Source organism: Malaclemys terrapin, chromosome 6 (genome assembly GCF_027887155.1).
Source record: "Malaclemys terrapin pileata isolate rMalTer1 chromosome 6, rMalTer1.hap1, whole genome shotgun sequence".
Lineage (NCBI taxonomy): Eukaryota > Metazoa > Chordata > Testudines > Emydidae > Malaclemys > Malaclemys terrapin.
The window spans coordinates 121,631,197-121,749,543 of NC_071510.1; the positions used below are offsets into that span (position 1 = coordinate 121,631,197).

At 45.1% G+C, this 118,347-nt stretch overlaps 1 protein-coding gene across 2 annotated transcripts; it reads right to left on the reverse strand.

The window, feature by feature from the left end:
* Positions 1-392: 392 nt before the first annotated feature.
* Positions 393-72,518, reverse strand: ARK2N (arkadia (RNF111) N-terminal like PKA signaling regulator 2N). Of its 2 annotated transcripts, XM_054031764.1 has the most exons (5): positions 72,358-72,518; positions 53,287-54,096; positions 31,395-31,577; positions 13,286-13,412; positions 393-3,338 (listed from the first exon to the last, which is right to left on the reverse strand). In XM_054031764.1, exons 2-5 carry the CDS (start codon positions 54,008-54,010, stop codon positions 3,149-3,151), a joined length of 1,224 nt encoding a protein of 407 aa, XP_053887739.1. In that variant the 5' UTR covers positions 54,011-54,096; positions 72,358-72,518; the 3' UTR covers positions 393-3,148. The 2 variants fall into 2 exon arrangements, with proteins under 2 accessions (XP_053887739.1, XP_053887740.1); XM_054031765.1 differs by lacking the exons at positions 393-3,338; positions 13,286-13,412; positions 31,395-31,577 and adding an exon at positions 44,386-45,608.
* Between the last annotated feature and the right edge of the window lie 45,829 nt (positions 72,519-118,347).

Below are 118,347 nucleotides of genomic sequence, written 5' to 3' on the forward strand. Positions count from 1 at the left end.
ATGGTTCCAATAGAACTTGGCTGACATGGGTGGTCACAGAGGAGGAGGTGTGACCCCCCCCAGGTAGCTGGGGTGAATCCTATGGAAGGCTTTGAGTATCAGGACTGAGACTGAATTGGACATGGTATTCTCATCCCTACGGGTGGTCCCTGCCAGTAAGGTTTAAGGCACATGGTAGGAATAGTTTGTAGAAACCTGTCTTGCTGGTATCCCTGGTGTACCTAGGTCCTATCAGTACTATAATCCAAAATTGTTGTGCTGGACCAAGTCTTTGAAATGCTGGATAAAGGAAAGCTTTTGTGGTGAAGAAATAAAATATTTAACATACTAGACATCAAACTGAATGTCAGAAAAGGAAATAGTGCTGAATTCTAAAAGTATATAACCCACTCTCAGAGCTTAAAGGCTTTATTTTGGAGGCACTTCAAATTTCACAGTATTAAATGAAAGTGGAAAAAAACTCCCACACAAGGCAATATTGTTTAAATAATACACTCTATTTTATTTTGTCTTAAAATAGTTTAACCTTTATGCTACAGACTTGTTTCAAAAAACAGAAGGTCTCATCTTGCACCAAAAATATATATATATTTATTTATATATATATATAGATATATAACACTCTTTTATTATTATTTTTTTCCTCCAAAGACCATTAAATACTAGATGGAAAATTAGAACTAAATAATGAGTGTCGAGAAGAACCAAATTTTTACTAGAGTTGCACATTTTAAACATTAAATTCTAAGCAATGATTTGTCTCCACTGCAGAAGATTCCAAGTTCAAACACTAGAACTGCTGAACCATAAAGGGCTTAAGACGGTGCCCACTGAAGTCAATGGAAAGCCTCCGATTGCCTTCAGTGGGCTTTGGGATCAGGCCCCAAGTGCATTGGTTTTTAGCCATACAATGGCTAACATTTCACTTTCCTGTCGAGAAGAGCAAAATTGTCCAGGCGCCTTTTGCTCTCTTAAAAAAAATCCCCCAAAACAAAAGAAGAAATACTTCCTAGCTATCCAGTGATTGTGGTTTTTAGATCACTACCCTTTAAAATTTGTTACAAGAATAAAAGAAATATGTAGTGTTTTAAATAAAAGAAAAGAAAACCAGCATCAGACTAAAATACATGATTTGTTTAAAACAAACACAGTGCACAATTGAAGGAAGTTTGGTTAGGATGCAGTCATTTTTATATATACATGGAAGTCACATCATATACAAACTGAGAAACAGAAAGTCTGTTTGCAATTTTTTAAATGGAAGGACTACAAACGGGTCCCTGTAGCTTTCTTAGAAACTGATCTTTTAAAGACAACTTCATGAAACAGTAAAAAGCAGCCACACTAAATCATCTTTCCCAGTTAACCTACAGCATGGTGCTAATCTGCTAAAATGGTAGATGAGTTATGAAATTAACCAATTAGGGAAAAAAAAGATCAATAGTCACTATTAATATAGTGTACCAATATTACAGGACAGTTCTCTATTGCAATGAGTATGGATTCCATTCACTACACTCCCTCCCACCCCCAAACAAAGACCAATTACTAGAAGCACCAAATACATCTTAGAAGTTATGGTCATGCAACACGCTGATCACCGTTTAATGTTTTAGAATCTTTTAAAACAGAACATAAATCCTTTACCTATTTGATCTTTAAAGTGCAGTCACAACCTTTCCACTTTTTGAAGCAAAGCAAACTGTTTACTATTAACAATACTAGAATCAATTTTTTTTAAACAAATCTGTGCTACCAAAGGCAAAATTCTTGTCCATACAGCAAATTTTTGGAAGCCACCCTGCACTCTTGAAAATTGACAGCAAATCAACCAGATCAGGACTCATGGTGTCCTTTCTATTTGCTGTGTAACCCTAGCTGGTAAAAATTCTGTGTTGGAACTGTAGAAAAATTCCATTAAAAGCATTTTGAATACAAAAGGACACATTTCAATTGCACAGTAGATATTTAAAGTGAACATCCTCTTGTTTTGAAGTTTAGTCTTTGGTTTTTACCTTGAACAGGAGCCAGTGTGAGTGATTAAGGGCTACTTCAATACTTACTATAGGGACTAATGCTTACTAAAGTGTCTTGTCCAATTGCTCTCACTTTAGTAAACACCCAGTTTGGTAGGTAAGTGTTTGCAGGATCAGACCCTAAGAGAGGTTCAAACACAAGGATAGAAAACATGACCTAAGAACAGGCAAATGGGGCAGAACTACTTAAAACCAAAGGATAAGCGTAGGCCCTGATCCTGCAAAGTACTTAAGCACATTCACAGTTTTAAGCATGTGAGTAGCCCCATTGAAGATTGAGAGGCATGGTTAAAAAAAAGCAGGAACCTATAATGCAAGGGATTCAGATCCCTTTAAAATGGGCAGGGAGGTTGGGTCTTTTTATTACTATTTTCTTATGCTTTTGTGCTGATCAGCTGCTATTAAGTCATTGTTATTTGGAAAAAAAATTAACATGCTGTGGCAAATGACAAGTAAAACACCATAGCCAAGAAGACAGAAGACACAGCACTGAACCGAATGTAAACTATAAATTACATAGAAAACAACAAACCTTTAATTAAAAAGTTGTCCAGTGCACATGGTATGGGCCTTTCTATAAAACGACAGTCCTGCTGGTGAAGAAACCAAATCAAATTGGGTTAATACTGTTGGTCCAATTTTCAGAAGGGCTGAGCACTTGTAGTTCCACTGAAATCAATGGAGGGGGGCTCAGCACCTCTCAAGATCAGATCACTGTCTCCAATGCTCACACAGCAAAAACACTAGCTTCTACAAACAAAATCAATTGACTGGTAAATTAAAATCATTTTGATATCAGTGGTGGGAGAGGATGGGAGCGTGTATCCATCTGCACAATTATTCCTTTAGATTAACACACACAATGCATAACTGTAGGTGTCATTTAAATTCAGTGCTATCACGTTTTCATACTAGGAAAAATCCTCCTTTGAGAAGGTAAAATATTTGAAGCGATATTAAAAGGACACTGCATTCTGATGGAAAAGGAAATTCTCCAGGAGTCTGAAGTCCATAATGCTAAGAACAGGGCTTCTGAAGCTGAAGCTAAAACAATGAACTTCCGTGCCATAAAGAGGGGAAGGGATTGGGGGCAAAACCACAGTGACATTGCATTACAGTAGATATTTGCGCCTGGTATCCTCGTCCAAAGTGAGATCAACTACTTCTGGGGGTGAAGACCAATTCTGCTGGGGGGCCACTGCTGTCCATGACTGTGTTTGCCGAGTGCTAATGTACTGCGAGCCTGAGCCATGCTTCCAGGAAGAGACACTCTGAATCACACCTCCCCTAGGATGGGCACACCTGCAACAAAGCAAAGAGCAAAAGCATTAACACTACTGTCAACTCTCCATACAAGATCCTTAGTTGCAATATTTCAAGGTGTTAATTTGCATCTAATTAACACGTCTCTTCAAAATTTGCTCGTGCCTTTTCCATTTGTTGAGTCCATGAAGGCCTGCCAACGTGACGTACTACAGATTTTATACACACACACACACACACACACACACACTGAACAGTAAACCCTTGAACTTGAGCTCACAAAATCACAAACCATGTAGAGCCTAGAATGAAATTTCCCTGCACTCAGTTACTGAAATACAAAGGATCAAATTCTGCCAGTAGAAGTGAGTGAAGCTCCCAGGAAGTCATGCATGCATGGCTCCCAATATTACAGGGAGAATATGCTCCATAACGTGTAACATGTACTGTTCAGATAACTGCATTGTATTGGGGGGGAAATTGGGTATTTTTTCTGCTGGGAATTACAACCGTTAGTCTTTTTAAAGAGGAAATTTTTCAATAGGAGAAACCTTCATGAAGAAAACAGGAAAAAAAAATTATATGAGACCAGATTCCCTTTAACAGAGAAGATGATACGTGCCTTACAGCAATTATAGTAGAAATCTACCTATGTTTTGTACAATTTTTTTTAATTAAGCCATTATACTTTATTTCCTTTGTAGCCCAGTGGGCCAGCATACCTGTATTATATTCACTGCTTTGTATTATATTCTGCTTTATTATATTCAACAGTAATGCAAGGAACCTACAGGCTTGTATCTTGTAAGACATTGGCTTCAGCAGTTAGCATGAGGATTGAGTCCTACAAACTTTGGCACAGATAAACTTAGGTAACTCATAAGTTTTGGGGAACTGGCAGTAGAAAGTAGGGGGGGATTGGGTCTATAATGACATCAGCCAACAATAGAAACATGAACTAACACCAGCTTCTGGAAGGTTTTGGACAGAACATCCGACTGCAAGAGTGCCATGGCAACAAATTGTCCTACCTGATGAGTTAAAATCATAAATATACTAAGCTATAGAACCTAAAGGGAGGAAATACAAATAAGGAAGAGGGGAAAAACTCCTACTGAATATGCATTAGATATGGTAACGTCAGCATAACACCATAAAATTGGCATCCCAGCATGTGGTCAGATGGATGGGGAGAGAGAGATGTAGCCCTTGGGAGCGGTCAGAATGATGGTCACTGGTGAAGATGAGGAAGGTGATGGTGATAAGGAAGATAATGGCTAGCATTTCAGGCTGTTCTGCAAGGGATGGTGTGAGTATGGATGTTCAGATGTACTATCTGTATTATCTTTAATTTACCTTACTGGAGTTAGAGTGTGTGTGACTTTGCTAAGTGTATTAATAGATTATTTATTTGTAAATATAAGAGAGTTCCTATAGTGTGAGTGTTGCACCTGTGCACATCGGGGTTCCCGATTATATAATAATTTTAATAATATGGGGCTTGATCTTGGGACAAGAACCTGTCTAACCTTAAGGTGATAACTGGGTATTCTTATTCATAATCAATAGCATCAGGCTACAGATTGGTGCCCGAACAGGGGCCCCAAGGGCATACAGCTATAATCTCCCTACCTGGCATAGGTAAACTCACCTCTGGTAAAATCTAAATTAAAATCTAGGTAAAACTCTCAGTCACAATTTGGTTCCTGTCAAAAACACTCATTGTACCTCACCAAGGACTTCCTCTTTTCCCCCTCAGCTATTGTTCCTCTTTTCTAGTTCTACTATTTCTGCTTTTCTTAGCAAGAGGGGGGAGGGTATGCCCTCCTAGAGGACAGCAGTAACACACCCCCACATCAAACAGAGGAGCACACGATTTCTTGACCATCACATTCACTTGGCATGCCAGAGGCAGAGGCAATGTAGGACACTCGTGGGTAAGCACTTGTCTCCCACCATTAGATGCCCATGGAAATTGTAGCTGCAAGTGGGTGATGCGGGACATCAGCCTGATTGCACTCCTCACTGGGTAATATTGACTAGTCACTGGGGTTTAGAATCATGCAAGGAGGGGATTCCTTTATACATGTTAAGGGGGCTTGTAAACTGGTTGTAATTTTGAGGTACCTATAAGAGTTACAATGGCAGTTGCATTTAGCCCAATGACCCACACTTTGAGGTGGTGCCAAGAGGACGCAGGGGCTCAGAACTTGTACGGTCCGGGATACCTTATTTTAGTCCCCTCAGCTCTCCCGGGCTGAGCCCAGATCCACCTATCAGCAGCCTCCCCCTTGCTGCTCTGTAGGTCCCGACTGGGTAATTACCTTTCGATCAGCTAAGAGCACATTAGCCATCGAGGGAAGAGAGAGGGAGCAGAACCCCCATCCCCTCCGCTTTTCTTGAGACTTGTTCAAGTAATTGTTGAAACCGGTTAAGGGGTTAATTATTTAAGGAGGGTCGCTTCTACATATGTACAGTGCTAAGTGCTTATTGTGCAGAGTTAGAATGAAGCTAGCTAGTCAGATTTAATTGAGCTTGTTTGAAGTAGGAGTTGGAGGTAAGTGTAGTAGAGTCAGCTCAGAAGTCCGGTTGTGGTTGACCAAAACATAGCATATAAACATATTAAAGATTATGGAGGAGGTTTCATACGAATGCAACATAGGCTAATTTTTCATCACACTAACTTGTGGGTTTGTTCATATGATCATATGTCTAATGTAACATAACTAATGCTTGTCAGTGGGTAATGACTCAAATGGAGAAATGAGAAGCAACAAGACTGTAAGCACAGCTATAAGTATAAATCCAACTTCCACCAAAGCAGAGTGTTAAAATCCCAGGAGACTAAATTAAACAGCAATATAAAGGAATGGTTGAATAAGAAGTATCAAAGGAACAAGGGAAAAACCCTGACTTACCAGAAAGTACCGAAAGCTTAGTCTTAGAGACCTTGTAACTATGCATTTAGCCCATACCCTGTAATCAACCAAGACAACAGGCTCTGTGCCTTTAACTTGTAATTTCTAAGTAACTCTCAGCAGCTAAATCACTTAGGCTTTGACCAGCAACTAACATGTTGCTGAAAGGGGAAGTACTTCTGCACTCTGTGCTTGGGAGGAAAAGGGGAAGCAGGAAAAGAAAATTGCTTCTAACTTGAATTTGGCAGAATATTAAAAAGTAGGGATCCATAAAACATCTTATATATAAATTTTTTTTAAAATATATATCCCATAAATTAAGAGATAAGGTTCAGCATCCTTTAGACATATTAAACATAACCTTGTCTAAATGTGCATGTACAAGGTAAAGCAAACTCTGTTTACTACTCCTCTAACCTGTAAGTGGTGGGGGAAGCAGTGCATAAGAAAGGCCGTACTGGTTCAGATCAAAGGTCCATCTAGCCCAGTTCCCTGTCTTCCAACAGTGGCCAATGCCAGGTGCACCAAAGGGAATGAACAGAACAGGTAATCATCAAGTGATCCATCCTGTCGCCCATTCCCAACTTCTGGCAAACAGAGGCTAGGGACACCATCCCTGTCCATCCTGGCTAATATCCATTGATGGACCTATCCTCTATGAGAAAAAGTATAAAAAGGAGTGAGGTAACACCTTTAGGGAATAGTCATAGTCAAAAGCATTAAGTATTTATACCGTTTTGTTACTTGCGTGTTTGTATTGGGTATATTCCTAAGTTAACTGATCGGATGTGCATTATTATTCCAAAAATAGGTATCAAGTTAGTTGCAATTTCAGACTTATCCAACATGGTAAAGGAAGTCAGCAACATATCTTTCTGCTTCACACATGAACTATTCTTTTAAGGAACTATCAAAGTCTCTCACAAGCGACAGGTAGAAAACTTTGCTACTACAATATAAATCATGCTTATTATTATAGGTCCTAATTCACAAAAATAAAATGTTGAATTTATCCAATTGCAATTTTCCCTTTATATTTCCTAAATAAAGCATGTGTTAATATTTTTCTTTTTCTCCCATTTCTGTTTTAATCTAGGATCTAAAGACTAAAGAAAAGCAATCTCCTGACTAAATCATTAAACTTATTTTATAGACAAACCAAGGTTGTAAACCCAGGACAATTAATACATTTCAACCTTTAGGTTTCCTGGACCTGCTCTGAACAGCAATATTTAATCCATTGGTGGTATGGTTTGTGGTATGTTGGGATTACTTGTTTGGATTAATTTTTATGTTTTGTGTCAAGTGACTGGGTTATGATTTTTCATACTTTTGTTTTTATTGCAACGACAATCTTTTTGCATGCAAAGGTGTAAATAATAAAATTATCATCAGTAAAACATTTTTCTTTGTGGTACCACACTATTTCAGTATTAGAATTAAAATTTAATTACGATGAGTGTGTCCCTATATGACAGTTGGGATGGTTCAATCTTTGCAGAAATCAGTCAAAGATAGGTATGTTTGTCTCAATGAATAATTTAATTTTAACTAATTGATATATACACACACACACACATATATACACACAATTTTGATTTGGAGTTTGTCAGGCAACGTGGCCAGGCTGGCAGAACCCAGATTAAAATTCAGTTCATTGAGCAAACCACCATCCTATTACTGTAGGATTAATAGCTATCTTACAGCTACAATGCAGCAGTCTTGATGTCCCAACAGTTTGTTCAGGGAAGCATCTGGCCAATTACATGCAGACTCGCAAGCTCCAGTGTTTGTACCATGTGAAGGAAGCAAAGAGTGTTTTAATTTTAATAATATGGGGCTTGATCTTGGGACAAGAACCTGTCTAACCTTAAGGTGATAACTGGGAATTCTTATTCATAATCTATAGATCAGGCTACATTATTAACTCAAGACAACCTGCATATATGTGAAAATATGGATACTGTAACTGTCCAAATGTAAGGCACTAATTTAGCAAAACAATTAAGCTTGTAATGATTAAAGTCAATGGGATTTCAGCATGGGCTTGAAGTTAAGCGCATGCTTGAGTGCTTTGTTAAACTGAGGCATAAATATGTTACCTTACAACATACTTCTAATTGTTATACTGCATTACTGACAGACAGCAATAGAAGTACCTGGTAATATTTAGGAAGAAACAAAACAAAGCAAAGCAAAAATATACAGATGTATTTTGCTACAAAATGGAGTGGTAAAAAAGTTTTTACTGGCACTGATTTAGGATTGTCGCATCTCTTGCCACTGATAACCTTCTTAAAATAAGCGCTAGTAAATCTTTCAAACCACTTCCTGTGTTCCAAATTTATATTTTTAAATTCTGTATGATGAAAGATAGATGAATTTTCCCAGATCTATTCAGGTTACATTCCCTGCATTTCTCTGTGATGGGAGACTGAGATTTTTCTAATTCTATTTGATGAAAATCTTCCTTGTCCAAGCTGATTTTTTTAATGTTTCTTTTACTGCTCTTTAAAAGTACTGCATTCATGTTTCCTATTCTGCCTGCGACCTGCTATTTAACCTTAAATTTAAAGTTCAAGGTGGCTTTTCCATCAGTTTTCTCAAATCTTTTGGAGTTCTATATATCTACTAAAGGTTCGTTATAAGAAGTTCAGAGCTCTAGCTAAATCTAGAATATATATATTTTTTAATAAATGCCTTTAATAATAATAATTAACAAGACAAGACAGTGGCCAAAGCAGAAGTATCTCATGATGCTCGAGTCTGCAAGAACGTAATAGTTACGGTGCATCGTTCCAGTGTAAAATGACAATCTCTTTGGGCTTGTCTATACTGCGTGCTAAATCGGTGCTGCTGCAATTGATGCCAGCGGTGTCAATTTAGTGGGTCTGGTGAAGACGCAATGAGTCAATGGGAGAGGGCTCTCCTGTCAACTTCAGTACTTCACCTCCCTGAGAGGCGGAAGGTAAGTCAACAGGAGAGCATCTCACATTGACACAGCATGGTGTAGACCAGGGGTAGGCAACCAATGGCACTCGTGCCGAAGGTGGCACGCGAGCTGATTTTCACTGGCACTCACACTGCCCGGGTCCTGGCCACCGGTCCGGGGGGCTCTGCATTTTAATTTAATTTTAAATGAAGCTTCTTAAATATTTTAAAAACCTTATTTACTTTACATACAATAGTTTAGTTATATATTATAGACTTGTAGAAAGAGGCCTTCTAAAAACGTTAAAATGTATTACTGGCACGCAAAACCTTACATTAGAGTGAATAAATGAAGATTTGGCACACCACTTCTGAAAGGTTGCTGACCCCTGGTGTAGACACTGTGTTAGGTCGATGCAAGCTACACTGCTCAGGGTGTGTGTGATTTTTTCACACTCCAGAGCAACGTACCTTACATTGACTTAAGCGCCAATGTGGACTGGCCTTTGGGACCTATGCAAAACTAAAGGTAACTTTTCACCCTGAAGATGACAAAAATCTAGCTATAGATTACTACATGGAAATGATTCCTAACAAAAATTCATATCCTTGAACAAATCACACAGCCAACTGCAGAAGGTTCAATCAAACATTAGCTCAGGAAACATGCTTCACAACCTGAGCACAAGGTGAATACATCATGAAATAAAACAAAACCAAAACAGAAAAGGAGAAACAGAGGATTTATTTTTTAAATACATGCATGGTAGGAAATCCATTCAACAAAACTAAACAAAAAACACCACATAGCTACCAAAAGGAATCAGTGCTCTAAGTAAATGCCAAATAGTTTCTAAAGATGAAAAATGTAATCAAATCACTAGAATCTAAACCACCACAAATGAAAGACAAATTCAAGTTTCACAGCCCACATCAATCCAGCAACACTACAGCGTATGGAGCAAAGAAATATAGTGCGAACAACAGAACTGAATCCAATCATACAAACTAAGCATGCAAAAAAAAATACTGATCAAAAACCTAAAACCTTTTCAACATGACAACCCTGCCAGAAGCCCATCAATACTTCATAACTGCAAGCCTAGACCTGCAAGAGAAATAAAATTCTAAATAGGAAACAAATAACCAAAAGGTGCAAGTTTCAACCAGAACTGATGAGAGATGGTCTCCCCAAAGATGGCAAAATAGTTATAAGCACAAAGGAAAACACAGCTGAGGATGACTTAAGAAAAACGTGCTGGAAAAACAACATCCTCTCTCCTTCCTTTCTGAAGTGCAGGAAATACTTCCACATTAGCAAGCCTATGTCCACTAAAACTAACTTTCACTAGCAATTGTGTATTGAATTTAGAAAGGTTTGCATTTTAACTATTACTGAGGCAAACAACTTAGAAAGTTAAAAAAAGAGAAAGGGATGAAACATGAATGTAATTCGTGTTAGCATTTACACAAACTAGTAGTGGAGGACAAATAAATTTAATTTACAATTGAGGAGAAAGGTCTTCTAAATAGTAGATCTGCAGTATATAGAAACCGTGTATTCCAATGGCTCTCAAGTTTTTTTTTTACTGGTGACCCCTTTCACATAGCAAACCTCTGAGTGTGACCTCCCTTATAAATTAAAAACACTTACATATATTTAACACCATTATAAATGCTGGAGGCAAAGCGGGGTTTGGGGCCGAGGTTGACCGCTCACGACCCCCCAGGTAACCACCTCATGACCCCCTGAGCGGTCCCGACCCCCAGTTTAAAAACGCCTGATGTATTCCAAGTGAGATCGTCTTTAAAAGAATTATCAATATTCCATAAGATAAGGCTTAACCTGAACACAAAATGTCATCCGTCTATCTGTTGTCGTCCCCCGAATCCCACAGGGCTAGGTTATGCCTCGGTCCGATGGCGTCAGACCGAGTAAGGCCTCCTGCATGACTACAAAGGCCTGAGATTTTGGGTACTGCATACTTCATACGTCCCTCCTCTCACCAGCACATAAGTGGTGAAGGAGCAAAGAGGGTGAAGAGTAGGTGGAGCCAGGACTCTACCTCCCCACCCCCAACATCAGAGCTATGCATGTTCCAAACGTAGCTTTGTGTGGACAATAACGACTGATTTGTTTTCCCAATTTAGCTTCCCAGAATATAGGAAAGTCTCTATGTGGGCCTCAATCTGTTAATTACTTCCAAAGATTACTGGGTCCAAAGATAGATATGGGAAGGCATTCAAGGAAAGAAATATGTAACGCTTAAAGATTATAAATTAAAACAAGGTGGGACTGCCACCTATTAGGATTTTGGTCCCCAATTCTCATCTCAGGTTGAGCACATGAAATGTGCTGAAATAAAATTACGACTCGTAAAAACATATTGGCTAATTCTTAAGCTATAGTGGGTGTGATAGGCCCCCTGGGGAGCAACCTGGAACTGGGATATCACTGAGCCCTCTGTCTCACCAGCCTGGGCTCCCTGTCACACTGATGCTGTGACAAGCTACAGTCCTCTGCAGGACTTGCACTTACACAGACACTTACACAGGCAGGGACAACCCAGCTGCAGTTACACAAATGCTTCTCCTTGGCCATTCATGAATTAACAATAGAGAGGCTACAACAGTCAGTAACCTCCCCAGCCCAGCTCCACAGCCTAGGACCCCAGAGCTGTACTGTCTTGCCCTGGTCAAAAGCCTGACCAATAAAGAATACCACCCTCCCTCGATGTGGAGAAGACAATGCACCAGTCCCCATTCCTGAGATTCCCCAAGCACTTCAAGCAACACACACTGTTTTAGGTAAAAATATAAAACAAATTTATTAACTACCAAAAGATAGATTTAAGTGATTATAAGTAATAACGTACAGTAGAGTACCATAAGAAATAAAACAAAAATGCAGTCTAAGTTGTCTATACTGGATAGGATTTGAATCTCACCCTGTTAAATTGTACAAACAGTCCACCAAGCTTCCATACACAGGCAGGCTTCCTTCTTTCCCGCCTGGGACCCCCCCTTCCCCAGTTCAGTCTTTGTTCCTCAGGTGTTTCCAGATGTTGTCTTGTAGGGCGAGGGAGGCCTAGTGGTCATGTCACCTTCCCCTTTTATAGCTTCTTCCATGTGGAGGGAACTTTTGTTTCAAGCCAAGCCCCAAAGCACAATTTGTGAAAAAGTACAAGCAATGAGATGAAGTTCAGTATCAGATGATTTAGTCACATGCCCTTGCATGCTTGGATGAGTAATGGCAGCCTATATTACCTATATTTTGGCTGAAGCATTCACAGGAAAGCTTATCAGGTGAGGCCAAACTTTTCCCATGGCCCACTGTCTTCGCTGATGAGCCATTACCTTGGATAGCCCCTTCACAAAGTGCTAGCTAGACTGGATGTAACCAAACTTTCGGGGTGTTACCCAGGAGCAAACACATTTGAAATACAGATGCACAGTCAACTCCAGATACAAAAATGGTACATGCATACAAATAGGATAATCATATTCAGCAACCAAAACTTTTCCATTAACCCCTCACCTGACATTTTGTACAAGATGCATCATAATTATATTATAACCATATCATAATATCACCACTATGGTGACTATGAAGTGCAGTGTCATAGTGAGCATCCTGACATTTATCACATTGACCATGCAAGTATTTAATGGTCAATGTTCTTAAAATGGGAAATTAAATCAAATATCCAAGAAACCATTTCAATACTGAAATGCAGTAAGCGCACATTTTTAAGGGCACTGTGTACATACACGGTGGAAGCCCTTAAAACACCTATTTTTTGTAAGCCTATTAGTGTGTTCAGTTGTACATGGATTAAACATGTGACATCAGTATCATCAATATATTTGATATAGAAAGCACATGCTTAATCTGTGTACATCTGAAAACATGAATAGGCTAAAAAAGATAGGCCACTCTGATATCACAATGATAGGTAGAATATAAGAACCTAAATAAAACAATATATATTTCGCATGTTTGGCACGGGCCATGTCTGAAGAACTGTAACATCAGAAGTCAGTCAGCATTTTCCTTTTTCATTTATTTTGGCTATTTAAGAGTTTGGATAAAATGAAGAATTCAAAATTAAAATATAAAGCAAAAAATATAAGTACCTTGCATGTTCTTGAACTCCCACGATCTCTACTTCACTGTCAGAAGAGGCAATATTAATTTCTTCATTGATCTGTGCATTGCCAGAAGAGGTTCTCTCACTTGCTAGGAAACCTGGATCCAGATGACCTGCATAGAAGAAAAAATGCAAACACAACCTGAGCTTAAATATCTCAGGAAACCAATGCTGAAAGATATTTCCCAAACTAACTACAAATAATCAATGAGTGAGATCACCTATTAGATTATCTCGTGCAACCCCCTCCTACTGCAGGACTGGTTGATCCTGTATGTTGAAGTGATTTGTCCAATCTTGTTTTGAATGACTCAAGTGATAGGGCTGTCGCACAAAAGGTCTTACCCAATTACTGTTATGAGAGCTTTCCAACTCTAGAAATAATTAGATTCTTCACCTGTAGTACTTCAGAAGTGCCTTAAGAGGCAGACTGCTCCTGACCAACCCTGAGGTAAAGCCAAATGAAGGCCAAATTATGCCTTACCCTAGAGAAAAGAAAGTTCCTTCAAGTCAGTTACTAAAGTAGCAAGAGGGAAATTTATAACAATTGTTTTCATTGTACCTTTTCTTAAGATTAAGCCATTTACTCTAAGAACTATTTTTGAATGCAACTTCCAGCACAAGCAATGAATGCATAAAAATCACTAGACAAGGAATTAGCAGTGCCATAGTCATAAGCCCACGCTCACCCATCACTCAGAAAAGGAAACATTACGGTGAATAAATCAAGAGTCACAGGTTAAGCAGAATAAAATCTTCTGTGGTGTTTCAGGTTTATTTTGTAAAAGTCAGGGAAGGGGAAGGAGAAATCGTGCAATCAAAAAACAACACAAACCATCAGTCCCTTCTTCATGCAGCTTAAACCCTTCAACTCCAACATGTACAAAAAGCAACCAATATAAGTAGTGTAGCTCTTCTGTCGGCAGAGTGCTCTCTCCCTAATTCTAGAAAACAAATTTCTCTCTCACATGCAACTAGCCTAGCCCTTCTACAAGCTGACTGCCAGTACCTCATATCAGTGAGGCCCTCTTAGATGGGACTTTGAAACCCCTGCTAGGATTCCATCCCAGGGCCCTATGCCATTGTCTTGCTGGATAGGACTTCCCCTAGGAGGCTGTGGGAGAGGGGTGTGTTATGGCAAAAGGCCCTCTTCCAGAACATGCCAAATGGTCTGTTCACTGTCACAGACTAACAGGCAGTTACAGTATAAATAGTTTTTCTGGTGACTGATGCGTGAAAGGGTTGGAGAACAGAATACATTCTGCCACCTCTTGGCTGTCAGTGAAATCCAGCCAAGGTCAGCAGAGGTTTTTTCCACATGAGGCTGTCTGGTGGTTTAGGAAGTGAGTTGGTGATCTTTGTCTCTAACTCCCACTGGCCGCATCATAAAAACCATCATCACAGTTGGCCCTTATTAGTCTAAGCAGAGAGAATGGACATGAAAACTGAACTACTCTCTTGCCCACAGAGATGGTCTCTTTCAAACAGAGTCAAAGCAGAGGGGTTGGAAATGTGGACAAACTTTCACTGCTATTACCTCTGTGTATCTGCTATGCGGATGATGAGAATGTTGGTTGAAAGGGTACCTTGTCCTAAGCACTGAATTCATTGGGAAAGGATCTGAGAGGAAACATGATGCTAAATACAAGAGGTAGTAGTAGTAGTTGTTGATAACTAGTATGGTAGTTATCAATTTCAAATTACAAAATTCAGATATTTAAAATACAGGTGGCCCGAGAACATAAAATACAGTCTGAAAAATACAGAATTGGCAATGGACTCTCCTGAAATGCATCTTCTGCCTACAAACATTCTATCAGAGAATCTTTTAGAAAAACATTCATGAAAAAATCTGCAGGTGTGTACAGAAAAATTGTCCTTTAAACAGTATCATTCACTGGACATTCACTTGAGTGGTTTACCAAACAAACAATAAGGATGTTTTAAAAGCTGTTTTACATACTGTGCCAGACACCACATTACCATGACGCAGTAGGTAAAGTCCTAGCTTTGAACTGGAAAACACTAAATCTTTAGCATAATTTAGTGAAGATGTGTTAGTCTTAAAAAAACACCTAAAATAGATACCCCACCAAAAAAGCACTCAGGTGCTCTGGTGATAAGTTCTCTAGAAAAGTCAACTACTACCAGGGAGTGCTCCAAGGAAAGTTAAAACCCGTATCTCTTTTTAGTGCATACTGGTGAGTTGGGAGAGGCTGGGCAGCCTAGAAGGAGACTGCTTGCTTTTCCAACGGCCTGAGGAAACAGCTGGTTGTTGCACTAGCTGCACTACACAGTGGGAGTGCTGTTCACCCAGAGGAAAAGCACTCAGATAAGAAGGGAGGGGTGTGTATACATCTAGCTTGGCTGAACATCTGCTAAACGGACAGAGGAGGAGGAAGGGACATGATAACTTCTAGTATTTGAAAAGATCTTGAGAAATGGTTACACGTTAGGGTGATACAAGGAAAAGGTGATTAGGAAGAGCAGGTTTAGGCTGGACACTAGAAAAACTTTCTAATGGGATTCTATTAATTGTAAAGATCTCTATTAGATGGTGGAATGACCCCTTGGGGAAGCACTGGAAGCAATATCACTTGAGATATTTAAAACTGTTCTAGACAAAGCACAACAGCAGAGAATACACTGTAGAAAACAACCCTGCACTGGGAACAGAACTGATAGATGACCTAATCAGTCTTCCATCCTCAACTTCTATGATGTTATTTGAATGTCCACCTTACCATACCTACTCAGTCCGATCCAACCTTCTTGATCACTGCTTTTGGGAAGTGAGGGCCGCCGCCTTGGCACAGCCTCTGATCAGAGTCGGAAGGGGTATGAAAGTGCTGGGCTCAGACATGGGGTGGGGCCTGCCGCCTCACAAATAAAATATGAAGATAAAAGAAAGATAACTTGTCAGCTGAACTTTAACTGAATAGCAGCTAAGGCCAACTACTTTGACCATTCAAGTTCAACTGAATAACCCTTGACATTGTTATCAGGCTGTCAGAACTTCGAGTATTTTGTTATATATATTTTGTATGTAATAAAGTGCCAGAGCACACTGTGAAGCATGAAATGGAAGTGCTAAAGAATAGGGCTATATATTACCATGGCTCAGCAATTCACCCAAGAAAGCATGATTAGGACAGCAAATAAATACTACAATGAGAAGCTCGGGTACAGGTAAGGATTGAGGTGCAGAGGCAGACTTGAATATGCAAACTCTTATAGACACAAATGTCATGCCTGGGCTGTTCGTTTCTCACTTTCACAAGCATCAAACTAACACACACAGAAGGTATTTTGTTTACCCTCCAAGATCAGCACTTGCAGAACCACCCAAAGTATTTGCATCCCCATCAAAGAGTTGTTACCACTTCCTAGAAGACATTTTTCACTTTCTTTGTGTTAAAGTTTCTCATATAAGCCCACAATGTATGATCTGCTGGACTCTGACTCTCTTCAATGGAGGAGCTAGGTTTTTTGGCAAGCACGGTGCAAGCATTTATCCAAAGAAACCCAAAGCCTTTAGGGTATGTCTACACTTACCAGGGATTGACGCTGAGGCGATCGATGCACCGGGGGTTGATTTAGCGGGTCTAGTGAAGACCCGCTAAATCGGCCGCAGATCACTCTCCCATCGACTCCAGTACTCCACCAGAATGAGAAGCGTAAGGTAAGACGACGGGAGAGTTTCTCCTGTCAACCCAGTGCAGACACTGCAGTAAGTCAACCTAAACTACGTTATTCACGTAGTTGGAGTTGCATAACTTAGGTCAACTTATCCCCAGAGTATAGACAAGGCCTCAGATAAAGAGGGGGTTGGATGAAGATGAAAGCCAATTAGGGGAAAAAACACTGTGTTCCAAATTCCCAATCCTGGAGCACAGTAAAGAGAGACCAGTAAGTATGGAACACAACCAGCTTACAAAATGTTTGGGGCTTGGAACCCCAAATAAATCCATGAAATGAGTCCTTTATATGCCCTATATGACTAGGGCTTTCCTCTGAAGTGAACCACCTTCTGCTACCGAAAAGGCTACTGCATCATTCCTGATGGATGTGGTCAAAGAAGAGAGTCCAGAAAATAAGACTGATTTCCTGAACATTGGGACATTAACTGGAAAAAAGTACAGAGCTGGTGCAGACATTGATGAAAAAGAGAATACAGATTTCCTGCTTTCAAGAGACCAAGTGGAATGTCTCTTGAAGACAAAAGATATTGAGGAAGGCTATAAACTACTATACTATGGACGTTGAATAAGAGAAACTGAGTTGGTATGGTTTTAGACAAAGCGATGCAGGAATGTGTAGTGGTTGTGGATAGGAATGGTAATATGAGTGTACAGATAAATTACTTTCTGATAAACCAAGCCAAGCAGAAGAACATGAAAAACTGATCTTACATTACAAAAGTGAAACTGTTTGAGCAGCATATTCCAGAAGTCTAAGTGTAGCCTTCATTGATTTGAGATCTACCATACTATTTTCTCACTAGAAGGGAAAACCTATAATGGCAGCAGGCCACAAAAGAGACCCAGTTTGGGAATATTTTAATGAAGTTCCTCTAGCTGTGGGTAAGACAGGCATGTGTGCAAAATGCAAACAGTGCAACAAAGAAATGCAAGACCTGGTTGCCCAAATGAAACAACATCATGAGAAGCGTTCCTTCTCAGGAGGAAGCTGCGTTGAAGATGATGAAAGGAACATGTCTGAACATGCAGGATCTTCAGGTTCGTAAACTTTTTTATTTCATACTTCTTTCTTAAGGACTGCCTGTCTTCCTTCTGGGCTATTTTTGAATTCTCATGTTTGAGCAAAAAATATAGTTGCTACTCTATGGTACTATCATTTTAGATGCAGTTGTGATAAAAAATAAATAGCTGAAATAGGCAGATCTTCCTTTTACAATTTCACCTTTAAAGGAGTGCTGAGTGTCAGTGAATGAAATGAGTACTACTAAATGAGCAGTATGGTAATAATAATTAAATAACTGCATTGACTTATTTTGTTTAGGACAATCCATCCTCAACATACAGGATTCTGAAGACTATCCACCTTCAATATCACCATTTTCTATAGTTTGAGTTATCTGCCAATGATAGTGTTTCAGTCACATCATATATGTCACATAACCATAGTATATCACTTGTAGCAAAACGGAAAAAAAATCTCCATCATCCAGAAACACAGAGAAATTTGTGTAAGAACCAGCAGACTAAAAAAAGAGGTAATTGATGAAAAAATTGCCTGGTTTGTTTATGCAACAAACTCTCCTTTCCGAATGATTGAGAACCCACACTTCATTAACATGGTTCAGTCATTAAGACCAGGATACAGTCCACCCAACAGAGCAGATGTCATAGAATGACAGAATATCACAGGGTTGGAAAGGAACTCAGGAGGTCATGTAGTCCAACCCCCTGCTCAAATCAGAACCAATCCCCAGATAGATTTTTGCCCCAGATCCCTAAATGGTCCACCTCAAGGATTAAACTCATAACCCCGGGTTTAGCAAGCCAATGCTCAAACCAATGAGCTATCCCAGATAAATTGTTGGATAAAGTGTATGAAAGAGAAACTGAGCAGTGTGCAAAAGGTCTAGAGGGTGAAATTGTTAACCTGAGTCTTGATGAGTGGAGCCATGTCCACAATGATCCTGTTGTATGTGCTTGTGTGACAACAGAAGAAGGGAATGTCTTCCCTACAGAAACAATTGATACATCAGGAAATGCACACACAGCAGAATACTTACAAGAAGTAGCAGTAAAAATGATAAACTGTGAAAAAAATTCAAATGTCTAGTGTGCAGCTTGGTTACAGACAATGCTGCAAATGTATCCAAGATGAGAAGAAATTTAGAAGAGTCCCAAGTGTGAAAGTGAAATGAATTATATTAAAGAAATAGAATGAATTAAAGAATGCTGTATGTACCTTTAAGTAGAAATGAGAAATGCTGTAAGCCAGGGGGCAGGAAAGCAGACATTAACTGCTTAATGAATTGCCCCACTTAAGGGCAATTGGTGAAGCATTAGCCTTAGATCGATAAGAGTTAATAAGGAAGCAGGATATGCATATTGTGCCCTATGCAAATTTTACAATTTTGCTCTCTCTGTCCCTTTGTTTAGTTCGCACCCTTTTATCTGTATAATTAAGACTGTTTGAATCTTGCATGGGGGCTCACATTATCTGAATGTATTAGCAGAGTGCTGTGCTAATAAAACAGAGTGGCCTGACAAACTATGAGTCCTGAGTCTATCTTTGACAATTTGGAGGTCCCACTGAGATGGCAACCGTCTTCACTGGGGCCATGTGATTCCTGACCAATTTTTGTAGGATGACCGTGGCAGCAGTCACCTGGGCATTTGGCCCGAGCGGTCCTCCTCCTGAACGGAAGGGCGCACGACCACAGTGAGGTCTACGCCATCGAACCTGTTGATTCCAACTCTGTTCTGGTAGAGATCCTGGGATCTGACATCAGGAATCTGGTCAGGTAATTATTTCTGTGTTTTGTCTGGACTGAGGACTGTCCTGTCTCTGTGTCTATCCGTCCTCCTGTGGAGTGTTTGAGTCTGGGAGCCATCTCCATCCGGGGATCGGCCAACCAAGGGGTTCCTGTCCCCGCGGTCTGAGTGAGTGAAATCTGCACAATCGCAGCTGCACCTCACCTTGGGTAAAACCCTTGGTGTGAAAGCAAGGGCGATTGAGGCAGTAGCCTGTGGGCTCCTTGTGTGTGTTGCACCGGGCATCGCTCTGACAAACCCGAATTTCCTTCTGTGTGATTGGTGTGTGTAAAGTCCTCCTGTATTGGTAACCAGACGTCTAAGTTGGGACAGTTCCCTAAAGGAACGCCGGCTCAGTTTTAGGAAGGGTCCGGACTCCTGTAAATTTCTGGAAAAATGGTCTAGGCTAACTCAGGGAGATCCCAAAACTCAGTGGCCACTGTTAAAATCTTGGAACAAGGAATGAGTGAGTGGACATCTTAAAAGACAAACTCGGCCAATCTCTCTCAAATATTCAAATAATAAGTTAAAAGCTTTATTAAAAGCCTCCTCTCCCACCACCAGACCGAGCGCTTCCCTTTACCCAGTTCTCCGAAAAAAAACCCCAACAACCCCAGATCGATCCCAACCCCCTCCATATTCCCATCTCATTGTAAAAAGGACAAAAAGCCCCCTGTTCTGTTCCCCTTCATTGTCTGCCTCAGAAACTGATTCTTTAGTGTTCCACTACCAATTCAGCAAGGAGGGTGGGTTCCTCAACTCCCTTCCTGGTCCCTTTCCTTAAACATTTCTTTCAAAATTGTGAAATGACCACAATATCACTCACAAAAACAGTTCATTGGAAAAAGCAGGATCGGGCCCAGACAAGCAACAGATAAAGAAACTGACAAACAGGTTGAAAGCCCTAAGGGCATAGTGTCAGGAGTAAGTGCAAGCACGAACCCCTGGAACAATACTTAAAATGGTGAAATCTGAGTTGATAAAGGTGTCATTTTGGGAAATAAACGTGATTTAAGGAAAGAGTGAAAAGTTAACTCTACAGAGGCTGAAAAGAATTAAGCAGTTAAACCTTGTAAAACTGTTAAAAAGGACCTTGTTAAAAGAATTCTTGGTTTCTTTGCAGCCATTCTGAAGGAAAAATGGGCCCTTTTCCAAAAGAATGTCTGTAAATAATCCAGGTAAAGAGACTATCTAATTAAAATCATTTGACTATGGACAATTGAGTCAAATTTGCTAAAAGAACATGGGGGGGGGGGGGGGGGGGTTTCTATTGGAACTTACCTGCCCCAAATGTATAAAGGTAATGTAATCTATGTACAGCTATGTAAAAACAAAGCAGTGTAAAAGGGATGTTAAGTAAAAGAAAATGTGTATGTATCCATCTGTCTGTGGGAATATGTGAGGTTTGTAAAACTCCTGTTTTGTAGGTTTAAGATAAATTGGTTTTGTTTTGTTTATAATGCCACTAAAAATCCATTTGACTCTTTAATTCAAAGTTGCAAAACTGACAGACCTTTTTGCCAGACACAGGTAATCAAGTGTTGGTTGGCTTTGAGATTTGGTATTTAACCCTTAAGGGGTAACTTGATTCTTTACAAAACTTAAATGTTTTCAAATAAAGACCAAGTCATGACTGCAGCAGGGCAGTCAAAATCAGAAGAATAGGGAGAGATTCTGGATTATTTTTTGTTTGTTTCTGTAACAAAATAGCAGATGAAAGCTGTGGTAAAAGAATAAAGAGACAGTGCCCCTCTGAAGCAACAGCCGGGGTGAGGTGCACAAAACAAAAAGAACTAATGTTAGAAACACTGAGTCTTAAAATGGCTCTGTGTAATCAAACTGTCACTTTGATAAGGGTACATAAAACTCTAAGAACAAAAGAAACAGTTACACCTTATGTAAAAATTAATATGGCTACTGTTTTAAAAGTTAAAGTATAGAAGGAATGTGCAGACGTGTGCAGTGTATATTATAGAGGGGGTAAAAGAAATGCAAACGAAACATGCTACTTAATTAAAATCCTATTAGGGCTCCAAAGCAGCCACAATAGACTGTGTTTTCTTTTTCAGCTCTGTGTGTGTTTTGGAAGCAAGAGTTAAAAGTAATCAAAACTCTGGTAAAAGGTAATTGTGTTCCTTTTAAGACAGAGTCTCTGAGCTCTGCTGATGGCTTTGAATCCAAAAGCCAAGCCTGTGTTGATGCAAATTACCTAACTGATAAAGTATCAGAGGGGTAGCCGTGTTAGTCTGAATCTGTAAAAAGCAACAGAGGGTCCTGTGGCACCTTTAAGACTAACAGAAGTATTGGGAGCATAAACTTTCATGGGTAAGAACCTCACTTCTTCAGATGCAAGTAATGGAAATCTCCAGAGGCAGGTATAAATCAGTATGGAGATAACGAGGTTAGTTCAATCAGGGAGGGTGAGGTGCTCTGCTAGCAGTTGAGGTGTGAACACCAAGGGAGGAGAAACGGCTTCTGTAGTTGGATAGCCATTCACAGTCTTTGTTTAATCCTGATCTGATGGTGTCAAATTTGCAAATGAACTGGAGTTCAGCAGTTTCTCTTTGGAGTCTGGTCCTGAAGTTTTTTTGCTGTAAGATGGCTATCTTTAAATCTGCTATTGTGTGGCCAGGGAGGTTGAAGTGTTCTCCTACAGGTTTTTGTATATTGCCATTCCTGATATCTGACTTGTGTCCATTTATCCTCCTGCGTAGTGACTGTCCAGTTTGGCCAATGTACATAGCAGAGGGGCATTGCTGGCATATGATGGCATATATAACATTGGTGGACGTGCAGGTGAATGGGCCGGTGATGTTGTAGCTGATCTGGTTAGGTCCTGTGATGGTGTTGCTGGTGTAGATATGTGGGCAGAGTTGGCAGATGTAAAGGTAGCCATCTTACAGCAAAAAAACTGTATAATTCTTGGGGGAAAAGTGTTTTAAAAGAATGGAAGTGTTAGCAACCTTCCAATAGACAAATGTAAATGTAATGTAAATACTGTGTTTACAAAAGGTAAAAAGGTAACATAGTTCCTAAAACAAACAAAAAGGCAATGTGGGAAACCGACCCATTCATATTATACATGCAAATGGGAACATGTTAAGAATTGCCACTGCAGAAAGACATAATAGCTTACCATTGGTATAATATATTTTCTGAATGGTCTCCCACAACTACTGGCATACTAATGTTACTAACCTTAATTGTTTTTAGTTTTAAATTGTATGTGTTTAATTGTAATGTTTGAAATGGGCTGTTGGATAAAAAAAATGTAAGCAAAGCTAGAGCCATAGGCCCAAATCACCTCCCATATTTTCTATTACGCAAACTAAATAAGAAGTGACACTGGAGATTAATAATCTTAGTGTCAAAAGGGGGATATGTAGGAGCAGGATTTTATAATGTCGCATAAAAATTAATGACAGGTTTCAGAGTAGCAGCCGTGTTAGTCTGTATCCGCAAAAAGAAGAACAGGAGTACTTGTGGCACCTTAGAGACTAACAAATTTATTAGAGCATAAGCTTTCGTGGACTACAGCCCACTTCTTCGGATGCTTATAGAATGGAATATATTCTATAAGCATCCGAAGAAGTGGGCTGTAGTCCACGAAAGCTTATGCTCTAATAAATTTGTTAGTCTCTAAGGTGCCACAAGTACTCCTGTTCTTCTTTTTATAAAAATTAATGTATGATTTGATTTCATCCTGTCAGCCACCCTTTTTGAATAGCAGAAAGGAATAACAGACCAGAACAATCCTTATGACTGATTATGGTCACCCTTTTGTTTCAGATTAAGTTATAATGTCTGCTGTGGTTTCCTATATGTCTTACAAAGTTGGCCTCTAGTTAAATATACGTTTCTTTGTTTTAAGGTTTAGTAAGTAAGAAATAGGATTCTCTATTGTGTCTATGTTAAGTAGATTAGAGGAACATTGAAGGCCAGAGTCTCAATGTAAATTGTCTTGGTTATTGATTGTAAAACTTAGCAAGGTTTAATTTCCAATGCCTTTTTGCTCGATATAAAATACTACTGTTTGTATTCTCAATCTGTGTGAATAAGGAATGTATGCATCAGGAAAAGATAAGGTGTGAAGGCCATTGTTATAGCCAGAGTCAAGGAAGAAGAAGTAAAGAGACTTAAAGGACATCAAAGAATCATCAGGTACTGCTTACTATCCAGATGTCTGTTAAACTGTCTGGCATCACAGTGTGGATACATGCTTTGCAGTGTAAGAAGGCACCACCCCCAGCAAACCAATCACCACCTCAGGATGACGCAGAGTCAATTTTGACTCCAGAAGACGACGTAGAGCAACAGCCTGCAACACCTTACCATCTATGCTCTCGTAAGGGTTGCCAGAAGCAGACGAGGACCTAAAGCAAGGCCCACAAAGAAGCAGTAGTGAGCCTAGCACCTGCTGCCTGGTGGATGTAAAACCATGACTGCAGTTCCCTCAGTTGAAGTTGTCAGAATCAGAAGGGCCTTGCCTCCAACATGCGCCTCTGGTGGCGCCTGTTCCTCCGCTGCTGGTGTCTTAAGGTCTGGGGAGTCCACAATGACAATTATTTTATCCAGAAGCAAGTGTGGATAGCTCAGACCCTTAATATTTCTAATTGCTGGGTCTGCAGCCACATCCCAGCCCACCCTCAAGCTGGTGTTCCTGTCCTGGCAATCCCACTTAATTCCCCAGACCTCACTGGAGGATCTCGTCCGTTTAACAAAACATGGAATAATAATGACACTTGGGAAACAGTGGAAATAAATGTATCTAAATGGATAAGTGTGGTGGAGAGAAAAGGTCATTGGTGTTGGGTGTGTAATGGACAGGGCTGGATCTGGGAAAAAGCCGTTGCCTTCAGCATATTGTGGCCAATGGTGTTTGGGATTATTCGAATAAAACTAAAAAGTGGTGGGCTGGGTATAGGGATATGATTTTTTTCTTGACGTGACGATCAAACAGAAAAAAACAAATTTCATGTTCCCCCTACAGTAACCTTAGTGAAAACAATACAATCTTTCAACACCACGCAAAAAGGCTCCTGAGGTTACAAGCAGTAGTTAAAATAACGGCAAATGAAATCGGAGAGAATTTAAAAAACCCTGGCCAAAGAAACGGGCGATCTGACAGATGGCCCTCCAAAACCGTCAGGCATTGGACATTGTGCTGGCGGCCAGAGGGACCTGTGCTCTCATTGGAAAAGAATGTTTGGTGTAGTCAGGTATGAACACACATGAGGTAATAGATCGTGCTAGTCACTTAGAACAAATCGCATATCTTCCCCATGAAGAGCCGAGTTCTTTATGGAAGTGGCTAAGTAACCTGTTCAATTTCTCTGGCATAGGAAACTGGTTGTTTCAGGGGGCCCTGACTATCTCGTTTGAAATCTTAATGATTTTTGTATTTTTCAGCTAATCTCCTGTTGTATCCAGAATTGTGTAAGGTATGCCATCCAAGTGACTGCCTCAAAACAGAGTGCTAATATGATGATTTTGAAATATCACTGATGAACGAAGAGATAAAGAACGATTAATATGTGGAACCCAGTAATTGTTGGTCTTTGCGTAAGCTTGACCAAAAGGAGGGATTATGGAAGTGAAATGAATTATATTAAAGAAATAGAATGAATTAAAGAATGCTGTATGTACCTTTAAGTAGAAATGCTGCAAGCCAGGGGGCAGGAAAGCAGACATTAACTGCTTAATGAATTGCCCCACTTAAGGGCAATTGGTGAAGCATTAGCCTTAGATCGATAAGAGTTAAGGAAGCAGGATATGCATATTGTGCCCTATGCAAATTTTACAAACTATGAGTCCTGAGTCTAACTTTGACACAAGCTAACAACATATGATTGCAGTGCTCATTTGATGCACCTCCTAGCCAAAGGACTCAGTGTTCCAGAAATAAAGGCTAATATTCTTGAAATTGCAAAATACTTCCGTAATAACCACTTTGCAGCGGCTGCAGAAGTAAGGGTGGCCTGGTATATGGTGTATTGCCACCTTTCTGCACTGCTGCTGTGGCTTGTGGTACCTGATGCTCAGCATGTGGCTCAAGGCGGGCTTTGTGCTGTCACATGGGGGCTGTATCTTGCCAGAGCCCATGGGGGAATTAGCTGAAAAATACAATGCAGCCGAAGAAGTGGGCTGTAGTCCACGAAAGCTTATGCTCTAATAAATTTGTTAGTCTCTAAGGTGCCACAAGTACTCCTGTTCTTTTTGCGGATACAGACTAACACCGCTGCTACTCTGAAACCTGTATCTAATTGTTATATAAAGAAAAAATATATACAAACTCCAGTGAAAGCCATGTTTAAAGTTTATGTGCAAAATTAGAACAATAAGGAGATACTACAGCAAAATATTCCCAATCCCAAATCTTGAGGTATCAGTGCTAGAGCTTTAACACAGATATCAGAAACACACATTTGATACTTTGTACACTATCTTTATTAGAAATACATAAAAATAAATAAAATCTGCTTAAAATCTGTGTTACTGCCATGATCTACTCTATTTTAGTCAACTGTTTTTCACTAAAAACAATTTTAACATATGTGATTAAGGGTTTTTCCTCTTTTATTAAGAAAGGGAATTTTTCTAATTATTTTGGCATTTATGTTTACCGATCACAGTCATGTATGTGACTCACTAACATTTGATTCCATCATTGCCATTGGTATCATAGTTGGAACTGCATTTATTTTCATGCAAAATTTTAAGTTATTTTACAGATAACTAAAAATACAATTTGAAAATAAGCAACCTTCATCTATCCAGTGTCTAAAGTTGTGTTTTAGCTAATGATTTTTAACATTAAAACTGCTAAGGTTAGTAAAAGCTAAAGTTACATTCTAGAAGGATACTATTATTTGATTGCACCACTTTAAATAATGAATGACAAAGCAAAATATGATAATAAAAGTAATAATGATAATTACTCCAGCCAGGACAGCTTAGGCATTTTAGAACTCACTACTCAAAGAATTAAATGTAAGCATAAGAGAGAAATAAAATTATAAAATGCACAGACCAGTCAAAAAACTAAAACAAACAGCACTTTGAACAAATAAAATTACAGAGAACATATATGCGTTACAGGAAGTACCAACAAGTAACAACAATATAAGTATGTGTTGGGGAGTGAGTGTGAAAGAGAGCGCGTGTGTGAGCTGGGGGAGTGAGAGACCATGCACTGCTCCTTTAAGAGAGCGACACTCACCAGCCTGAAGGAAAGCTCCTTCAGACACAGCAGCAGCCGCTCGCAGCACCATCCCTCTCTTGGTGATCCCTGTCCTCACACACCCCACTCTGCAGAGATGGAGTACATGGGCTGGGGGGAGGAAGGGGAGGGACACGCTGACAACAGCACACACACCCCGTACAGCAAACGAGAAGCTCCCAGGAGTAGTTGGCCAGGGACAGCTCCAAAGCAGGGGGCAGTGCCGGGGGGCTGCAGATGCCAGCAGAGCAGCAGGAGTACCACCCCTCCTCCGGAGGTGCCCCGTTTATAAAAGCTCCCTGGGCTCTTGCCCAGTTTGCCCCTACGTAAGGCCTGCCGTGCTGTGGAGTTTCCAAGGAACTGCTTCAACATGGACTGGAATGGAGAAGACAGACTTGAAGAGCCAACCCCATAACATTTAGACTAATGCTAGAAGATGAAGGGCTTGATACCCAGCCACTGAGTTCAGTGAAAAGAACGTCAAATTGATTCACAGACCGGTCTTCTCATCTTCCAGGGCTTTAGTGGACATCACTAACTTAAGTTAATCAAGAGTCTATGTTAACCAACTTATATTTTATGCACTTGTGTTAGTCCTGCTTCTTTGGAGAAGCCTTTCAAGCAGCTGTCTTTCCTGGAGCCTGACTGACACTGCAGAGTAGCTCAGGACTCACAAGAAGAAAGTGGAAATGCTTCAGGTGGCTGGTTTTACAAACATTATTAGGACAAAGAAAAGAAAGCCCTTGACAGTCAGCTCAGATTAGTCCAAAAGTATCTTCGACTTTTTAAATACAGAAAATAAATTGCATTTATAAGATGTTTCCACCAAAATGCAGATAACATCACTTCAACATTTTCTAGTTTTCCACTGGCTTCATCTTCATGGGTGGATCTGTGAACAATATTTGCACTAGTGTGCACTAACTGCACTAGTGTGCACTAGACTGACCATTTGTATTCATCTGCCTTGAAGATACATTTTAAAATCACTGCATAAGGAAGGCCAAACCTTCAGACTCTCATGCCATCAGTACAGCCAAGTCTCCATGTCCTATGCAGCTAAAGACCTAAATATGCAGTAAGGATGCTGGATTTATGCCATACTACCTACCCTAAACCCGCTTACTTCTCTCTGTTTCTCCCCTCTACACCCCTACTCCAATCCACTACACCATGTATTATTTATTTTTATATTCAATTCAGTCCATGTTATGCTGCCCCCAAATGTTCAATGTGCTGCAGATTTTTTGTTGACAAAGATAACTGCATCACTGAATTTGCCTGGGAAAAGCTGGAGGATTCAATAATTCAATAGAGGACACTTGGCTATGGGAACAGACATTTTGGAGCTGTCCCCAAGAAGCAGTTAAGGTTTCTGGGATTGAGGAAGGAATACTTCTCTTCTTTCCATCCCCATTTTAGGCAAGAGCGGTGGTGACTTTCAACTTAGAGAAAGGGATGTTTGAATTACTTATTACCTTCTCCAGCAAACATTGACAGTGACTACCTGCCTCACTGCATTGTGTCACAAACACAAATGGCCAGGGGGCCAAGGGTCTGAAGTGGCACCAAGCTGGCTGGTTCTTGCTCACATGTTCAGGATCTAACAATGCTATATGTGGCAGTTACGTTGGAGGTTTTCCACCTTCCTCTAAAGCATGTGGGTGCAGGTCACTTGCCCGGGTTATCTGGGTATATCTCACTTAACCATGTCCTTACCACTGCAAGGGCCTCTGCCTTTCAGGCACCTCTGTCCTATTCTCTCCCTGTGGCACATCTCATTAGTCTCCTGTGAGCTGTAATACTTTGGTCTAATTTCAGTTGCTGGGTTTAATGTGTGGCTGCTGGGGGGTGGTGATATACAGACTAGATGATCCAGTGGTCCCTTCTGGCCTTAAGCTCGCTGACTAAATATCTACCACTATATCCAACAACAATGGATAAGCATTAGCTTAGTTCTGCTAAAATGATCTGTAGTGAAACAGTAAATGGTGACATTTAAATTGTCATCATTAGGTTCCTGTGTCAACTGCCCATTGAGGTAAATGGAAGCCATTCACCTCTATCATCCCATCCCACCATTCACCAACACTTCCCACTCTGACTTGAAGTGGATTTGGCCCATTCTCCGTGACGTGTTTGGAAATGTGAGCAATAAGTAATTTTGATATTAAGGGGACAATAAGAGGAGTAGGTACAAAATCTGACTCCCTCATGACCTTCCACCTGTTTGCAAGATCCATGTAATTTCTTGAGATGAGATTATTTTTCTCAAACCAGATGATTCAATGGTGCATTGGCTGGTTGGTTTTTTAGGAGAAAAAAAGTTATAGCTCAACACAGCCAACCATTCAACAACAAGGCTAGTCTGCATGCAGGATGTCAGAAAAAGCAGACTTCAGTTTTAAGGTTCCAAGCATTGTTTTGGGGATGGGGGGAAGAGAACAGATTCCCAGCAGTTTTGCGATGAGATAAATCAGAGTCAGGCATTTTTCTAAGTACTAATAAATTTTTCCTTGTGATTGAAGGAAAAAAAAAAAAGGTATACATGTTGCATTTCTATAGCATCTTCTATCCAAGCTCCCCATAGTGCTTTAAAAACTATATAAATACTGGAATTCCTTCATAGAGCATTGAAATGGAACCAGGTCTTTGGTGAATTTTAAGGCGAAGGGGGAATTTTGGCTTAAAAACACAGGGGCAAACTTTTAGGATCTTCAGTGTCCATGTGCACACACAGGATCTAAGGCCCAGATCCTCAAAGATATTTAGGTGCCTAACTGCCACTGCTTTCAAAGGGAGGATCTGGTTAGGTCCCAAACCCGCAAACGCTTACGACTAATTATAGTGCATAGTACCATGAGTAGACCGATTCTTCAATCAAAGTAGGAGTAAAAGTGTTTTCAGGATTGATCACTTAGGGCTTGAACCTTGCAAGATGCTGGGATTCTGGCTCTGATCCAGCCAAGCACTTAAGCACATACTTAATTTTAATCACGATTAGTCTATTGGTTTTAAAGGGACTACTTAAGTACTTAAAGCTAAGTACATGTTTAAGTGCTTGGCTAGATTGGGGCAAAGGTGCTCAGCATCTTGCAGACTCGAGTTCTTAGCTTTCAACGGTGTCATCCAAAAGACCTATATATATATAGTACATTTCATGGGAGTTATTTTATTTGGAAGATTGAAGGGTTGAGTTTGACCCTGCTGGAATCTGAACTTTATGGTTACAGATGGTGTGGAGTATATCTAACATAGTACACACAGGCCTGATTCAGTTTCCCCTGGAAACTGATTCCAGCTGTCTTCATTTGTAGCTGATCACATCCTATGTCAGTAGGCAATTTCCAAGCTACTAACTGTGGTCAGAGCATGATGATGTCAGCATACATCCGCCTAAGTTTGTACATTGCTCGTGTGTGTGCACACTTGGCAGCTTGCGTCATACTCATTAGGAGTGTTTGTGTGGATGTAAAGTGCAGAGCACCACAGGTTAGTATCCCAGTGTGCCACGTGCCACCATCCAGTGCATTGCCTTTTGGGAAATTTTTGCATGGGTTGGTGGGATAGAAATGACATAATCCCTAGCTCCTAGATCCCTGGGTAAGTTCCCAGCATTCAACTTTCGCCATCCCATAATGCCATCCCAATCCCATAATTTTCACACTTTTTAAAATCCCACAAACCCATGCAGCGTTTTTCCATCTCCACTACTTCTGACAGAAGCATGGAACCTGCAGAACTCTGCACTATTCTCATGAACGTTGAAAATACAGGATGCATAATTCTCCTGTACTTGCAGACCCGCAGGAAGTACCACAACAACTGGGGACATGAGGATGTCTTCAAGGACAGTTTGCTGAGGGACATAGCAAAAAATTCAAGGTTGTTGGTAGCATTCACAGAGCTGCCTTCTGGGCCCTAGAAATGAGCCCTGACAAGTGGGATCGCATTGTAACGCAGGTATGGGATGACAAGCAGTAGCTACGCAACCTTTGGATTCCTGAAGGTAGTTTTATTGTGTCGCTGTAACAGGGTGCTTATGTCTGCCAGAGGCAGATTTGAGCACAGACACATGCACAAATAGGTCGGTGCAAGGTGATTTACATCAATGTAACTTGGTAGTACAGACCAGGCATGGGCAGTCCCTCCATTGATTTCAATGGAACGAGTCACAGAGTAACAGATTACTCATCATGAGACAGGATGGCAGAATCTGTCCCTAAATAAGAACCAGGTACATTCAGAACACACGTTTCTTCAACATAACCTTTTACACCTGATCTGTACTATTCTATACTTTTTATAACCGGTGTCAGGCCACATACATGCTACAGCATCAGAGAAGGAGGTTAATTTAGACGAACCTGTATCAGCATTCAGTTCCTCTAGCAGACCTCTGGTCCTCCAGGTAGCTCCTGTGTCCTGGTTTCCTACAGAATTATTGTGCTCTTGAACTACTGCAGCCGCCAATAGATTGTCCACATTTACCACTTCAGAGTCAGAGTTTGTGTCCGATATATCATAATGAGCTACAACTGGAGGTCCATCTGAGGAGGAAAGGAAAAGCAATGGACATAAGATGAATGCATGTTGTGAAAGACACTTTTAAAACAAACCTCTAGCTCTAGAATCATCACATCTTCCTAAATACGTCCTCAAGGAACAGAGTCACGTCTGATAACGATTAAATTTCAACTGGAGGAAGGAAGTCTGACACCAGAGGCATTTTAAGTTTTGCATAAATAGAAAAGATACAGAATAACCATTAATTTAAGCTTGCCCTCTCATATCTGCTAATTACATATTATACTTTACATTAACCCAGCAAAATTCTCCATATTTAACAATGTTACATTTATAACACTAAAACGGATAAGTTTAAGGAAAGAAATAATATTCTGAATGACGGGACATTAAGTATGGCAAGAGAAAATGTTTATGGAATTGTACCCAATTCAAATGACAACTTATATTTTTTAGGGGTTAATTTGGATAAAACTAACTACTTTTTTTTGTAACTGATCAAACTACAATACATCTAACACCAGGCAAGTTTCCTTACATAAAATCCACCTGCCAAGGACACTGGCATTTGTCAAAACTGCAGTGGCTTTTTTCATATACAAGTGCAAAAAAAGGTAAAAATATACACGTGAATAATACCCTTTCAGGCAGAGTTTTCTCTTAAAAGCAAAGCATAGCGACAAGTATGCTTTTAGCACAGTGTTTTCACAGTATGAATCTACTACCACCAAGGGGTGGGGGTGAGGGGAAAGATATAAACTTTCAGGATTTTGCAGCAAGAAGAAGGTTTTTTTTTTTTGGGGGGGGGGGGGGGGCGTGTTTTTGCTTTGCTTTGTTTTCTTGCATAGCGGTGGGCACCATATGCCAAATGCCCATTTTCTTTCCTTGAGGGATGAAAATAACATGTAGCTTGAGGGGGTATCAGAAGCAGCCCATCCTCAAAATAAAATCAAATTCAATTTAAAGGGTCATATGGAAGCAGAAGAATAAATAAATATCATTAAGAAAGTCCCCGTTTTCATTCAAAAAAGCCTGCGTCCCTTAATAGCTCTAATTAACTGATCTAGACAGTTTTGAAGGCATTGTAAAGGATGAAATCTTCGCTCCATTGAAATCAACTGTAAAACTCCCATTGACTTCAACAGGGCCAATATTTCCTCCAAAGGAATCATGCCTTTGAGTGGCACATGTACAAATATCTGGACCAAGACTCGGCCGATGTCAGCATAGCATAGCTTTTATTTGCAGTAGGAGTAGGATACATTGACAAGGCTACTACTACTTTTGTCATATAGAACCTTCTAAATTATAAAACAACTAAAATACAAATAAAAAAAGCAGTTCTCTAAAAGAAATATTTGTTTCAGGAAACTCCGGCTTATTTAGGGGCATAACATGAAAAGTGTTTGGCACTGAAGAAAAAAAGATCATGTATGCTTAAAACTTGGGTCACTGCACGACTTATTCCACCAGAGCATGTTTTGTTTTTAACTTATTCCTTCAGAAAATCATCCAACACAACAATTTTAAAGAATTCTTATTCTGCAGTTAGCAACCCACTTCACTAAAGCACAATATTATGAAGGAATCTTGCTTAAACTGTGCTGAAGATCAGTTCTGCAACCTGACATGAAAAAAATCACAAACCATTTCAAGTCAGAATGGCCCCCAACATCAGTTTCATAAAACAAAGTTATTACATTACAAATTCAAAACAGACCCAACATAAAAATAAATGGATAGTTAAATGCCAATGTATAAAAGAGCAAATATGTCACAACATGAAATACTGATGATTATTACTGGGAAAAAAATCCTGATGACTAGTAGAAAGACAACTGTTTTCTTTTAAAAAGGCAAATCCAAAGTACAAGATTACCAACTTTATGATTAAATTGGTTGTTTTTGAAGTTTTTTTTGCACATTTTAGACTAAATTACATGCAGAATTTACAATATAATTGAATGATGCAAAGGCATATTTTCACAGTTTTATCATCAGAGTTCAGTGTGATATGGTATCAATATATTGTGTGATCTATAAAAATAAATACTTGAGTGCAGAAGATACGAGGGTCAAGTACAATATTGACTATTTGACCATGTTTTCAGTAAGAATGTTATCTAAAATTTAAGGAGCTGTGTATAAATCCTTCAATGTTTGGTTTCTCTTTTGGTTATTACTAATCTTTCTAAGAGCAGAAGCCCAATTTAAATTAAGTAGGCATGTCTACACGAGTCAAATTATAGTTGGAAAATGGCATCAAAAGTCTCAAGTCAAAATTGTACCACTCCTACATGTATAATCATGCAAAAATGTATAATAAATGTATATACATGCAGAGTGATATTCTCTTCACCTACCCATAGAAATAACGTGTGTGAAAGTCTTCATCAGTAGGAAATACAAGCATAAACTTGTTATCTGTAGCTCCACTCTTGTATCTTCCACACTTCCAAACAGCACACCTTATAACTTAGCTTAAATTTAGTATACATCAAACAGACAAATATCTTCAATATAATTTACATTACTGTACAGTAATTTTGTCAATTTGACAGCTACAATTAAAGGATCTTTAAAATCCACATAATCACAAGCGGACTATTTACAAATCATCCACAAAAAGAGAGAGATTTTTGCTTTTCTCAGTCTTGCCTTTCAAAATCAGATTTGGAAACAAAAGCTGCCGTGAATATCAGGGCTATCTAAACCTATCATCAGTGAATGACTGATTACGCCAACTTAATGACTGCAAGACTGGAGCAAAACCCTGAGACTGTCAGCATGCGTGAAGCTAGAATATACACCTTATTGAAAAACTGTGATGCCCTTTTAAAAAACAAAACAAAAACAACCAACCCAAGACTTTCTCCTTAAAAAGAACTCTAGGACTAGAGCACTTAGAAGATTTGTACAGCGATATGTAGCATTTCCCCCCTCGGTAGCAGTTTTAAATCCAGTTCATATTGGCACAGACTGAAAGTTGCTGCAATCGAATAGCTGTCAGTGGCCTATGTTAAAAGAGCTGATGTTTTCAGTCTGATTTCCTAGGAGACAGACATACACATGACCAAAGCCACCATTACAAATGGAATCCTTGATGGCAACCTTGACGAACTCCATGCCCTCATCCATGACAAGGAACAGGGCAACATGGGGAAACTAACAGCGCTACTGTCAGTGCTGTACTTCTTTCAAACGGATAAAAAGAATTCTCTAGGTTAGGGCGGTCAATTTGGCATTTGCCATCACAATCTGGATAAAGAAAAAGTTATGGGCTAGAGCCTGCGGTGCAGCTGATAAGCACAAAGGGTGACATTAGTGCACCCTCTGCAAAGGGACAAAAGATCTATGCACTATTTAAATCTCCCTTACACATTATATTGAGGGCTGAGGCCCAGAACCTCAAAGGTATTTAAGCTCCTAACTCCCATTGATTTCAATGACCAAAGAACAGCTCTGTGAAACTTGAAAGCTTCTCTCTTCCACCAACAGAAGTTGGTCCAATAAAAGATATTACCTCACCGACTTTCTCTCTCCAATACCCTGGGACCAACATAGATGCACCACTACTGCAAATACCCATTTCAATTGAAGTCGGAGCACAAGTACTTTGAGAATCTGGGTCTTACTGCATTGGCCTTGTGTTGGTTCTCTGCACAAGGGCAAAGTTCACCCAGACTGGAGATCGAGGGTGCTTATGAAGCTCTTGCACTAGGTTAGGGCAGCCTGGCGGATATGACTCAGCTGCAGCCAAAACTGCACCCAAAAACTGGCACAGTATGAGGTGTCCTGGCCACAGCCCCTTTCCTTCAAGCTGGCTCTCTTTCCCAGCAGAAGTGGGAGTTGCGTAAGGGCTCCCATGCTAGCTCCACACCACTGGTGGATTCCCCCCACCTCCTCCTTACAAGCCAGTTACACCAGCTTTAAGGCCAGTTTACACTAGTGGTGCAATGCAAAACTACAATATAGCACCAGAAAAATCAGGACATCAGAACATAAGAACGGCCCTACTGGGTCAGACCAAAGGTCCATCCAGCCCAGTATCCTGTCTACCGATAGTGGCCAATGCCAGGTGTCCCAGAAGGAGTGAACCTAACAGGTAATGATCAAGTGATCTCTCTCCTGCCATCCATCTCCACCTTCTGACAGAGGCTAGGGACACAATTCCTTACCCATCCTGGCTAATAGCCATTAATGGACTTAACCTCCATGAATTTATCTAGTTCTCTTTGAAACCCTGTTATAGTCCTAGCCTTCACAACCTCTTCAGGCAAGGAGTTCCACAGGTTGACTATGTGCTGTGTGAAGAAGAACTTCCTTTTATTTGTTTTAAACCTGCTGCCTATTAATTTTATTTGGTGGGCCCTAGTTCTTATATTGTGGGAACAAGTAAATAACTTTTCCTTATTCACTTTCTCCACACCACTCATGATTTTATATACCTCTATCATATCCCCCCTTCGTCTCCTCTTTTCCAAGCTGAAAAGTCCTAGCCTCATTAATCTCTCATATGGGACCCGTTCCAAACCCCTAATCATTTTAGTTGCCCTTTTCTGAACTTTTTCTAATGCCAATATATCTTTTTTGATATGAGACCACCACATCTGTAAGCCATATTCAAGATGTGGGTGTACCATGGATTTATATAAGGGCAATAAGATGTCCTGGCCACACCCCCTTCCTATTGACTCTAGGTAGGGAATAACAATTAACTTTACTGAAGAAAAATTCTGTTTTTATTACAAATATCCTTATGAAAAGGATGAAAGAAACAAATTCAACACTTTTTCCAGTTTTCTCACAAGAATTAGGCTACTCTTTCAAAGGAGTGGATTGAGTAAAGGGAATTCAAAAAGGCACAGAGTTATTAAAGCAGACTCTGGCACAATCAGAAATGATATTCCACATGAGAGAAACAGGAAGATTTTTAGTCAGCTGACAAAAGCTAAACAATTTTTTTCTCTTTAAAAATCAGACTTATTGAGACTCAATTTAGGAGAAATGCTTAAAAAGCTAAGTTGGTGGAAAGCTTAAATCCATGATTAATGCAATAAACACACGGGAAAAGACAAGTCTGAAAGTTAACATACATCAGCAGCAAAATACAGCTGTTGACATTTAATATTAATGCTGCAAAAAACAGAGACCTTTTTTTCCTTTCAAAGGCAGAGGCCATCCCTGGCATAAAAACATCAAGGGTCTGAGTCTGTTCTCACCTACACTGATGTAAATCGAATTGTCTACACCAGCGTCAATGGAATTTCAACCAGTGTAAAATCAGGCTCAGGCCTCAATTGTCAAATTTTTATATTTTTAAGTTTGCAATATAGTTAGTTCACTATCTCACTCATGTTTACTAATCACTTATAGTGCTGCTCTCCCTGCTGGATCCCAAAATACTTTGGGCCAAATTCAGCCACCCTTGCTCTCTATGTCCCGCTGAAATGGTACTGAGCCTGAGCAAGGGTGGCAGAATTAAAATTTCAGTGGTGGGTGATGATTATTGTATATAAAATTCAGCCTCTTTGTGATGAAACCCGAAAGCTGTTTATCGACACATATAATACTGTAGGAATTTAGGACAGGAAGCAAACACTAACTAACTAATGCTGTAGGGAGAATTTAGCCACTACGTTTTTATATATAAAACAGGTAAAACAATCTCTCAAAGTGCTTTTCATCAGAAGATCCCAAATCACTTTACAAAGGATGTAAGCATCATTATCTCCATCTTATAGACTAGAGAACTGAGGCACACAGCCGTGACTTGCCCAAGGTCAACCAGCAGCCAAGCTGGGAATAGGGTTTCCTGAGTCCTAGTCGATCGCTCCAATCAGGATGCTGGAATAGTTCTAAACAGTAAATTACTAATGGTTAAAAAAATTAGCTTCAGAGATTTTCTTGAAACAAAAATTTAAAAAAGTGACAAAGAAGTAAGAGAGGCACTCTGTTAATGGCAAACCAATAAAGATAAGACTTTTTATTCTAGCAATACTTTTGGATCTTATTTATGGGTATTCATAATGTTTGTAGTATTTGAACTGCATTACCCCACAACAGAGGTTTAATTTTTTTGTATCTATCATGTGAGGAGAATATTAAAAAATTTAAAAGAAAAAACCCGCAAGAATAAAAAGGTCAGATTCTGCTCTCATTTATATCTGGAATAAATCCAAGGTAACTTCGTTTACATCCATGGAGTTACACCAAAATTTTTAAAAAGTGGCATTTCATAGATTTATAGTTTTTAAGACCAAAAGGTCATTAGAATCATCTAGTCTGACCTCCTGCATAACATAACATATAACATAGGTTATGCTTAAGAATATTGCCCCACATGACCTGCAAAATTAATTTTAGGCAATATATACTAATGCCTCTTGACTCCATAGAAGGATTTTTTTTTTTTTTATGTAAAGAGTTTGGACTGGATAGATACTTTTTTTGTTTTAAAAAACACAATACAAGTTTGATATTACTCAAGACGTGAGTCAGAACAACAGTTTCATAACACATGCATGGTTCAAGTGGCATTGAACCAGACTAGCTGAACAATAAAATTATTCCCAAACGAGAGAAAAAAAAATCTTGCCCATTGTCTATAATTTAGTAACAAGAAACATTTTATTACTATTTATATTTATTCATTCTAGGTTACAGTAGTTACATTTCAAAATGTACAGGGTTAGGCAAAAGATACACACTGTGAATACAATAAAAACAATAGTGAAACTACATTCTCCCTAAAATCATAAAGCGAACAAAAATTACTATTGAAATTAGTGTTTTTCATATTTTTCCTTCATTTAATAAGGATACTTAATTTAATTTACACCATGGCAACAAAATCAGAAGAACAGTAGATAAGTATCTGTTATGAGATTGGATTCAAGCTCATTTTAAGATACTATGCCCAGATGTTCAAGCTTTGTAGATCAACATTCATACTTTCAGGCTATTTGATGGCTAGATGGAAAATATCTTTTTTTTTTGGGGGGGGGGGGAAGAGTGGGAAATAATACACAAGCGATAAAGTCACTTAGTTGTGCTCTGAATAAAGGCACATGGAACATGGCTATGTCCTGAAGATTCAGGAAATGGTGCATATTGTTTTACAGTGCAGGTTTATCTTCTGATGGTATGTTCCGTTTCTATTGTTATTGCATTGTGAGCTAAACATTACAAAAACTGAATGTCCAAGCACTCTAGCTGGCCAGTCTGTAAACTTCCATCTGACCTTTTGAGTCCCTTTCAGCCAACAAAACTATTTTCCATGTGCCCTCATTTTCCCAAGCTAATACTACATGGGATTAATAGAATTTGTAAAAAAACACACAGAAGTGGGTTTTTGTGACTTCACTTTTTGCTAGGTACTGTCCACCTTTATCAATCAGCCTGAATATTTAGCTTATACAGTACATATCATACAGCACTCTCATTCTAATGATTTCTTGTAACTGTAGTGTCGTCATGTTGCAGACCTTTTGTTATGCTGAATCTAATCAAACATCCACTTAGGAGCCTGACCTGCAGACCTTATTCATGCAAATGCCCCATTAAGGTCAATGGGAGTTTTCCTTGAGTAAGAACTGCAGGATTAGCTCATCGTAATTAAAAATAAGATTTGAATACTGGTTCCATGGAAATGCACTTTTTTCCACTGACTTCCATGAAACCAGGATTTCACTCTGTGTTAAAATGGCCAGAAGAGACATACAGTATGTGATACAGAAAAAGACAATATATAACTTTAACAACAAAATCATTTAAATAAATTTAAGGTCGTAACAACTGCCACAAATAATCCCAGAAAATTTTAGGTTCAGATTGATAATCCATCCTTAGCTTTAGCAGCTCTGAAAAATAACCAAAATATTCCTTAGACATTAAATAATATTAGACAAAAAATAGTATTTCTGACAATCATTTTTTACCTAACGTTGTTACAAGTCACACTGAGGATCAGTATAAGTGAAAGGTATTGGGCAAAATACTTTTTCCTCTATTTTCTCAGGGGTTGTCTACACTTGAAATGCTACAGCATTGCGCTTCAGTGTAGACAATACCTACACTGACGGGAGGGGTTCTACTGTCACTGTAAGTAATCCACCTCCACAAGAGGTGGTAGCTAGGCTGATGGAAGAATTCTTCCATCAACCTAGTGCAGTCCACAAAGAGATTTAGGTCGGCTTAACTCTCGGGGATATGGATTTTTCACATCCCTGAGCTTTGCTTCTAGATCAACCTAATTTTCTAGTAAAAAGTGACAGAGTCCTGTGGTACTATCTTATAGACTAACAAATGTATTGGAGCATAAGCTTTCGTGGGTGAATACCGACTTCGTCAGCATCTGAATACCCACAAAAGCTTATGCTCCAATACATTTGTTAGTCTATAAGGTGCCACAGGACTCTCTGTTGCTTTTTACAGATCCAGACTAACACTGCTACCCCTCTACTAATTTTCTAGCATAGACCAGACTTCGATTTCTTTACTTTGTGAATCTGACAGCACTTTTTGTGTAGTCAGTTTCATGCTTTCACCTGTGGAGTCCCAATAGCCAGTCAGTTTCAGGTATTGTACCTGGCCAGAGTCCTTCTGTGAGTTTTGTGGTTTTACTATCACATTTTCCTATTTTAACAAAAATATTCTCACATGTTGCTTTGTGACTACACAAACTATCTGTCTCTTTTAAAATGACTAGTTTTCAAGTTGATGTCGTCTCTCTAATAAAATATCTATTAATTAAAATACTCGAAGAACTCTTCCAACGGCATTCAGCTCATGTAAATGTATGTTTAAGAAAGTTTATGAACAAAGAGGCAGATTCAGGCCTTGGATGTATGTACGGACTTCTCCTACTAACTTCAATTAGAGCAATGCAAAAGTATCAGAATTCAATGCATCACATGAAATCATAAGAGCTCTCTCAGTAGTATCATTGGGCACGTCAATCATTTTTTAAATGTCCCTATCACCAGTGTATCAAGATGCCTCCTTTGGAGCGCTTGCTGTGTATAAGCAGAACAAAGAGGGTAGACCCTTCCCCTGTTGAGAGACCTATTCATTTAACTGGGATAAGAGTCTGTTCACACCGACCAGATCTGCAGGACTGGGGCCAAAGGATGCATGTTAAAAATGTGTAGCATTTTAATTGGTTTTGTGTTTAAATTTAGTTTTTGTGCATTTACAGTAACCATGGCCACATGTCAGATTTTAGTGTCTTCGCCAAATTAACCCTTTGTCAAATGTGACTTCTGAAATCAAATGATACTTTGGAGAGATAAGAATAGAATCTAATAGCATAAAGTTATCAGTGTATTAAAATTAACTTTTTAACCAGATGTTTAAAAAATTGCCCTCAAGTGAAGTCGATGTATGACAAATTTCAGCCCAGAGTAAAATGTTTAGAGTTAAATTATGGAGACTGAACAACATTAGGCTACCTTGCTTTAAAAATACTTTTCCTTCAGTCCCAGAGACAACTATTATGTTTTATAACTCTGGACTTCAGGGTAATTTGTTATGTTACAGTTTACTACACTTTGTTTTGCTATGTACTATTTTAAAAAAATCTAAAATATTTTAAAGTTATAAACCTTTTAAAATAGGACTCTAACGTGAACAATATATAATTTATAAAACATTAAACCAGTGTCAAACTATCATTTGTATTCTACGTAAAACAGAAACTCTTTATTTAAATAAAAGACTCGTGTAACAAACTAGTAAAAGACAGGAAATGCATAATTACAGCCAACACATCCTTCTTAACTTATCCCACTTGTGGGGGGGAGAGAAGTGGCTCCAAGCCTCCATAAGGACCTATAGGAAAACTTGAGCTTGCAATCAACTGAACTCCAAATCCTCTGAGATTTCAAAGGAGTTCTACACATAGACCAAATTCCAGTATCTGAATTTTGAATTTCCCCGATTCATCAGCTTGACACATATCCTCAGTGGCAATTAAATTAAGAGAGCGTACAAAGATTTAAGTTTCATTTGCACTTTGTTACAAAAATCATAAATGAAGTAAATGTATTTCAAGTGCACAGAAGCACCAATTCCTAGTTCCTGAATTTCCAGTTATACGTGTACTTTCATTATTCACATGCATAAATGTCTGCAGTATTTTAGGTGTCTTTTTCCATTCAAGATTTTGCATAAACGAGCATATAAAATGTAATGGCCTCATCTGGTTTTGAATAGGCACTGACTTCAGTGGAGCTATGCCAATTTATACCAGCTGACAATCTGTCCTAGCATATTTATTCTTTCACAGGAGTCTGTAAAACTGCAAGTAATATTTTCTTAAGAAACTAGAATGTTTCTTTACTCCATTCTGAAGCAAAAACCACAGGGCAATCAAAGGCAATCTAGACTCCAATATGCTGTTCCCCCAACATATGTAGAATTCCTATTGGACTCTCCCACAAGTGTATTCATTAAACACAACAGTTTAATTAAATTTCACTTTTAAAGGCAAGCCTCATACTCTTAAAATAAAGAAGGCCAGACTATTTTATTAGCAGGATGTCAAGGTGGGGGCCAGGCCTTCTATACTAAAATTTCAGCTCAGAGCAAATTTTAATTCCCTGAAAATATTAATTTCAAGTCAAAAATCTTTGAAAATAGGAGCTTATAGCAGAAACCGTGACAACCTTAACTGCAGCTGTATGAATATACCACCATAAAATAAAAATACTTCCAGTTTTTCAGAAATACTTTCAAACTGTATAATGAAACCGAAGTCCAGAACTCCATTCAGTTAAAAAGAGGTCAAGTGCTGGCATAAACAATTCAAATACAGACTCAACACGAATGTCAACATAAAAAGGTCAGTTTTCCTGCAGCACATCACATCTTTTTAATTCATAATCTAAAGCAACAAGATAGATACTTTTGTTCAACTGTACAACCAAAATGATTGCATATTTTCCAGGAGCATAAAAACAGACCATTCTTGGTCTCAAATATCATATTTATACCAAAACTATGCAAGTGGAGATTCCCCCCCGGCCCCTTCCAGGAGGAATATAATTCTTGAAACCAGAACACAAGCTAATGGGCCGGACAGATCCTCAGCTTGTATAAAATGGCATTGGATTTGACTTCAAGGAAGCGATACTGATTTATGCCAGTTGTGATCTGACTCAATACGTTTTGGAGGCAGATAGAGCAACTGACCAAACTAAAACCATTTACACATTCCAGATATTTTGAATATTGTGTAGTTCATATGTGGAAATACTGTTAAATTCTACATCTCTAATCTGAAACGTTTTCCTAACAATCAACTGGCTGCCTTTGAACTAACCTACCCTAAAAAGGACACCATCTTAAAAAGCATCATCCCATATGCATCAAAATATATATGTTCCACCACTATTTTCTGATTTGTTAATATTCACAGTCATTTACAAAGTAAAAATAATCAAATAATGTGTTGGTGGTGAAAAGGTTTTTTGAAGCAGAAAGCATATTTTTGTTGTTGCAGGTAGTAACCAAAGCTAGGAGTGCTGTTTATTAACACTTAAATTTCAAAGGTCAGTTTCAATAAAAAAAATCCCATCCAGCTTCAATGCGAAGATTTTTTTTCAAGGTTCCTATGACCTACACAAGGCACAGAAGTTAGAGAGAAATTTAATTGACTACAACCATTGCAAAGTTATTATCCAGTTACAAGAGATTTCTAATCAGTATATAAAAGTCTGTATAACAGATGAACAAATTCTGCTCAACTCTTAAGGCGATTTGTTTTCAAATGCCTAATTGCTCCATTTTTTAAAAAAAGTTATGTTTCAGAGCATGCTTAACATACTGAATGTGTGTGTATATATATAAAATCTATGAATACTAAAGATTTTTTTTTTAAATCACCAATCAATTTTCCCTGGAAGATCTTAACTTTTAAACAGATGACAAGTTTGTTAAATTGGCTGGGATAGGAAAAATATTAAAAACACCATGGTTACTTTTATTTTTAAAACAAGTTTAAAAAAAGTTATTAATGTAGGGCCTGATCAGAAGGCTACATAAATTGATAGATTCCCACTGACTTCATCGGGCTTTGTATCAGGCCTATAGAATACACAATGGTACTTCTAACTGGAAGAAAAAGCTTTATTGAAATGATCTAAATAAAAATTTATGAAGTCACCATGTTTTAAAAACTGAAATTCTAAGAGCCCCGAAAGATCTGTTCCATTGTTTTTACTTAAAAGACATCTAAGTAGAGACTTTTAATTCCCATTATTATGGTTTTGACTTTATATGCATTAGAAACATCTCACCAATACTAAGGGATAATAAATAGTATAAATGTACACTTTTGGTAACTAAGGGGAAATTATTCTCTTATGAAGGCCCAACTGTAAAGGCAACAGAAAAACATGTATTCTGGCAAAGGTGAGAATAAGTTATTTCTGTAATATATAGCTTAATCCTAATTTAAACATCAAACTTTCAAGCCTGATTACTCATTATCAGAATAACGAATTATCGGTATAACAATTAAAACAAAACCCACACAGTAGACAGCTGTTCTATTATTTAAACAAAACTAATGCTATGGCATTCCCAATCACAGGTAATCATTTCAATGGCAGTCAGAGGGGAGGCTCAGAAAATGCTCTTGCTTTAAGACCCAAAAGCAAACAGTGCATTAAGTCCACCACAGTGTTTACCAATCTGAATGTCAGACATTCAGTTTTAAAGTTCTTGGCCCAAGACTCAAATCTACACCTACAAAGTTTGCTTATCTCAGGACTGTCACTGCTCTTTTTATTTCAGCATGAAAGACATAGTTTGACCATATATATACACACACACACACACACGAAAGCATCAATGTTTTATTTGTGTGCATATATTGCACACACACAAAAGTGTATGTGTATACATAATTATATATATGCAAGCATACATACAAAAACTGGTGCTTCCCCTAAATATGAATGTTGTATGCAACATGGCAATGTCGTTAATAGAAGCTTTTGAGAGGAAAATTAACTACCAAATGGGACATGAATATCAACTATTGAGCACATTCAGTATGTATAGCTAATCTTTAGGGTAGGCTTATTTACGACTTCTGCCAAAAAAGGAGGAAGGAAGGTCAATATTAGACAAGTTTAAGCTGCAGAATTTAAGGTATAAACAGATATTTAAGTATGTATTAATTGTTATTATGTAGTCAGGTTCACTAAGATTCCTTAAGTCTTTAAATTTAAACTTGTATTTCCCTATATAAACTTTTTGGCATGCAAGAGGAACATAGATGAATACACTGATTGCTTCTACTATAACAAACATAGTTCTACCATTCCAAGGGTATGTAACAAGGATTCTAATTTACATCTTGCCAAACGTTGGTGACAGGAGGTTTTTGTTTTGAGTTTTGCATGTGTGTTTGTGTATGTGTGCATCTTCCTTTGTTTGTTTTTTTTAAAAAAACACATACGTTTTCTTTAAATAAAACATTTACGGTATAATGTTAAAAACCCATCACGGAAAAAAAAATACTTGCATGGAGAAAAGCAAATTTTGTTCTTAGCACAGTACAAGGTAATGTCAAGATTTTAAAGACTAAGTTTTTGATTGATTCAAATCATGCTCTGCAATATTCCCATTCTCTGGAAACACAGCTGGAAAATTGTTATTAAAAGTTGCTGGAAACTCTAATGTAGCGTCAACATTTTGATAGCTCACATAAGAATTAAAGGACTGCTGTGGAAGTACTTGGCTATCAGGCATCTGCATGTATGCCCCTGACTGTGTGGTAGGGGGAATTCTTTGGCCAACTAGTTGCATTTTAGGTTCCCTGGGCTCCAGTTGTTGCTTGCTTTCTTCATCTGTGTCAAGACGGGTTAGCTTTTCTATCCACATGCGAAATTTCTCCTCTGTCTGCCTCTGCATCTCGGCAAAGCAGTTCATGGCCTCTTCCAGGACATTGCCTATGCAGTTCCTATCCCACACGGTGCCCCTGTCAAGCAATCCTGGAATTTCCCTGGTCGCTCCTCCAGATCCCCCAGCACGACTGTAGCCAGCTTTAAAGACATTGAGGCCATTTGATAAGACAACGTTAAGTAAGAACATTATAGTGTTTATTAAGGCATGCTAACTCAGGAAACAGTATTAACTTTTCTAACTATGGCCAGATGGATACAATATTGGGAGACCAATCTGCAGCCTCCAAATTAACCAGAAGCATTTACTTCAAAGTAAAAACCCACTGGGCACCACAGAGTTATTACTTCAAGTTCTTGGCTTTAAAAATATTTCATTCTAGATTTTTCTGGTAACTCTGCTGTCACAATGTGCTTGTAGGTTTTGGAAACCAAATTTAGTCTGATTCCCACAGAAACTTTAGATGCTTTCACTGTTGATTAAAAAATCAAAACATCGTACAATATGTAACGATACAGTGCATACCTCCATTAAACTGCAATACAAAAATATCATAGATTTTAATGGATAAACCTCAATAATATACACATTTTACTTAAATAGTTAGCCCACCACCGCCACCACCATCAAGGGATGGGTAAACACACACACAACTGTACACATAACAGAGATAGAGATTGATACTAAAATTGTACTGTTTCAAGTAGCAAAACCCAAATTTTAGCCCTGTCAGCCTTTACTTCTAAAACAACACTGGACACTAAAGGAAGAATAAAATATCACAACCCCCCTGCCCCCCCAATCTTGCATGTAGTAAGTAACACCATGCTGCTATATAGGGAAAGGAGGAGTGAAACAGCTTCTGTTTGTTTCTGATGGCAGGAAAGACTAACCACACCACAGGGGTAACCCATGTAAAGCCCAAGCCTGCTCAAATTGATATCAGTGGCAAAACTCCCTTTGACTCAAATGTGAACAAGACCTGACCCTTATTCTCCACAGTATCAGAAAAATGGCATTTTGTTTCTAGGAGTCCCTCTTTCCTGGGTCCAGTGAGAAGGAAACTGCTTGCTCTCCCTTCTCAGTGAGGTGCTAAAATGACTGTCATTGGAAGGGTCAGAAACAATCTAAGCAGAGAAGCCCATCTTAGATTATTTTAGCTTCTAAACAAAAAAGAAAGGCAGCGGTAACCTATGCTTTGGTGCGCAAACTCCTCAAAATGCCGCCTCAAACAAAAAGACAGTAACATGAGGATCTGAACCTGTATGAGGAAGAGTCAACAGCGTATACCTGGAACAGTTATGTTGTTCTAATACATAAAGGGTTACTTTATTTAGATGTTTTCACAACTAGACAAGGATCACATTAAGCTATTAAAAACAGGTAATTAACCAATAGAGTTTACATTTAAATTATTAGTATTTACTAATAAATTAATAAATACATTTAAGTGGCTTTTTCATGCAGGTAAATTTCTGGAAGAGTCTGTTTGGATGTTTACAATTTTCTTTATAAACCTAATGACTTGCTATAGGATATGGGTGTCCTAGTAAACAAAGTCATCATTGTTTACAAAATCCATATGCTATCATATCTTATGAACAACAGAAAATACCTTAAAATGCAGAGAAATCACTGGATGACCTAGACCCAGAATGAGATACAGTAGTAACACATTATTGGGGCTTTATCTTTTATAGGAAATTACAGTGTCATTTAAACAATACATTCTCTGAGAAGCCATTTAAATGAGACATGTAGAAGAACCCTTAAATTTTATATAGCTACCAATAGTTAAAATTATTCTGTTCTTATTTTCTATTATTAGCAATACTATAGTTAAGGGTCACAGGGCATTTCCACTATGAGCCCCAGTTTAAGGGCTTATCACTCATCTGTTTTCATATCAAACAGGCTAAAACTCAGCATTCAAGTGCTCTATTCAATAGCAAACTGTTTTGTAATATTTGGTCTCAATTGTGTGGGCTGCATTTTATTTAAAACAAGGTTGTGATTAGAAAGTATAATTAAAAATGGCATCTTCCTCAACAGATCTGCTTCCTGTGCATATATTCAGGGTCACATCTATTTACTTACATTTTCTTCTTTTTACTTCCAAATATTACTGCAGATCAATACAATAAGAGTAAGCTGAACTCTATTCATGCTTGCTCATCAAGGGCTTGATCCAAAGTTCAGTTAAACCAATGGGAAAACTTCAAAGGGTTTTGGATCAGATCCCAACAACTTGTTAACTAAGTTCTAACTGTCCAATCCTTTTTTATTATTGGTGATGATGGATAAGAAATAACCCAGACTGACGTTCAAAACCCTGAGATGAGTTTGCAGGGCTCGAAGCTAGAAAAAAGACATGCTTTTTTAACTTGTCAGCTGAAGGAATTTGATATGATAGCTGTTGAGACACAAATATGTAATCCTACACCATTTTTAAAGAGGCACTATTCAGAGTATAATTACACTTTAACTTAACAGTAGTAGCAAATATATCAATCAGTTTGAGATACTTCTTTTGCACTTCTAAGTAAAAGATGATGTATGATTTTGTACATGAAATTTTACAGGAGGCTTGTTTGCAACATGCCTCAGTCAATGGTTCAATTTTATTGGCAGATTTGCGTGCCATAAAGTCTAGTTTCAAGGTGCTTTTTGCATGATATTAAAACAACAACATTTATCTAATAGATCTCTCTGCACTCTGTAAACTTTATAGCTTTTGAATCTGGCTGGGACACCAAACAGCCTTGGAAACTTTAATGACCCTAAAGGGATCAGGATATAAATACTATGCCTCATCTGAAACATAGCAGCTCCAGCAGAATAACATCCCTCAGCACTGCACTGGGGCAGTGGTTTCAACACTGACTTAGAGATTAAAGCACCAGCTACTGAAATCACCAACACTGTCTATGTACAATAGATTCCGCTTATTAGTAATCCTTTGATTGCCAGCAAAGAGTTGCTGTTACCCATCAGTTGTTGATAAGCAAAAGACAGCAGCCAAGGAAGGAAGTTCTGCTGGGGGCAGATGCCAGGGCTTTGCTTAAGGAGCAGGGGTGCTTGGACCTATGGAGCTGCAGTCTCTCTCCCTGAGCTTCCTTCCCTGTGTGGGGTCCCCTGGTACGGCACAACCCGGAGAGCACGGGGGGAGGTACCGCAGCTCTAGCATCCAGGCTGCGGCCCCTCTTCCTGCTACTGCTCTGCCCACAGCTCCCCCATCTCCTGTGTGAAGGAGAGTTTAAGAGGCTGAAGCCCTTAGAAGGAACTGCTAGGATGTGCTGTATTTTTGCAGGGCTGCAACCAGAGAAAAGAAGTCCCAGCACTACCTTTCCAGCCTCACAAACCTGCCTGCAGGGGGTACTCTGCGCATTTTCAAATTGATGGTAATGGGATGGGATTGGTTCCTGGAAATATGTTGCCATTAACCGGAAGTTGCTAATATCAGGATTGCTATTAAGCGGAATCTACTATGTGCGTTCTTTCGGTCTCCCACCCAAGTAACAACTAGGATCAATGTTGTTTAATTTATGAGATCTGGCAAGATCAGTTTAAGATGGTATGCTGCATCTTGTCCCTAGCTATTAATAATGGGAGTCTCACTTGTTGATACACCAGCCCAGTACTTTTAAGGAAAATTGCATACTTTACAGCTAAATCTTTCCAAACAGATTTTTAAATATATCTGCTCTTGAATAATCATCCTCAGTTATTCTCTTCGGTTAAAATTCATTCCTTGGCAGAGTGCCAACAAAAGACCTAGGTACAAAGCTTAGGTGAAACTGAAATGGTTCACATGCTTTGCGCTGGCCCTCTGCACCGATGTAAATTGCACCATGTGTTAGAAAGGCCTGCATACTAAAAATCCTTATGAATATACAGGTAATTTACATACATGAAATGGCAACTTTTCCAACTTTAATATTTCAGCTTTTAACAATATTCCCCCATATATTAGCCTAAAACATGGATTAATGCTCTTTTTAACATTCAAAACTGTTTTTGACTTATAGTAGCGCACAATGGTGTGTGGAATAACAATATTATGTTTTTATAGTTTAAGAAGAGTCAAATTGTTTTCAGCCAAATATTGATTCCTAGGATCATTTTGCATGCCGAGTTTTCTTCATCCAGAGCCAGTTGTACAGTGAAATTGGAAATCCACAAAGAACAAAACCCGAAACAATAACAGAAGTGCTAGCGGAAGCTGCTGTATCATATTTTATCAGTGCCCAAAGTGAATGCCATCATGTATCCAAGGATACAATGCATCTTGTATTTTAAAGATCGAACATCAATATTGGCATACAATAGAGGCATCTTAATTTGCATTAATTAGCAAGCCATTGTGGTTTAGTGGACTGGATCCCAATTCAGTGCCCATTGAGATAAATGAAAAGGTTCTCACTAACTTCAATGGGTGTGGGATAGTGCCTATAGTGCGTAAAGGAACAACGTCAAATATTCAAGAATACTGCCTCACACCATGTACTTTTGTCATGTATGCCACTAATCTAGTTATAATTGTAATGAACTATTAGTAATGAAACCTCATCATAACACTTTGCTATTAAGCCTTTGCTGAGAAGTGAAATAAGACTGCTAATATTTTAATGAAAATTATCGGGTTTGCAGATTAGCAGTGAGAATTGAAATTCTATTGCAAAATAGTCTGGTCCAGAAATCGTGTGTTTGAGTGAAAGCAAAAAAGCTAGTAAGATTGTTTGTGTTTATGGCATCATTATGCATTTATTGGGATATTTTTCTTCTTAATAATCATTCCAAACTCATTGCAAAAGCAATCATATTGTGGGGTTCAAAAATTACTTATCTTCACTCTTAAAATGGAAGATGTTCAGTGAAATCCTTTAGCATTAAAGACCCAATTGTATCCTATTAAGTACATCACTTTAATTTTCAACCTACCCACAGGTTTAAAACAAACTTTTTTTCTCTATAACTGTAAAATAATTGTACATGTTTTGACAGAAGATGACAGCAGGAATATTTTATTCTTTTTTACTGCATCTCTACATATCTGTGCTAAGAAAAACACCTATAGCAAAGTTATAATCTTGGAGCATCTTTGCTGGCATAGCTATTTTTCATGCACATGCTAGACATGTCTGCAAAACAGCATCTACGGTAAGCTGCTGAGCCAATTTTGAAACAACAACTCATTAGTGCAAGAGCATCCAAACTTTAGGACACTGAGGGTTACAGTGTCATAAGTCATTTGCATAAAGAGGTACAGAATTTTTCAATATAAGTGAACGCATTTGCTCATTCTTATATTTCCCTTGATAGATGCACAACAGTTTCTTGTTACTGAAGTTCCGGTGCAATTAAACCTGCAGTTTATCACCCTTTTATCATCAATAGGGGGTAAATATGGCTGAACTTGGCCTTCAGGCTGCACTTTGGCCCGCTCTATACTAGTGTCTGAGTGGTCTTTCATTTTTGAAGTCTTTAGAGGGTCCTATTCACAACACAATGTCAACTCACTATGCTCTCTCAATGCTCTCTATTAAGAGAAATAATTATGACTTTAATATAATCAGTTCACCCAATTCAAAGAAGGATCAAGCAGAATAAATATTTATTTTAAGTAAAAGTAGTCATGCCAGATCATTAGTGAGCCACCTACAATGGGACAGTTAGAAACTCAGATCAGATTCAAGGCTCAAGTACACCTATAAAATCTATTAATTTTCACTAGCCCACAGAGCAATAGGATTCATTCTGGATCATCTCTCTCACGACCCTTTTCATTTAAAGGGTAACTGAAATGTGAAAGAATATATTCTAATCACTGCATCCAATTGGCAAGGATTCATTTAAAAAGATGAAGTATGTCTTAGACATCCCTTAAAAAAAAGAATAGTCAAAGAGAAACCCACTGTTTAGTGTCAATCAGAACACATGGGCTATGAAAGAAGATATGCAGGTCACTGCTGTCCCCTACTGTTTTGTATGCTCACTCCTTGTGTCACATGTAAAATTAGGCCTTGATGCAATGTCCACTGAAGTCAACGAGAGTCCTTCCATTGATTTAAGTGGGCACCGGATCAGGCCCTTTGAATGCGAGCTCTTCAGGGCCAGGACTGAGGGCCAGATTTACAAAGGTATGTAGGCACCTAAAGATGCAGCCAGGTGCCTAGTGAGGTTTTCAAAAATTCCTAGGCACCTAACTTCCATTGCAATCAATGAGAGCTACGTGCCCAGGTGCTTCTGAAAACCCCACTAGGGCTTATCTGCAACTTTAGGCAGCTAAATACCTTTGAAAAGCTGGCCCTGGTCTATTTATTTGTTCCGAAGGACCTGATCCATAGCCCACTGAAATCAACGGGAGTCTTCAATGGGTTCTAACTCAGGCCCCAAGTGCTGAGGACGCTCTAAAAATAATAAATAATGAGACAAGTGACTGTCAAAGTTATCAGTTACGTTGTACTATTTTAATTGATAAATATAGCTACTGAACCACTATTAAATAAACCTCTATTTTTAAAAACAAAAAACAGAATTAACCACATAATTATGGAATTCTGTACCTTTCCATACCTTCCAATGATAAACTGCATTTCATGTGTTCAATCTACATCCTAGCAAAGAGATGCAGCCTTGCAGAGTATAAGCAAAATATCAGTTTTCAAACAGATAGACGAGCACCATTCACCATTATTAAAGTTGAAACAGTTACAGCTATTTGTAAAATTGTATGTAAATTCATCTTTATATATATTTAGCTGTCAAAGTTATTAAGACTGCCATTTTCCTTTAAATCTTCCTTTAAACTACAGAAATATGCTGTTATTTAGCATGCAGTTTATCCCCCAAACATCCTCTTTAGTTAGCAGAAAGGGGGAAAAGGCAGATCCACCCAGGAAAGGCTGGCAAACCGAAAATTTTATTTTAAATTTTATTTTATTTTTTAAGGTTGCCATACGATGAAGGTTTTGAGGTATAGTGTACTGGAAAAATAGTTCACACATAATCCTGACCATGGTGTTTGCACCAATTAAATAACGAAGACTCAGCAGACGAGAAACTTTAAGAACTTATCTTTCTTCTGCTATAAAAATCATGAGAATGCCCCAATAATTTGCTGCACCCAGCTTGTCAATATGGATATATCGGAGAATTCAGAAATATAAAAGTTATAGATTCATAGAACACAGAAGGATGGAACCGGCCTACTCCTAAAATTTTGAGACACCAGGAGTGGGGACAATTTGGGGCATGTACGAATAATTCTTATTTATGCACTAAAGTAAGTGGCCAGATTCAATTTGCATGAATGTAACTAACAAAAAGGTTAAGTAAACTTATAATTTGAAATGTAGAGCTGGAAAGCACAGCATAAGTGCAACACTGGAGAATGGGGCCTTATGGTAAAATGGGCAATAGATATGCCATGTTATTTCAAACACAGATGCTGAGGTGCTGTTGTAATATATTAAAGTGCAGTTGCCCACTTATAATAATGTATTGGCTAATTAGGCTGTTATGATTACCACCGTCTAACCAGCACTGATAAGAGTTCATATATGTTTACAAAGAAAAATCTGAAAATTCCAAGATTTAAGATAGTCCCTTCTACAATTTGCTGTTGTGCAAAAGCAAACTGAAAACCTCAGAACAGATTTTAAAATTTGCCATGTCTTGTTAATACACTGCAGTCTTCAAATTTACATAGAGCTGCAGTTCTCCTGGTTTTTCTCAAGGGTCACTCATCTAATTTAGCATGACAGCTGAGAAACGACGTCAGGTACTTTACAGTTCAGTTTAAAAAACATCCTCTACCTGGTATCTCTGCAGTGATTGTCTTGCTGCTCCCTGAAACCTCTTCATCATCTTCTGATGAACTCGTGCTTGAGTCACAGGTCAGGTCACTATCACTGGTACTGCTGTCCTGCAGCAGGTTGTATTTCTTGCGAGCAGCTGCCTCCCGTTTCTGTCTTAATAACCGGATTCTTTCTTTGTGCTTTTGGCTCCGATGACCTTTTACCTTGGTGACTCGTCCATTCTGCTTATCACTAGACTGTCGATTTTTCTTGGCAGCCATAGTTGATGTTTCACTTTCAGACCTGGATCGTCTCGATTTTCTCCCAACTGCAGCCCCAGAAACTCCAGAAGGGTCTCCCTCTACAGGAGCTTCAGCCTGACAGGGCTCATTCTCTTCTGCGGAAGACAGCGTATCTGAATCAGCCAAATGCCCACTGGAAGAAGGGGAAAGCATGCAGTGATTAGAAGAGTCACTCTCATAAATTTGGCCTGCTGTTGGCTTATCACTCTCTGTAGAGGCTAACTGAGACTCCGAGGAGTCCCGTCTCAGTTCCATCAGTAAGCATGGCATTGAGGAGAGCACCACAGAATCTGCTACAATGGGCACACCATCTTTCTGAGCACATGTGTCTAGTTCTATAGGTCCATCTTCACCAGGAGCTGCCTCTTGTTTTTCAGAGAGTTTTGGTGAGACTTCTGAGTCAATGAGTTCTTCTACTTTTCCCACCGCCTCCATCTTCATTTCAGAGTTCCAAGCTCCTCCTTGTCTCACAGCATGGAGTCTAGAGGACTGAGGGAACTAGATTAGGTTTTCAACAGCAAAGCAACCTGCATAAGAACAGAACAGTAATGACAATTTACTCAAATAGCAGAATCACTTCTACTTTTTTGGTCATGTCCACAATTTCACGCAGTGAGACCACTTCTTTATTCAGTTAAAGCTTGTATGGTACATTACAATTTTGGCTGTGGTACTTTTCTTTAGCTTCTGCCTTTTCCTGGTTAACTCAGTCTGTTATACTGACATGCTTAATGCTTTCCCTTTCTTAATGAACGATGGCACTACCATTGTACAAAATACACTTCAATCTGAGCTAGTTATCACAACAGATCAGAACTAAAAATGACTGCAGTTTCTAAACTCTTACTTGGGAAAGTTTAAATTAATACAATATAAGCAGATTTTGAACTTTTATCTAGAAGCAATTTTTAATACACTTTAAAGGAAACTATGTCGTCACCCCTGGGGAGGCCACCTTTAGGGGTGACATCATAGTTCAGTTTCCATGTCAGTGGGAACCCAATGAGTGTTAGCAGTCCACTTCGAGTACCACTAAATCTGCTGAGGCTCTGGTTTAGTACCAGGCCAGAGAGAAGTGGCGTTGATGGTTCACTTACAGTGAAGTACTAACAATACTTCATACAACATTTAGGTGCTCCTAGAAGGTCTCAGATATGAGAATTGACCCATTCTGACCGGGTTTAGCTGATAAGATTGGTCAAAGGAACAGCATAAAATGGCATGGCCGGTGACAGGAAACACTTTCTATCCACACAGTTTCCATCGCATCTTTTACTTCACGTTATAGTTTGATAAACAGCACTGTTCCATCTTAAATGTTAAAATCAAGCTGTATAGAAAGCTAACTTATAGGTCCCCAAACACTGTAGTATCTGAGCACCTCCAAAGTATTATAAATAAAAATAGCATTAATTCTTTAATCTTTATCATAGATTCCTTCCATCCACATTTTAATTTCAACTTCAACATACCGTAAAACCAGTGATGAGCTCCCAAAATCCTAATAACCGGTTCCCTACTGGGTCCTCGGCAGCATTTCAGCGGCGGGGGCATCTTCACTCGCTCCGGGTTTTCGACGGCAGGTCCTTCACCCGGAGTGAGTGAAGACAGCCCCCACCCCCACGGCCGAAGATCCAGTAGGGAACCGCGCGGTGAGTACAAGCCCTACGTGCCTGTCTCCCCTCTCCCCCCATCTGACCCCAACCCACGTCCTGCCCTCAACTGCCCCCCTCAGAACCCACAACCCATCAACTCCCCCCCCCCGCTCCTTGTCCCCTGACCACCCCCTCCCGAGACCCCCCCACCCTAACTGCCCCCCAGAACCCCACCCCCTACCCAACTTGCCCCGCTCCCGACCCCATTCACCACCACCCCGAAAGACCCCCGGAACTCCCACGGCTACCCAGCCCCCCCCCCCGTTCCCTGTCGCTTGACTGTCCACCCCAGAACCTCCGCCTCCTCCAACAGCTCCCTGTCCCTTATTCAACGCCTCCTTCCAGCCCCGGCCCCCTTACCATGCTGCTCAAAGCGGCAGAGGCTGTCCAGAGCACTGGCACCGGCGGCGTGGGGGGGGGGGGGGGGAGGAGAGCGGGGGAGGGGCCGGGGGAGCCTCCCCAGCTGGGAGCTCAGGCAGGCTGGACAGGACGGTCCTGCGGGCCGGATGTAGCCCGCGGACCAGAGTTTGCCCACCCGCCAGCCCCTTTAATAACCGGTTCTACATCGGCTTCTAAATTTAACAACCGGTTCTTGCGAACCGGCTCCAGCTCACCACTGCGTAAAACCATGCAAAAATCTTTCAATTATCATTCCCACTTATATGTAAATTAAAGGGGACAATCTGTTCAAGCCTAAAAATTTGCATGTGCTAACAAGGTAATTTAATAGCTACTACTGTCAACATTCATTATTTTAAAAAAGTATACAGTGCTATGTTCTAATTTGTGGGAGGGCTTTTTAAAGACTATTTCTGTAGGATCTAGAAAAAAAGACAATGAGTACTTGTATAACATAAGAATGGCCATTCTGGGTCAGATCAAAGGTCCATCTAGCCCAGTATCCTGTTTTCTGACAGTGGCCAATGCCAGGTGCCCCAGAAGGAATGAACAGAACAGGTAATCATCAAGCGATCCATCCACTTTCACCCATTCCCAGCTTCTGGCAAACAGAGGCTAGGGACACCATCCCTGTCCATTCCCATAGGAAGGATGGTCTAATGGGTAAGGTGCTAATCTAGACTTGGGAGATCCAGGTTCAATTCCCTGCTCCATTACAGACTTCCTACGAGATGTTGGGTGCCTCTGTTCCTCTCTGTAAAATGGGAATAATAGTACTTCCTTACCTCAGAGGGTGCTGGAAAAAGCTCTAGATTATGTTACCAATCCCTTGAATCATCCTGAATCTTGAGGGTTTTTTTTTTTAAATATATTTCACTCCTCCCTAAGTGCCCTGATTGTCAGATGCTACGGGGGGGGGGGGGGGACGGACGTGTGGGGGTGTGGGGAAGAGGAGGAAGGAGGGGATCATAAATGTACTTCAAACAGACACCAGTGAAGGAAGGAAAGCTTAAATTAACAAAACTTTCAATGCTGTGCTGACATTTATTAATTGTATTGGCTACTTAAACAAGGAAATTGACTTGTCATATTAGTGTCGGGCAACACGAAAAAACACAAGAATGACAAATCAAGGTTTACTAAATGAGAAAGTGGAAACTTCTAAGAGAGAATCACAATTACAAATGCTAAAGAAGAAAGAATGGCGATGTATATAGAGAAAAAGCATTTGACAGTACTTAAATGAGCAAAACTAGTTTGAAACATAGAATATCAGGGTTGGAAGGGACCTCAGAAGGTCATCTAGTCCAACCCCTGCTCAAAGCAGGACCAACCCCAACTAAATCATCCCAGCCAGGGTTTCATCAAGCCTGACCTTAAAAACCTCTAAGGAAGGAGATTCCACCACTGCCCTAGGTAACCCATTCCAGTGCTTCACCACCCTCCTAGTGAAAAAGTTTTTCCTAATATCCAGCGTAAACCGCCCCCACTGCAACTTGAGACCATTACTCCTTGTTCTGTCATCTGGTACCACTGAACAGTCTAGATCCATCGTCTTTGGAACCCCCTTTCAGGTAGTTGAAAGCAGCTATCAAATCCCCCCTCATTCATCTCTTCTGCAGATGAAACAAGCCCAGTTACCTCAGCCTTTCCTCATAAGTCATGTGCTCCAACCCCCTAATCATTTTTGTTGCCCTCCGCTGGACAAAATATGAGAAGGCCCTTCTGAAGCTGGTAATTTCTACAGAGAATTCTTATGGACAATATATAACTTCATAAGATCCACTTTCTCTGCCTCTTTTCAAATGTTACAGCATACATCAAAAAGGAAAAAAAAACTTATAACTAGGAAAGTGAATATACTGAGATGTAAAAGCATCCTAATACTATAATACTTCCGTGTACTTCACTGGCAAATCTCATTATTATTAAGTAATATACCGGTTATACAGATGGAAAAACAGAGGCACAGAGAGGTTAAGTGACTTGTCCTAGGTCAAACATAGGATATATTATACCAGGGAATGGATCCCATGGCTTTGTCTACATTAGATTTTTTTAGTCTGTAATTCGCTATGGGTGCAGTTCTCTGTTGGTAGCACTGGTTAAAGCAGCAGAGTAGACAAGACTCATGTGGGCTCAGGCATTTTTAACCTTGAGTCCTCCAAGCTTTGTCTACATTAATTTTCCCCATGCTATAACTGGAGAAGCTATACCATATGGGAGTTAAGGGTCCAAGAAAACTTTGTGGAAACAAAGTCCATGATTCCCTTTCCTTTTGAGCTAGGGAGTCAGAAGGGAAGCAGCATATGCCTGGGCCAGGGGAAGCTCTGGGAACTTGAGATTTACATAGGGTACAGAAGTCAACAGGGCAAATGGTCGATGATGTTCAGCAGTCATGCTTCAGCTCTGTTGATACAGATCCCTGCTGCTTCTCCACTATTTATCTGCCATATGGTAATACACTAAGTCCCAAAGCATGCTAGTGATTTTGTAATCATGTTTATGGAAATTCTGGATTTCATGATACTCTTCAAGATAATCTTCCCTGTTTTCCTCTCAGGATCAAAGAAATGTTATGTTCCTGGGGAAGATCTCAGGCAGAGGTGTGAAAATTCTGCTGCCTGATCTTTGCAGGTGTATGTATATATTCTTCCACCTCTGCCCCTGAACTGAAGAGCATGAAGATTTTGATACCACCATATCACCGCTAGACACCAGAAATCACACCACTACATGCCCCTTGCAGATTGGTGATTTTAAAGATTCCATTCTGAAATCAAGATCTGCACCCTGCTGCTTCACAGAAATAAAGATGCTCCAGCTAGAAGCATGAGGACTAGTGCCTTAGAGCACGTCTTCACATACAGTACTGCAGCTGTGCCACTGTAGCACTTAAGTGAAGATGCTCCTACACCGACGGGAGAGATTCTTCCATCAGCATAGTTAATCTACATCCCTGAGAGGCAGTAGCTATGTCAATAGGAGAAGCTCTCCCATCAATACAGCGCTGTCTCTACAGGGAGTTAGGTCGGTATAACTATGTCTCTCAGGGGTGTGGATTTTTCACACCCCTGAGCGACAGTTATACCAATATATGTCTGTAATGAAGACCTGGCCTTAGACTTAAAGGCACTGAGATTGAAGAAAAAAAGTCACTTTCCCCAATCTTAATGTGGCATAAGGGTGGGGAAAGGGCTCATGTCCCATAGTCTTTTCAGCACCCAGAAACACCTTCAGGAAACATGCAACTTCATTTCCCCAAAGAGGACTAATGGAAGATGTACTGGCACAGGGAAAGGGTACCAACAATTCTCCTGGTGGCAGTACCTCTCCCTGCTAGCTGTGGCATGGAGTAAGGAGTAGCATTTAGTCAGTCACCTGTACTTGATAATTTATTAGACTCACTCTTGGAAGTACCCACCTGGCCAGGAACAATGCACATTAGTTAGGCTGTGTGGGAAATATTTGTTCCAAGGAGCCAGGTCTGCAGTCTCCACATCTCTCAATCTTTTACTAATACTGATTTTTTTTAAATAAAAGTGTCCCTTGTACATAGCAATCCTGACAGAGATGTCTGCCAAGATTCAAAGTGTTCCCGTGCTGCAGGGAAGAACACACAGGGATGACAGTCTCTGCAAAAAGCTAAGGAAAAACAAATCTTCAAGAAATATTATTTTAGTTCTACTTGAGAAATATAAAGAGGAAAGAAAAGCAAAAAGGTTATGTTGAAATACTCCCACCCTTTCCTGGAAACATAATACATAAGTTCTCAAGGTAACCTTAAGGGAAAACCAAGCAGGCTACTTAAATCAGAAAACCACTGCACTGAAAACTAGTTTGTGAAACATCACAGGCTCAAATGGATATTTAATTACACAATGCCCTAGAATTCCATTCAGCCAAAACAATTTTGTCCATTTTCTTAGTGAACAAATGTTTGATTGAAGATCAAGAAAACAGTTCTATAAAACAGCACTGTCAGATCCATGTAACAAAGGATTTTCTCCTCCCAACAGTGCATGGAAAATGCACGTATGTAAAGACACCTAAATATCTAACATGATCTTTATGAAGGAAGTATTCACAGAAATCAACTCGTGCTCATTTTGACTTCTACACTTAAGCAATAAAAATGTATGCAATTTACACACTATCAAATAGGGCACCTTTACTTGAATTACAGTGTATCTTGCAAACAATTCAGGCATTGATCCAGAAGGACTGCGAAACTCAAGGGTTCTGCCTCAATGCATCAACTGCAGGCATAGTAATACTAAGCATTTCTTCCTAACCTTTAATCAAGTTCTCTTAAGGAACTTCAGAAATCCAATTATACCGCACAAGATCTCCATAATACTTGTATTACTGTCTCAATTTTACATATGGGTAAACAGAGGCACAAAAAGTTGTCCAAACACCACACCAAGACAATGACAGAATAAAGAATAAAACCAAAAAGGCCTTGGTTCTCAGTCTACTGCTCTATTACTCTTGGGGGAAATCTGCACGACTGCGCATGTGCAGAATTCATGTCCCCCGCAGATTTCTTTGCTTCCTCAGAGAAAAATGACTTTCTGATGGGGGAAGCAAAGGGAAGCCGCAAAAGCAGACGTGCGACCCTCCCCAGCAGCGCGGGTGCACCATTTCGGGAACCTGGAGCAGCCAACAGAGAGGTAAACCACTGCAGGGACTAGGAATACCTTGACTAGGGTCTCCTACCATGCATTGGGTTCAGCTGCTATTCCCTGCTGGGTGGGGGGAGAGACAGGATTTGCTCTTCCCCTGCAAGGAGCGGCCAAGGGCCAGGTCAAACCCACCCCCAGAAACCTCCACTGACTGCAGGAAGCTCTGCATGCCCCCTACCCCCAGTTCCTGCCCCCATCATTCCTCAACCATGTGGGAAGGAGCTACTGGACAGGGAGCTGCTCTCCCATCTGCCCAACCCCTGTGCATCTGAATGCCCCCATACACAGATTCCCCCACACCTAGAACACCCCCACCGAGCCTCCCACACCCGAACCCCCATCCCTCTGAGCCTCACCCCCTGCATCCAGAGCACTCCAACCTTCACACTGATAAGCCCGAACCCCCCAACCTAGACCCCCCCGCCGAGCCCCATCCCCCGACATCCAGACTTCCCTGCTGAGGCCCAACCACCATCACCCAGATCCCCCTACAGAATCCCATTGCCCTGCACCCAGCCACCCACACCCAGATTGCCCCACACAGAATCCTCTCATCCCACACCAAGCCCCTCCACACTTGGATCCTGCCTGCCCACACCTGGTGTGTCTTGCATGGAGAGGTAGGGACCCAGGGTGTTTCTGGGGCAGGCCCGGCCCTTGCGCTGTGTCGGGGCAGTCTCAGATGTGCCTGACTGACAGAGAGACTAGGGGTCAGCCAGGGTCTGCATCGTGGAGGCTCCCTAACAATCCCTCCCCAAAAAACCCTTGTTCTGTACTTCTCTCACTTACGCCCAACAACCTTCCAATTTCACACTCAGGCTCCTTCCCAGAGATTACTTCCCTCTCCCTCAGCTCCTCTGTTACCCCTGACACCCCCAAGTGGGAAGTACAGGACACTGGCATAGGAGATCACCCTGCAGCTGTACTCTCCCCTCCCCACTTTATGCTTGGAACTCCCTCCCTCCCCTTTAGTACCAATAGGCCACCCTCTCAATTCAAAACCCTTCTTTACTCCTTCCGTGAAGCTCATCAATGATAATCTAACACTGAATTCAAGTTTTATATAAATGTTCAATAACAAAAATATTTAAGTAACCAAAGGAAAACAAGCAAAACTAAATCAATTCAAATGATCCTCTCTCTGCTGGAAATACTAGCCTCCCTCAAGACAGGTGTGCAAGTATGGATGTCTTCCTTCCCACCCACCACAATCTGTCATTTTTACTGAGCTCTTGATCTGATTTACTCTGCAAGCTCCAAGACTATCTTTTTATCTGCTCGTAGAAGGTGCCAGGCATATCCATAAAACAACAGACGACTGCATGGTACTCAGTTTAACTCAAGATGGTGGAGTCACCTTTGCTTGAATTTGGAACCTGGGCTGCTCTAGAACGTTTATAGCCTTTTTCACACCACTATACCACCACCTTCTGGATACTGTACTACTTTATATAAATGGTCCTTTGAAAAATACTCTCCTAAAGCTGATTCAATAGCACACCATTCTGCCTATGGAACATTTTTGGGGAGTGGACTTGGCTGTTTAACCAGTTAATTCATAACTCAGGCCCAGCAGCAATCCTAAAAGGTTGGACACCCCACCCTTTCCAACCAATATGATTACAGAAACAGGAGATGAAAGGATGAAACTAAAGCTCTGCTTCAACAGGTTTTGCATAAACAAATGAGGTTAAAAAATAATAGAAATAGTTTAAGCCCTCAGACTGTGTATACAAACCATCCAAGACTCAGTAGAGATGGTATGTTTGTGAAACACCCCTGCATTCTTGAAAAAGACAGTCCTTTTCCAGCATGAGTAAGCAAGATCTTAGAGGTAAAAAAAAAAAAAATCTCCATTTAAAAATATTAATACAGGTGAACTTGAAAAAGGGAGAATATTAAAGAAAACTAGTCAAGACTGACCAGCAAAGATAATCCAAAACATACTTGTAGGACATGAGCCTGCACTCAGCACTCTATACACACTCACCAGCTGAAAGGGAACCAAGCAAAATCATTTTCCTTGCTAAAATAAATTCATGGGCTTCATATACAGGAGAAGAGGACAGAAGATAAGGTGTGTTAGCTTTGTTAAGTGTTTCCCTTCCACTATGCCTGGCTGTCTATATTCCATTGTTGTGAGTGGTCAGCGTTTTCAAATCTACAAGACTTCTTCCTTCTGAATTCAAGAGATGGATTTTTATAAACTGCTTGTTCCTAAAAATGGAGACAGAAGACACTAGATCCACAAAGGGACTCAGGTGCCCTGCCGGCCAGTAGTATTTACAGCCCCAAGTTAAGTGCCCAGCTTCCCCCTGCATTTTAGGGGGAGAGTTAGGTTTCTAAAAAAGGGGTTCACAGAAGCCAACACGCTGAGTGGGGAGCTGCCTAAACTAGCCAGTAAGAATTCCAAGGAGAGGTGCAGCATCTAAGCACCATCCCTCAAAGGTAGCTAGGTGCCTAACTCTAGGCCAGAGGGAAACATCTACCTCTCTCGGGATTCACAGCCACAACCCCCCTCTTGGAGTTAGGCACCTAAGCCAGGTCAGCCCTTTCTCTCTCTCTCTCTCTCTCTCTCTCTCTCACACACACACACACACACTTCTAACGGACATCTGCCCCATAATAGCGAATAGCCCAGTGGTTAGCGCACTCACCAGAGTTGCACAAAACTCCTCAAACCACTGCTCTGCATAATTTGGAGCAGCTATTTGAACACTCCTGGGTTCAGGTCCCTGCTCCAAATCAGGCAGAGCATGGATTCAAACTTGGATCCATCTATCATTGATAGCCCTTGTATGGAAATCTACAGCACAGTATGATCAAATAGAACTGAAAGCTGCTGATAACATATGGACAAGGGGGATCCAGTGGATATAGTGTATTTAGATTTTCAGAAAGCCTTTAACATGGTCCCTCACCAAAGGCTCTTAAGCAAAGTAAGCAGTCATGGGATAAGAGGGAAGGTCCTCTCATGGATTGGTAACTGGTTAAAAGATAGGAAACAAAGGGTAGGAATAAATGGTCACTTTTCAGAATGGAGCGAGATAAATAGTGGTGTCCCCCAGGGTTCTGTACTGGGCCCAGTCCTAGTCAACATATTCATAAATGATCTGGAAAAAGAGGTAAACAGTGAAATGGCAAAATTTGCAGATGATACAAAACTACTCAAGATACCATATATAAGTGATCATAAGCCGGTTCGTTTATAAGCCGACCCCACCCCCACCCCCCAAGATGGATAAGTACAAATGCAAAATTTTTATAACCCACTCATAAGCTGATCCTATAATTCAGGGGTCAGCAAACTTTGGCTCCCAGGCCATCAGGATAAGCCGCTGGTGGGCCAAGATGGTTTGTTTACCTCGAGCGTCCACAGGCACGGAGGTAAACCTAAGTAAACAAAGGGTCAGCCAGCGCGCCAGCTGCTTACCCTGACAGGCCGGGACAGCAACTGGTGGGGAAATTTTTGGGGGGGAGGGGGAGAGAAGTTGGGAGTCAGGGGAGTAACCCCTGTGACCACCCCCCCCATATGATCCCACCTCTAACCTGGGACCTCCACACTCTCTCCATCTCATCCCTTCCCACCTTATCTGGGGAGGATGTCTCTGTCCTGGCTGGATCTGCTCCACCAGGCTGGGCAGCGCGGCCGCAGCGTGCTCTGGCAGGCCAGACTGGGCGGTGCAGCCGCAGCATGTCCGGCTCCACGCAGGGGGGCCACGGTGCTCCATGCACTGCCCCCGCCACAAGCACCGGTTCCCGGCCAATGGGAGCTGGGGGTCAGTGCTTGCGGGTGAGAGCAGCGCGGAGCTGCTTGCACGCCTCCCCTTAGGAGCCAGACCTGCTGCTGGCCATTTCCGGGGCACAGTGCAGTCCGCGGTGCCAGGACAGGCGGGAAGCCTGCCTTAGCACCCCCGCTGTGCTGCTGACCAGGAACCACTGGAGATAAGCCAGTGCCCCAAATCTGCACCCCAAACTCCTCATCCCCGGCCCCACACTAGAGCCTGTACCCCCAGCCCCAAACCTTGACCCCCTCCCGCATCCCAACCCTCTGCCCTGAGCCCCCCCAAATGGAGGCCCCTCGTGCACCCTAAATGCCTCATTCCCCACCCCACAGCCTGCATCCCCAGCCCATTATTAATAATTTTACCATTAACCTCTACATTTTTAATATTATAGAAGAGAATAAACAACTACAATACTTCCTCTACTTTTCCTCTTAATTAAAGTGAACTTGTTCTAGTGAAAGGTGCTACCTTGACAGCCTGGAGACTGGGTTTGCTACAGGCACTGTCAGCGTCCCCATGCTAGCCTGCAGTGTGTTTGACCTCACTCATCTCTCAAATATTTTAATTTTGATATTAAATACTTCTCATTTATCAAATGTTAAAGTCAGTCATAGCATGTTTTCCCCCCCAAAGGCCAGTTTCTGCTTCACTAAAGACAAAGAAAAGTCTTCTCTTTGCAGCTATTTTGCTGAATGCCTCTAGTCTTGTCAAAGGTGCCTGACTGGCTACAAGTGGTAACGGAGGCAACGTATTAGATCTAGTCCATCTAACAGCAATGGCATTATATATTCAATAGGTGACTCACAACATCTCTTTAGGTTACAAGTTTATCCAAAATGCATTATACTGAAAGTCAACATGCATATTGTTTGTACTGAACCTGTAATATTAGGGTTTTTTAAATTATTGCCCTGTACCAATGCCCAATGTTAACAGTCCTTATCAGTGGCCATCTAAAGACGAAGAAGAGAAGCTCTGCATAAAGTAGAAAGTTTGAATCGAACTGCTTTGAGACCCTGTATTTTTTCTGTGGGAGAAGATTGGTGTTTTGATTCCACCCAGCTTATAGAAACTATTACATTAAGTGACCTCAGCTAAAATATTTTAACTTCAGCCACAGTAACAAGCATATGCAATCAGTAGTCAGTCTCCAGTCCCCCTCTTGTACTCACCACCTCTTCCCCTAAGAGGCTGTGCCATTCCTTGCTACACAGTCATCTTGAATTCCCTGGGAAAGCATTCTCAGAAAAGACAACTGGCAGAGTGAAGTGGGTGGACTGGAAGCTGACAACTGATTAGAAAGCCAAGATAAAACTGAAAAGTCTAGTAGTCTTAAACTGTTTTCCTCCTAACAAATGTCAGCCTGATTCCCCAGCATTACCCGAGATGGATATCAGCATTATGACAAACTAATATAGGGTACATTTAAATATTGGAATAATTGCTTAAGCAAAACAGACAATTATCTAACTCAGAAAAAAAGTACAATAGCAATTGTAATCTAACATTTAGAGTACACTGAGTCAGTTCTCCTTGGGCATATTTCCAGCTCTGCCACTCGCTTTGTAAACTTGGGCAAGTCATTTAACTGCTTCACCTCAGTTTACCTAAAATGGGAACAGTAATGCCAGCTTCTGTTAAAGGAAGTCTACATCTAGCCTTAAATAAATACCTGTTATTTGTGATTAAAAGTAGCCTGATGTAATCATAACAATTTTTAAGATTTCTCCACAAAGATTGAGCATCAAAAGAGGTATAGTATATCTGTATGTTATTATGCTAAGTGAGTTATGCATATTCTGTTTGAAAGGCAGCTACAAAGTTAAATTCAGAGAAAAGAGATGATACTGGATCACCCTGGACCTGAACTCAACCCACCACATGCCCTTGGGCATATTACTTGACCTTCCTGTGCCTCAGGCAAGGCATCTGTAATTGAATAAGAACACCACCTCACTAATTCAGATGTTGTGCCTGGTTTTTAAATCTTGAATGAGTAAATTACTCTACAAGTGTCAAAAATCTAAGCTGTAGGGAAATAAGGTAACATTAATAGTACAATTGTGTTGGCCTCTTCAGCTATGAATGAAAAATGTATTGCAGATGTGTGTGAACAGGGGAACATATTTTAACCATAGAGAGCACAGGACTGGGAGCAAGGAACTATTTAGTTTTAATTCTGGCTATAACACTGGCCTGGATTTCATCTATGCCACCAGTTCAGTTGCAATCTCTCTAGCTCAGTTTCTTATCTAACATAGTGATAATAATTCTCCATGATGAAGGTGTTACCAGTACTGAAGTTTATCTAATGCTACACACCAAGTATTTTTTGTTATGCATCTTTATACAAACCCCTATACTTCTCTCAATTACAACAGTACAATTAACTAAAGGAAGAAAATACTAATTTTACTGACTTGCTTTTAGGATCGTGTGACTAATGACACACATATATTAGTGATACGTGAACAGCCTGGTTTGTTAGTCCACCATGGAAATCATCATCACTATAAATAGCCTGAGTGAGATAATACTATTTCATTGGAGCGGGCACCAGTGCTGTGGTAGCTCAGCAACTCCTAGAGCTTTAGCTACAGCTAAAAGTTAAGTACAAAACTGAAGGGCCTCTGAGTTGAATGTGGATATGCATTTTGCAATACAAACACCATTAGCTTCAAGTCATCTCCGTTATTAAAACTGACTAGAAAGACTTACTATACTTGCTCAGCAGTCCCCCACCAGTTTTAGGTCACATTTTTATATTACATACCCAGTGCTGTCACTACAGACACTTTTCCTGTGACCTTTCAGTTTTAGGACTATTAGAGGTTACTAGTAACTGTAGGCAATAAAGTGTTCAGAGAGATAAAAGTTCATTGTGTTCCTTTAAAATCTACAACAATTTTTCAAAAACTCACAGGTAGCAGTGTAGACGGAGGGGAGGAGGGGGAATAAACACAGCCAACAGGGTTCTAACCAACAACTTCTTTACGCAAATACAAGCTGCAGCCACTCCTTTAGACTATAAGATCTGTGGAAACTACAGGGTCCAAGGGACACAGATGCTTGTGTGATGAATCTTGCATTGTCAGTGGAGCAGAGGATAAGGAAGTGGTCACAATAAGACAAAAGGAGATGGTGAGTAAGAACACAGAGCCATGAAGGTCCTTAAAAACAAAGAGCGGAAGCTTGAACTTGATGCAGTATAACTGGGAAGACAGTGAAGGGATTCAAAGAGGAAAGATGTGATCAGAGCAACAGGCAAAGTTGGCAGCAAGTATGTTATTTGCTGCTTTGACCAAACCATACCCTTTTTTTGGATCTCTCCACTGTATCCTTCCTTCTTAATCTTCAAGGCCATTCACAATTCTGTTTCTATTCTTTGTTCATCCAGTCTTACTTCATTAACCCCCATCTCATCTGCATTGTTGATGGTAGCCTTATCTACCAAGTATCAGGGGGTAGCCGTGTTAGTCTGTATCTACAAAAACAACAAGGAGTCTGGTGGCACCTTAAAGACTAACAGATTTATTTGGGCATAAGCTTTCGTGAGTAAAAACCTCACGTCTTCGGATGCATAGAGCGCTCTATGCATCCGAAGAAGTGAGGTTTTTACTCACGAAAGCTTATGCCCAAATAAATCTGTTAGTCTTTAAGGTGCCACCAGACTCCTTGTTGTTCTTATCTACCAGTCTGTCAGCTTCCCACAGGTGCTTCCATGTCTTCTTTTACAATTCAGGAGGATTTACATGGCATGTGCTGTGACCACTGACTATCATGCTATTCTTAGTTGCCTCGCTGTTGCTTTGCATTTCCTTCATTATCTGTTTGAGGTACCATTTGTTTATTATCTTATAGATTGTAAGCTCTTCAGAGCATGCAGTCTTTTCGTTGCAGTTTTTACAATGCCTATTTTAGTGTGGGACCAGGTACTACCACAATATAAGTAAACACAAATAACTAAACACGAAGTCACTCTTTTCCTCTTTCAAATATCTACTCAAAACACACTCCTGCTGAGATGCCTTTAAGAAGTCAGCCAATTAATTAGTTTGAAAAGCAGATAGGGATAGTTGGCACTTATAATTAAAAAAATACAAGTGTGTATGCATATAAAAAATGAATCTCAACTGTTATCAGAGTAGCAGCCGTGTTAGTCTGTATCCGCAAAAAGAAGAACAGGAGTACTTGTGGCACCTTACAGACTAACAAATTTATTAGAGCATAAGCTTTCGTGGACTACAGCCCACTTCTTCGGATGCATATAGAATGGAACATATATTGAGGAGATATATATACACACATACAGAGAGCATGAACAGGTGGGAGTTGTCTTACCTAAGGACTGGGAATGGCTGAGCCATTACAAACATTGAATCTATCTCCCCTTGTAAGTATTCTCACACTTCTTATCAACCTGTCTGTACTGGGCTAGCTTGATTATCACTTCAAAAGTTTTTTTTTTCCCTCTTACTTAATTGGCCTCTCAGAGTTGGTAAGACAACTCCCACCTGTTCATGCTCTCTGTATGTGTGTATATATATATCTCCTTCTTCTATATGCATCCGAAGAAGTGGGCTGTAGTCCACGAAAGCTTATACTCTAATAAATTTGTTAGTCTCTAAGGTGCCACAAGTACTCCTGTTCTTTCAACTGTTATCCTAATCCTTCTGTTCATATGCAGCTACTATATTCAGCAATAATTTTCCAGCATCTTTTCTGCCCCTCCCCCCCATTATTCACTTAACAAAACACTGGTATTATAGGTACACTGGCATTCTTAGCTGATATTTTACCAGCCATTCAAGTCTCCAAGTAATGAAACCCTTCTCTGGATCAGTTTCTTTTGTAAACACCTGATCTTCCAGATCATTAACCATGCAGATAAACTGTTCAAGAGTACAGCACTCACAAGTTGATCAAGCACATCATTATAGTCTTAGGAATGGTCGCTGTGTTGATTGCCAAACTGCACCACATTTCATCTCACTGATTGGATGATACCGATTTACTTATACATGGATCTAAACTCCAGGTAAGGAAAAAAAAGGTTGCGTGCTATGTCACACAAAATCCTGTGTCACCCAAAACTTTATTTCAAGCTTGTAAAATGAATTCTAGATTTGCAAGGAGGCCTAAGAGAACAGCTACCCTGGAGAAGGGGAGAAAGTTGCATTTTCCCCAGACACAGCTCTTGGCACTTAATCACAGGAAAAACAATTACACCTAACATTAGGGCTAGGTGTGGCAAACACCACAATAGAACTGCCTCTGAAGCAGTGGTCTCAACCCGCAGCCTGCTTACAGCCCAATCAGCACATAGCTGCTGCCCATGTGACATCTTCAGGACCATACAGGTAGTACTGGATGCGGCCCTCATAACACCTCATGGGCCACATAATAAGTAGGTTGAGAACCACTGCTCTGAAGAAGGATACTATATTCATTTCCCACCTCACCACTTTTATCTAAAATGGTTAAAGGGATGTTGTCAGATAGTTGAGGCCAAACATTAAGTTTTATAAAGACAAAGATTTAAACAAGAAATTGTCAGGTTTTAAATCCCTTACTAAAGACCCAGAAAAACTAAACTGAAGAAGTCTTGTTCACTCTTCACCTTTTATACAGTTTATATTTTGAATTTCACTAGCCTAGACAATGAAAATAGACTAGCACTTCACTTGTGTATAATCAGTCTAAATAGCATAACATTATTATTTGGGTTGCAAGTACTGCAGAAGAATGGTTAAAGCTAAATAAACTGTTTTCAGAAGATAATAGAAATTAGATATATTTAAAGGAACACTTAGGTATTTCAGCAAAGATTTATGCTTGGTTGACTTTAATAGCCAAGATTCACTGATTCCAGTAAAACTAGCATTTCTACGAAGGAATTCTAACAGTCTTTGAAACTTTATAACTACGCTGTTTGAGTTATGACTTCCCAAAAAGGCTACAAAGGCAAATGTGTAAACTTCTCCGAGCACAATTTGGCTGATTTCTTTCAAGATTAAAAACATTTCAGAAGTGTATTTAAGTTACATGGGATCAGATAGATTTAAGAATAGAGTCTTCGGTATTCTGAATAAGAGTGAAGACAACTTTGGAAAAGTCTGTCCAATAATGCCAGAATTTATAGCAATGAGTAGGACCAAAAAGAAAAGCTCAAACATTAGAAAATGTCATCTGAAACACATTCAACAGCTTAGGTTATGTCTATACTAGAGAGCTTGCAGCTGCACCACTGTAAGATCTCTCATACAGCCACTCTATGCCAAGGGGAGAGAGCTCTCCCGTCAACATAATTAAACCACTCCCAACAAGCAGCAGTAGCTATGTCGGCGGAAGAAGCACACACCACCACTTATGCCAGCATAATTTATGTATGTTTTTTTTTTCCACACCCTAAGTGACATAAATTGCCGGCATAAGTGGTTGTCTAGACATGGCCATAGTGTCTCTCTTAAACCAAGCAGGACAGTGAAGTTTTATTTTACAGTATTTTTAAAAGGTCTTTATAATTAAAGCTTCGGAGACAAGTCCTACTGTCTTTCAGTAGAAACTCCTATTAAAGTCAATAGGAGATTTGCCTAAGTAAGGAAAGCACAATCTGAACTCATCACAAACCCCTGTATTGGGACTTTTGCATAAATTTAGACAGGTCTATTACTTATTTCATATATTAGGCACGCATTTGTTTCAAGGGACTTCTCAAACAAAACACATTATGGTATCAGATTATGTAAATTTCTTTCTAGAACTATTTAAGTTAAGTAACCAAAAATTTGCTTCCCAGCCTTGTCAAGACAGATTCAGCGAGCTAGAGTAATCAAGTTACAACCGATGATGGGGCTATAAAGAACTGAAAAATTTGAGAGTTGAGCTTTTATGTCAAGACATCAATGAACACAAAACATCACATCAGTGCTCACTGGCACTAACGTAGTAAACCTGAATACCAGGAACCATTATTTCAGTTACTCCTATGTATTCTCTCTGTCCTCGGTAATATTGATTTAAAAAAACATGGTAAGTAAGATCCCTAAAGGCAGATGGGATGAGCATAAGAGTTTATGACTAGAATGATAGGCAGCAGAGCTGGAGCGGTGGTGGGCGGAAGAGGCACCTGGCCACTTTTTGACTTGGCCAAACCACACTCCAGGTTGCAACGCCACTCAGGACACGTCTCTGTGATGATGGAGGGGGAGCTGAACCAAATCTGAGTGAACGGCATCCCCACCTGGCACATAGGGTTGTGGCAGCACTCAGGTTTGCACCAGGGTCACAATGCCACCTACTCAAAATTTGGCCCAGTTGCCCCTCCATCATGATGGAAGGGCAACTAGGTCAAACCTGAGTGGTGCTGCAACCTCACATGCCAGACTGCAGCATCACTTGTTCAAATTTGGAGGGGATGGGTGTAGGGGCTCATGGGCCGAAGGACCAGGTTGCTAGTGGGTGGGGTGCCTGAGAGAGGAAGAGAAAGATCAGACAGAGAAACAAATTCTATTGGCCCCCACTTCAAACAGCGCTCCACAGTCTTAACTGGAACAAGTCCACACACACTAAAGGTCCCTACTAGGTTTCTCTGGAAATCAGAAGTGAAGTGTTGCACTCCCACACTTCCTGCCATGTGATAAAATGGGCAGGAGTGGGAGGGGAGAGAGATACATTTAAGGGCTCCTGAAAAGCCGCCCCCAAAACCCAGAAGGTTCTTTAAGAGTCATTCCCGTGGTGCGCTGAACGGCATTACCCGGAGCTCAAGGGTGTGGCTGTGACCTCCCACCAGGGTGCCCGGCATTCACACTACACACGGGCACTGGGGTGCTAGAACCCCCCCTAAATCCCCCCCACACACACACACACGCAGAATTCACCCTGCGCCTGGGCACCACAGGGACCCTTCGCAGAGCCCCTCCCGCCCGCGCTGCGCACTTTGAGGGTGCAGGCCCCTCCCTCCTCGGTGCCTCCTCGCGGCATCCCTTCGGGGCCCAGCCCGGGCCAGCGCGCCGGGCCCCGGGCCCTGCCTCAGCTCACGGGCTTCCTCCCCGGGCCAGAGCGGGGGAGACGCGGATTGTACCCGCGCCCCCGCCAGTCCGGCGCGCTGGGGGCGGGTGTACGGGCCCTCTTCCTCCCAGCCCGACCTGACGCGGGGGGGGGCAGCGAGCCCGGATGCTCGGTGAGGGCGGGGGGTCCCCCGAGACTGGCTCCGGAGAGGGGCCCGAGCCCCCGGGGGCTGAACGCGGGTCACTCACCAGGGCAGCCCCCGCCGCCACCGCGGCTCCTCCTCGCCTCCCCCTCGCGGGGGAGCAGCTCGGACATGGGGGGCCGAGGCCGGGTCTCCGTCTCCGCCGCCGCCTGCCCCGCTCCGCTCCCCGCCCTGAGCGCCACTGAGAGAAAATGTCACCGGAGGCCGCTCGGCTCCGCTCGCGGCGTCACTTCCGGCGGCCGGGACCGGGCCGCCGCTGAGCGCCGAGCGGCGCACAGAGCGGCCCCGCCGCTGGCCCCTGCAGCGCCACCTGGCGGCCCCTGCAGCGCGTCCACCCTGCCGCCCCCCACCTGCGCCCCGGAGATTGGGGGGGGGGAGCCGGACGAGCCCCACCAGGGCCCCATAGGGATGGGGGAGCAGCCAGAACCCTTCCTTCCGCCCCCCACCAGGGCCCCCTGGGGAAAGGAACCAGGGAGACCCCCGTCTCCTGACCCCTTCTCCCCCCTCCCTCCTCTGGGGACCCTTCTAACTAGGGTCCCGTCCAGAGGGATGGGACCCAGAGCCTCTTCCCAGCCCCTCTTCTCTCCCACACTCGGAGCCAATGGGAGACACCCAGAGCCTCACCTGTCAGCTCCCTCTCCCCCGGGGCCACATGGGAATGGCTTGTGAGCAGTGCTTGTGGTGTCACCCTCTGGAAAGGCAGGGAAGTCCTGGCAATCCCATGATGGATGGCCGCCTTGTCTGAAACAGAGGAGGTTTGGACACAAACAAGTTAACACAGCAGTTCCATCCTCACGGTCCTGTCCAGGGCTGGATTTGGGGTGCCAGGCTTGGGAAGCACGAGACAGCCAGTGTGAAAAATCAGGACGGGGGTGGGGGGTAGTAGGCGCCTATAGAAGAAAATGCCCCAAATATAGGGGCTGTCCCTATAAAATAGGGGCATCCGGTTACCCTACTCGGGTTGCTGTTTTTGTTGTTAGCAACAAAAGGAAAAAATAGAATGTTTCAAGTAAAATGTTTCAGGTGTTCCGTGCGCGGATTCATTTTTCACTCACCTTGTAGAATATTCTGGACCTTTGTAGAATCTCGTGCAACCTTCCAGATTTTTTGAGAACTACATTTTCTTTGAACCTCCTCGAATGTTGTCAGCTATGCCCTCACGGGTGTAGAAGGGGTAATGGGTTGCTAGTCAGTCAGTAAGATACGGAGTGAAGTGAGAGCCTAGCTGCAATATTGTGTAATGTGAAAGTGTACTTGTGTTTTAAGACTTGAAGAGTGTAAATAGCGACTAGTAAAGGACTATTTAATGAGACACCAGAGATATCTAGTGAACCCCTATCTATGCAACAATATAAAAGAAATACTGTTACTTCTTTTGCCATACTTAACACATAATGTTCGATGACTTTCTAAGACTGCAGCACATAGACTTTTGCTCTCCCTAATACTGTCTGTTTTTCCCCATAGAAAATAAAAGATGCCCCCAAAAAAGCTTTCGGGAGCTCAGTATAGGAAGCAAAAAGTTCAATTGCAATCTCGTTTGAAGCAAGAGGCAAGTTTGATTGGAAAATATCTGAAACAGAACAACACAAACCGGGCTTTAGGCAATAGTGGTTGTCCCAGTGCAGAAGAAATTGAGGAGCAAAGTGTAGATGATGGAAGTCCTATTACTAAGGAATTAGCAGATTTACCTGATAAGGAATGGGAATGTGAGGAAAGTGATGAAGAATCGTCCAGTTTTCCTGGCGGTATAAAGGAGAGTGATGATAAAGAAAAATCTGGTTTACATGAAAAGGAGCAAAACAATAGAAAAGAATCAGCCTCGCGTGATGACAGAAACAGCAGTGAGAAAAATTGCACCCCACAAATCGATACATCAGATCCTGCTTTATTGCCATTAATCCTAAACTCTGCCGATACTGATCATAAAATTTTGAATGGGCCGGGCAAATTCGAGGATATGATGTTTCCAGTAAATGAGCAGAAGTGATACTTCTCAAAGTCACACTGTGAAAGAGTACTCAAGAATGGTAAGAAACTGAATTGGCATTGGCTAGTTTACTCAAAGTCAACTGACAATGTGTTCTGTTTTTATTGCAGAATATTTGACAAGAATGCCAAATCATTGCTTGTGCTTTTGGGGTACAATTACTGGCATAACTTAGCTGATGCTTTGAAGCAACATGAAAAGGCATCTGGCCATTTTATGGCCTACTCCAAATGTATGGAGGTCCAGTCCAGGCTCAATCTGAATAAATGCATAGATGCAGAAAACCAGCGCGTTATTAATGTAGAAATCCAGCACTGAAGGAACGTGCTCAAGCCTCTGATCTCAATTACCCTCTTCCCTGCAAAGAATAATTTGCCTTTCTGGGGTTCGGATAAGTTGTTCACTGAACATAATGGTAATTTCCTTGGTTTGGTAGCGCTCCTTGGGAAATATGACAATATCATGCGTGAGCACTTACATTGAAGTTCGTAAAGAAGCTATGAACCATTACTACAGCAAAATAATTTGTAAGCAGGGTCTGAATGAGTTCTTCCCTGACAGCTAGTTGTGGGGGCGGGAGAGACTTCAGGAGAAAACTGTATTTACATGAACACATTTACCCTACATAGGTATCCAGCAGACAGGAGCTGTGTAGCTCCAAGTGATCAACTTTGGCTGGTGTTAGGTAAAAAATCACTTTAGTACTGAATGCAGGGGTAGTGAAATGAGATCAAACTAGCTAGAGACATAAAGGGAACAAGAAAACATTCTACAAATACATTAGAAGCAAGAGGAAGAGCGAGGACAGTGTAGGCCCATTGCTTAATGAGGGAGGAAAAACAATAACAGCAAATGTGGAAATCGCAGAGGTATTTAATGACTTGTTTGTTTCAGTTTTCACCAAGAAGGTTGCTTGGTGATTGGACGTCTAACATAGTGAATGCCAGTGAAAATGAGGTAGGATCAGAGGCTAAAACAGGGAAAGAACAAGTTAAAAATTACTTAGACAAGTTAGATGTCTTCAGGTCACCAGGGCCTGATGAAATGCATCCTAGAATACTCAAGGAGGTGACTGAGGAGATATCTGAGCCATTAGTGATTATCTCTGAAAAGTCATGGAAGACTGGAGAGATTTCAGAGGACTGGAAAAGGGAAAATATAGTGCCAATTTATAAAAAGGTAAATAAGGACAACTTGGGAAATTGCAGACCAGTCAGCTTAACTTCTGTATCCGGAAAGATAATGGAGCAAATACTTAAGCAATCAATTTGCAAACATCTAAAAGATAATAAGGTGATAAGTAACAGTCAGCATGGATGTCAAGAAGAAATTGTGTCAAACCAACCTGATAGCTTTCTTTGACAGAGTAACAAGCCTTTTGGATGGGGGGAAGCGGTAGATGTGGTATATCTCAACTTTAGTAAAGCTTTTGATACCATCTCACATGACCTTCTCTTAAGCAAACTAGAGAAATGCAACCTAGATGGAGCTACTATAAGGTGGGTGCAAAACTGGTTGGAAAACCATTCCCAGAGAGTAGTTATCAGTGGTTCACAGTCATGCTGGAAGGGCATATCAAGTGGGGTCCCGCAGGGATCAGTTCTGGGTCCGGTTCTGTTCAATAACTTCATCAGTGATTTAGATAACGGCATAGAGAGCACACTTTCATTAAAAGTTTCTTTTCTACACTCAGACTCTGTGCTGGCGGGTGGGGAAGTATTGCCTCTCAGAGGCGCCCAGGGGTGGTGTGTAATTTTCCCAGGTTACTGGGTGGGGGCTTGAGCCGGTTCTGTGTTGTATTGTCGAAAAGGAACCCCTAGATATTGAACTGGTTGCTGCCAGCTCCCCCTGGCAGAAGGGTTACAAATTCAGAATGAATTGGTTGACTTTACGGCAAGGAAGGCTCTTGATAATATATTGATGCGGCTTGGAAAATGCAGTCCATTATTATGACTATGCCATAATAATGGACTGCACTCCCAACATTAGTCACAGGGAAAAGATGTCATTTACAGTAAGATTTGTTGATGACAAGCAAGGCTGTCTCCAAGTAAAGGAAAACTTAATCTGTTTCCACGCAGTGGATGACTCTACTGGAAAAGGCCTAACAGAACTGTTTATGAAAAGCCCACAGGTAAGTGAGGAACATGGAGACCGGGGAGATGGGTCGGAAACGAGAGGGAGTGTGGGCTATATTGTCAGAGAGAAAGGAGGGTCAGGACAAAACTGGGAGGAAAGATCAAACCAGTATCTTAGATGCCTATATACAAATGCGAGAAGTATGGGGAATAAGCAGGAAGAACTGGAAGTGCTAATAAATAAATACAACTATGACATTGTTGGCATCACTGAAACTTGGTGGGATAATACACATGATTGGAATGTTGGTGTGGATGGGTACAGCTTGCTCAGGAAGGATAGACAGGGGAAAAAGGGAGGAGGTGTTGCCTTATATATTAATAACGTACACACTTGGACTGAGGTAGAGATGGACATAGGAGACGGAAGTGTTGAGAATCTCTGGGTTAGGCTAAAAGGGGTAAAAAACAAGGGAGATGTCATGCTAGGAGTCTACTACAGGCCACCTAACCAGGTGGAAGAGGTGGATGAGGCTTTTTTTAAGCAACTAACAAAATCATCCAAAGCCCAAGTTTTGGTGGTGATGGGGGACTTCAACTATCCAGATATATGTTGGGAAAATAACACAGCGGGGCACAGACTATCCAACAAATTCTTGGACTGCATTGGAGACAACTTTTTATTTCAGAAGGTTGAAAAAGCTACTGGGGGGAAGCTGTTCTAGACTTGATTTTAACAAATAGGGAGGAACTCGTTGAGAATTTGAAAGTAGAAGGCAGCCTGGGTGAAAGTGATCATGAAATCATAGAGTTTGCAATTCTAAGGAAGGGTAGAAGGGAGAACAGCAAAATAGAGACAATGGATTTCAGGAAGGCAGATTTTGGTAAGCTCAGAGAGCTGATAGGTAAGGTCCCATGGGAATCAAGACTGAGGGGAAAAACAACTGAGGAGAGTTGGCAGTTTTTCAAAGGGACACTATTAAGGGCCCAAAAGCAAGCTATTCCGCTGGTTAGGAAAGATAGAAAATGTGGCAAAAGACCACCTTGGCTTAACCACGAGATCTTGCATGATCTAAAAAATAAAAAGGAGTTATATAAAAAATGGAAACTAGGACAGATTACAAAGGATGAATATAGGCAAACAACACAGGAATACAGGGGCAAGATTAGAAAGGCAAAGGCACAAAATGAGCTCAAACTAGCTACGGGAATAAAGGGAAACAAGACTTTTTATCAATACATTAGAAGCAAGAGGAAGACCAAAGACAGGGTAGGCCCACTGCTTAGTGAAGAGGGAGAAACAGTAACAGGAAACTTGGAAATGGCAGAGATGCTTAATGACTTCTTTGTTTCGGTCTTCACCGAGAAGTCTGAAGGAATGCCTAACATGGTGAATGCTAATGGGAAGGGGGTAGGTTTAGCAGATAAAATAAAAAAAGAACAAGTTAAAAATCACTTAGAAAAGTTAGATGCCTGCAAGTCACCAGGGCCTGATGAAATGCATCCTAGAATACTCAAGGAGCTAATAGAGGAGGTATCTGAGCCTCTAGCTATTATCTTTGGAAAATCATGGGAGACGGGAGAGATTCCAGAAGACTGGAAAAGGGCAAATATAGTGCCCATCTATAAAAAGGGAAATAAAAACAACCCAGGAAACTACAGACCACTGGCTCTGTGGATGAGGGGAAAGCAGTGGATGTGTTATTTCTTGACTTTAGCAAAGCTTTTGATACTGTCTCCCACAGTATTCTTGCCACCAAGTTAAAGAAGTATGGGCTGGATGAATGGACTGTAAAGTGGATAGAAAGCTGGCTAGATCATCGGGCTCAACGGGTAGTGATCAATGGCTCCATGTCTAGTTGGCAGCCGGTTTCAAGTGGAGTGCCCCAAGGGTCGGTCCTGGGGCCGGTTTTGTTTAATATCTTTATTAATGATCTGGAGGATGGTGTGGACTGCACTCTCAGCAAGTTTGCAGATGACACTAAACTAGGAGGCGTGGTAGATACACTAGAGGGTAGGGATCGGATACAGAGGGACCTAGACAAATTAGAGGATTGGGCAGAAAAAAACCTGATGAGGTTCAACAAGGACAAGTGCAGAGTCCTGCACTTAGGACGGAAGAATCCCATGCACTGCTACAGACTAGGGACCGAATGGCTAGGTAGCAGTTCTGCTGAAAAGGACCTAGGGGTCACAGTGGACGAGAAGCTGGATATGAGTCACCAGTGTGCTCTTGTTGCCAAGAAGGCTAACGGCATTTTGGGCTGTATAAGTAGGGGCATTGCCAGCAGATCGAGGAACGTGATCGTTCCCCTTTATTCGACATTGGTGAGGCCTCATCTGGAATACTGTGTCCAGTTTTGGTCCCCACACTACAAGAAGGATGTGGAAAAATTGGAAAGAGTCCAGCGGAGGGCAACAAAAATGATTAGGGGTCTGGAGCACATGACTTATGAGGAGAGGCTGAGAGAACTGGGATTGTTTAGTCTCCAGAAGAGAAGAATGAGGGGGGATTTGATAGCAGCCTTCAACTACCTGAAGGGGGGTTCCAAAGAGGATGGAGCTCGGCTGTTCTCAGTGGTGGCAGATGACAGAACAAGGAGCAATGGTCTCAAGTTGCAGTGGGGGAGGTCCAGGTTGGATATCAGGAAAAACTATTTCACTAGGAGGGTGGTGAAACACTGGAATGCGTTACCTAGGGAGGTGGTGGAGTCTCCTTCCTTGGAGGTTTTTAAGGCCCGGCTTGACAAAGCCCTGGCTGGGATGATTTAGCTGGGAATTGGTCCTGCTTTGAGCAGGGGGTTGGACTAGATGACCTCTTGAGGTCCCTTCCAACTCTGATATTCTATGATTCTATGATTCTATGACCAGTTAGTTTAACTTCTGTGCCAGGGAAGATAATGGAGCAAGTAATTAAGGAAATCATCTGCAAACACTTGGAAGGTAGTAAGGTGATAGGGAACAGCCAGCATGGATTTGTGAAGAACAAATCATGTCAAACCAATCTGATAGCTTTCTTTGATAGGATAATGAGCCTTCTGGATAAGGGTGAAGCTATGGATGTGGTATACCTAGACTTTAGTAAGGCATTTGATACAGTCTCGCATGACATTCTTATCGATAAACTAGGCAAATACAATTTAGATGGGGCTACTATAAGGTGGGTGCATAACTGGCTGGATAACCGTACTCAGAGAGTTGTTATTAATGGTTCCCAATCCTGCTGGAAAGGCATAACAAGTGGGGTACCGCAGGGATCTGTTTTGGGACCGGCGCTGTTCAATATCTTCATCAACGACTTAGATATTGGCATAGAAAGTACGCTTATTAAGTTTGCGGATGATACCAAACTGGGAGGGATTGCAACTGCTTTGGAGGACAGGGTCATAATTCAAAATGATCTGGACAAATTGGAGAAATGGGCTGAGGTAAACAGGATGAAGTTTAACAAAGACAAATGCAAAGTGCTCCACCTAGGAAGGTGTCAAGGCTGGATCCCCACTTTGAACTTTAGGGTACAAATGTAGGGGCCTGCATGAAAACTTCTAAGCTTAACTACCAGCTTAGCTCTGGTTCCGCTGCCACCATTTCAATTTTTCCCTCCCTGGGAAGCCTTGAAAAACCTTCACCAATTCCCTGGTGAATACAGATCCAAACCCCTTGGATTTTAAAACAAGGAGAAATTAACCATTCCCCCTCCTTCCTCCCACCAACTCCTGGTGAATACAGTTCCAACCCCCCTGGGATCTACAACAGGGAGAAATTAACCATCCCCCTCCTTCCTCCCACCAACTCCTGGTGAATCAAGATCCAAACCCCTTGGATCTTAAAACAAGGAAAAATCAATCAGGTTCTAAAAAGAAAGCTTTTAATTAAAGAAAAAGGTAAAAATCATTTCTGAAAATGAGTATGGAAATTAACCTTACAGGGTAATCAAACTTAAAGAGCTCAGAGGACTCCCCTCTAGTCTCAGGTTCAAAGTACAGCAAACAAAGATAAACACTCTAGTAAAAGGTACATTTACAAGTTGAGAAAACAAAGGAAAACTAACACGCCTTGCCTGGCTATTTACTTACAAGTTTGAAATAGGAGAGACTTGTTTAGAAAGATGTGGAGAACCTGGATTGATGTCTGGTCCCTCTCAGTCCCGAGAACGAACACACTCCCAAACAAAGAACACAAACAAAAACCTTCCCCCCCAAGATTGTCTGCAGCCAGCCCCTGCTGCACCCCCTGCCCTGCCTCCAGCGCCGCACCCCCAGCCCTGCCCGCAGCCAGCCCCACACCCCTTGCCCTGCCTCCAATTTTTATTTTTATTTATATAGTTATGGAAAGTAAATAATACATGGAAGAAATAAAAGGGCGTTTTTTACGTGTGTTTTTTTTTAGTCATCCCTATCGGGGCCACGCCTAAAATGTTCAAATTGGGCCCCGCACTTCCTAAAGCCAGCCCTGCATACAATAATGGCAAAGTTCTTGGTTCAGGCTTGTAGCAGTGATAGAATAAACTGCAGGTTCAAATCAAGTCTCTGGAGTACATCCACAGCTGGGATGGGTCATTCAGTCCTTTGTATAGAGCTTCCTTTTTTAGCAAAGTCCCTCCAGAGGTATGAAGCAGGATTGAAGACAAGATGGAGACGAGGCATCAGCCTTTTATAGTCTCTTGCCATGTGGTCTTTGCTTTCTTTGTCCCAAGGACACTCTATCCAGCATGTGGCATAGAAAAACCTTAGAGTTCTGTCCATAGGCAGGTCCCTGCATGCCTTGCTGAGTCACAAGGTGTATCTACCTTCTCTCAATGGATCAATTGTATAGCTCATGGTCCTCAGTGGGCCAGCAAGCAGGCTAGGCAGAACTAACACCAACTTGTCTGGGGTGTTCCCCGGAAGCATAGCACAAGTTTGAAATACAGACAGTATAGAGCCAACATTCATAACGTCAACTACAAAACTGATACACATATACAGATAGCATAATTCTAATCAGCCAATCAGAACCTCTCCATAGACCCCTTCCACGACAACCTTTATACAATATTGGCTGCAAATATATAACAGTGGTCACAACGGTGATCTATACAGTTACAGATTATGTCAATAGCATCACAGGAGGTGACACGGCATCAGTGAGACTGATATTGGAATACTGCATCCAGTTTCGGTGTCCACCTTTGAAAAAGATGTTGTAAAATTGGAGCTGGGGCAGCAAAGAGCCACCAAATGTTCTGAGGGCTGGAGAAAAATGCCTTCTAGTGAGCGATTGAAAGAGCTCAACCTGTTTAGCTTATCAAAAGAAGATTGAAAGGTGACTTCATTGAAGTGTTGAAGTGCCTTAATGGAGAGAGAGGATTGGGTATTAAAGGGCTCTTTAATCGAGCAGAGAAAGGCAGAACAAGACCCAGTGGCTGGAAGGTGAAAAGAGACAAATTCATATTACAAATAAAGCACAAATATTCAACAGCGAGAATGATTCACCACAGGAACAAGCTACCAAGGAAAGTGGTGGATTCTCCATCTCTTGATGTCATTGAATGTAGACTAGATGCCTTTCTGGAATGTGTTTGCCCCCAAAGTAGCTATGGTGTCATACAGGAGGCCTGTGACATGCAGGGGGTCAGATTAGATGCTCTAATGGTCTCTTCTGGCCATCAAGTCTACTAATTTCTGAAAAACTGAGTGTAGCATTGGGAGCAGCGTCTGAGGTTTTACTGTCTAGTCGGCTTGCTTCCTAAAATGAACACTCCTTGAGTGGGGTGATCCACAGGGAGTAGCTCAAAGCTCCCAAGTGCCTGGCCAGAGGCAGGACATTAGCACAGCAAGGGAGGGGTGTGGCAGTGACATCACAAAGGCCTTTTGCAGGACCTCAGACTATTGGTCAAAGGTGCTGACCTCACAGAGAGATGCTGACATCAGCCAGGCAGGACAGAGGCGAGTGGCCCGGGAAAGCTCAGAGACTCCTGTGGCTTTGCTTCAGCAAGTCTCTGTCTCGAGGTCTCTCTTTGAGGACTGAGAGAACATTCGGGTTCACGTACGTGAGCGGCAGGAGGAACCTCTGTCGAGTTTTCTCCTTCCCTTTTTGTGATTTGTACTAGAAAGCAGACATCCCTGTGTAGAAGGTAAGAGCCTCCTCGAGGTTTGAAACCTGTTCAGTCTGATCCATCAGGTGAGAGTTGAATTCTAGGCACGGAAAACACGAGCTTCAGGAGGCAGAATTTTATTCCACACCTGGGATTTTGTCCCTTAGAATCACTGGGGACATTGGAGTTTCTCCTTTTTGTTTCACCTTTTCCTCCATCCCTCCCTCCTTTCTTTTCTTCTCTTGCTTCTTTTGTCCTTTCCCCTGTTCCCCTCCCAACACCAGGCTGTGTGTGTTTGTGTGTCGCGGGGGAGTGCTCTGCAGCTCCCACGGTGGGAGGTCCACCCAAAAATGTGGGGCTGAAATAGTGCCCCGGCAGCGATCCCCACCAGTAGCGTAGCTGGGGGGGTGCAGGGGAAGCAGCCACTTCCCCTCAGCACATTTTCCAATAGTGGTGCCTTAGTCAGGGGTTACCATGGCGCCAGCGGGCGGGGCCCACGCTCCGCTCTGAAGCTTGGCCTGCCCTGACCTCCTGCACGCAAAGGGGGGGCAGCACGGCCGGAGGAGCCATGGGGGGGGGGCGGCACGGCTGGAGGAGCCATGCGGGGGGGCCGCGGGGGCGGAATGGCACGGCCGGAGGAGCCATCCTTTGAGCTCTCTGGTGAGAACCCTCAGCCTCCCGTCCTCAGCCTCTACCCTGACTGGCTGAGCAGGGGGTTATTGACAGGGAGGAGACTCAGGTCCTTGTTCTCTTTTAAGACCATAATTACTGTGCACTGTTGTTGGTCTGGAACTCTTCTGAGAGCACTTTATTCAGGAAATTCAAGATCCGATAGTTAGTTTGAAAATCAGGGCTCTTGGGTCCTATTCCCAACTCTGCCACTGACTGGCTGTGTGACCTAAGACAAGTCAATTCTCCTTTCTCAACCTTAGCTTCTCCCTCTTTCAAGTAGGGATAATAATGATCCGCTCCTACTTACCTCACGGTGGGTGGAGGATGGAGATCCATTGGAGAGTGTCACTAGGAGGAGTGCATAATATGAGGTGTCCTATCACATTTACTCAGATCAGATTGTGACATAATAGAATAGCTGAAATAGTTTATTTTATTTGTATTTTTTTATTTTGAAATTGATAAGAGCAGCAACTACTTAGCTCAGACTGAAGCATCTTATCTAATTTTCGAGATCTAAGTGTCTCCTCTTGGTGTGCGAGGAGACAATTTAGCACACTGTGACAAACAGGAGATGCTTTTGGTTTGCAACCAAATATTTTTGCAAAGAACTTTCATCCCACTTGCTATGAGTTCAAGAAACAAACTGGTTTAGTCTGAATGGTATTTTCTGACAGAAACAGTTTCAATGAAATTTCCCCACCATCTTGATTCCTGCGCTCTATCCCTGCCCAGGGGTGAAAGGAACTTAAAGGATTTACCATTACGCCGGAGTCCTGAGCGGGGGTGTAGCCTCAACCGGAAGAGGCGGGGCCTTTCAAGATTTAAAGGCCCAGGGGCTCCGGCTGTGGCTGGGAGCCCCAGGACCTTTAAATCACCCCGGAGCTACCAGCTGCAGAGGCGGCTGGGAGCCGCGGGGCTCAGGGGCGAATTAAAGGGCCTGGGGCTCCAGCCACCGCGGAGCTCTGGGCCCTTTAAATCACCGCGGGAGACCAGCTGCTGGAGCTCCAGCGGCGCTTTAAAGGGCCCAGGGCTCCCCACAGTGGCTGGAGCCCTGGGCCCTTTAAATCACCGCCGTGGAAGCCGGTCCAGTCCGGCATGGCGTACTGGCTCTTGCCGCTACGCTGTACCGGACCGGTACTGGGCCGGGGGCCGGGGCCGGCGCGGTGCTGGGCGGGGGCCGGCGCGGTGCTGGGCCAGGGGCCGGGGCCGGCGCGGTGCTGGGCGGGGGCTGACGCGGTGCTGGGCCAGGGGCTGGTGCTGGTGCGGTGCTGGGCCAGGGGCTGGGGCCGGCGCGGTGCTGGGCCGAGGGCCAGGCCGGGGGCCGGCGTGGTGCTGGGCCGGCGGTGCGGGCACTTGGCTGGGGGCCAGCGCGGTGTTGGGCCGGGGGCCGGCGCGTTGCTCGGCTGGGGGCTGGCGCGGTGCTCAGCCGGGGGCTGGGCGGGGGCTGGTGCGGGCACTTGGCCGGGGGCCGGCGCAGTGTTGGGCCGGGGGCCGGCGCGTTGCTCGGCCGGGGGCCGGCGCGGTGCTCGACCGCGGGCCAGTGAGGTGCTGGGCGGGGGACCGGTGCGGTGCTCGGCCGGGGACGGGGGCACTTGGCCGGGGGGCCGGCGTTGTGTTCGGCTGGGGCCGGGGGCGCAGGCACTTGGCCGGGGGCCAGCACTGTGCTCGGCCGGGGGGTGCGGGCACTTGGCTGGGGGCCGGCGCCCCAGAGCCCAAGCCGGGAGGGAGACGCCAGGGCCAGAGCCTCTTCGCCTGGGCCGGCCGGCCGCCGGAGGGAGCCGTCGGCCACTGGGGCCGGACTGGGACGCGCTGCACCCCGCCCCAGCCTACCTGCTGCCTCCCTGTTTCAGGCTTCCCGCGAACATTTAATTCGCGGGAAGCAGGGGAGGGGGAGGGGCAGGGGGCGGAGCATTCAGGGGAGGGGGCAGAGTTGGGGCGGGGCTGGGGGCAGTGAGGGGCAGAGTTGGGGCGGGACCAGGGCCTCATGGAGTGTCCTCCTTTTTAAAAATTAAAGTATGGTAACCCTACTAGTGAGCATGGACTTGTCAAGAACAAATCATTCCAAACCAATCCTAGCTCCTTCTTTGGCAGGGTTCCGGGCCTAGTGGAGGTGGGTAAACAGTAGATGTGATCTCTCTTGGTGTTTCTAAGGCTTTTGACACAGTCCCATAGGACATTCTCACAAGCGAAGGAGGGAAATGTGGTCTAGATGTAATCAGTGAAATGTGAGTGCAGAGCTGGTTGAAAGCCCAGACTCCAAGAGCCCTTCTCCATGTCTGGCTGTCCAACGGAGAGGGTGTACCTACTGGGTCCGGCAGGGATCAGTCCGGGGGCCGGTACTAGTCAATATTTTCCTTCAGGATTTGGAAAATGGAGTGGAGAGCATGCTTCTACAATTTGCAAATGACACCAAGCACTTTGGAGCACAGGATTGGAATTCAAAACGCCCTTAACAAATTGGAGACTTGGTCTTCTTGAGCCAAAGTCCATGGCTGGGCCCCTCTCTCTAGACTGGGCTGAAGTGAAACCCCAGAGCCAAACCCTCCTCCTCCTGGGCAGTGCGCTCCCACCTTCAATGGGCAGATGCTGCTTAGCGCTGTCAGAGCAGCTTTTGCTGGGGGCTTCTCCCAGCACTTTCCAATAGTGGGAAAGTATGAAATCCCTGTTTGACTGCTGGGGACAGAGCCAGAGAGGGGGGAGCAACTTGCCCAAAGTCCCACAGGAAAAGGAAAACAACCATCAGTGGAACCAACAGGAAACCCAGCAATGGAACTCAGGAGTCCTGGCTCCCAGTCCCCTGGTCCAGTCACTCCAGCGGAGCACACTCCCTCTCAAAGGCAGGGGGAGTGGACATGGGGGCCTGGTTGTAATTGCCAGCTGTGGGACGGAGTGGCCTGGAAAGAAGGCCTGCTGGGTCCCATCCATTCTTCTGACACTTGGTGTGACCCTGTGCCAGTAGCTTCCCCTCCCAGGCCTGGTTCTCATCAGTGGGGTTGGGGTCGCAGTCCCGGCAGCCCGGGGCGGTTGGGAGGCTCCAGGAAGGTGTGTAAAGTGCTGGGATGTCGGGATCCTGGAGGCGCTGTCTCCCCTGCACTAGGGCGGTGTTCTGCACCCCCTGCTGCTGGCCGAGTTTCTCTGTCCCTTGGCAATAAGACAGACTCTTGTTTTCACAGCCAGCCGATCGCCCCGTGCCATCACCCTGCCTGCTTCCTGGGCAGGGTAACTCCTCAGCTCACCACCACCCTCTCCAGCCTGCCTTGGGCTTGGAGAGTGAGGAGAAGGGCGAGGGACAACCCTGAACATCCTCCATCCATCTCTCTGTCACCAGAGCAAGTGAGTGGCATTAGGGTTCCTCGGTGGCGTCCCATGTCTGTCTGGGGAGAGGCAGAAAGAGGGGGAGAGAATCTCTCCCAAAGGAGATTGGATTTGCAAACAGCCCCCAGGAACCCCTCGCTCTCAGACCGGGAAGGGGCTTCTCCAGAGCCGTCTCCAGTGTGTTTGGCAAGGTCCCAGCAATGGGGCTCCCAGCCCTTCCCTTGTGGGAGACTGTTCCCCAGGCTGAGAGTCTGTGAGCTGGGCCAGACCCAGTGAGCTGCTGAGCATGGAAATCAATGGGAACCGAGGGGGCCCTGGCCTTGCTATGCCTAGGGACTTTGAAGTGGGGAATGGTTTCCCAGGAGAAGTCCAGACTCCTGGGTTCAGGGCCGGGTTTAGCAAGTGCGGGGCCCAATTCCTGGGGCGGCACGTCGGATTGCTGGCTGGGGGAGGTGGCCCCGCGGTGCTGCCGCACTCTGGACGGCGCTCTGGCCAGGAATGCAGGGACGCGGGGCTGCCGCGCTCTGGCCGGCGCTCTGGCCAGGGGAGCGGGGCCCCCGAAGACGCATGCCGCAGGGGTGAGTGTGTGGGGCCCTCTTAGGCGCGGGGCCCGATTCTGGGGAATCGGGCGAATCGGCCTAAAGCCAGCCCTGCCTGGGTTCTGTTCCTTCTCTAGCCTGGGCGGAGGGTGGGGGGGGTGAGTGTGGTCTGGGGTGGCAGGAGGGAGCTGCTTGTCCAAAGTGACCAGTTTCTTTGTGACTGACCCCAGTGCTCGAAAAGGACGAGACTCCCCGTTTCTTGCAGCCCCAGGGATGACGAGGGGGAGCGTTGAGGGGGAGCAGATCATGCAATGAACTCCTGCCAGTGGGGGTAGCTTGCCTTCCCTGCACCCCTGTGGGGGGAGCAGGAGCTGCTCTGGCTGGGGCAGGGATCGGGAGGGAACAAACAGGCTGGTTAGTGAGAGGCTGCCTTGACCCCAGACTCACGCCTGCTCCCCGCTGGGTTCCAGGATGGCCAGGCTCCTGAGGATGTTCAGGAAGAAGGCTCTGCAGGTGGCCCCAGAGCCTGAGGGAAGCAGCCACCATCTTCCCCAGGAGCGAAGCGGCCCCTCCGTCCCCGCTGGAGGGGAAGAAGCTCCCGGCCGCGCCAGGAGGTGGAAGCGCCCAGCCTTCTGGCGGAGGAAACCCACTCCCGGCACAGGCGCCGAGGTGGGAGCATCACCTCCCAGGCCAAAATGGAGCTGGGCCAGGCTGCGGCTGGGCAGGCAGGACCCAGCCCAGGGGCGGAACCGGGCAGGGTGGCTCTGGGGCTTGTTGTTGTGTGGGCAGCAGCGGCCCCAGGCGCCCAGCCCCAACTTCCAACAGGGGCCATCGCCCTGCTCGGTCAGTGAGGACCTTCCAGCCTCCCCAGGGCAGGAGGTGGAGGATCCCTCTGCCAGCCCCAGCAGCTCGGGCCGCTCCCCATCCGACAGCAGCAGCGCCTGCGACTCAGACAGCGGCCTGGCCGACGGACGCTTCTGCTTTGCTCTAGGTGAGGAGCCAGGCTGGGCTCGGGGAGGGGTGAGGAGGGGGCTGTGAACACCCTGGGCCCAGGCCCTCGAGCAGTGCTATGGGGGCGGGTCTCCAGCCCAGGTGTCTGGCCTGAGCCATGTGAACCCCACGGACACTAGATGCTGCCACTTTGGTCCTTGGTGCTCCATTGGGCGGGGGTGGGGGGAGGCACCTCCAAGGGAGTCCAGGACAGTGGGGAGGGTCTCTTTGCTATGGGCTCCTGAAGGAGTTGGGGACTGATGCCATCAATAAGAGGGGGGAGTGTGGGGCCCAATCTGCCCTATGTCCCGGAGGTGGGAAGGGGACACATTGTCCCACCATGCCCCTGTCCTTCCCCCGAGTGGCAGCAGGAGTCACCTTGTCCCCTTCTCTCCCTGGTGCAGCGTCCGCCAGGGACTCCGAGGACGACGAGGAGAAAGAAGAACGGGTAGACTTGGTGACAGAGGAGGCTGCTCTCATGAACATCCGAGAGCAGCTCCATGCCCGAGAAAAGGTACAAACGTTCCCCAGCTGTACTGGAACTGAGATTGTCCTGCTCCTTCCCAGCATCCCGACCCCCTGCAGAAGGTCTTGGCTCTAATGGGGACCTTTCTCCTTCATGATCTGGGACCCCCAAGATGGGGGTGTTTGTCACACATCAGCCGGGGTCTCCTCCCCGCATAGGCACTGTCCCAGTTCCTGACCCTGATTGTGGAGGAGTCGTGGGTGATTTGAACAATAGGCAGGTCCCCACTATCCCCCACTCAGGCCTAAGTCCTGCAGCTTGTGTGGCAGGGGCAGGGAGGTCCCTGGCTAACTGGCTCTCTCTCCCCTAACCCCACTCCTGGTGGGCGCAGGACGAGGCGCAGCAGCTCGTGTTCCTGCACGCCATCTACCCCGCGTGCCTCGCTGCCCAGCAGAGAGGGGACTACACATTGGAGCCACACTGCTCGGAGGCGGCTGTGGTGGAGAGGATTGTGGTGAGTGAGACACGGCGCCCGGCAGCTGGAGGGTGGACAGAGATATGGGAGGGGCAGGGGTCTCCCTGGGCCGAGGGTTGGGGGATGGCTGGTGCTGGAGGGCAGCTGAGGGCAGGGATTGCTGGGGCTGAAGATTGGGGAGAGGAGACGGGAGAACTAGTGGGCAGGAATCGGAGGAACGGGAGGCAGCTGGGGGGATCCTGCTGGCTGTGTAATCTCCTCCTTGGGGAGTGTCAGTGAGGCCCGAATCTCACACGCTCCTTTGTCTCCTTTGCATCTCACAGGAGCTCATTGAGGAGCTTCCTCCTAATTCTCCACCCGACGCCGTCCTGGCCAACTCCCTCATTGCTGTGGCCAACCTCAGGTACCGAGACCCTCCCGCCCAGTTCCCCTAACCCCGATGCTGCTCAGGCCCGTGGCTGGGAGTCACTGCCCCTCCCACTCCCAGCTCACCTCCCAAGGGTGGATCCTCTGGCAGAGGTGGCAGGAAGGGTCACTCCCTCTCCTGGCTGCTCTGTTCTTTTCACTCCAGTCACATTGCAATGGCTTTGGGGAGAGGCTGGCTCCCAGGATCAGATACAGGAGGGGCAGCAGGGTCCAGGGAACAGGCGCCATTCCTGCCCTGCCACTGTCGGTCTGGGAAACCTTGGCCTTATCATTCCCTGGCTCAGTGCCTCAGTTTCCATTCTCGCCAGCCTCTGCCTATTTCCCTGCAGTTTCACATCCGTGTTGGTGCCAGTCCCACCCCCGCACTGCACAGTCTAATACCGGCTCCTCTCTCTTGCCAGCACCATGACACCTGCCCTGGAGCCGGAGCTGGAGACCCACCTCCTCCGAGCCACCCTGCACGCCGTCTTCACCCTGGGCACGCAGACGGACACCAACCAAGTCCAGGTAGATCAGCCAGCTGTTATCCTGCCCGAATCCTTGCTAATTGCCTGCAGTGGGATGTGAATGAGAGAGGCCGGGATATGTGTTTGGGGGTCTCACCAGTGCTTCCCAGAGACCCCTCTTCCCATCCTGTGGCAGGTGTAGCCCCACTTTCCCTAACTCTGACCCATGGCTCTCCCTTGCTTTGCAGGATCTGCATAGGGTCATACCAGACCTTCTGGACGCCATGCTGGGGAACCTGCTGGCAAAGACTCCAGACACGGACAAGCTCCACTACATCTTGGAGGTGAACCCGATGAGGGGGTGGGGGCAATTTTACTTTAACTCTTAGATCCATTTTCCAGTCTGTCCTCCTAGCTGGGCCCCCAGTGGCCATCCTTGGTCAGAGCAGTCAGTGCAATGCAAGGTCAGGCCTTTCCTCCTTGAAGGACAGAGGAAGGAGCTGGGACTTCAAGCCAGAGCTCTGCCTGCTTGTGTTGAGCACTAAGCACAGGGCCCCCGGCTGGCTTGGGGAGTGAGAGTCTGAACCCCTCCTGGGAGATCCAGAAGATGGTCCTCAGAGAAGAGCCACAGCCTCATTCCTAGAGAAACAGGAGGGCCCCAGAGAATCAGCCCTTGTCTCTGACGGGCCCTGAGATTCCTGGGGGGATTGTGCTCCCACTCAGTCCCTTCACCCAGCCAAGGACTTGAGAGCCAGGGAGGGGGGAGGGGTCTGTCTCCTTCCTGGGGAGCTGTTCAGGAATCAGGAGTTCAGGGAGGATGGGACCAGCCCCGACACCGAGCATTGTCCCAATCTAGAGAGACAATGACAAGTTGTGACCTGCAGGATACAAGCATCGTCCTGGGGGCAAGAGTCCCCTTTTCAAGCTCTGCAGTCAATGAATCTGATATTCCACCCTCACCGCATGCAATGTCTCAGCCCCCTTGGGATGGGGGGGGCCATTAGCACTACACATGCACCCCCTCATCAATCCTGAGCTGCTTCCTTTCCCCACAGCACATTAACTACTGGACCGTGTCCAGGGTGCCACGAGAGAGAGCCAGGGCCATCAGGAGCAGTGCGGCCCTGCTCACGTCCGTCATCTCCCTCCCTGACTTTGATGTAAGTGGCCTCTGAGCCCAGCTTCCTGACTCCAGGTGTAGGGGGGCTGGCTCCAACGGGCTGGAGGATCTGCTGCTGCAGGGGTTGTGGGCTAGGAGTGTTCCTCTTGGGGAGGCAGAGTCAATGCAGAGAATGAGCCTGGCTTGAGTCAAGTTCTTCTTGTCCTGGTTAAGTGGCGACTCTCGCTTGTAAGGAGAGTATGCTCCAGGTTCCTGCCTTCCTGTCATCCTGGAGCAGCTGGGGAAGCAAATCCTCCTGGAGGGCCCTGCCCACATCTCTGTTCTCCGGGCTCCCTTGCGGGCAGAGATAACTAAGGATTCAGCTCTCGCTCCTATCCTCTAGCATCTCCTGCAGAGGGGCTGAGGGGAAGGAGAATCCTGGCCCAGGCAGGGACTGGGAGCTGACAGGAAAATGCTGATGGAGTCCCCTCTCCCTCTCTCTTCCATTAGAACTCAGCTGAATTCCCCAGGATGGGTCACCACGTGGCCCAGCTGGCTCTGTCCATCAGTGACCCAGACGAGGACATCAGCCGGCAGGCCAGGGAGGGGGTTTACCGGCTCTACCAGCTCCTGCTGCGCCAGAGCGGTAAGGAACCCGGCTGAGAACTGGCACCCGCTAGAAGAGTGAGACTGGGACCCCAGCCAATTTCTCTCCGAGTGACCCTGGCTGGTGGATAAGTCTCTCTCTATCTCTTTCTGTGTTCTCCACCACCCCCGCAGTTCTGTTGGGCTCTGCCCACTGTGCAGCCACCAATGGGATTGGAAGGACACAAGCCCTTCAACCAGAATGACCAATGTGTATGTGTCTCTCTCTTTCCCAGACCTGAACATCCATGAGGTCGAAGACCTTTGGTGCTGGGACTGGCACCAGGACAGCAGACTCCTCGGCTATAAGAACACAGCCAGGGTGGGGGAGGTAAGGTCACTCTGCCAGGGCATGGCACAGCTCTGGCAGTGCGGGTGGCTGCCTCCTGGAGCCACGCGATGGAGTTGCCGTTCTAGGCCAGGATTTGGAGCCTGGTTCGGGGCAATCTGCTGAAGCCTCACATCTGGTTGGTTTCAGGTTTTTGCCAAATTTTTCTCGGAGGGGCAGAGAAGATTCTTCCTGCAGACAGCAGTGCTGGCCATGCATGACCCCCTGCTGCGTGTCAGCCAGGCTGGGCTGCTCCTCACTTACTCCCTCCTGGGGCAAGCCGAGCAGCTGATGGGGAGCAAGGTGAGCAGCTGCATTAGACTCAGGAGATTGGGGCGGGGCCCAGGCCTCATTCCCATCCTCTGGCCATTCGCCGGCCTGGCAGCAAGGTGACTGGTGGGGAATGAGAGTGAGAGCAGGTGCTCCTGGGAAGGGAGATGAATTCACCTCCATGAGCAGGAGGGAGCCAGCTTGTTCCCGGAGCAGCTCCAGCCCAGCTCGTTAGCAAGGCTAATGAATGACAAGCATTGCCTCAGCACGGACTTCTGTTCTTGGGAAGGGCAGCAGAGTCCTCTACGTGCCCTCTGCGAGCCTCTCCTGTCACCTGCGCCACCTCCCAGAGTTGTTTCCGTCACTGGCAGCCTGGGAGGCCAAGGACTGAGGGGTGATGGCGACTGACCGGGCAGTTCTGAGGCACATGGGCGGGGGAAGCTCGTCCTGCTGCTGGCAGTGCTGGATTCGCTCTAGAGAGAACGGGAGGATTCAGTCAGCAGGGGCTGCTGATCTGCCCCATTCACCAGGGCTGCCATCCTGCGGCTTCAGCCTCAGTGGCTGGGATGACTTGGGGAAAGGTCTCAAGCTGCCCACATCCCACTTCACTGCTGCCAGAATCCCTCCGCCCCCCGTCCCGCTAGAGCCCCCTCCCTGCCCAACCTGGGTGGGGGTGGAGGAGAGAGGTCAGAGAACTTGAGCTGTGGATTGGAGGTGGAACAGCTGTCAGGGGCACTGGGTGGGAGGTGGCAGGAGCTCCCCCTACAAGGAGGTTGTTGGCACTGGAGGTCCCTTGAAAGGCAAACAAGACTCCATTCTGGGGGTCAGGAGAGGGACTTCATCCCTCAGAGGTGCGCGGGTGCTGGGTGGAATTGCTGCTGGGCCCAGGTGCCCTTAATTCCCCCTGATTCCACGGGGGCATCTGAGTCTCTGACAGGTCTTCGTTCCCTTGCAGCAGGAGGTCGTCACGGCCAACATAATGAACCAACTTCACATCATCCGGCACTTGCGCCAAGTGCCGGAGGCGCTGCAGGAATTCTGCCTCCAAGGCCACCAGCAACTCCTGCTCCTTCTAAACGGGGAGTGTAGTGAGACTGAGTGGCCTCCCTCTGAGCAGGAGAGCGAGGGCCCCTCTACACGCCCCTTGGAGGGCAGAGCCTATATCGCCCCACCCCCCTCGCCTGTTGGCTGGCCACCGGGGCCTCTGGTAGACTCTGTTGCAACTGAGCGGCCTCCCTCCGAGCAGGAGAGCGAGGGCCCCTCTACACGCCCCTTGGATGGCAGAGCCTATATCGCCCCACCCCCCTCGCCTGTTGGCTGGCCACCGGGGCCTCTGGTAGACTCTGTTGCAACTGAGCGGCCTCCCTCCAAGCGGGAGAGCGAGGGCCCCCCTACACGCCCCTTGGAGGGCGGAGCCTATATCGCCCCGCCCCCCTCACCATAAGGACCGGGGCGTGGGGTCGGAAATATAAAAGGCCGACCCTTCACCACAGTTGGGGGACAGCCTGCAACAGAGGAGGACACTTGGCCTGTTCTCCAGAGTCCCCTAACCCTAACCCCAGACATGGACGAGGACTGGCCCGGAGTACCCGCTGCGGTTTACCCCAAGGAGCCGGAAGAGGCCTGGAGGCCGCAGGTACCAAACCCCGGGGAGGCAGGAAGTAGCCCAGGGGCAGCCCGGGAGCTGCTGGCTGCAGAGCCCGGCGCGGCTCAGTCGGCGTGTTGCGGCTGGATCCCCGCCGACGCAGCGGCAACCAATCCTGCCCCTGCCAGCGCCTTGGGCTGGGACGCGGGGGAGGAGGGTGGGACCGCGTCCCCCTGCCACCCCACCCCGGGTGGCTGACCCCCTACACGGTGCAAGGAGGCTCTAGCCCAGGACAGGAACTGTTTGTTGGCTGGCCACCGGGGCCCCACCCAGGCCAGGGCCCGCCCTTGAAGTCTGGTTGTTTGTGGGGTGCTTGGGCCCCGCCCAGGCCTGAGCCACCCCCGATACAGTGTGTTGAGGGGCTGACCACTTGAGCGACCTCAGCCCAGCAGCGCCGGCTCTACCATTTTTGCTGCCCCAAGCAAAAAAAAAAAAATACAACAACAACAATGCTCGGACTGCCAAAGTGAGCAAAAAGAAAACCAAAGAAACCCCCCAACCACTTGGACTGCTGCCACCCGAACTGCCAAAGCAGAAAAAAACTCAACAACAACGCTCGGACTGCCGCTGCCCGAACTGCTGAAGTGCAAAAAACAAAAAAGTCGCCCGGCCTGTGCTGCCCCAAGAATGGACGGAATGCCGCCCCAGGCATGTGCTTCCTCCGCTGGTGCCTGGAGCCAGCCCCGCAGCTCAGGCCACAGCCTGGTTGCGACAGCTGATTGCTGAGGTGGGGCGGCTGCTCCACCCCCATGCAAGAGGGCGCTAGAGTAGGCCAGAGCGGTTGCAGAGGCTGGTAGCCAATCAGAGAAGGGCCAACTGAGAGCCAATCAGGGCCGAGATTGGAGCCAGCCAATCAGGCCCTATATAAAGGCTGCCCAGGCGAGCAGCAGGCAGTCTGTCCCAGACCTTGATAGGAGAAGGTCTGTCTTCAGAGCAGGAGACAAGCATCTCCGAAAGAGCAGTGTTGGGCAGGCTCAAGGGAGCATACTACAGCTCCGGCCCAAGACCTGCCAGACTGCGGGCCCTGATAGAAAGGGCCTAGAGGACCCAGAGGGGAAGTGGCCCAGGGACAGTTGGACAAGGGGAGAGCAGGGAGGCTTCCACTGGAGGATCCCTGGGTTGGGACCCAGGGTAGTTGGTGGGCCTGGGTCACCCCGTTCCCTCTTGTACTGCATCTGGCCATGCGGTGGCTGAGTCAAACTGCAACCGGCCCTTGAGACAAGGGGCTAGACTTTGGGAGTTTTGGTTGGCCACTGAGGCATGTGCAAGGACTGTTGCTAACCTGCTTCCCCCCTCCCTGCTGGAAGGAGATGAGGCTGGATTAGGGGGCACTGCTGGAGGGAAGTGGACTGAAGAAGGACACCATCAAGCAGACTAGGCAGATTGTGCCACAGGGAGAGACCAAAATGGTGGAGAAAAGAGACTTCTATTGGAGGGCCTGGATGGCTCAGCTTGCCGAACAGCAGAGGGAGTTGTTCTGGCTGCTGTGGAGGTCGGCACCCAGACCAAACAAGAGATCCGAGAGCGAGAGGCCAGGAACACTGAACTGCTTTGCTTATAGGCGACAGGGACACTAAAGGAGGGAGAGTCCCTACTGGGAGGGGGCAGAGAGGCCCCACCCAGAAAAGGCACCCCCTGTGAGAGTAACAGGGGAGCCCCCAGCTTGTTGGGTCTGTGGGGAGCCAGGGCACCTGAAGAGAGAGTGCCCCTACAGGACTCCCAAGGCCCGGGCCAGCCCAGAAGGAAGGGCTAGGGCCCAAACAAGCAGAAGTAGGGATGTGGCAGGGGGCAGACCCAGAAAGTGCTTCCACTGCCACCAACGGGAACATCTAAAGAGGCACTGCCCCCTGAGGCAGAAAGGGGGAGTGTCTGAGACAAGGGCTCGGTCAGAGACTAGCCACAGAGAAGAGGTGGTGAAGATGGAGGCCCCTTGAGAGAAAGGGGCTGGAGCAGATAGGCCACACCTAAATGAGGGAACCCACATAGGAGCCAGGAGGGCCCATGTGGGAACCCAAACAGAAGTAGGAACCCACGTAGGACCAGGGCGTTCAACAGTGGGAACCCAGACCCTACAGCTGGGAAGCAGCTGGCTCCAGACTTTGGAGGGCCTGCGAGAGGAAAGGGATGCCCTGCAGGCCCCACTACGAAGGAAGCTGGGGTGATAGGGACCCCTTTCCTCCCCTCCTCCATGAGCATTTTTTAAGGGGGAGGGTTTGTGGTGGGATGGCTGCCCCACCCCCATGTGAGAGGGAACTAGAGTAGGCCAGAATGGCTGTGCAAACCGTCAGCCAATCAGGGAAGGGCCTACTGAGAGCCAATCAGGGCCGAGATTAGAACCAGCCAATCAGGGCTAGGCTAGGCCCTATAAAATGGCTGCCCAGGAGAGCAGTAGGTAGTCTATCCCAGAATTTCATGGGGGAAGTTCTGTGTCTAGAGCAGGAGACCAGCATCTCGGGCTAGGCAGTACTGCATGTGGCTATCCGATGGCCGAGACAAATTGTAACTGGCCCTTGAGACAAGGGGCTAGACTTTGGGGGTTGTGGTTGGCCACCGAGGCAGGTGCAAGGACTGTTGCTAACCCCTGCCCCCTGGAATGTGGTGAGGATGGACTAGTGGGCACTGCTGGAGGGGCAGTGACCTGAAGGGCAGTGTCAATCGGTGAGCAACGCGGCTCCAGATGCCAATGGAGGACAAGAGAAGGATGTGATGCTGCCAGCAGAGGGCGTTCCCCATGGACTGAGCTAATTCCCAGAGCGACCAGCGGGAGGCACCATGCTGGTGAGTCCCAACCCCGACAAAATCTCCTAGCCCTATTGTGGGCCCACTGCTACCCTGCAGACTCTGGTCAGGACCAGACTGGGCCATCCGGAGTGGCCTCCCTCTGATTGGGAGAGCGAGAAAGGGAGCTAGTGGAAGGGGAAATGGAGCCCCCTGGCACTCACAGAAACTCTCTCCCCTCTCTGTGGAGCAGGGTTCTTCCCTCTGCCCCCCAAATTCCTTCATATGGGGCAGGACCTTTTTCCCTTGCACCCACTCCCCTTCCCTTGGTCTACCCCCCCATCATTCCCGCTGCGCCCAGGCAGAGCTCTCCCTGCCCCATATAGTGCAGAAAAGCCCTTGTGTCAGGGCCACAGCCCCACTGGAGTTCGGAAAGCTCCACTTTTGAGGAGGTGGGGGTGGGACAGAGGCTCAGGGCTAGCTACACCTTCTGCCCTTTATTCTCCCCTTGGCCCTTCTATGGGGTCTCTGGGTGTGACAGGAATAGGAGCCTCCTTCCCAGCTGTCTTCCAGGCCCTGGGATCTGGCACAGCCTCCCAGACGGGCGCTTCCTGTAGCTGAGCCACGTCAGGGAGCAGTGGGGACAGGTCACCTCATCCCAGCAATGCCGGCTCTCAAAGAGGCTTAGATGGAAGACCCCAGTCCCTCATGGAGGTAAGAGCCATTTACTTCTTGGGGCGTGTGGGTCTCTTGGGGGAGAAATGGCATCCCTGATGCATACCCTGTCTGGGAGCTTTCCTTGTCCCTGGATCCCAGCCCTGGTACAGAGCCCTATTTCTCATCATGATATCCTCATTTTATTCTCAGAGGCGGTATCCAGGATCCTGGAGACAGTTTCCTGCTGCAGGAGGTTTGAGCGGGGAGAGATCACTCACTGTCACGACCCAGGGGTCTCCAACCCAGGTCTGCAGGGTTCATGGGAACAGCCACACTCCAACCCTCCACCTGGAAGCCTGCTGAAAATTGCTTACCTCGGACCCATGAAGTTCAGCCCCAGTTTGAGGCTCCACTCCTGAGGTCCTATTGGAGGAGTCCCAGGAAAGCTCACTGGCCCCCTGGCCCTGCGTAAGACAGCAGCAGGAACACGAAGCTGACTGAACAGCAGGCCTGCTCCCGGTTCTGGACCGTGCGCTGCCTGGTTCTGCTGCCGCTCCCCTGGCTTGATTTCCTGGCATCTGAGTTGTGGTGGTGATAGCAAGTTTGTCTTTTGCTGCTCATCTTCCAGTATCCTGACTTGGCTGACTCTCCACTCCTGTCATGTGAGTGTGGACTCTGGCTCTGACCAGTAGGTCTGGCTGCCCTTGACCCAGCCGTGACATTGACTTTGGTACAATTTCTCCAATGCCCCTTTCTGATCTCCAGCAAGATACACCAGTCCCTTGGCTCCCAAAGTCCCAGTTGGCCGCTATTCAAGGGCTGAGGGGTAGTGCTTGTATCGCCCCACCCCAGCTGCTTTTCCTAGGGGAATCTCCCTAGAGCAGAGGAGAAATCTGCTCTTTTCTTAGGATCAGTCCCACTCTGGCCTCAGCTCGGCTACTTTGTTTACCTGGGGTCAGGCACCACTTTTGAAGCCCTTAGCGTGGGGGTGGAGGTCCAGCAGTTTCCACCAAAGAACACCCCCCTGTCTTTCTATGGTCCGGCTAGGGCTCCCCATCCATCCTGGAGCTGAACACCAGATGGGAGCTGATGGATTGTCCTTGGTGGGCCATGTTCTTGTGTGTGATGAGAGGGCCAGGAGCAGATGCACCACGCCTGGCCAGGACCGGGCTAAACAGCCTGTAATGCTAGGTGAGTCAAACCATGGCCACAATACAGACACCCTGGGCATCCATGGGGACTGAATCTGGGCCCTTCACTACCAAGAGCACAACTGGTTCCAACTTGAGTCATGACTCTGGTGACCCCTGCCAGCCCCTCTGAGGGGGGTCAGTATTATCCCTGTTCGCTGGGGCATAGGGATAGAAAGCAACTGGCTGCAAGGTCACACACGACGTCCCTGACAGAGGCAGGAAGGAAGCGTGGGACTGATAGCAGTCCAGCTCCAACAGCTAGACTCCACCCACTTCCAAAGTCCGAGAACCTAGGAGCCCTGACTCTGACACTAGGCCTTAAATGACAAGACCAACCTCCCTCCCACTCAGGAAGCCATAGAAGGGAGCATCTGCTGAGCTCCCCTTGGCAATGCCGCTGTCAGAGACCATTGCTAGTGGGTGCCAAGTGCCTGAGCAGGGAACTGCTTGAGAGCCTCCTCGAGAATCGCAGGTGTTTGACTGTGACCCTCAGGGAGCCGTGGCAAGAGACTCTCCGGCTCTAACAAAGGGTTTCTGTTCTCCTAGACAGTCAGCCAGTGAGGCCAGTTTGCAGAATGTGGAAGAGCCCTTTGGCGAGGCATTGGAGGATTAACCATGAAAGTGGCAGCAGCGGCAGTGCCTGGGGTCCCCATGGGCCAAGCCTCAACTCCTGCCAATCCAGGCTAATCTCCCCCTGTTTTCAGCAGCGCTTGGCTCTAGCTGCTGGGCCTGTGAGCCTAGACCAGGGGTCTCAAACTCAAATGACCACGAGGGCTGCATGAGGACTAGTTCATTGGCCCAAGGGCCGCATCACTGACACCCCCCTTCGCTGCCCCCAGAGGGGGCAGGAGGAGTGTGGCAGGGGCTCAGGGCGGGAGTTGAGGTGTAGGGGGCTCAGGGCAGGGAGAGGTGAGGTAGAGGGTTGGGGTGCAGTAGGGGGCTCTGGGCAGGGGGTTGGGGTACAGGGTGCAGGAGGGAGTGCGAGGTGTGGCAGAGGGTTGGGATACAGGCAGGGGGCTCACAGCAGGGGGTTGGGGATGCAGAAGGGGGCTCAGGATAGGAAGTTGGGGTGCAGGAAGGATGTAGGATGTGGCAGGAGGTTGAGGGCAGGGAGTTGGGGTGCAGCAGGGGGTTGAGGTGCAGGGGGCTCAGGGCAGGGAGTTGGAGGGGTGAGGTAGCGGGTTGGGGTGCAGTAGGGGGCTCTAGGCAGGGGGTTGGGGTACAGGGTGCAGGAGGGAGTGTGAGGTGTGGCAGAGGGTTGGGGTGCAGGCAGGGTGCTCACTGCAGGGGGTTGGGGTGCAGGATGGCATTGGCCTGTGGCCTGGAGCCGCTTACCTAGAGAAATAGCCCCGCAGGCCACGTGTTGGAGACCCCTGGCCTAGGCAGAGCACTCAGGGATTTCCATCAGCCTGCTCAATGGCAAATGCAGCCACCCAAAGAAGTGAAGAAGAATGGAAGTGAAAGACTAAAGCTGGACCATCTGCTGAGCTGCTGCACTCAAGTGAGCAGAGCCGGGGAGAGAAGAGGGAGAACGCGAAGGTGGCTGGCGGCAGGAGGGAGGAGAAGCAGTTTGGGAGCCAGGAGAGGAGAAATAAATAGTTAATGACAAATGCTGCCGGTTCTCTCTTGTGTGGTGAAGGGTTGAAAAGGGGTCTCTTTACTATCAGGCTAAACTTTAAAATAGCTGTGTATGGGGGGCGGGGTCCTATAAAGGTAAGAGGTCACTCTAGGGGCTTGAAGTCCCAAATTCTGGGGCTATTGCAACTCCCTCAGGTGGTAGCAGTAGTGAGCGCTTGTCCTCCTTTTCTGGACTGTCCACCAGATAAAGGACATGATACATGGGGCCAAGGAAAGAGAGAGGCAGTGTTGCCTGTTAACATGGCTCTTGTGGGGGAGCACGGCAGGTTACTTTGGACTAGGTAGGAGCCACATGTCTCCAAACCTGCCCCTCCCGAGGCTCCAGAGACTTCGCTCCCGATCCCAGAGCGTCCTCAGAGTCCTACAGCGCCAGATGGAATCTGGCCTCTCCCCCCACCTCAGCAGTCCAGAAAAAGTTATTTGTAGACATGTTCTGTGTCCTCTCCTGTCACACTCCCCTGTTCGCGACTAATGCAGTCACGGAGTCCAGGCTCGGATATTAGGAAACACTATTTCACTAGGAGGGTGGTGAAGCACTGGAATGGGTTCCCTAGGGAGGTGGTGGAATCTCCATCCTTAGAGGTTTTTAAGGTCAGGCCTGACAAAGCCCTGGCTGGGATGATGTAGTTGGGGATTAGTCCTGCTTTGAGCAGGGGGTTGGACTAAATGACCTCCTGAGGTCTCTTCCAACCCTGACATTCTATGATGTCTCTGTCCCTCTTTTATTCTCTCTTTCAGTTGCTAGAAAGATCGTTGCTGTGTCATGGGGGTCAGGCAAGCCCATTGGTCAGGCAGTACCCCACTGACTAAGTGCCCTCTCCAAGGAGTCTCTCAGAGAGTGGATTCTTCCTGAGGGGCCATCAACACCTTTCTGGCCCTCCTTTGTTTCTACTGTAAAGCTGGCTGTGGGCGTCTCCCAACCTCACAACATATTTCAGAAACACACATAGAGCATAACTTTCCATACAATGACAGCACATCCAATCCAACAGGTTATTAATGTTCAACAGATCCAGACATTTTACATACCACCTCACAAGGCATGCATAATACAAAACATCTCATAATCATATCACAGTGGTGAATAGTGTGTGCTACTGAGGGATACAGGGTTCCAGAGTGTCAGTGTATCATGGCCAATGGCAGTAAAAGCCCAAAGGAGATGCTCTCCTGGAACAGCCTTTGGTGACAGCAAGGTCTCCACTGAGAACTTCAGTGCGACTCTGCAGCTGTTACCCACCTGTCCCACCCCAGCATCAGCTGCAACTCAGTGCTTTTTGAGTGGCTTCATGCTGGCTGCATGCCTAGACAGCAGATAAAATCTGCTAAATTTTTTCTTTCCCAGAAAGAGCCATTCCCATGTTTCTTTCGATTTCCACCCGCATCAGACAGGAAACAAACCCAATTCAGAGTGGAGGGTGTCATGGCCGTGATGCACTCTGAGAAAACCCAACAGCATTCACAGCTGGCTGTGTAACTTTTCATTGTCTGATCACTGCCTTCCTGCCTCCCAGCCTGAGATCCAAAGTGAAGATGTGGGGTGTTGAGAAGTGGCTTGCCATTAGTAGGGTTCAGAGTTAGCACCACATTGAGGTGGACTGAGGCCAGCTTGCCCCCCTCCCCCTGATAGCTGTTGTGTGAGGCCCACTACAGACTCAGGCAGAAGTTAGTTTGTTCTGGAACAGCCTTCTAAGAGGAGCAGTGAGGGCAAAAAACCTAACTGGCTTCAAGACTCAGCTTGATAAGTTTATGGAGGGGATGGTATGACGAGTTTGCCCACCATGGCATGTAGCCGATCTGTAACTGCTAGCAGCAAAAATCTCCAACAGGCGGTGATGGGACACTAGATGGGGAGGGCTCTGAGTTACTACAGAGAATTCTTTCTCAAGTGTCTGACTGCTTGGTCTCCCCCACAAGCTCAGGGTCTAACTGATCGCCATATTTGGGACTAGGAAGGAATTTCCCCCAGGTCAGATTGGCAGAGACCTGAGGGGAGGGGTCGCCTTCCTCTGCAGCACGCGGCACAGGTCACTTGCAGGTTTAAACTAGTGTCAATGGTGGATTCTCTGTAACTTGAAGTCCTTAAACCACGACTGGAGGACTTCAGTAACTCAGCCAGAGGTTCGGGGTCTATTACAGCAGTGGGTGTTGAGGTTCTGTGGCCTTCAATGTACAGGAGGTCAGACTAGATGACCTTCTGACCTTAACGTCTATGAGTCTTGAGTGGTTCACCCTTAATCTAAAGAACCAAAACCTGGGAAATACCAGACAGGAGACCATCAAACAGGAGTAAAAAGCCTCAGCAAAGAGCTCCAGGATATATAGCAGGGCTCATGTGGCAGTGAGTTCCAAAGACAAAAGGACCCATTCATAAGATCACGTTATCTGAAGAAGCCACCCCAGAGACAGCTGCACCTCAGCGCTGGGTGAGCCATCCCCATGTAGTGTTGCTGTGCTGCTGTTCCTCAGCTGTTCCACCCCAGAAGTGACTGCATCTCAGCCCCAGGTGACCATTACCCAGCAGTGGAAAGAGTTCAATATTTGCTAAGGGTTTTTGTTTTCAGTTCTAAGAAATGCCTCATTTCTGAGAAGAGGCAGTTGGGATGTCATTTCTGGACGGAGAGGCAGTGGTCACATCCAGAAATTCACTAGGGGGGTGTATCTCTGGCCAAGCTGTCAGGCCCCCCAAGTTGATCACAGTTCCTGGTACTTTCAGTGCCTTTTAAAGCACGTGCACTTCCAGACATTGCTGCTCCAAAGAGCCCGTGGGGGATTTGGGGAATGAAGATTCTCTGCACCCTCCAGTCTCTGTCACTTGCATTTCCAGCCTGGCCCCATCTCTCCGGGCCTCTCTATGCTCCCCTCCCACACGCACTCTGCCTCCCACCCCCTCGCACTACAATGTAAGAGCAGGGCTGCCCCACCCACCTTCAAACCCCTGCCAGCTGGGCTGCTGGAAGGATAAGACACACGGAGTTACGCTTTTGTTTCTCAGACAAAATTTTGCCTGCACGGAGAGAAGCGGAGATTTGGCCGGCTAAGAGCAAGAGCCGGAGGGCGTGTGGAGGGTGTTTGCCCCAATCTAGCCCATCCCCCCCCAAGGAGCAGGATTGTCCCCCCCACTCTATTCCCATCCCCCCTCCCGCACCAAGGGGCAGGATCGTCCCCTCTGCTCTATTCCCCCAGGTTGCAGGATTGTCCCCCGCAGTCTATTCCCCACCCATGGGGCAGGATCGTCCCTGCTTGTTCCCCATGTTTCACCCACCCTAACTGTGCTAGGGCATTGCCAAGTCACATGATAAGTCCTGGGTCTCTGTGGGGCAGAAATTCCCAGCAGCTGGGGGTGGGGGTGTGGGACAGGGTCAGTTCGGACCTTGTCCTCTGTGCAGCAGAAAGATAGGCTCAGACAGCGGCTAATCTACCCCCAACGCTGGGTCTGGCTCATGGCGTGATTTGAGTTCAACCAGCTAAAACCCGGGCAAACCCTTGGGCCTGTGGAATCCCCCAGAACAGTGGCTTGTCTTGCGTTAGCCGCGATCGGGACATTTACAGGCACAAACTAATCTGTGGAAAGAGAGCCGGCCCCTCAGATGTTCACCCCCCCCACACACACACAAAAACGAGGGGTTCTATATATTTGCTTGCCGGTCTTTGGAGCTGCTTTTCCAGCCCTTGCCACTGGAGGGAGAAGCTGGAAAAGGGGCTCCAAAGACCAGCAAGCAAATATATAGAACCCCTCTTTTTTAGGGGGCTGGCTCTTTCCGTGGGCTAGTTTGTGCCTGTGATGCGCACTGCTTTGCCTTATCACAGCGCAGCAATCCCATGCCTCCAGCAGCTGGGGACTGCAGGAAAACCCCAACTGCCCTGTGAATCTGGCAACTTTTTGGTGGATGAAATCCTGATAGATTTCGTCCAAAGAGGGAGGGAAACAAAATTCCCATTTTCTATCTAGACGGGGGGGGGAAGGGGGTGTCCACTTAGGATGAAAAAACGAATTGGGCCGGCCCTGGTGCTTGCTCAGGAGACATCACTGATGGTAGGACAGATAGAGGCGGTCCCCTTTGGGGCCCATCGGTGGCTGGGAGGGATCCCAGGGTGGGAAACTGGGGAGTCTCCCTTGTTATGCCTGAGCGTGGCCTTTCCTAAGGCCGAGCTCGGTGCCTCCCGGACTCGGGCTCCAGGAGCCCCTGTCTCTCCCCAGCTGCCCTCGGCAGCGAGTCTGACTGAGATCCAACTCCTCTCAGAGGCTTGTGCCCCTGTTGGGCGTGGCACTGCCAGTGATTAACCCCTGGCACATGGCGTCTGCCAGGCCGTAGGCAGCAGAGAAAAGTCCAGTGTCACCAACAGCCCCAGCGCTAGGGTAGGCTGGGCAGAAGCCAACAACACGTGCTGTGATACAGCCAAAGAGCATCGGCCATGCTCCCAGCCTGGCGGAGGGGTGGGGGAGTGGGTATCTCTCCAGGGACGCAGAGACGCTGACAGAGTGCAGGGGGCCATGGGGGATAATCAGCTGGACGTGAGCTCCCATGCGACAGTGTGGCCAAAGGCGCTAAGGATGCCCAAACAGGGGAATCGCGCATAGGAGCAGAGAGGTCAGTTTACCTCTGGATTTGGCGCTGGTGCGACCGCTGCTGGGGTCCTGTGTCCAGTTCCGGAGCAGTCCAAGAAGGATGTGAATATATTGGAGAGGGGGGAGAGGGGGGCCAAGCGAATGGTTAAAGGGTTACAAAATGTGGCCTGGAGTGATAGACCCCAGGAGCTCAAGCTGTTTAGCTTTGCAAAGAGAAGCTCCCACCTCCCAGGGTGACTTGCTCCAGTCTAGAAGCACCTACACGGGGATCAAATATTTCATAATGGGCTCTTCAGGCTAGCAGAGAAAGCTCTAACATGACCACATGGCTGGAAGTTGAAGCTGGACACATTCAGCCTGGAAAGAAGATATCCGTGTTTACCAGGGAGGGGAATTAACCATGGGAACAATGTACCAAGGAGTGCAGTGGATTCTCCCTCGAGGTGGGATGTGTTTCTAAGAGATCTGCTCTCATTCAAACAGGAATTAACTGGGGGCAGTTCTCTGGCCTGTTATCCAGGAGCTCAGCCTTGGTCCCTCCTGGCCTGGGAATCTACCAATCTCCACCATGACTTCTTGGAATCCCTCTTCTCGCTCTGGTGCTGCCCGGTGGACAGGGACACAAAGTGGGCAGGTAAACTGAGTCACACAGTTTGTTCACAGAAATATTCCCATGTTCTCTCGCTCCTCCCCAGACTCCTGCTGCCAGGAAGGGGCACACCTGGGCTAGAGATCAGCCGTCCTCCAGCATAGCGCTACTGCTCCGGGTGCCAGGTCCTGACCCAGTAGGTTCCCCCCACTCAGCGGGTCTAGAGAGATGGATCAACTCCGGGAGTACATCACCTGCTCCATCTGCCTGGATGTCTTGGACGACCCCGTCTCCATTGAGTGCAGCCACAACTTCTGCCAGGGCTGCCTCGTGGCTCACTGGCGCGGGGTCTCGGCCCAGGGCTACCAGTGCCCCGAGTGCCGGACTCCCTGCTCCAGGGACAGGATTACCCCAGACACGCAGCTGAGAGCCCTGGTAAAGAAAATCACAGAGCCCCTGCGGGAAGAGATGGAGCTGGTGAGACCAGACAGGCTGAATCAGGGGAAAGGGGCGCAGGGCGGGGACTGGCTGGATCAGGGGGTGGGGAATGGGACACGGGGCCTTTCCTCTCTAGGGGGCGCAACCTCTGATTTGGAGGGCAGGGGACTGGATGGCTCATAGGGGATGGAAATGGCTCAAGAGGATCTGATCTGAGGGGCAGGGACTAGTTGGTTCAGGGGATGGGAATGGGGCACGGGGCTCTCATCCAGAAGCAGGGACTGGCTGGCTCTGGGATGGGGTCCGAGCTCTAACCCTGCTCTGTCCCTGCAGCAGGGGCCGGGGGCTCAGCCAGAGCCGGGGCGCCCGGTGCAGCTGGTTCGTCTGGATGACAAAGGCAGCCTGATCCTGTACGAGGAGGCCCTGAGCCTCTGCCTGGAGCAGGGTGGGGTGGGGGACACCCCCGTCTGCCCGGTGTCCATCATCGGGGAGCAGCGCCGGGGAAAATCCTTCCTGATGAACTGCCTGCTGCGCCGGCTCCAGAGCCCGGTGAGTGGGGACAGGAGCCCCAACTATGGCCCCATCGCCTGAACCAGAGACCCCACCCACCCCAGCCAGGGCCCTGCCTCTTGCAACACAAACCCCACCCACCTCGGCAAGGGCCCCCTCCACGACTGGCATGCCCCCGACAGCAAAGGTCCCTTCTCCCCAGGCAGGGCCCTCCCGCTGTACCAGGCCCAGGGCAGAGCAACTGAGGCCCCACCCTGCAGCCATGGCCCCTCCCCGTGCACCACAGGCCCCACCCTCTGGTCGTGGCCCCTCCCCCTGCACCACAGGCCCTACCCTCTGGTCGTGGAGCCTCCCCCTGCACCACAGGCCCCACCCTTCAGTCATGGCCCCTCCCCCTGCACCACAGGCCCCACCCTCCAGCCATGGCCCCTCCCCATGTACCACTAGTTCCATCCTCCAGCTGTAACCCCACCCCCAAACCCTTAGAACTCCACCTCCTCCCCCAGTGTCCCACCACCCTGCCCCCTGAAAATGCCAGACCCAATCCCCGTTCCCTTCTGACCTTGCCCTGGTCACCCCCTACAGGAGGCTGTGGATGCGTCATGGATGGGCCAAGAGGACGAGGCCCTGGGGGGGTTTGAGTGTCGCAATGGGACAGCGACCGTGACGAGGGGCGTGTGGATGTGGGACCAGCCCCTCTGGGTCCAAGCCCAGGGGAGGAGGGGGAGTGGGGCAGGGAAGCAGGCAGGGGAATGGGGGATGGGGCAGTAGGGGAGGGGAAAGAGAGTGGTGTGGGGGGAAGATTCTAAGGGGAGCAGGGGACTGGAGTAGTGGGTGGGGAGGGGAATGGGGGAGTCTGGAGGGGCTAAAGTCCTGTGCAGGGGCAGGGGGACGGGAGGGACTGGAGGAGGGGGGAAAGAAATGGGCAGATGGGGATAAGGTCCCAGCCCTGTAGTTCCCTATAGACTCCCTGGACCTGCAGCGCCGCATGGAGACCAGCATCAAGCTCTCCATGTTGGGCATATTGCTCAGCTCCTACTGGGTGGGGGAGCCGTGCTGCCGGGGACGGGACTGAGGGCTCTGCAGGGGGGGCCGTGCTGTGGGGAGCGGGGTGAGGGGGCCAGCAGGGGGGCTGTGCTGCGGTGGGGTGAGGTGTGGGGTTGGCAGGGGGGCTCACCTTTTCTTATTATTATTTTCCAGATCTTTAACATTTCCAGTATGTTTAAGCAGACGGAGGCAGATTATTTGGAGGTGGGTGGGCAGAGGATACACACAGCTCTACTGACACGGACCTGCCAGCCAGGTCTCTGCTGGGGGGACCCAAGACCCTGGGTGATGTAGGTATTGGAGGGGGGCAGTCTAGAGGCTGTTATTGATGTTTAGAAAGTCCCAGAGATCTTGCCCCAGGCTGGGATTCGAGCAATGAGTCTGAACAGTAATACGTGAGCAGTAATTAATCAAATATTAGTGACTGTCATATTTCTGGTTCTTTATCATTACCTGGTGGCTATTTGTCATTAACCGATTAGCTCTGGTTCTCACTGCTGAGTGCTGGACCTTCTGGGGGGCTGGTGGAGAAGAGACTTTTGTGTCCCAGTTCACTCCCCTAAGTGATCTGAAATGCGCCTGCAGACTCAGGTCTCCGGGAGGGTCAGGTAGCCTTGTGGTAGCTTTGGTGACCCAGAGCTGAGGTGGGTGGAACCAGGGCTGACGAGGGGGTGGAACCGGTACAAATTACCAGGACCTGGCGGTCCGAAAGGGGGCCCGGGGCCCAGCGGTCCAGAAGGGTGCCTGGAGCCCAGCTTTCCCCCCTCTCGTCGGCCCTGTTTAGCCGGTCCACCCTTGCTGGGGGGCCCGAACCCGCTCTCGGTGGCCCTGTCACCGTGCCACCATGGAGCAAGGGGTAGCCCAGATACAGGTGCCCCCAGAAATCAGCATTTCTCACAGAACGTGCCCAGCCAGAATGTCGTGCTCAGCCAAGCCAGGGCCAGCAGATTTAAGGGAAATGCCCGCCCAACCGTACCTCGGCCTTCTTGGGCTGGCGCTCCAATATACCTGTGGCACCCAGCCCTGCTCTCTGCCTGTGCCCCATATGGGGCAGGAGCCACCTGCACATGCCCTGCACCCAGACACTGAGTCTGGATGGGCAGGAGCCAGCCCTGGGCACCCTGCATCGCTCTGCGTTAGTTAAGGGTTTGTGATGGGAAAAATGTTCCACTGGAATCTTCCCAACCAGCCCTAACCCTAAACCTATGTCCCATCCCCCAGCCCCACCTCTGTGTGTGCTGCTTCCCCCCCCCCCCCGTGCCAGGGGTCTATGTGCCCCCCATTCTCCCTGCTCAGCACCCAGAAGTCCCTGCTACCTTCCTTCCCCAGAGTGATTGGCTCATTGGCTGCTGATGCTACTCACCAGATCTAAATGGAAATTGGGCTTTCCCGTTTTCCAATTTCCCCCGCCCCCAAGTCAGTAGCGTTCTTTCAACTGTTGCCCAGCGTGTCCCCTGAAATTTGGGAATTGATCAGATGTGGTCTCAAAAAGTGATCACGATACAGACAGACAAAGAGAAATGCCATCCGGTTGTCTTTTAGGCCTTTTACTTCACTTAGCCAATTAACTAACTTGTATAATTGGTTATTTTATAGTCATTAATAGCTGCCAGTTATTGATTATTTGTCAGTCACTCCTGGCTATTAGCTGTTTGTTATTTCGTACCCACCATTAGTTGTCAGTTGATTTCATAGCGACCATGTGGGGAGATGGAAAATAAAAGTTTTGTTGAAAAATGGAAAGCTGACAAAATCAGAACCGTTTCATGCCAATTTCCACTTTCAAAGAACAGCCAAATGTTAGCATTTCTTGGGTTTCTCTCTGCACGTTTTTGGGTTCTACTCATTGTTTCTCAGGTTTAGATCTATAGTTTTCAGCCTTTGGTTTTCAGTTCTCGTTCATTGTGTTTTGGTCCATGCTTGTCAGTTTTGTGGCTTTAGTTATCACCACTCCCATTTCATTTCTTGGGTTTCATTCTTTGATTGTCAGATTTTGATCTCACTGGTTTGAGGGGAGCGGTTCATTATTGGTTTTCTGCTTTTTGTTTATTGGTTACAAGATTTCAGTGTTTGTTTACAGAGCTTCATTTATTAGTGTCACTCTACTGATTACCGGCTTTTAATTTTTCTTTATATATTTGGAGTCTTTAAACTTTTTTTTTCATTTCTGCTGTTCACTTATTGCTTCTTTATACTATTGGTTTCTATCTTTGACTATTCATTTTCTAACTTTGACTTGGTTTTGTCACCTTGATCTGGTTTTCATACTTCAATTATTGGTTTTCTGTTTTGGCTATTGGTTTTCTGATTTTCATTACTACCTTTCTGGCTTTGATGATTGGACTTCTGCATTCAGTTATTGCTTTTCTGATATTGATTACTGGTTTTCTGTCTTTCACTTTGGGGTACAGTATTTTGACTTTGATATCTGGTTTTCTGACTTGCATTGCTGGTTTTGACTCTTTGACTACTGGTTTTCTTATTTCAAATACTTATTTTTTATTGTTGGCTTTCAGACATTAATTCCCGATAACTTGCTTTGATTACTGTTTTTCTGACCTGGACAAATGCTGGTTTTCTATTTTTGACCATTGGTTTTCTGGCATTAATTATTAGTGTGTTGATTTTGTTAAGTGATTGTGTGATTTATTTCACTGCTTTTCTGGTTTCAATCATTGGTTTCCTGATTCCAATGACTAGTTTTCTTCTTTTCATTCTTTCTTTTTGGTCTCCAATTGTTGGCTTGATGAGTTTGATTTTTGGTCTTCTGTGACTGCTTTTCTAGAACCAACTATTGGGTTTTCTGAATTCAGTTATTGCTTTTATATCTTTGATTACTGGTGTTGAGTTATTGTTGTTTGAAATTATGTTTTCTCTCTTCATTTTGTCAATGAATGAGCCCCAGCGGCTCTGGCTCCAGCCCGGCATGGGCCCCGGGACAGCGGCCCCAGTTCCGGCCGAGCACCCCCGGCCCCGGCTCGGGCCCCGGGGCGCCGGCCCGGCCCCGGCCCGAACACCTCTGGCTCAGGCCCCGGCGGCTCTGGCTCAGGCCCCTGGGCGCCGGCCCCGGCCAAGCGGTGCCAGCCGAGCACCCCGGGCCCAGCTCGGGCCCCACGGCTCCGGCCCCGGCCGAGCACCCCCGGCCCGGCTTGGGCGCTGGGGCGCTGGCCCGAGCGGCCCCAGCCTGAGCCCCTCGGGCCCCAGCGGCTCTGGCTCGGGTCCCGGTGCACCGGCTTGGCCCCGGGCCGAGCAACTCCAGCCTGACCCCGGCCCCAGCGGCTCTGGCCCGGACCCAAACCCCGCGACCCCAGACCAAGCGGGGCCCGATTCCTGGGGGCGGGACTTGCCAGCGGCAAGCCCCGCCCCCAGGAATTGGGCCCAGCTCTTGCTAAGGCCGGCCCTGCTTCCCAGGTCACCCTCAGCAGCGAGATATCTTCCAGGACAAACTCCTGTAGAAAATGTGGGAACAATGTTCAGTATAGGGGCCCCTTGCAGCTGTTGGCTCTCCCCAAGGCAGAAACCCAGAGGACACTACAGCCATGAAACAAATCAGTTCCCCTTGACCCTGTGCTTACTCACCATTTTGGGGCTCCCATGGGTTATGTGCGCTTGCTTTGGGACGGGCAAATTATGCTATTGTATAGACTTTGCTTGCCCTCCTTAAGTAGGGGGGAATCATTGCTCTGTCTGGTGTGAACAATGCTGCCTCTGTTAAGTGTTGCATTTTGCCTTTACAGATGCAACCTTGAGATCTCAGCCGAAAGACTGCAAAGAATCAAGAAGAGGCCCCGTAGAAACAAAGACATGCTGCATGAAGTAATGCAGCAGTCACTTAACGAGAATCTAAAAGCGCAGAAGTGGAGGGAGAGCGAAAGGAGGATCCGCCAGCAGAATGCGGAGCTCTGGCAGCAAAGCACAGATCAGCTGATAAGCATCATGGAGCACCAAGTTGACTCAATCCAGGCGCTCGTAGCCATGCAAGCGGAGCACTACCGTGCCCACCCTCCCCAGCCCTTGTCCCAAAACTCTTTTCTTTGTGCCCCCATGTCACCTCCAACCCACTTTCCCCAACATCTGGGTTCTTATCACCACCAGCTGCCTCCAACACCTGTACCTGCACCACCCAGCCCTGCAAACTACGACCCTTACCCACTGCACTCATCCCCCATCACCATGCAGTTTAGCCATCCTGAAGTGCAGCACTCATTGAACAGAACTCCAGACAGGAAGGCTGAGTATGAGAACAGGAGGACATACGCAAATCTGTGATTGTATCGTTCCCCACCCCACCCCCTCGCCCTTTCTGTTTCCCAAGCAGTTGTGTTTCTTTTCAATAAATGAATTTTCTTTTCAATAAATGGATTTTTTGGCTCTGAAAACATTCTTTATTATTGCATAAAGTAAAAGATACCTTAGCCCAGGAAAGCAGCAGGCACTGCAAGTCAGTGTAGCAAACACAGATTCCTACTAACGTTGGAACCACTGCACTTCACTCCCGTGCAGGGCACCAGACATTACTGGTGGCTTTCAGCCTCAAATTGCTCCCTCAAGGCATCCCTAATCCTTGCAGCCCCGCACTGGGCCCCTCTAATAGCCCTGCTCTCTGGCTGTTCAAATTCAGCCTCCAGGTGTTGAACCTCCGAGGTCCATGCCTGAGTGAAGCTTTCACCCGCCCCTTCACAAATGTTACGGAGGGTACAGCACACGGCTATAAATGTAGGGATGCTGTCATCGGACAGGTCCAGTTTCCCATACAGAGAGCGCCAGCGGCCCTTTAAATGGTCAAAAGCACGCTCCACAGTCATTCTGCACTGGCTCAGCCTGTTGTTGAACCGCTCCTTGCTGCTGTCAAGGCTCCCTGTGTAGGGTTTCATGAGCCACGGCATTAAAGGGTAAGCAGGGTCTCCAAGGATCACAATGGGCATTTCAACTTCCCCTACGGTGATTTTCTGGTCTGGGGGAAAAGTCCCGGCTTGCAGCTTCCTGAACAGGCCGGTGTTCCGAAAGATGCATGTGTCATGCACCTTTCCGGGCCAGCCTGCATTAAGGTCAATGAAACGCCCACAGTGATCCACAAGTGCCTGGAGAACCATAGAGAAATACCCCTTCCGATTAATGTAATCGGAGGCTAGGTGGGCTGGTGCCAGAATTGGAATATGCGTCCCATCTATCGCCCCTCCGCAGCTAGGGAAACCCATTTGTGCAAAGCCAGCCACAGTGTCATGCACGTTACCCAGAATCACGGTTCTTCTGAGCAGGATGCGATTAATGGCCCTGCAAACTTGCATCAACACGATTCCCACAGTTGACTTTCCCACTCCAAACTGGTTAGCAACCGATCGGTAGCTGTCTGGAGTTGCCAGCTTCTAGATTGCAATAGCCACCCGCTTCTCCACCGTCAGGACAGCTCTCAGTCTCATGTCCTTGTGCCATAGGGTGGGGGCGAGCTCATGAAAGTGGCTTTTCTCATCCGAAAGTTCTGCAGCCACTGCTCGTCATCCCAGACTTGCATGACTATGTGATCCCACCACTCAGTGCTTGTTTCCCGAGCCCAAAAGCGGCGTTCCACAGTGGTGCGCATGTCCATGAACGCCACAAGCAATCTCGTGTCGTATGTGTTACTCGAGTTGATATCGTCGGCGTCCTCACTGTCAGTTTGGATCTTAAGGAGTAACTCGACTGCCAAACGTGACATGCTGGCGAGACTCGTCAGCATATTCCTCAGCAGTTTGGGCTCCATTCCCGCAGACCGAAACATCAGACAGAGCACGCAGCATAAAAAATGTTGAAAGATGGCGCCAAATGTGGACAGAAGCAGAGGGATTGCTGGGATGCAAACCGATGCATCACAGGGCATTGGGACAGGACCCAGAATGCCCCGCATCGCCCTCCCTTCCCACAAGCCACAGCGCCAGAATGGGAAGAGGTGCTCTGTGGGATAGCTGCCCATAATGCACCACTCCCAATGCCGCTGCAAGTGCTGCAAATGTGGCCACGCCAGTGCGCTTGCAGCTGTAAGTGTGGACAGACTGCAGCGCTTTCCCTACTGCGCTCTCCGAAGGCTGGTTTAACTCAAAGCGCTCTACATCTGCAAGTGTAGCCATGCCCTAAGAAAGGAAGAAAGAAAAAACAGCAAAGGCCTACCTGTTGCTGTTTTATACAATCCCAGTATTTAGCTAATTAACTGATTGGACTAGTTAATTAGCATGAGAGTATATGAGGAATGTCTATCAGGTTAGACTACTAGGGGATGTGGTGTTTTAAGATGTTTACCACAAATTTCAATGGCTAAATTACTCATGGGTAGCCGGAAATAGTGTTAAAAGCTCTATCTACAATTCTTTAAGAATACCAGGAAAGGTGTGAGTCTCTAAGTCATGAACAAGAAATGAAGTTCAGTGCATGGCGGTCATAAATTCAAGAAGTAAGTCTGTTATGCCACAAAACCCAAGAAGAAGATAAGTAGTAGTGTTGTATTACAGTGGAGAGGAGATATTCATCTAAAACAGCTGAGTGAGAGAAGAAATTCTGGATTTTTCAGTTTAAACAGATATTTATTGGTAAATCCTAGTTTATTTTCTGATTTTGTGGAAGAATCACTTGAGTTTATGAAATGGAAGTTGTAGTTATACTGAGCCATAAGATCATTCTACTGAAGACAATGTAACTTCAAAGTGCAAAAAAAGAAGAAAAAAGGTTTCTAAACCCATAAAGATTATTGAAGGACAACTGAATGCTCAGATACTAGTGTGATTGGTATAGTATATAAACCTGAATGGGACAGAATTATCTATTGCCTCATTTACAAACCTCAAGTATTTAAAAGCAAGAAATGAATAGTTAAGAATATCTTAAATCTTCCCCTATCATCATAATAACCACAGTCACATTCTTATTCAATACTAGAGCTACTTCTGGATTTTTTGAACTTGTTTTTGTTCAAAATGGAACCAAAAGGAAAATTCTCATTGGTAAATTATTAGAAATGTTGTTCACATACTTTGCTTACAAAAAACTGAGGGGTTTGGGGTAAATGAAAAATTTTAATAACCATTTCAGTAAAGTTTTATTTTTTTAATAAATAGTTCCCAAAAACTATTGTACAAAATGATCTTTTGAATACTACAGAATGAAAGGTTTGAAAAAATTGTACTGAAATATTTGCAAATAGAAAAATTTTACATTGACAATTTATTTAGCAAAAAAATCCTTTAAAAAAAATTGTCAACCAAAATAATTTAATTCAAAGAATTTCAACTAATTAAATATATTTCAACTCAACACAACAAACTTAACTTTGCCCCTTGGATTTGTATTTTTTTTCTTTAGTATTTCTTAATTTCAGCACCTCCATATTTTCTTTTAAGGTATATGCTGTTGATTGGGAAACACTAACAGTTAATATATTTGACAGTAGATTTTTTAAAAATTACATTAACTGTAATTTAATAGTCATAGAATTATAGACTTTAAGGTCAGAAGGGACCATTATGATAGTCTAGTCTGACCTCCTGCGCAACGCAGACCTCAGAATCTCACCCACCTACTCCCGCAACAAACCGCTAACCTATGTCTGAGCCACTGAAGTCCTCAAATCATGGTTCAAAGACTTCAAGGTGCAGAGAATCCTCCAGCAAGTGACCCGTGCCCCACGCTATAGAGGAAGGCGAAAAACCCCCAGGGCCTCTGCCAATCTGCCCTGGAGAAAAATTCCTTCCCAACTCCAAATATGGCGATCAGCTAAACCCTGAGCATGTGGGCAAGACTCACCAGCCACACACCCAGGAAAGAATTCTCTGTAGTAACTCAGATCCCACCTCATCTAACATCCCATCACAGGCCATTGGGCATATTTACCGCTAATAGTCAAAGATCAATTAATTGTCAAAATTAGGCTATCCCATCATACCATTCCCTCCATAAACGTCTTTTGCCCCCACTGCTCCCCTTGGAAGGCTGTTCCAGAACTTCACTCCTCTGATGGTTAGAAACCTTCATCTAATTTCAAGTCTAAACTACCTGATGGCCAGTTTATATCCATTTGTTCTTGTGTCCACATTGGTCCTGAGCTTAAATAATTCCTCTCCCTCCCTGGTATTTATCCCTCTGATATATTTATAGAGAGCAATCATATCTCCCCTCAGCCTTCTTTTGGTTAGGCTAAACAAGCCAAGCTCTTTGAGTCTCCTTTCATAGGACAGGTTTTCCATTCTTCGGATCATCCTAGTAGCTCTTCTCTGTACCTGTTCCAGTTTGAATTAATCCTTCTTAAACATGGGAGACCAGAACTGCACACAGTATTCCAGATGAGGTCTCACCAGTGCCTTGTATAACGGTACTAACACCTCCTTATCTCTACTGGAAATACCTCGCCTGATGCATCCCAAGACCGCATTCGCTTTTTTCTCTTGCCATATCACATTGGCGGCTCATAGTCATCCTGTGATCAACCAATACTCTGAGGTCCTTCTCTTCCTCTGATACTTCTAACTGATGAGTCCCCAGCTTATAACAAAAAATCTTATTAATCCCAAATGCATGACCTTGCACTTTTCACTATTAAATTTCATCCTATTACTATTACTCCAGTTTACAAGGTCATCCAGAGCTTCCTGTATGATATCCCGGTTCTTCTGGCAATACCTCCCAGCTTTGTCTCATCTGCAAACTTTATTAGCACACTCCCACTTTTTGTGCCAAGGTCAGTAATAAAAAGAATAAGATTGGTCCCAAAACCGATCCCTGAGGAACTCCACTAGTAACCTCCCTCCAGCCTGACAGTTCACCTTTCAGTATGACCCATTGTAATCTCCCCTTTAACCAGTTTCTTATACACCTTTCAATTTTCATATTGATCCCCATCTTTTCCAATTTAACTAATAATTCCCCATGTGGAACCGTATCACATGCCTTACTGAAATTGAGGTAAAATAGATCCACTGCGTTTCTTTTAACTAAAAAAATCTGTTACCTTCTCAAAGAAGGAAAGTAGGTTGGTTTGGTACAATCTACCTTTTGTAAAACCATGTTGTATTTTGTCCCAATTACCATTGACCTCAATGTCCTTAATTACTTTCTTCTTCAAAAATTTTTCCAAGACCTTGCATACTACAGATGTCAAACTGGGCCTGTAGTTACCCGGATCACTTTTTTTCCCTTTCTTAAAAATAGGAATTATGTTAGCAATTAATAGGAAAAGTAACTTTATCATTGTATAGTAAAATAATGTACACATATGAATGTGTATTTGAAAATGACCAACATATCATGTACTTGTATTATTTTTCTTTTCCAGAGATGTTTTGATATCTTGATGTTGTCAATGGAAGAACAGTGTTTGTTTTGGGCCAGATTATTGCATTATGATCAAATATCTTTTGTACGTGATAAGCGTAACTGGGTTGATTCACCTTTCAGTATGACCCACTGTAATCTCCCCTTTTCAGTGACTGAACAATTCCGTAACTCATACTGACTTTGGCCCAGCTCCTCAAAAGTGTCCATTGGTGCTTAAATACTTTGAGGATCTGGGCCTTTTGGCCCCAATCCTGCAAAAGCCTTCATGCCTGCTTAATTTTATGGTCAGTGAGTAAATCCTGTTGAAATCAATGAAACTACATAAAGATAAGTAAGCACACAAGTTTTGGCAAGAGGAGGGGCCTTCTGTTGAAATGGTGCATACTCAGCACCTCTGAAAATCAGGTGCAATGTCTTTCAGAAAAATGAACAGATAATTTAAATTGAACTGGACTATCTAGGGTCTGGAGTATTTTCAGTTGTGAGACTGTTTCATAATGTACAATACCAACGATGAGGGATCTCTTACTGTTTTGTAAAGCAACGTGTACATTTCCAACACTATGTAATTGAAGAACTGAGAACTCGTTAAAAATAAGTGTCAAGGTCTAACATTTATTTGATTTTCACCACACTAATTGAAAGCTGAACTGTGCTGTGGCAACTGATTTATGTGACTGCAGCAGATGGCACAGTTCTGGCACAGAGCTAGCACACAGCTGTTTGATTCCCCCCACCCCCGAGACATTTCCTAGCAGTACCAAGTAGGATAGCAATCCAGCTATCTTTGGACAGTAGCACTGAAGTCAAACTCCAGCCCCTGCTGCTGCCTGTATAGTCAGGCTGTCGGCCGATACCAACGTACATAGCGTGGATGCTTGGGTAGGTTCTGCTGCTGCTGCAAAGCCAGATGTGGAAAAACGCAAGTTTGCAGTGTACTGTACTAAAATCAAGGGCTTAACTTAGTGCTGAACTGAATGAAGCGTCATTCAAGTATTATTCCCTGCTAGTCCACTGCCACCCTGTATCCAGCAGACTGATGTTCCTGAAGCCTCTGGGTCCTATTAGCTGACCCTAGAAAGAAGTGAGACCGTCTACAAGGGTAAATAGACCTAATCCTGGCTTATTTAACATTACCATTTAGCAGCCAAACCCCAAACAGTCCTCACCTCTGGGAAGATGAGATGGTCCAGGAGAGTCAGCTCGCAGAGCTTTCTTCAAATCATCCCCATGGGGAAAGGTTTGGGGAGAACCACAGAGAAGGTTGAGAGTACAGTATAGATCTCCTGCTCCTGATCTCACACATAATCAAGATCACCGTAGCCCTAGATCCCATGCTGGCATTGCATCAAGAGGCAGGTAGGCACAAGCGGGAACAAGGTCATGGAGAAAGTAGATCCTCCTATAGATCCAGTAAAGCCCAATCCCTACTGTGAATTGAAGGGGGAGTGCAGCTGAAGGAGGGGACAGTAATTGGCATGCAGTGGTGACTAATGTAGGCAATGAACTCTTCTCCCCTCATTTGCCTGCTCATTCAGCCATTGCTTGTATTTCTACATTCGCCAGGCTCAATACACCCAAAGCTTAGGAGCTCCCAGAACTAGAAGTGTCAATTAGGCACCTATATCTTTTTTCTATCACTTTTCCCCTCATAGCTGAACTACAGCAAGTTCTCTGGAGTTTCTTCCATTGATTTAATATTAATCATTATGTACTAAAAAGAACAAGGAAGGCAGCAAAGCCTTAACCCAGTGCAAACCTCACAGTTGAGGATATAATCTAAGTTGCGTAGACTGCAAGGCAAGTGGAGACCCTCATGGGGTCAGTATTAAGAGATTTCAGCTCTAGGTCACTGATTCAAATCCAACCCAGGTGAGCAGTGAAAGCTGTTGCCAGCCAAAGGCTGGTCAGTGCTC

Bases quoted from the DNA above. Each gene is read 5' to 3' on its own strand.
- ARK2N (XM_054031764.1), bottom strand. From the start codon at position 54,010: ATGAAGATGGAGGCGGTGGGAAAAGTAGAAGAACTCATTGACTCAGAA. The intron at 31,578-53,286 runs GTAGAGGATGTT...TTTCCTCCTCAG, and splicing joins AATCACTGCAGAGATACCAG to ATGGACCTCCAGTTGTAGCT. The intron at 3,339-13,285 runs GTACTTATATTT...GCTTTGTTGCAG, and splicing joins GGAGTTCAAGAACATGCAAG to GTGTGCCCATCCTAGGGGAG.